General features: G+C 42.6%; 1 protein-coding gene across 1 annotated transcript; it reads left to right on the forward strand.

The window, feature by feature from the left end:
* Positions 1–40,110: 40,110 nt before the first annotated feature.
* Positions 40,111–117,925, forward strand: LOC124775972 (lactosylceramide 4-alpha-galactosyltransferase-like). Its single transcript, XM_047250813.1, has 4 exons — positions 40,111–40,194; positions 66,143–66,462; positions 94,922–95,141; positions 117,665–117,925. Exons 1-4 carry the CDS (start codon positions 40,111–40,113, stop codon positions 117,923–117,925), a joined length of 885 nt encoding a protein of 294 aa, XP_047106769.1.
* The last annotated feature ends 14,748 nt before the right edge of the window (positions 117,926–132,673 follow it).

Below are 132,673 nucleotides of genomic sequence, written 5' to 3' on the forward strand. Positions count from 1 at the left end.
AGTTACACCAAGTTTTGATTTTAGTTTTATTCACGACAACAAATTAAGATGATATGGGGACAGCTTACGAAAGTGCATTTTCTCACGACGTTACCGGATTTTCAGCATATGGGAAACTTCTTTGTTACTGAAGTTAGGTGAATAGATTATGGGAATAAAATCTTTAGAATACACAATCTTTTCATATGTTCGAATGATAATTTGAGTTAACTATGACGCACAAGTCTGCTCGCGAAAGGTCGCTCTAGGTTTGTAATGAAATATTTTTTCTTACCCGCCTACTTAAATCTAACACAACAAAAGATGAGATTAAGCGTGGTTATTACGGAGGAAAAACTTATCTTACACTGATCGATTTATATTGTTTAGTAAGAACAAAAGCGATACAAATAACAGGGCCTCTGTATTACAGCAGTCATATCGTAAACAGTAATACAAATTTTCTGTGATACACACTGAATTCCTGAGATAAACTTCCTTTAGAATTAGTTGTTATTAAAGCCTTATTATTAAAATTTCAAAACATATGAAAACGTAATTTTCTTATGTAGGTACTTACACACGTAAACTTCGAAAGCCAAACATGTAGCTGGATCCGCCTGTGGTCCATTGCTACGAGGATAGCGAAAAAACTCCACTGATATCACTCTCGTCGCTATGACAGACTCTCGAAGAGCCACTGTCTCAGTCGCTGTTGACAGTTAATGAATTTACTACCTCCTCCATCGAATTTTCAAAAAAAATCGTCATTTAGCATCCTCTTTCCATGATGCTCTGCGTTTGTTTAGCGGCTTTCTTCCAATCATCAGCGGTGACTTTCCAGACAACTTCTCTTGTGAACGTTTCGACTGTACAGACGGCAAAATTTATTATTATGCCTAGCAATGTTATCTTTTATTTGGGCCCTTAATAAATCTTTTAGGTTGAAATGGCAGTGATAGGGTGGTAGCCTAACTACAGAATGTTCATGTTTTTTTGCCAGTTCGTCGATTTCATATAGTTAGAACTGTGGTTTATGGAGAGATAGTTTTTCCAAAGCTCCACTTTCAAAGACACTATGAAGCTGAAGCCAATCACTCGTGCCCCCTTTCGGTTTGCCATTGTAGGAATGGTAAGGAGATTTCTCTAGAACAACTGTTGAAGGTTTCCCAAGGTTTGGCATTAGTGAACCTACGAATCACTTTGTAATTGAACCTTGGATCATTCCTTCGTGATAACCTCCAGTTTGCTTTGGTTTAAGAAGCAGGAGACTGTTTGGAAAAAAACCTTGGAAGGTTCCTGCATGAAGAAGAAGAATGAGTCTACCCCCACCTCCTGCACCCCCTTGCCATAAGGCAGTGGCATTGTTGCTGTAGCTGTCTCCTCTGCCGAGGTCCGCTTGAAAACGCGACCAGAATTGTCCTACGTTTCGTCAGGCTACAACATTTCGTCGATATTTATGCTACAGACGTCCCTTAAAAGTTGGGATCGCCATGCAGCTGTATCAGCTGTATCCTCCCTCTCCATCAACAATTCACGCCCATTGTGAAAGCCAAGGTTGTGCAGAACTGTGGACAAGGATCTGCGACTGCCTTGAACAAGTCCTGTTTCTAAGTGTGGCCAGTAACTTCCTGAGCGTTGGATGTTCCTTCTACGATAATAATGATAAACATGACGACCAGTCGCATCCTCTGCAAACAAATCGATATTTGTCATCCGGTTATTGGAGCGACGCTTTTCCGCAGGGGTGAGAAGTTTCGGTGGTTCTTCAGTTTCCTTTTCATTGTCAAACATTCAAACATATCCTTCCCAATCTTCACACAAGTGTTTTTTTTTTCTATTCGAAGCTGCAGCAATTCGTTTGATCACTTTTGTAACGGAGAGCAGCGGGCCACCGTTTTTTCATTCTCAAAGTAGACACGTAACGCGCAAACCAATTCTCTTGACTGCTCTTACATGCCAATGTCTTGGCCAAGAAAACGGCTTCGAGCTTTTTCACTTAGGATTTTCGACGAACTTCACATTGACATTGTTCAGTACCACACGACGAATAAAGGAAACGACGAATAACAGAAACCACTGACAACCGGAACAACGAATAACTGTAACAACGAACAAAAGAATATATCCTACAACTGAAAAAACGAATAATCAGAAAAACACAGCATCCAACAATCACACAGGACAGCAAGCTGGTCGCACTGCAAGCAAGAAGTGTTGTGGTGTGGGGTATAGGTTTGGCAATTTCGCGAATTTGCTGTAGCTTTAGATAGCGTGGTACTGGCGGAAAGTGGCGCTGTTCTGCTGCATTGGCTTCGCCCCCCCGCCCTTCCAACGACTTTCGTCCTTGCTGTCAATCATGTAGTAATTTGGACATGCTATAGTATCCACTTCTAACCACTGTTTGTCTACCCGACTACCCGATATGCTTCACACTCGTTTTGAAAGTAATTAGCACGAGTTGAGGAAACGTCAGACCTGCTATCATTTTATGACAGTCATGAAGTCTTAGGGTACTCACTCTAGTCTAAACTTTCTCATTTCGACCAAGCTTGAACTTCCAGCTGGTCAGTTACCTCTTACCTTATTGGCAGTAAACAGACCTGTGTAACTAAAATATTGAAATATTCTCTCACAATATATCATCTGCTTTATGCCTAAATCAGTATAGTCTACGAAATCGTCTTGAGAGATTCAGCAACGGTTAGATTAGATTAGATTAGATTAGATTAATACTAGTTCCATGGATCATGAATACGATATTTCGTAATGATGTGGAACGAGTCGAATTTTCCAATACATGACATAATTAGGTTAATTTAACAACATAATTAAGTTAATATAACAACTTTATTTTTTGTGTTTTTTGTTTTTCTTTATTTTTTTATTTTATTTTGTTTTTTATTATTTTTTATTTTTTTTCTTAATTTATATCTAAAAATTCCTCTATGGAGTAGAAGGAGTTGTCATTCAGAAATTCTTTTAATTTCTTCTTAAATACTTGTTGGTTATCTGTCAGACTTTTGATACTATTTGGTAAGTGACCAAAGACTTTAGTGCCAGTATAATTCACCCCTTTCTGTGCCAAAGTTAGATTTAATCTTGAATAGTGAAGATCGTCCTTTCTCCTAGTATTGTAGTTATGCACACTGCTATTACTTTTGAATTGGGTTTGGTTGTTAATAACAAATTTCATAAGAGAGTATATATACTGAGAAGCTACTGTGAATATCCCTAGATCCTTAAATAAATGTCTGCAGGATGATCTTGGGTGGACTCCAGCTATTATTCTGATTACACGCTTTTGTGCAATAAATACTTTATTCCTGAGTGATGAATTACCCCAAAATATGATGCCATATGAAAGCAATGAGTGAAAATAGGCGTAGTAAGCTAATTTACTAAGATATTTATCACCAAAATTTGCAATGACCCTTATTGCATAAGTAGCTGAACTCAAACGTTTCAGCAGATCATCAATGTGTTTCTTCCAATTTAATCTCTCATCAATGGACATACCTAAAAATTTGGAATATTCTACCTTAGCTATATGCTTCTGATTAAGGTCTATATTTATTAATGGCGTCATACCATTCACTGTACGGAACTGTATGTACTGTGTCTTATCAAAATTCAGTGAGAGTCCGTTTACAAGGAACCACTTAGTAATTTTCTGAAAGACAGTATTGACAATTTCATCAGTTAATTCTTGTTTCTCAGGTGTGATTACTATACTTGTATCATCAGCGAAGAGAACTAACTTTGCCTCTTCATGAATATAGAATGGCAAGTCATTAATATATAATAAGAACAACAAAGGACCCAAGACTGACCCTTGTGGAACCCCATTCTTGATAGTTCCCCAGTTTGAGGAATGCGCTGATCTTTGCATGTTACGAGAACTACTTATTTCATCTTTCTGCACTCTTCCAGTTAGGTACGAATTAAACAATTTGTGCACTGTCCCACTCATGCCACAATACTTGAGCTTGTCTAGCAGAATTTCATGATTTACACAATCAAAAGCCTTTGAGAGATCACAAAAAATCCCAATGGGCGGTGTTCAGTTATTCAGATCATTCAAAATTTGACTGGTGAAAGCATGTATGGCATTTTCTGTTGAAAAACCTTTCTGGAAACCGAACTGACATTTTGTTAGTACTTCATTTTTACAGATATGTGAAGCTACTCTTGAATACATTACTTTCTCAAAAATTTTGGATAAAGCTGTTAGAAGGGAGATTGGACGGTAATTGTTGACATCAGATCTATCCCCCTTTTTATGCAAAGGTATAACAATAGCATATTTCAGTCTATCAGGGAAAATGCCCTGTTCCAGAGAGCTATTACACAGGTGGCTGAGAATCTTACTTATCTGTTGAGAACAAGCTTTTAGTATTTTGCTGGAAATGCCATCAATTCCATGTGAGTTTTTGCTTTTAAGCAAGTTTATTATTTTCCTAATTTCAGAGGGAGAAGTGGGTGAGATTTCAATTGTATGAAATTGCATAGGTATGGCCTCTTCCATTAACAGCCTAGCATCTTCTAATGAACACCTGGATCCTACTATAAACACAACATTTAGAAAATGATTATTAAAAATATTTTCCACTTATGACTTTTTGTTCGTAAAGTTTTCATTCAATTTGATGGTAATACTGTCTTCCTCTGCTCTTGGTTGACCTGTTTCTCTTTTAATAATATTCCAAATTGTTTTAATTTTATTATCAGAGTTGCTGATTTCAGACATGATACACATACTCCTGGATTTTTTAATAATTTTTCTTAATATAACACAGTAGTTTTTATAATTTTTGATGGTTTCTGGGTCACTACTCTTTCTTGCTGTCAGATACATTTCCCTTTTCCGGTTACAAGATATTTTTATACCCTTAGTAAGCCATGGTTTGTTACAAGGTTTCTTACGAGTATATTTAACTATTTTCTTGGAGAAGCAGTTTTCAAATGCATTTACAAAAATGTCATGAAATAAATTATATTTTAAATTGGCATCAGGTTCACGGTACACCTCATCCCAGTCTAACTGCTGTAGGCTTTCCCTGAAATTTGCAATTGTTAAATCGTTGACTGAACGTACTACTTTGGAGGACTGTTTAGTATTGCTGAATGGAGCTATGTCATGTATTATAACTAGCTGTGCACCATGATCAGAAAGAACATTCTCAACAGGCTGAGCATTTATCTGGTTAAACTTATCTTGGTCTATAAAGAAGTTATCTATCAGTGAGCTGCTATCCTTTATTGAAATGAAAGACAATTCTAATTTATTGCTCCATTTCAGCTGCACAGTTTCAGTTAGATTATATGTTTCGATCGCTCTGAATTATTTGTGATGTAAAGCAAAAACTAAATACGTACCATATAATATTTTCCGATAAGTAGAAAGGAAAAAAATTGAACATAAAAATAGATTTTACCTAAGTTGTTGCGTCAGCAACTCGTCTTGTCTAAGCAGAGCCACATATCATAGGGGCCCTATGTTTCGCAACTCAGGTCAGTGTTTTAAATAGTTATATATTGGAGGTAGGGGCGATGGTTTGGCAGGGGGGGGGGGAGATAGTGGAAGATGGATGATTGAGGGGAAGGGGAACAAAAGCAGGGTAGGGATGACGGGGATGTAATGAGTTTAACAAGAGGAGTCGTGTTAAAGTTATAGAACATATTTAAAAAATTCTCCTTGAAATACTAGCAGTGTAGGGCAATGCGTATGTACAATGTAAACGGCATAAAATAGTGAAATTACAAAATGGAGGGAGGGGATCTGTGAGTGAGCAAGGAAGGCAAAGGAGGGAACGGGAAGGAATGGATGGTGGCAGGAAAGCTATGCGTTTAATAAGAGAGGCCCTTGTACAAAAAATTGCTAAGTCCATTATGTAAAAAACCTTCTGTTTAAAAAACAGAGATACTCCCGTAAAACTGTAGAAGGTGGATAAAATAATAGTTTACAAAAGTCGAATTAAAGTAATGAAAACTGAATTTGTATCTTAAGATAGTCAAAGTGAGATTGAAACTATAAATTCATAAGGTCTTACTCAGAAAATATAAAAAAATATGTATAAAAATTGTTTCGTTAAAATATTAAAATATGTTTTCTAAGTGGCTGCGAATCATGTAACTGAGGTGGGACTGGCGTAACAGCACGGTAGTCACATAATGGGATGTGGAAAGCCACCTAAAAACCACAACCAGGCAGGCGGGCACACCGACCCTCGTTAATCCGCTGGGCGGATTCGCCCTGGTGCCAGTGCACCTTCCCTCACTGGAAACGTTGCTTTAACACGCAGGACTATCCAGGCGGGCGAATTGAACACCTTGGCTGATGGATACAAATGTACAAGGGCTATCCAGAAATTGACAGACGTTTAGAAATAAAAATTTAACAATATGTAAAAACCAAATTTCATTATATGCATGTCAAAGGTACACTCTAAAGCTGTCTTTTTTTTTTTTTTTTTTTTTTTTTTTTTTTTACTTCATCGCCATTCAAACTGAGGCACTTATCATACCATCGCACAAGTATTTCAATTTCAATACCATCACTAGAAATCTGTCGCCTGTGATTGCTACCACTGGTTTGTACCTGCGTGTGGTTCGGAGGCCGAGCGGTTCTAGGCGCTACAGTCTGGAACCGCGTGACCGCTACGGTCGCAGGTTCGAATCCTGCCTCGGGCATGGACGTGTGTGATGTCCTTAGGTTAGTTAGGTTTAAGTAGTTCTAAGTTCCAGGGGACTGATGACCACTGCAGTTACGTCCCATAGTGCTCAGAGCCATTTGAACCATTTTGTGGTTCGGAGTCAGTATCAAAACATTGTGAGCGAGCCATGTCTTCGTTACTGGGAAGAGGCGGTAACCGCTCAGCGCCAAACCCGCGCTGTGTGGTGAATGATCAGACGCCTCCCATCCAAAATTCTGCAGGAGTTCTCGGGTACGATTGGCTGTGTATGAACAATCGTTATCGTGAAAAATGCAACTTTTGTGCTAAGTTATCCCTGACACTTGTTTTCTATCGCCCACCTTAATTTTGTCAGTGTTTGGCAATACATCTCTGAGTTAATTCTTGTGCCACTTTCAAGGATGTTAAGGAGAATGACGGTTGTCCGCATTTCATCGACTGCCTGTTTGTTCCACAACTGACATGCTTCTCCCAAGTCTCAAGTCTCGTCCCCAGTTACGATACGACTGATAATTTTGTTACCGTTCTTCTCTTTTTTTGTGGTCTTCGGTAAGGGTTTTGGGAGCCCATGTAGCACAAAATTTGCGAAAACCAAGCTTCTCCGCCACGATTTCATGCACCAAACGCCGCGAAATTTTGGAAAAATATTGCGAAAGTTACGTAATCGTGAAACGACGATTTTCACGAATTTTATCGTTGATTTTCATCACTAGTTCGTCAGTCACAAGGCTAGACCCACCACGGTGGTCCTCAACGTGACATTTTTAAAATCAGTCCACTGTTGCCTCACTCGGCTTTCACCCATTATTCCTCTTCTTTACACTTCACAAAAGTCGCGATAAATTTCAATTGGTTTGCACTGTTTTGCCAACAAAAACATAGTCTCAAAACACACCCCACAGTTGCTGGCTTACCTGTTGCAACGCAGATATTAACAAGTGACAGGAAGCGAAGTAGCAGAAATAGAGACCACACACTGCCACTGCTGGATGCACACTGACAATGAGTGCAGGAACGTTACGGCACTAAGCTGGCGGCTGTAGCTCCGCCCGCCGTAGCGACAGACCAAAACGTTTGTTGCTTTCTGATCAGCCCTCGTACAGTCTCATTCTTGGCCATTAAAATCATTCTTATTTCGTCGACCTGCGAAATTAATCGTAAAATGCATTGCTCAGGCTGTGACTCGATTGCTAAATCAAATTTATAAAACGGTTAAAAGCCCAGTTTCCTATAGGCACCACTCCCTCTGCCTCTGGCACTGATTTGTATATGTGAAAAATGTCAAGTTTTGCCGTTAAACCGTAGGTCACCCTGAAGCTATCAGTTCGAAATTGGAGAAAGGAAAATGAATATCCCAACGACCTTGCCCAGTAAATCGGTTTGTTATTTAAACTAAATTCCAAATTCTTTAGTTAACACTGCTTCCTTTATGTACATGTAAGTACAACGGCTAGATAATGGTGTTTGTTTGTGCGCACTGACGCAAAAAATTTGTGCGACATAAACGAAAGTTGGCAGGCGTGTTTCTACATCTGAAAGACGAAGTCTATTCAAATCTCACCCCAGTCGCATAAGAGTGGCGCTAGTATCGCCACAATGACGATGCAGATCATGTTTGCTTTAAAAACATCCTGTAACGGTCGTGAGCGTTAGTTGCCGTTGAGATTGGACGTGGTTAGTTGATGTTAGTCAAGAATATCTTTAAAGTGGCAAAGACGCCATCATCAATACCTCACGGAGTTTGAACGAGGTCATGTAATAGGCCTACGAGAAGATGGATCTTCCTTCTGTGAATCTGCACAAAGACTTGGCAGGAATGTAGGCACTGTACATGATTGCTGGCAATGGTGGTCACGAGAATGTACAGCCACAACAAAGCCAGGTTCCGGACAGCCTCATGGCGCTACCGCGTGGGAAGACCTCGGTGTGTGGTGTACAGCTCTGGCGCGTAGTACTGCACCTGCAGCAGCAGTGTGAGCAACAGATGGCACCACAGTTGTCGGACGTCCGCCCTTTGTATCTACATAGCGAGTGTACTAATATGTGCAAACTTATCTAACCACTTAGCGCACAAATGGACAAAACATCTGAACAGTCTTCTCAAGCCCAGGGTGTCAGACATTCTAAATAAAAATGACCCTGGCCCTGTAGGGCAGCTAATATCAGGTGCGGATTGTAACAAACATCATTAGAAATGCTGCTGTCACGTACCTAGAATGTATGAATTAATAAAAATGAAAGTTTGCAGTCTATTCTAGAAAGACATACATATAATTTATCAACTGTTGCTTTCAGGCGTCAAGTGATAAAGATCAAATCATGTTCAATTACTTTTGACACTCAGTAACAAAATATTTAATTCTTGGACATATTGAAATGAAGATTATTAAAATTGTTGTCTCTACACATGAAAAATTTTTACCACAGGAAAGAATGATTATTAAAAATCCTCATTTTCTCATTAAAATCTACGTTGTCGTAGCTGGTCAACAAATTTACTTATTGAACCAATGAAAAAACTCTCATGTACTCATATACTCAAGGGTAGGTTAGTACCCTAGCTATTGATATTCAATGGTCAAAGTGTACACAAGTTGGAGTGAGCAAAATCTAGACTCAACATTTACTGTAGCCAAATGCGTGAGGGTACATAACCAAGTGGCATCTGAAATGGCGTTGTCTCCGTGTTGGATCTGAAACGCTAATTGCCTACTCTGGTCTTGACTGAATTCACTCAGTTGCAACTTTCCTGCATTCTATAGAAGGGTAATCTTTCCCTAGTCGAAATAATGGCTATTGCACACCCGCTATGTGTTGCAGAGACATGCACAGTTTCTGTGGTGTCACCGCCAGACACCACACTTGCTAGGTGGTAGCTTTAAATCGGCCGCGGTCCATTTAGTACATGTCGGACCCGCGTGTCGCCACTGTGTGATCGCAGACCGAGCGCCACCACAAGGCAGGTCTCGAGATACGGAAGAGCACTCGCCCCAGTTGTACGACGACTTTGCTAGCGACTACACTGACGAAGCCTTTCTCTCATTTGCCGAGAGACAGTTAGAATAGCCTTCAGCTAAGTCAATGGCTACGACCTAGCAAGGCGCCATTAACCATTTTAAAATAGAGTCTCACTTGTATCATCAAGGAATGCTGTATTCACATGAAGGATTAAAAGTTAAGTATTAAAGCAGCTGCGTACTTTTCTTGCTACCATTCATTACGTATCCTGTTTCAGACCTCTATCTAGCCTACGTGAGATTACGCGTGCCTTTCGGCTACTTCAGTGTGGCGTAGCTGTCTTGTTAGGCCACAACAGTTGGCGACGAGGATGGGATTTGCAAATACGCATCTGCTAGGTCCAACTTCGAAAAGTATTTACCCGGGCACAGTTTATCAAACAGATCTTCCGGGCGGGGTAAGGGAAAAGTTGCAATCACGAGTTGTGGATTCACTGTTGCCTTGAAGTCCACACAAAGTCTCAGTTTTCCGGAAGGTTTTGGCAAAATTACTAATGGTGAGGCCCAGAGAGAAGCTTGCACACGTTCAATTACAGTCCTCTGTCTTACGGCTTCTTCACCAAGGACATTGGGGTATAGTGCGAACGACACAACTTGCTCGTCAGCACTGTACTTGGCTTGGAATCGATGCTGCGATTACGAATATGTGTTCTTCTTGCATGGCGTGTGCCGAACAACAATCCGCACCGCCGCGGAAAGTCTTTGCATGGCCAAAAGCCACTTCCCCTTGGCAACGCTTGCACATCGATTTTGCTGGTCCATTCTGGAATGCTCGATGGTTGGTTCTGGTAGATGCCTTCAGTAATTTTCCTTTTGTTGTCCGGATGTCTTCCACGACGTCCTCTGCCACCACCCAAGCGTTGTCTGCTATCTTTTGCATTGAAGGTCTTCCGCAGACTATTGTTTCCGACAATGGCCCACAATTCATGTCCGCAGAATTTCAGTCATTCTGCCAGGCCAATGGTATTCAACATCTGACATCCGCGCCGTTTTCGCCTCAGTCAAACGGTGCCGCTGAACGATTGGTCCGGACTTTCAAGTCACAGATGTTGAAGTTGAAAGAGTCGCATTCTCAGGAGGACGCGTTGTTGCTCTTTTTGTCATCGTATCGCTCTCAGCCCCGAGATGGTCGCTCGCCGGCTGAGTTGCTCCATGGTCGTTCTCATCGAACCTTGATGTCTTTGCTGCATCCGCCGCATCAGGTTCCTGTGCAGCGGCAGACTTCTGGTTTTGCTCCAGGCGACGTTGTATTCTATTGCAACTATCGAGGTTCACGGCGTTGGCTCGCAGGGCGCATTCTTCGCTGCCTCGGCCGCGCGATGTATTTGGTTTTGGGGGCCTCTGGTGAGGTGCGTCGGCATCTCAATCAGCTGCGCCTCTGTCGTCGCACGGGTTCTGCCGCTCCCCGTCTGCTTTCAGCGACGGTGCCGTCTGGTCAGCGCCCTGGGGATCCATCTACTGGCTCGCCTCATCCCCAGGTGTTACCGACGATGCCTTCCATTTTGCCCCATGGCGTCGCGCCGCTGCCGCCTCCGCCGCCGCCGCCTGTCCTCCAGCCGGCGCCGCCCGCATTCGACGCTTCGCTGCAGCCGCCAAGCGCCTCCCTGGGTCACGCGCCGCCGATCGCTTCTCGGGACCAGCTGTCCTCCGCCATGGAACGCATGCCCGCTCCGTACCACATGGCGTCTTCGCGCGTCGGGCCCTTCGGCCCCTCCTGTCTCTTTACGGGCGCATACACCGCATGTTGACGTGCACCCTGGACTAGGTTTTCAGGCGTTTTCTAGCTCCCCTCGGACCGAATGGCCGGGTGCGGGTGGCACAGCCTCGTCTGTTGTTAGGCTCCCCACCTCATCGCATACATCAACATGGGGTCCTCCCCACGGCGGGCGGAAGCTTTATAACACGACCGTTCGCCGATTTGAGGGGGAGGAATGTGGTGTCACCGCCAGACACCACACTTGCTAGGTGGTAGCTTTAAATCGGCCGCGATCCATTTAGTACATGTCGGACCCGCGTGTCGCCACTGTGTGATCGCAGACCGAGCGCCACCACAAGGCAGGTCTCGAGATACGGACGAGCACTCGCCCCAGTTGTACGACGACTTTGCTAGCGACTACACTGACGAAGCCTTTCTCTCATTTGCCGAGAGACAGTTAGAATAGCCTTCAGCTAAGTCAATGGCTACGACCTAGCAAGACGCCATTAACCATTTTAAGATAGAGTCTCACTTGTATCATCAAGGAATGCTGTATTCGCATGAAGGATTAAAAGTTAAGTATTAAAGCAGCTGCGTACTTTTCTTGCTACCATTTATTACTTATCCTGTTTCAGACCTCTATCTAGCCTACGTGAGATTACACGTGCCTTTCGGCTACTTCAGTGTGGCGTAGCTGTCTTGTTACGCCACAACAGTTTCTTTGCCCGCAAATATTCCTGCAAGAATATTTAAGTACCACTTTGCTACCTGTCGCTATGATACGTGAAGCGTATCTTCTGCACTTTGAAGAAAGCAAAACTCTCAATGCCCTCACTTATTTCCACACACTTGTGTACTCCATCGCAAGATGAGAGAGAGAGAGAGAGAGATAGAAAATTTAGGTCACAAAATGCTTTTATATAATGAGGATCTCCCCACTGTGTCGACGGTTCAATCACGTGTCCGGCTATCCTGATTTAGGTTTTCTGTGATTTCCCTAAATCGCTCCAGGCAAATGCTGGGGTGGTTTCTTTGAAAGGGCATGGCCGACTTCCTTCCCCATCCTTCCCTAATCTGATGAGACCGATGACCTCGCTGTTTGGTCTCTTCCCACAAACAGACCAACCCAACTCACTGTGTCAAGTCTGCATCGCCAAGTATGGCTTCAGCCAATGACCATCTCACTAGAGGTGAATACATTTTTATTTTTATTGCTTCGTCGCAGCCTAGACCTGTTAATGACGTGCAGCCATTTACCCTTGGTCCTGGCCTTGCCTTACTTACGGTAAAAGCAATAATGTATTGCTCTGGCCATCTCCCTTCAGCGCTGAAGTTCGCCATTCTCTTGGTAAATGGGAGTTTTACGATATCATTAACCACCTGCTAGGTTTGTCTCCCAAATGCATTTCACTTTAACTTGTTTGTTCATGCCAGTCCATATTGGTAGAGATTGTTTCGTTAGTTTTTGGTACATGAGATTAACTGAGCTGCAATTGCCTTTTGTTAATATTATAACGTAATTATTATTTTCTGAGGATCTCATACTGTTTCGTCCTGTTGTTATGGATCAAGCTCATGTAAGATCTGTAAGATCCAGATACCTTGCACGTGCTGTCCCTTCCACATTAATTTTGCTCTGCTGTGATCAATGGTTGAGGCATTGCTCATTGCAGTGCAAAATTATAAATTCAAATAATTTAATTGTTGCCCAGCTTCTTGTCTAACTTATGCTAGATGATATCGCTTTAACATTACATTTTGATTTGAAATGTATTGCTTTACATGGCATTTTCTATTTAGATGATTATTATGTGGCTTTCTAGTCCTTTATAGATAGTTATGTGAGTAATCTTACAACATTTTTCTCTAGTACTTGTGAGTAAATTCTATTAAAATGGTTCATCTACCCTTTAGATTCTCTCTTTACAATAACTTCAGGCATTCCACAACTCTCAAACATTCATGATATTGATGACAGTGAAAGATGAGTGAAGTTAAGGAAGCATTCGTTTCTCTTATATCTACTCTCAACACTTAAATGGTATATCAATACTGAAAATTGTCATGATAAAGAAACATTTATGTACTTGTGTGGACATTATATATTTAAAATAGTTAATATTTTTGCATACTTCCATACACATTAACACAAACTTTATATTCATTGACATTATTTATCATTAAAAAACATATGTTTCCAAAATATCTACAATACACAAATTCTTATTAACATATATTTAGATTGAATGGACAGTTACAAATTACAAATGAAATACAAAATATAAACCGTGGTACATTTATGAATATACTTTAACAGTCTACAAATCGAATTACAGAATACATATGAAACAGAAATTACAAATTCTCAGTGGTACTGGTGCGACTGAATATTTACAAGCATCTCAACTCCTTACAGAAGTGATTATCTTTTGTACTCTTTAAAATATTACTATGAATTTGTCACACTCATCACTTTCTTTCTTAACGCACTTTACACTTTAAAATTTTGGCTGGGTTTGCTTCCCAATGCTGCTGTCGATCAGTGGTGGTTGATGCTGCTAATCAGTTGTAGACTCTCCATGATGTTGGTGATGACTATCGACGTATACAGTTCTGAGTGTCCGAGCACGAATGCCTTTACATGGTCGATTCCATGTTGCACTGTTTTAATGAAAAACTGCTCGTCCAAGGCAATGCGACAATGTGACAACATAGTGGCATAGTCCTTTATTGGTGTAGTTGCCATCGAGGGTGATACGTGTAGCCCTTCAATGGTTGTTGCATTTTGATGCCCCTTTATGTGTACTATCTTTGATGGTTTGACTGTCTTTGGTTGGTTTGATAGTTGGAATGAAATAACTGCTATGGTTTTGTTGAATATTGCTTTCTGTTGCTTTTGACAAATCTCATACTGGTTTAAGATATATGATTTAGAAAGGATTCTTGCTGTCTTCTGACCTCATATTGGGACCCTTTCTTCTCTTCATTACTTGCTGTGTCTTCATGTCTTCTTTCTTGGAACTTGGAACTTCTCGGGCATAGGGGTAGTGTATGTTATTCAGCAAACTTTATTTGGAAGGACTACCAGTTATGTTGTTAAGACATATGGTCAAGTCTGAATAGGTAATAGCGGAAGTGATATATCTGTTTTCAGTTATCAGCTTCTCCTTCTGGAATACTGAGAGAAATATTCTGAGTATATTTTTCCAGGTAGTTGTACTAATGAGCTGTTACAGGCGGTCTGCTATTGTGCATCACTGCTAATGGGTTCGCTTGGCCTTCCTCGCAGGTGTGCAGCCTTTGTGTCCCTCGCTGCTACTGGGTTTTCCCATCCCCTCGCTATTAGGGTGAGGCATGGGACAATATTCTTCAGAATACACCTGGATTGGTCAACTCTCACGTTCAGACCATAGCTACCTGTCGACGTTCTGCTTCTGTCATCAGCTTGGCTTCCTTCCCCAGATGATTGTAGTGGTGTTGTTTGTGTGCCTTCTTTGTTTCATTTGTTTCACAATGACTTTTGCTTAATGTTACTACTTACAAGTTTCTTTATCTAAATTTACTATGAGCTTCACATTTGAACATTTACATGAATAATACAAAATGAACGTTTAAATAGCTTTTTTTCAGTACCTTACATAAGAAGTTAAAATATCTCTGACACATTAAGTTACTTCATTTTATAAAGGTTCCTTTACTTCTTGAATGAGCATGGATTGATGATGTGTAGGTTAGTTAATTAGTACACCATGCAATTTGTTTTCTTTTATTTTTTCTCTAACCTACTTTGATGATTTAAATGATTAATATTACTGTAATTATTTTTAATATTTACATGTTTGTCGCTCATCCAGTCTGCCTCTTGAGATCTGCTGCTACCTGAAACATATCTACATTTCTTTGCTGTATCATCTGTGATCCATTTATATTTTAGTTTTCTTGGCTATTTGCCGTATGACTGCTGTAAAAATTATAATTCATTATAAGCCTTAAGGTGGCTGATGTGATGTAGACCTATATTTTTTCCCATTCTTTGGTTCACCAATTCTACCACATTTGCATGGATCCCTTATAATATGAATAAAATTATTGGCAAACCTGTTTTCCTTTATTAGATAATAAGTGAGTTCTAACAAGAACCACATGTCTCATAGTGAATACCCGTGTGGACACACCTTTGTCTGTTCTAACCTTCCTTTTTGTAGCTGATCGTTCAATGTTCCCAAGTGCTAATTTTATTACCTACTGGTGTGATGGTCTTCTGGATGGGAGGAACTATACAACTTCTCTTAGCTTATCCACTGGTCTTTTGTTTTTGAGCAATGTGACTCGTGGTATTCATGTAATACTGTGCAGTATTTTGTTAATAATAGTCTGTAAATGATGTAAATTGGCATTTTGATGCACTTCAGTAAGTTTTATAGGTTGATCATACTTTTTATTAGTTCCAAAGACACCTTACACTTTTAGAAATTCTGTCATTTTTAAAGGCTATAAACCATAGCGCAAAAGTGCTATCAGGTGTTATGAAAATATATTACGTTTCGCCACTGATCACAGACATAGCATAGTGAGTGGAATATGGATTTCTAGCTTACCACTGCTACTTCAATTATATAAAATTGTTCATTAGATACACTGTATCTTGTCAAGATTCTCAGTCACTGGGCTATGACTGCAGACGACCGACGCGAGGACCTCTGCTAACAGCACGATATCGCCTGCAGCGCCTCTGTAAGGCTTGTGACCATTTCGGTTGGACTCTAGACGACTGGAAAACCGAGCCCTGGCTGGCTAGATGAGTCTTGATTTCAGTTGGTAAGAGCTGATGGTAGGTTCGAGTGTGGCGCAGATCCCAGTAACTCCTTGACCCAAGCTGTAAACAAGTCTCTGTGCAAGCTGGTGGTGGCTTCATAATAGTGTGGACTTGGTCCTGTGGTCCAGCTAAAATGGGAATGGCTGGGAATGCTACTTGGAGACCATTTTTAGGCATTCTGCGACGGTATTTTTACAGATGATAATGCGCAATGTCACTGGGATACAGTTTTTCATGATTGTTTTGAAGATCATTCTGGACAGTTGGAGCCAATGATCTGGCCAGCCACATGGCCCGACATGAATCCCATTGAACTTTTATGGGACATAATCTTGAGGTCAATTCGTGCACACAATCCTGCACCGTCAGCACTTTCAGAATTACACAGAGGTCTATGGGAGCAGAATGGCTCATTATTTCTGCAGGGGTTTCCAACGAGGTGTTGAATCTATGACACGTCGAGCGTCTGGACTACGCCGGAAAAAAAGGAGGTCCAGCACGATATAAGAAGGTATCCCAGGACTTTCGTCACATCAATGTCGTTGGACTTTTCTATCCCTTCGTGGTGCAACACCTGACTCGTGCTTCACTCGTTTGAGGAACGTAATGAAGAAAAATATGTTTAATTCTGTGGCCTCCAATTTCAATAATAGCAATACGTTTTTAACATATTGAACTCAGTAAGTCAGTAATTAAAGTGGGTTATTACGGAAGTGTTTAATATGAATGGTAATGTGAAATTAAGCATCTGGTCTTATTGTTGCTTTCGAGTGGTTGCCAGTGTCTAAAATTCTCTCATACTCCTATAAGCAAAAATTTTTTGAAGTATCAGCATCAACAGATTACACACCAGGAAACGTCACTCATCCAGCAAACGGCTTTTAGGACTTCCTGTACATAATGGTTTTGCCAAATTATGCTTCAGACTGGGTACTTGTGGGACAGAAATTTTTTCTAAGGCTGAGTACACACCCATAGTACCCAACTTTCACAATTACCGCCTTTTTCTTCGTAATAAGACTTTCGTGTCTCTCTTTCCACAGGTACCGCTGCCAACCGTACGTGCTGTTAGTTTTACCTCTGCCAAATGAAGGAACTCCAAATGCCACTGCTCGTGCGGCAGTCCGTTTCAAGAACTCTCAAATATCTATTTATACGTAGAACGTACACTGCTTTGCTGCTGTGTACTGTGATCTTCATTACTTGGTCGGCTGCTCGTTTCCCCAAGCACACAATGTGGCTGGAAGAGCGACGCATCGTACCTAAGCGAGGGGCTGCCAATATATTCTTCATAGAGACAACGTGTGCATTTCAGGTAAGTACCTCCATTTGTAAATGAGGGAAGTTTGTACATCCGTGATCCTCTACAGATTGCCAAATCTGATCGTACATTGCTGTTGATAAACGTAAGCCATCTACGCTTCTGAGAGGAAATTAAGAGGGACAGTCAAATGAAAACCGAACGACCGTCACAATGGGACCGTGGAATGTTTCCAATCAAAAGTAATCACTACACGTGTTCAAACATTTGCCACTGGGAGACGAGAAGATCAGTTGCTGTTTCGAAGACAGAGGGCGGCCACCGGCAGATCCACAACTGCACGCACTCTCGCACTTCTTCGTCCCACTGCAACCGACTCCCAAGTAAGTTTTTCTTCAGGTCGCTGAAGGTGTAAAAATCACACGGTGAACGATGGATGTACTGAGGATGTTGCAGTTTTCTCCAACTAAACTTCTTAAGCGTATCCTTCGTCTGACTGGCATTGTGGGGGCGGGAGTTATGGTGGAATAGGGTGATTCGTTCGACGGCATACAGACAGCCGGAGGGCAAACGGCAAAGCCAACAATGGAAGCAACCCACATTTGCCCACCAAAGAACTCAAAACCTTTTCACGCGTGTTCCTTTACGGCCACGATGGCCTTCTCCTTCGATTTCAGGGGCCCTCTGCTCGTTGAGACCCTCGAGTGTGCACCACAATCAATGCGCAGCACCATGAGGACTTGCAGAAAATGCGACGCGCATTAAAATCAAAACACAGGGGAAGCATTCTGTTGCACGATCACGCGTCCCTCCTCTCTCTCTTCGCCAGTCGGATGAAGGCAACGCTTCAGTGACTTGGTTGGCAAACACTGCAACATCCTCCGTACAGGCTGGATCTTTCACCATGTGATTTTCACAGCTTTGGTGACCTGAAGAAAGATAAACGTTGACGAAGGCTTCAGTCAAATGAGCAACTGCAAGAACTGGTGCGGTTGTGGATTCGTCAGAAGCCAACCTTATTCCACGAAACAGAAATTCATCGTATCGCCTCCCAGTGGGATAAATTCTTAACATGCGTGGGGACTATTTTGAATGGAACTGTTCCACGGTCCCATTGTGGGTATTCGGTTTTCAGTTGACTGCCCTTAATACTTTGTTAACATTCTCACTCAAGCTGTCAGTCCAGTCACATTTGACTGTAACGGAAATTCAGATTTTGGCATTATTGTACACGATATAAGTATAGGAATAAATAATACTAGTTCTCTTAGTGATATGACAGAACATCAAACATTTTAAAATACTAACAGTTTGTTCTCGAGGATTCTAGGTGGCTTCATTTCACTGATTAGTCTGAATGCGGGGAAAAGCCCAAGTTTCATATAAAAACATTCTTCTAGTCTGTACAAGCTGATTGCCATTAAGTTTTGATAACATTCAATAAAGACAAATTGTCGTTTTTACCAGAAGAACAGAAATTTTAACCCTTACCTATTGACACAACAAAATAAAACAGTTAAAGGAGAATACAACGTTAAATATTTGGGACTACGAATAGTTCCTCTCAATTCAGAAAAGCAACATCAAACACTTAACGAAGCCTGGCAGTTCGATTATATTTGTAGTACACGTGATTGCCGGCAGTGTTGACTTAAAAAAGAAGGAGATAATTTATTCAGCATTTCTCCGTGATATACTAAGTTACAGAATCGAATTTTTGTGGAAGCTATACTTGAATACAAAATTTGCAGTGCATACATGCTTGTTGCGTGAATAGCATCTGGTTAGCCACCTAGTCCGTGATCCATGGGAGTTCAGTCCCCGGACTTTGGGAGAGGTGGAGGGAAGAGGACAGAGACGCCGTCGCACGACTTCAAGGGTGAAGCTCTTAGAAAATACAATAGCAACAGGATCTAATACGACGACAGGTGAAAGCTGGAATGAATCCACTTCTTCCGTGCTTCGCTGGAGGACGAGGAAGAGATGATGAACAAGCATATGGTGTTACAGCCGCACAACAGCTTGATATTTTCACATGTTTTCATTGACACAGATATTTCTTTCCATTTCAACAATAATTTAAATGATGACGAGCAAGGCAGAGCAACCAACTGATTCAGGGTTGCACATGTCAGCAATATGTTTGAAGTGTTCTTTCGCGTACAGTAATCTTAAAGCGTGAACTGAACAACGTCAATTTCCGGGCATTCTTAAATCAGAGGTTTCTGACTAAAAAATTAATGTTAACATTTTCATGTGACATTGTTTCACAAATCTTGAAGTTATTCTATTGCAATGCACGTAATTGACTGCACATCGTCCGCAGCTCGTGGTCGTGCGGTAGCGTTCTCGCTTCCCGCGTCCGGGTTCCCGGGTTCGGTTCCCGGCGGGGTCAGGGATTTTCTCTGCCTCGTGATGACTGGGTGTTGTATGATGTCCTTAGGTTAGTTAGGTTTAAGTAGTTCTAAGTTCTAGGGGACTGATGACCATAGCTGTTAAGTCCCATAGTGCTCAGAGCCATTTGAACCATTTTTTGACTGCATATCTTTGGTGTCTTTAAGCAAAACAAGAGTGGAATACATAAAATTTGAGTCGTATGATTCAAGAAATAAAATAAAAAATACGAACCTATAAGGAGAGACGATGGCAGGACATCTGTTAAGACATGGTGGAATAACTTCCATGCTACTAGAGGCAAAAAAAAAACTGTTCTGACAAGTTAAAAGTTTCAAGTATTATTATTCACATGCCTTGTGGAAGTAAGATGAACACGTCAGGAATTTACAGTTAAGAGGAAAGACATCTAATGCGACCGTTGATAATTTCGATGCATTGTGAAGTCCATATGGACTTTCGAAAGGAATGACTACGAAGTGACATGCAGAGATGCAGTTACTCGTATAATTCATCAACACTTGTATAAACTTATTTTCCAGCAACTACACTAGCACAGGCTATAGTAATCATAAATATGTGGCCTGTTGACTCTAGGAAAGCATCGTGTGGGTCAGAGTCTTGTTTAATTAAAGCGAGCTCGGGGAAGTTTTTGCCCCTCTCTATTCTCCATTATTTATAGAATAATTTTTATTCCGCACACATTCACAGGCAGTAGAGCTGCAGAACTTGTGACGAGGGCGATCTCGAAAGTTGTCGTGGTAATGGGAATTTATCTTGCTGGAGTTGGAAGCTCCTGTTGTAACACTTTTTCTTCGCCGCTCGTTTGTGCTAGCCCTGTTCGCTATTGTAGTTGGATCGACGAATTTCCAGCTTCATAGAGAAGGGGGCTTTTGTTTGTCCTGAAGATAATGCACCTGTCTTACCCTAATCCTCCTAAATTTTATGGTGACTGTTTAAGCTTTCTATAAAAAAAATATTGTCTGTGGGTGAGAAAGCTGAATATATTGATTTGAAAAACCTTCTCCTCATGTAACGCGTACTTCAGATATCATGTTTAATTGCTGAGCAAAACTGACTGTTGGCTGACTCCGTGTTGCGCGTGTGAACAGTATCGAGAAACAAAATTTTAAACTCCCTGAAATGCAAAATTTTAAAAAATCAGTCCATCTAAATTCCAAGGGAAACTAATTGCGTGCTCAATGAACATTATATAACTAAAACTCAGTACCTAATTACATTATGAATGTTGCATGATATGAAATGCATTAAACACTGTCGCAGAAGCAAAGAAACAAACGCGCCAAATTGAAACGGTTCAAAATAGTTCAAATGGCTCTGAGCACTATGGGACTTAACATCTGAGGTCATCAGTCCCCTAGAACTTAGAACTACTTAAACCTAACTAACCTAAGAACATCACACACATCCATGCCCGAGGCAGGATTCGAACCTGCGATCGTAGAGGTAGCGCGGTTCCAGACTGAAGTGCCTAGAACCGCTCGGCCATACCGGCCGGCCAAATTTAAACGGACCCAAAATCTCACAGATTGGCGATCTTTTACAGAAGCTCGAAATTTAGCACGGAATTCAATGCGAGATGCTTATAATAGTTTCCCCAACGAAACTTTGTCTCGAAACCTGGCAGAAAGTCCAAATCGATTCTGGTCGTATATGAAGTACGCTAGCGGAAAGATACAATCAATGCCTTCTCTGCGCGATAGCGATGGAAATACTATCAACGACAGTGCTGCCAAAGCAGAGTTACTAAACACAGCCTTCCGAACGTAGAGGTAGATACCCTCGGAATAGTGAAGCAACTTAAATCACTTAACATAAGCAAGTCTTCCGGTCCAGACTGTATACCATTTAGGCATTGCAGTGTATGCTGACACAATAGCTCCGTACTTGATAACTGTATGCAAACGTTCGCTCAACGAAAGACCCGTACCCAACATTGGAAAGCTGCACAGGTCACACCAATTTTCAAGAAAGGTAGTAGGAGTAATCCACTAAATTACAGGCCCACATCGTTAACGTCGATATGCATCAGGGTTTTGAAACATATATTGTGTTCGAACATTATGAATACCTAGAAGAGAACGGTCTATTGACACAAAGTCAACACGGATTTAGAAAATATCTTTCTTGTGAAACACAACTAGCTCTTTACGCACATGAAGTGTTGAGTGCTATTGACAAAGGACTTCAAATTGATTCCGTATTACTAGATTTACGGAAGGTTTTTGACACTGTACCTCACCAGCGGCTTTCTGCTGAAATTGCGTGCTTATGGAATATCGTCTTAGTTATGCAACTGGACTCTTGTCAGAGAGATCACAGTTCTAAGTAATTGACAGAAAGTCATCGAGTAAAACAGAAGTGATTTCTGGCGTTCCCCAAGGTAGTGTTATGGGCCCTTTGCCGTCGCTCTTCTACACTAGCGTTTGTGGAAAACGCAACACCAAGAAGGAAATGCGTGAATTCAATTAATTTAATACCACAGGTTAGGTACATGACAAGTACCAAATGATTACCTTTTCAAATCTGTACACATCCTTTGAGACCTGCTATTCAGCTTGTCGTGTGGCCACACATGCGCTGCTATTAGATCTGCTACACGCCGTGGCATTGAATCAATAAGGTTCTGAATACGTTCCTGAGAGATTTCCCTCCAAGCAGTTTGTATCCGAGCCCACAAATCCGTGACACCAGATACTGGAGGATCGTGACGCTCCATGTGCCGACCAACCATATCCCAGACATGTTCAATGGGCGACATGTCTGGCGAACGTGCATGTCGGGGAAGCAATGGTACCCGTCCCTCTTCGAAGAAGGCCTGTACGTTCCTCGCAATATGTGGCCGCGCATTGTCCTGTTGAAATGTGGCCTGTGGAGATGCCTGAAGCAGGAGGAGTACATCAGGCTCCACAACCTCCGTTAGGTACAAGGTGCTGGTCAAAGTTCCCGCAACACGTACGAGGCGAGATCGGTTTTTGTAAACAGTGGCGCCTCAAACCATCACACCTGGGGTTTGTCCGCTATGCCGCTCCACAATGCAGCCTCTAGGTTGCACTCATCACGGTACCGCTGGACACGTATGCGGCAATCACTGTTAGACACGTTGAAGCAGGACTCATCCGAAAAGATTACACGTTGCTACTCAGCACCCCAGTGACGGTGTTCACGTGCCAATTGCAGTCGGAGGAGCTTGTGGTTTCTGGACAATGGAAGCCGACGTAATGCCATGCATGCAACCAGTCCAACCTACAGCAGACGGCGACGAACCGTCGATGCAGGCAAGCTCACACCTGACGCAGCGGTTCAGCGACGAGCCAATACTGTGGATGACGCTGTACGGCTCGTAATGTCCATGCGAACAAGATGACGGTCATCCCGCGCTGTGGTCATGTTCCGTGGTCCAGTTCCCGCTCATCGCTGTGTACGACCTTCCTCTATCCACTGCTTCCACACACGCATCACTGTCGTAGCAGCATGCCCTGTGCGAGCTGAAATGTCACGGTATGACAACCCCATTTACCAGGGATAGATCATTCTGCCCCGTTCGAACTCGCTCACACGCCGATATGGCTCCCTTCGATGTAGGCGAGGCATACTGGCACTCGTTATACTGTTTCCACCTTGGGTTACAGCTCTGCACTGACTACACTAGGCCCAGCACCGACCCTGTCGGACCGACACGAGAGGTCTCTGCTCGGCCTACGTGTACTCCATCTCGCTCCAAAACGTATCACGTATTGCTTGCACACCCGTCACCACTTCCACCAAGTGTGGTGCTGTTCGGGTAATTCCTTCTTGGTGTTGCACTTTTCAAAAATGGCAGTGTATATAAACGGTTTAGGAGATAATCTGAGTAGTCGTCTTAGGTTGTTTGCAGATGATGCTGTCATTTATCGAATAGTAAAGTCATCGGAAGATTAAAATAAATCGTAAAACGATTTAGAAAATTATCTGTATGGTGCGAAAATTGGCAGTTGACTCTAAATAGCGAAAAGTGTAACGTCATCCACCTATCACCACCTCCATAAACACCACCTCCTCCCCCATACCCAGTGTGCCTTCCGACCCTCCTTCTCCACCAAAGACTAACTCCTTAATCTCGAACACCTTCTCTCCCAACTTAAATCCTGTCGCTCCGCCATTTTTGTTTCTCTCGACCCCCAAAATCCCTACGACAGCGTATGGCGTCTGGCGTCCCAGTCTCCTCTTTAAACTCCAAACATACTCCCTGCCTATCAATTTTGTCTGTCTGGTCGCTTCCTTCCGCTCACGCCGACCTTACTATGTAACCCTCCACTGCACCAACTCCCATATCTTTTATCCCACTGCTGGCGTCCCCAGGGCTCCATGCTCTCACCTCTCCTCTGTCTCTTGTACACAGCCGATATGCCAAGCCACCCCCACCTGCCCACTTCCTCCAACATGCTGATGACACCGCCTTCCTGGCTCTCTATCCTATCATTCAATGGTCCCAAGGCACCCTCCAAAACCACCTTGATCAGTTCACCATTTGGTGTAAGCAGCGGTTCCTTCGTGTCAGCCCCTCCAAAACCCAGGCAATCAGGCTACCCCACCCACTCCTTCTGTCTCCATGATTTATAGCTAACCATTTATGGCCATCCCATCCAGCTCACACCCACCCTGGGATACCCTGGCCCCACCCTCGACTATCACCTCACCTGGGCCCCTCATCTCCTGACCATCCAGTAGAAAGCCCATTTCTGCCTCTGCTTCCTGAAACTCCTGTCTGGCTGGACAAGGGGATTATATCTTTCCACCATCCTCAACACCTACAAATCCTTCATCCGTCCTATCCTCTGTTATACCAGCATTGCCTGTGGATCTCCACCCCCCTCCCCACGCTTTTATAAGGCCTTCCAAATCCTAGAATGCCATACGCTCTGCCTTGCCTTCCATAGCCACTTTGCTTCCCCCACACGACTCCTGTATTACCTCATCCCCTTCCCTCACCTCCTCCTTTTCCTCCAACACCTCTACATCCTTTACACTGTCACAAGCTTGATCCCTCCCAACCCCCCCCCAACCCATTGTTGTGCCTCTGTCGCTGTATCCCTCCCTCTCTCCACCTCCACACCCTCCATCTCCATCATCAGCGCAATTTCCAGCACCCCTTCCCAGATGTTGAACTTCACCATGACGTCTACCCTTGCTACCAACTGTAGCCTGGCCTTGTTCCTCCCCTCCCCAGGGACCCCTTTTGCCTCTCCCCTACTTCTCCCAAAGCAGATTTTCCTCCTTCTGCCCGTGAGTCCCTCCACCCTCTCCTCGACTGTTTTTCTCTCCTGTCCCTTCCTTCCCCAGCCCCCTTTCGCGTGCCTCCTACCTAATCCACCTTTCTTTCCCCCCCTTCTCGCCTCCTTTTCCCTTCTTCCTTGTCCCCCACTCCTGGCAGATCCTCCAAGGTTTTTATTCATTCTCAAGTGTGCTGCGTTAGTGGTGTGTTCAGTGCCGTTATCCAGAGTTATCAAGTGATGTGGTTTTAATTGTCTGCTCGACCTGTATATAGTCCATGTTTGTTCCGTGCTAAGCCATATGTCACGTAGCTGTTTTAATCGTTCTGCGACTTTTTATGCTCCAGCCGTACTTTTCCTGGTGCCTTTTAATCCATACAGTGTTTTTTTCTTGTGTAAAATGCTTTTTTAGATTTTTACCTCAGTTTCACAGTCGAAGCTTTTTGTATGCTTTCTTCTCTTATGTTCCGCCTTTTTTTCTATGTTCCGCCGTATTTTTCGTCTTTACATTGTTTTAAATATCTTCCTTTCTACTTGTGATGTCTCTCAGCTGATGAGCAGCGCCTATGCTGCTGCTACCCCTCCCCTGATGGGGAATTGCAAGTACAGTAAAGGGAAACAAAAATCATCCACATGAGTGCTAAAAGGAATCCGTTAAACTTGGGTTGCACGATAAATCAGTCAAATCTAAAGCGCGTAAACTAAACTAAATATCTAGGAATTACAATTATGATGAACTTGAATTGGAAGGAACACATAGAAAATGTAGTGGGGAAGGCTAACCAAAGACAGTGTTTTATTGGCAGGACACTTAGAAAGTGTAACAGATCTATTAAGAGACTGCATACACTATTCTTGGTTGTCCTCTTTTAGAATACTGCTGCGCAGTGTGGGATCCTTACCAGATAGGATTGACGGAGTACATCGAGAAAGTTCAGAGGACAGCAAGTTTTGTATTATCGCGAAAAAGGGGAGAGAGTCTCACTGAAATGTTACAGGATTTCGAGTGGACATCATGAAAACAAAGGAGTTTTTCGTTGCGGCAGAATCTCCTCCCGGCCGGCCACTGTGACCGAGCAGTTCTAGGCGCATCAGTCCGGAACCACGCTCGTGCTACAGTCGCAAGTTCGAATCCTGCCTCGGGCATGGATGTGTGTGATGTCCTTAGGTTAGTTAGGTTTCAGTAGTTCTAAGTCTAGGGGACTGATGATCTGAGATGATAAGTCCCATAGTGCTTAGAGCCAATTTTGAATCTTCTCACTAAATTTCAGTCACCAACTTTCTCCTCTGAATGCGAAAATATTTTGTTGACGCGGACCTACATACAGGGAAACGATCACCATAATAAAATAAGGGGAATGAGAGCTCGCACCGAAATACAGATGTGTTCGTTTTTATTCGCGCAGTGTAAGAGTTGGAACAATAGGGAATTATTGTGAAGTTGGTTCGATGAACCCTCTGTTTAGCGCTTAAATGTGATTTGCGGAACAATCATGTAGATGTAAATCAATGTTTGACTTGGAATATTCTCAAAAATAAATTACTACTTTACTCGGAAGAAAATAACTATTTGAAATTACCAACACTGTTTACCGAAAATTAATCTGCTTGCTAGCACGATAGCTGACATTCCTGACTACACACCGTTTTCTCAAGAACACAAGATGCGCACTACCCTGAAATAAAAGTGACTTTCCTCTTGCTCAGCATGCTGTTTTTATGTCTGGCTTACTGACGTTCTCTAAAGCAAATACATTTCAGCAGATGCGGCAGCTACAGGAAAATAAACTACGACTGCTCACTGTTGGCACTCTTATTGCTTGTTAGAAACGATCTGTGACTTCGTGTTGCGTAAGGTACAAATCACTTGACAAAAAGTTTACTGAGAAAAAGACTGCACAACATAGGAAGACTAACAATTACAAAATTCTCTCATCACAAAGAAACTACAAACATACCTTTCCAATTCCTCCTTCTCCATCAGTATAAAGAACAAGAAAGTATTATAAATGAGATTTTATCTCCATAATAAATCGTTCCACATAATTTCTCCCAGATTGGTTCAAATGGCTCTGAGCACTATGGGACTCAACTGCTGAGGTCATTAGTCCCCTAGAACTTAGAACTAGTTAAACCTAACTAACCTAAGGACATCACAAACATCCATGCCCGAGGCAGGATTCGAACCTGCGACCGTAGCGGTCTTGCGGTTCCAGACTGCAGCGCCTTTAACCGCACGGCCACTTCGACCGGCTTCTCCCAGATTCACAAATAACAGATCTCTTTCTCTGAAAAACTCAACTGTTCGCTATTGTGCCTCAATAAGAATGTGTCAGCATTGCACAAATGACTGGGAAACGAGTCAAATGCAAATAAAACAGAACGCTGAGACCAGGATCTTATTCACTACTCCCACAGTGCGCTCATTCATCTTTACTCCAGTGCAATAAAGGTGAATTATTAACTGAAAACATATGAGAATCATATATGATTTTTAAGGAACTTTGTGGCAGACGGGGGCGGGTGGAGGGGCGGGAAATGGTCAACGAAAATGCCTACGTCCCGCCTCTGTTTCTGATTGGCTCGTGAAATTGGGTAGTCTATCAGCTGTTCCAATCAATTGTTTGGGTCTCGGAATCCTTCTGATAGTCGTTGGATGGCTAAAGAGTATTAATTACCGACTTTGGGGAGTGATAAGACTAACTTACTCTCGTAGCTCAAAGTAAGGCTGATGACGCCTATTTAAACTAGTTTTTGATACAGAGCAGTGCAGAAAATTATTTCAAGACTGACAACCAACGATTCCAATTGCACCCTCGGAACAACACGACGAGCAATTTGTCTTGTCTCGGACGCCGCTCATCGCCAGGAAATTGTGGATCCACACCGCGGCCGTTACTGTGACCTCGCATTGCAACACGAAAGATCTGAGGCACGGGCGAAAGAAACGCTTCACCGTAGGCGTTTCACTCCTCGTTTGCTAAATATTTTCGCGCTTTTTAAAAAACTGCCTTCTATAAAACAACTTATTCTTTTTCCTGTTCCTTACCGAAACTGTTTTCACCACCAATGTATTATCCTCAGTAGGTATATTTTGATTTCTTATCAAGAATAATTGGAAATACGGAATTCTACAAATTGAGTTGCTATTATGTGTTTTTAATTGTAAATAGGAATTCTACACATTGAGTTGCTTTTATGAGTTGACAGAATTTATGTTCCCCGTCTTATTGGATATCTTAAGTGTGTCTACTTGTAGTTTGTAATTATGTACACTGTTTAATACACTTTTTTTCACTTCACTCTCCCCTGGTATCACATAGTTTCGAAAAAAAATACGAGACCTATAAAAACTTATGTTCCCACCTTTTTCAACAGATACTTTGTTGTTGCCACTCACTTGAAGATGACACGTAGCATTTTCGAGTAAAGAATAAACGAAATGCATCATATTTTGTTTTAAAAATCCACACGAGAATTTTATTGTAGGATGTGAGGTCCACCAGTTATGCAAAACACCGTTTTTCTCAGTACCTAAACATGTTTCGGCACCACTGTACCATCATCAGGGGGTTTTCGTTTTTATTTATTTTGCAATGTGAACTTTTTTGTTAAATGATTATAAAATTATGTGCATTTTTAGTTGCAGATGACAAGCTAGCTCTAGTAATTGACACAAAAGTGATCCAGAGAATTCATGCACACCAAATGTAAAGGTATTTACAAAACGAAACGATCTGTTGTTTGAACTAAAAATGCACATAGTTTTATAATCATTTAACAAAAATGTTCACATTGCAGAATAAATAAAAACGAAAACTCCCTGATTATGGCACAGTGGTGCCGAAACATGTTTAAGTACTGAGAAAAACGGTGTTTTGCATAACTGGTGGACCTCACATCCAACAATTTTAACTGCAAACGCGGCCAATACAAGTAGCTGCAAATCAAAAGACGAGAATTTTATATTTTTCGACATAATCTCCTTCGACCTTCGTACATTTCACGCAGTCGTATTCGACTGACTATTCCATGTCTCACATATTCTCAGTCGGGCACTCACAACTGTTACTCCGATTGTTCATAATGAATAAAATCCACCACAATTGTAATTTCCAAGTTCCTTTATTTGGATAAAGGATTTCAGGACAAACGCCATTTCAGGTGCTACTTTACTGCGAATGACGAAATGTACAAGTCACTTGGAAACATTATCAGATTTATCCAGTAGTTTGAGAGAGCCTGTGTGGGTGAGGCACCGAAAAATGTGGGGTCAGCCAGTGAGACTCGAGACAAACAATCTCTGCCAGCCGCATGTCGAATTCACCCGGCATGACCTGTATACCTGCTACAGTTGTGCTTATCCACGTTTCACTGTTACATGAAATATAAAGCCGAGTAATCGAGCTCAGCTGCATTCAACCCGCCTCACACAAAACAAGTTGAAACGCGCAGCACGAGCGTTTGCCACGTTACAATAGTGCACAATTATCAGACCGCTCAGGTTGGCAGCAGTCGGATGGTAAGGACACGAAATGTCGAGGACAGTGCCGATTTGTAACAAGCACTATTTTGGATGCCTTCGGCTATCTGTTCGTGAAATAAATAATCCACAAAGAGATATTTACTTACTTCAGCCGCCCGGTGTGGCCGTGCGGTTAAAGGCGCTTCAGTCTGGAACCGCGTGACCGCTACGGTCGCAGGTTCGAATCCTGCCTCAGGCATGGATGTGTGTGATGTCCTTAGGTTGGTTAGGTTTAATTAGTTCTAAGTTCTAGGCGACCGATGACCTCAGAAGTTAAGTCGCATAGTACTCAGAGCCATTTGAACCATTTGAACTTACTTCACATCGTCTTGCAGACTCGTAAGCGATACTTAATAATTGAAAAGAATTTTCGACAAGAAACTTTTAACATAGAATACATTGACATCTGAGGTTAGGTTGCGTTCAAAAACGAGTAGTCATTTTGTGTTTCAGTTACTAAGCCGATCGATTCTAAGCAAAATTACGGTCAAATTTTGTGGTCTTTTGACGATTTACTTAAGATCAGTCGTACACAAGATCGGACTCTGTGAAATAAAGTGTTTTCATGTACTTTACTGTTCTCTTAAAGTGTAGAGGACAACTGCCTGCAATAAACTACAATACGTTACTATAAATTACAGATGTAAACCTAAGTACGGGGTACCCTGCGCCATGCACCGTATGGTGGCTTGCGGAGTATGTATGTAGGCGTAGATGTAACGAAGCGAATGTTAAGTCACTCGTGAAATATTGTCGTTTGACAGACACATTCAACTGACTTGCACTTTCGCATAAAAAAACGTCAAGTCCGTGTGTACTCACATTTCCCGAAACCGTCTATCGTGAGTGTTGGTGTCCACACACAACAGACGTACTGCAAAGTAAATTATAATAACAATGCGTACACCTGCTCATGGCGAACCGCAAATATCCTATATTTCAACATCATGTCATTCAGCCTTACTGCGACTGGTCGGAGATGATTTTCTCGTCCACGACGCATAGCCCTTTAGTGCATTCCGAGGCAATCTTGTCCCAATAGTAACAACTATTTAACCGTAACTGCTGCCTTCACCAATATTTCATTCGCACTGTCAAAGGAAGAATGGTATTGATACTGGCAGCGAACAGTGAAATGACTGTATGCTTACAATTTCATAGGGCAGACGCCTCAATTGTCCATTATTAAGAGTAGGGTTGCCAGTTTAAATTGATAAAATCGCCAAACATTGCTTGGCGAAAGGATTTGCAGAGCTGAGGTCTATGAGTGAACACAATAAAACACCTAGGAAAACATTAAAAGTTATATTTATTATTGCTAGTTACAGCTCTCAACAAATTTTTGTGAGCCTTAACTTTTTGGTAATAGCACGTTGCAAACTTCAAATTGCAATGAATGAATAATTCTACTTTTCCCGTATCGACACTCAGGTTCCTCTGCTGTGACCTTCCGGATGGTGGTTTTAAAATTTAGACTTCTTAAAACGCTATTTTAACTCTTTTCTGAGCATTTTGATTTTTAAGGGTAAAACGTAAAACTCTCAAGTGAATAAATATTTTTATGCATGCTTTATTAAGTTAAGCATTATTCCTCAATTTACGATATGTTGCAAAAAAAAATACAATAGGGTAAACACACGTACATTTGAACTACAGCATATTGAACCAGACAAAAGTCTTAAAAGCTTTGGCTTAAACTTCATATTACTGTCCAATGTTTTCAGAGGATTTAATTGTGCATCCCTTCTCTCTCTCTTTTCTTGTAGTTGGTTTCCATAGCGGAGTGCCGCCCATGAAGTAGCTAGGATTCTAAGTGCTTTGGAGAGTCAAAACGAGTCAGTGGTGGGCCCTTACGCTTCAGAAAAAGTAGTGAAGATACAGGTTTTGTTAACAAAGGGGCTCCGCCGTCAATAATGATCAGATTCACATTCACTAGATGACACTAGAACTGTCTTGATGATAGTTGTAAACGGAATCTAATTTCTGATTTTCTGTCGTCTTACGTACTGATACGAAGTACTGGTGCGAACCGTCACAAACCAAGCACTGACTGCAAGTAAGGCTGACAGTTACTGCACCATATAGACACGAGCACAATGAAGTTATTTCGTCTAATCGTATAAGAGAACTGGACAGGAAGAGTGCTACAACTCCACAGAAGATGACGAAGAGTCAATTTTCCACCTGGCAGTATATGATTGGGTCACTCCACAACAAATGCACACTATTTTTTTTTAAATCCATCTTTTATTCTACTTGTCTGAAAGTCTTACAGTGTGTAGATACATCCTTTAGGAACAATATATTCATTTCTCCACATAATTTCCACCCCTCCCAACTGCCTTATGCCATCTTGGAACCAGCGCCTGTATACCCGCACGGTAAAATTTTGGACCAACCTGTTGGCGCCACTGTTTGCAGCGTGCATAAGGGAGTCTTCATCTTCAAACCTTGTTCCACGAAGAGAGTCTTTCAGTTTTCCAAAGTGATGATAGTCCCTTGGAGCCAGGTCAGGACTGTAAGATGGGTGTTTCAGTGTTGTCCATCCGACTTTTGTGATCGCTTCCATGGTTTTTTGACTGACATGTGGCCGTGCATTGTCATGCAACAGCAAAACATCCTGATTTTGAAGATGTGGTCGAACACGACTCTGTCGAGCTTGAAGGTTCTTCAGTGTCGTCACATACGCATCAGAATTTATGGTGGTTCCACTTGGCATGATGTCCACAAGCAAGAGTCCTTCGGAATTGAAAAACACCGTTGCCATAACTTTTCCAGCAGAAGGTGTGGTTTTGAATTATTTTTTTTCTTGGGTGAATTTGCATGATGCCCCTCCATGGATTGCCTCTTCATCTCTGGTGAAAAACGATGGGGCCATGTTTCATAACCCGTCACAATTCTTCCAAGAAATTCATCTCCACCATTCTCATACTGTTCCCAAAAGTTCGCTGCATACCGTTTTTCTTGTTTCTTTGTGAGCCACTGTCAACATCCTGGGAACTCACCTGGCTCAAACCTTTTTTAACGCCAACACTTTCAGTATTCTGCAAACATTTGCTTCCCCTATCCCAATGTAGCGTGACAATTAGTTCACTATGATGCATGTATCAGCAGTCACCAATTCGTTAACTCTATGCACATTGTCTGGAGTGTGTGCAGCACGAGGCCTGCCGCTGCGAGAACAATCCTCAATATTGCCGTGCCCGCTTTCATCACGTGACCTGCTTACCCACCGACTAACGGTACTGCGATCGACGGCAGCATCTCCATACACCTTTTTGAACCTCTTGTGGAGGTTTCGCACTGTCTTGTTTTCACAGCACAGGATTTCTATGACAGCACGTTGCTTCTGACGAACGTGAAGTGTAGCAGCCATTCTGAAGACACGCTGTGACGGTACCACTCATGGGAAAGGTTGAACTAAGTTTGGAAATAAGCGGGAAGGATGTATCTACACACTGTAAGACTTTCACACATGCCGACTGAAACTGTATTTTTACGACCCTCGTAGATCGGTATGCAGATATCTACGTAGATTCTGTCCGTCTCATTTCTTGCTTCAGTATTATTAGTACCTAATATCTGTGTTCTATGTGGTGTTAACACGTTACGTGGAGAATTAACACCTTCGAAATGTAGCTGTATATTGTGTCGCCAATAATTTATAAGGCGTGCTGCAGAAGGGTCAGTATAATGTGCATAACCTTGTGGAATCGTGTGTGGTTGCTTCTTGTGACGTAGTAGGGTGGACAGAGTGGGTACTCGCTCTCCAGTTTTCAGACGCGCAAAGGAGGGACGTGTTTGACAACATTCTGACGATATGCCACCCTCCACCCAATTATATCCCAAAAACACACTTTATCCCTTGATACCGCTCAACTGCACGTCGATGCCGTATCCATATTTAATATTTATTCTTAAGCCACTTCATTTACTAACAATCTTTACAGTGCGGAAGCGCTCTAACGGAAGCTCTAACGGAACCGCTCTAACATGGATGAAAAGGTTCTAGAGCAGAATCACGATTTTTTTGGGGGGGAGGGGGGATTTCATGTGCAAAAAGTACGTTTTTTGAGAGTTGTTTGATGCGTGACAATTCTATGTTTCAAACACGTGCGAATCGCTTCAAATTTTGTAAGAAGTTAGATAAGTACATGTAATTAATGGCCGTCACATTGTTTTGTGAAAGTTTTATCCTTTGCACCGACAGAAGCAACGTGTTTCGAAAGACAATATCAGAAACCTATATCGGATCAGAGTCAACAAAAATATACATCGGTTGCCAAGTATGGCGGAATAATGTCAGAATTACGGTATAGTAAAATTTCGGAACCGACATGAAAATTGCTCGTATCATAGCACAAAAAGCAAATATGTCCTGGGCAGAGTAATGGACGTAAAAGGAACTAGTTTCAAAGACATTTAAATGAAAGCATCTTAACATATTTGCGCTTTTTTTAGGAGGTAACCCTAATCCCCAGTTCAGTGAGCTCTCTTAACTGCAAAGTACTGGCACAACTGCGTCTTGTAATATATAGGCTGAAGTCACTGATTCTGTGCCAAAAATGCGGATGGTTCACCAGCCACAGTAAACAGTATATACGCCGTAACGCCAAGAAACTGGTATAGGCCTGACTATTCGAATACAGAGATATGTAAACAGGCAGAATATGGCGCTCCAGCAAGCGTCTGGCGCAGTTCTTACGTTGCTGTTGCTAGGATGGCAGTTTATCAAGATTTAAGTAAGTTTGAGCGTCGTGTTATAGTCGGTACGCGGCAATGGGACGCAGCATATCCGGGGTAATGATGAAGTGGGGATTGTCCCGTACGACCATTTCAAGAGTGTACCAGGAATATCAGAAATCCGGTAAAACATCAAATCTCCGACATCACTGCGCCCGGAAAAAGATCCCGCTAGAACGGGACCAACGACGCTTGAAGAGAATCGTTCAGCGTGCAAGCTTCAGCAAATTGCTGCAGATTTCAATTCTGGGCCATCAACAAGTGTCAGCGTGCGAGCCATTCAACGAAAATCATCGATATGGGCTTTCGGAGCCGAAGACCCACCCTCGTAGCTTTGATGACTGCACGACACAAAGCTTTACGCCATGCCTGGCTGGACACGTCAACACCGAAACTGGGCTGTTGATGACTGGAAACATGTTGGCTGGTCGGACTAGTCTCGTTTCAAATTGTATCGAGTGGATGGACGTGTACGGGTATGCAGAGAACCTCATAAATCCATGGACTCTGAATGTCAGCAGGGAACTGTTCAAGATGGTGGAGGCTCTGTAATAATGTGGGGCATGTGCAGTTGGAGTTATATGGGACCCTTGATACGCCTAGAAACGACTCTGACAAGTGACACGTGCTCAAGCATCCTGTCTTATCACCTGCATCCATTCACGTCTATTGTGCATTCCGACGGACTCGGGCAATTCCAGTACGACAATGCGACATCGCAAACCGGAATTGCTAGGTTCTAGGAACACTCTTACGAGTTTAAATATTTCCGCTGGCCACCAAACTCCCCAGACATTATTGAGTGTATCCGGTTGCCTTGCAGGGTGCCGTTTAGAAGAGATCTCCGTCCATTCGTACTCATCCTCATTTATGGACAACCCTGAATCATTCATGGCAACAGTTCCTTCCAGCATTACTTCAGAAATTAGTCAAGTCCATGCCACGTCGTGTTGCGACAGTTCTGCGTACTCGCGGGTGCCCTACACAATATTAGGCACCTGCACCAGTTTTTTTGGCTCTTCAGTGCAATATCATCTGAATTAAAAGCATATATATAATAGTTAAAAAAGTTTTCTGAGGGACAAAATTTCTGAGGGTGGATTAAAAGTGCGAATGTGGAAAGATGTTTTGATTTAAAAGTCTTTGAAGCTTCACAATACAACGAAGAGCTAGTTCCCTTCTTTTACCTCCATAAACCTGCCCAGAACATATTTCGTGCTATGAGAGGAGCGTTGTTCATTCTGGTAAACATTAACTTTATGCCATTAAAACTATATTTTTAGTAATAATCTCCGATTTTTCAATTCCCTGGAGCGTGCAAACAGTTGATCATAGAGAAAAATGAAAAAGAACCTTTTTGTATCAGATATAATGTACTTCAGTTTTGCATTGGGACACGTTTTCGCTAGAAGCCGTTGTTTTGATGTTATTAAAGGGAAACGTAGAAAAGTGAACTTAAAATGCATCGCCACCCAAGTGCTCATTCATGTTGGTCAGGAATTTTAGTATGTTATTCGTGGCACTGTCCGCTATCACTAAAGCAAAATTTACGACTGTAGTACTTATTTTTCCTATTCGTCCTTTGCTGACTTCGTTGACTGGGCCAATAGGATAAGCGGCATAGACGAGTCTGCAGAAAAAAGAATTAGTAAGACTAGTCGATAGGGACGGAGGTTACAAGCTCAGTACGGTGCGGAATCCCGTGACAGTGACTGCACAGTGATAACGCGTCCAGCGTATGACGTCACGCGAGTTGGGTCATACATGTCCACTTACGCGTTCTGCTAGCCCCGCCGTGGTACTCCGCCGTCCCTTGTCTGGGAGAGTGGGCGGTCGTCTCTCATAGAAATGAGAGGATTTACGCAGTGTCTGGCCATTTCTCCAGAAGATGACGTGTTCCGGAATTTCATTGCTGCCACACCGCTAGAAGTTCGAAAGCTTTTCTACTTTCCGGCGATTTGCGTTCCATGCAGTAGCTTGGTGCCTCGTACTGTATATTGTCGTAGATCTATTGTTCTCTCATTGATATGTATCTATTCAGAATTCTGTGTATTACATATCCAAGGTTGCAGTGACTCGTTCCACGGCAGAGTCTTTGTGCTTCAGATGCTTCTAGGGAAAGTGAGGGTAAAAATGTCTTGCAATACATAAAGGAAGAAAAAATAAGATGACCAACGATATGTTAGCCAGGTGGCAGCGCCGAAACGAAAAAAAGTCTTCAAATATTTGCCATACCTCAATAGATTTTTTTTCTGTCCAACGAATCCATAATGGATTAGCGTGGCACAAGGAAACAGTGGAGGATGTGTATTTTATGGCTAAAAATCCGTCGACTGTATATCAATGTTTCAAGGTTTTAAGTCAGATATGTATTTTGGAGCAAAAGTTGCGTCATTGGGATTTCTAAGATTCAAATCAGTCTTTCCGCCATGGTCTGATGAAGGAATCCGACACTCTAGTATCGATACTAAAAAATATGTTCGCTCGTAAAAGTAATGTACAGTGCTACAAAACATTTGCATATTGTGAGAAACCGTTCGCTGATGACCCATTGCAAAATCCCTCCAAGTTATCTAAATTCCATTGCGCATAAATTTTCAACAAACATATGTATGAATACAATGACAATAAACGTTCTACGTGACCAAATGTTTTCTTTTAAGGTAAATCTAGTCTATAGACCTGATACATAGAAGAAAGTAGTCTACGGTTAAAGACGAAAAACTGCATAAATCATAGTGAAAGTGGTCGTACATAATTTTTTGTAATCAGTTAATTTTTGAAGGAGCAAAAGAAGATAAGCTAATGTAAGAGTAAATCCTAATTACTCGACAACACTGAGAACTCTGATATCTGTTTTTTGGATAATATGTGCTTTCGCAGCACAGTTTTATGGCTAAAATTTTTAAAGATTCTACAATATCCAGTTTTTGGCTTTCGTTTTGTACATGTAGGATCTATGAGTCGTTTTGAATAATGTCGGCAATGTGCTGAGTTTCAAGCAAGTGGGCAGTTACTACAGATTTGTCTGACTTTTGGAAGTAAAACGCTGCAAGGTATTCTTTAAACCTGATTCTAACACTCCTGCCACTTCGACCTGTGCATAAATGGTCGTAGTTGTGTGTAATTCATCTTACACATTCCAAAATGTGCTAACTTGCCCGATTCTTTTGGTTTGTTTAGTGTCCGAAATGATAGATTTTTATGTAACAAAAATTTATACTGAATTTTTTGAAAATGATTGCTATTTTACATGGCAGGTCATTGTTGTAAACATTGTGCAACTCTTTTACACAATTTTTGATAAAGGGAATGTATTTTGTGTGAAGCGTACCCATTACTTTTTGCATTTGATAACAGTGTTTATTTCACATTTAAAATCTATTGAACATGACTATAATTCGATAACTCTCTATATCATGGATCTGAAAAAAGCAAGTTTATTTGAATTGGGATGGCGTCGTGTGTTATTTGTAACAGCTTGTGTGCTGGTAGGTTTCCTGTATGCATCAACGCACTATCTATTAACTCTGTTCCTAATATTGGGGCAGAAGGAATTAATTGTCTGTTTATATTCATATCCTATAAATTTAATGTTCTCATATTGGGAACTGAACAACTTGCATATATTTTCAATGTCTGTCCCTTGTGACAGCATTACTGTGTCATCCATATATCTACGGTAATACATAATACTTTTAGTCAGAGGATAGATAAAAGAACTTGAGGTTATAGGTCTCTAAGGAAACAACATGCTATGCTAACAAGCTGGATAAGCTACAGACCATGGCTAGACCATTAGTTCCACTTACGTTCAACCATTAAATTTAAAATAATTATGTTTTAGTTCTAATTCTGAGAGATCAAGTAGTTCTGTAATTTCAGCACCAGATTTTTTTTATGTTTGTAGCCATTTTAATTTATAATTTATGTAGTGACAGTAGGAAGTATTTGTAGAATGGTGAAGGCTCTAATGACGATAAAAAAAACTGACACTATCCCATTTCAAAATAAACTCTTACTGCTGGCATACAATCTTGAATGGCGGCACAATGAATTTCACATATATTACGATAATATCGATGATATCGTTTGTTTTTGGTGTAGCAGCAAAGGCACAATATGAAAATGTGACCTGGAACAAGGGAATAATTGTGAAACTGAATTTTTCCATAGGGTATAACTGATGAGTGTGTTATTTAACAAATTTCACCGTATTCAAAGATAGATTACATTTACAGCTTATTTACTATCAGATCTGAAAAACGGATGTTCTACTAACGACGACCTAGTAGTTCATGACTGAATATGAATTTAGATCGTCAACGAGATACACCTCCGCGTTACGTTTGGAAACAAAGTATTAGTGTAACAATTATAACTAAGAAGGCCCTGTCCTGCAGAATGCTGAAGAAGTACGGGCACAGAGATATTCGGACATCAAGGTTCGCTGAGATATGCGGGCACCACCTGTGTCAGGTTATTTGGGCATCTATCTCTCTATAGGAGGGAAGACCTTCCTTGAACTGGCGGTGTGCTCAAATCTCCGCCTTCAAGCCGTCGTGTCCATCTCTTTCCCTACACCGCCAGTACATAAGTCACCTCCACATGATCAGTGTTTATTAACAATAAACGTAATATATTGACACCATCATCACACCATCAGTAGCTATATCAGTTTTTTTTCATTTGGACACTCGACTTAGGTAAAGCAAGACGTCGAAGAACGATTAAGCGTTTGCAGCCATTTTACTAACTGTGACAGTAAAAAAACAAGCAAAGCGAAAAAATGGATACATCAATGGTTGAAAAAAGTGAGACGTGTTTCATGTTCATTAGCTCACTGAAATCCGATGTCTCTCGCGGCTTAAGAAAGATTTTTAGAGATGTCACGGGAAATAGCAAACAAAAATGTTAATTAGAGAGAAAATTTCAATTGACAAAACGTTAGGAGTAACTGAAATTTCTGGTGACAGGACGGTCTTTTGAATGATGTTTAGTGCTATAATATCAGCAAGCAGAAGCAGTATAATTGCATCAAAAGCTGCAGAGCACTTACATCTGTCGTGCAATAATGTCTTTAGTTACTTAATGAAAAGTAAAGAAATTTCTTTTGTGTTTTGTGATTATTATTTCACATGTGCGAAGAATAATGCTACTGTAGAGAAATACGAAAACACAAAAAGTAGGGATAAAGGTTTGAAGCGTATATAGATTTTGATCAGCACATAATTAAGTATAGCTATAGGTGTGTGCCCAGATTCCTTAACCATTTGTGATAATTTTTTGAGACAATCATGCATTTTGTAGACTAGTAGTTATTATATAAATATAGAGGTACCAGTTTTTCGTAGCTGCAGTGTCAAATAATGCTCTGATTTAAATCGACAAGATAAATTCGTGTTTTAATATTTAAAATGACAGGAATATCTCAGAGAATAATTTGTAAACCACAGTTCGAAGTGAAACGTAATTAATATTGTATAAACTTAAGCTATCTAAGAATCTTGTATTTAAATAAATTCAATCCATTTAGTCTAAGGAATTAGGTTTGTATCTTATATTAAATGTCTAGTACAAAGACATGCATGGATGCATTTACTGCTATTTCAGGTGTATTTTAATCCCAAACAATACTTTCTCCTTGTCTGCAGACCAGAAAACGTGGAGTATTATTTGAATAATTTACTTTATTCATATTAAATACCACAATGTCCTGCCCCTTCCTCGGAAAGAAAGTAAGCACAGAGATCCGTGTTTCCACCAGCATGACGCTCACACAACTTTTGAAGCAGGTGAGAGGGGAGAAGCGACATTGTACCTTCTTCTACAGACTTGGTAAATCCTTCCGCGAACTGGTTGTGTCCGCCAAACTTTGGTGTAATGCCTCATCTTCAGTTATCCTACCGAATTTCCTTAATCTTAAGCAAAATAGACCGGTTGTCGTATCACTTGTCCTCGCCTTCTAGAGTTGGAAAATTTTAGTCGGTCCTGTCACCTAAGTGCCTTTTTCAGACGAACAAGGACATACGAGAACTTTATGTCAATCTTCGTTAAATATTAACGCGAATAATACTGCATTCTATCTGCTTTTTGTGTCATTGTTTACCAATCTGATACTGCAGTTTTTCCTTCAACATTTTACATTGCGCTGTACCTGTGTGCAGAGGGTGTACCCATAATGAGGAGACGCTATACACAGCATTAGCGAACAAGCGGTAAATAACGTGAAGAAATCTGATCCAATCTGTTTTCATGGTAAACATGTTATGTTAATCAGAAATGCAAAGAAAAGGAATGAGTTTTGGGTACTTGGTTCGTTATAAGCAACTGTATGATGAACTAACTATAAATAAATCAAAGAAAACTGATGGAACTCCATTTAAGATCAGTGATTTGAGCCTCTTACGTTTTGAGGAGTAAATAACCGTTGAACTGGAAAACTGGCCATTTTAAACCCAAAAATGTCGTTCTGCGGTTAATAACTGGGAAGTTAAAATTTTACTAACCAAAACAAATTATTTGAAGAGCCTGATTTCTAATAATATGGTTCCTGGACTCTATAGTAGTTTTATTTCAATAAACTTCGTTAGTTGGGTTTGCAGATTAACGACTTTAACGTCTTTTTCTTTTGTAGATCTATTTAGATTTATAGTTCATATTTTAATTCCTCGCAGCAAGTTTTTAAAACGATATTTTTCCATTTTGCAGTAAATTCTAACAAACAAAGAATTAACATTACTCTTCGCTCAATTTTAATCCTTCTTCTTATCATTTAATATGTACCGCCTGACAGAAATTAAATGCTAATTGACATTTAACTTGGATAGTAACAGTTACTGAAATCAGTATGATAATTAGAAACTCATTTCCCTTTAATTTTAATGCGTCAAATAGAACTACACGTTTCAGCGCTATTTAGCACGCGGGACGTGTGGCTGGCGCTACAACCTATAGTTCTGTTTGACTCCCAAGGATTGTGTGTCTTTTAATTCTTTGTTTCTCTCGCTGATTTTGACGATGATTATATACGTGGATTACCATGCGCTGTACGGGCTCGTCGTCTGACTGCATTTTGGAGATGCGTTAGTGATGATGCATGGTTCGAATCGGATACCCATCTGTTGCTTAATCAAAAGTTCTATCGACAGATGACATGTTTTTAACCGCACTTATACCTTGGAATTTGTGGCACACGAACTATTAGTGTTATGTTTCTTGAAGATATACCTCCAGGGAATGAAACCGGTCATCGTACGTGAAAACACAATAAAGATCTATTGCCGATTTGAACTTTCACTCAGTTTTAATATTGACTGCTTTACCATGTCTTGTTTTAAATTCTTTGATTGTCCTTCAAGTTATGTATAAGTTTTTTAGCTGTGGCTGCCCGACCTGTAAGGTTATTTGTACTTCAAGAACTCTTACTGCTTGTAATAGAACAACTTACTTCGAGTGCTCCACGGGAGACACTGTCAGAATGATATCAGATTGAATCTCCCAAATAAGATGATGCTAAGCCTACCATTTTTTCCCATTAAAATACGAGACAACTGAAAAGGCTGTGATCAACTGATCAATAATTTCTGAAATACTGTGGTAACAGAACTGTAGAGCCAGGACATCAGAAGACCACTTCCTGTCACCAGGTTTGTAGGAGCTACTTTGAGTCAGAGGGTACGTGGTTGAGGGCCACAACACCACCAGTTCACATTTTTCTTGAAAGCCGCAATTGGAGGCTCGTCCGGGATTTGTGTCCTGCAAAGTGATAATTCCTTTGCTTTCTGTTATTCAGCGTACTATGCGAAGTGTAAAAGCCTTTGCAAAACTAGTAGAGATACCTGTAGAGTGAACCTGTCACAAAACACAGCGTGAGATCGGTTTTTTTCGCTAGTAGGTTTCTGGAAATAGTGAAATTACGCAGTAATTTTCACAATTAACACATGCCGTCGATAGAGGTCCTAATCTATCGCGTTGAAGGCAATTTGCGTGGGGGCTCAGAGTCTAAGTAAGTTGAGTGCAGGGAACAGTAGCGGTTGGCCCGTTTAATGGACAGCGGTATCGGATGAAACATGCAGTAACGGGCGACAGCTACGGTTACATCAGGCGACTTCTCCAGTGGCGGACGCAGATCAACAAGAGTACGACGGCAGATTCTTCGAGTTCTCCAGGGCAGCCTCCAATGTTGACTTACACTACAACTGATGGCATCACCATGGCAGAGGGAACCATCTCAGATCAGATAAGTGCCTGCGCAGATAGTGAGATAGTGTTTGACTCTGAAGTTCAAGCTCCACTTACAGATCTCGCGAATATAAAACAGTCACCTGAAAACGGAAGTGAGCCGGTTAGTCCGAAATCAGAGCGCGAAAGTGTGACTAGTAGGTACTCAGGCAAGGGAAATGAATGTGGGGGAAATATGATGTATCAGCTAATGCAAATGATCCATGGAATGGCAAATAATATCAGTACAATTCGAACAGCTTTGGGTACAATGCGAACTGAAATAGGTTCTGCTGTGAAAGATGAAGTTGAAAAAATTATGGGTAACCTTGAAAAAGCAACTGATGATAAATTAAAATGTGTCCAAGTGACAGACGAAGTTGTAATAGTAAAATTTAAAATCGGATCAGTGGAAAAAGATCTTGGGAAAAAAATGGATGAGATACAGACAGAACTTGGGGGCAAGGTAAGCGACTGTGTAAAAGCGCAAGATGCTCATAATATCAATATAAATTTAGCAATTAGTGACATTGCCAATCGTGTGAAGGAGAGAAAGAAGTGGGCAAAATTAAAGATAGCATAGAGCCCAGTATCACTAGTGAAAATGAATTTAAAAGACAAATGCAACAGATAAAAAGTGGTATAAATTCGTTAGCCTCCCAACAGGCCACGGCGTTTATCAATATCCCTTGGGCAAATACCGGATCTGTGAAATGTTACACAAATGACGGAAGATATCACCCACTAAATATCTTGGCTGCATGTAGGACGCTTCTGTTCAAAGCACGTTGGATGAAGCAAAAATAAAATATGTTAAACGGCATTTGGAGGGAGGCCCACAGTCTTGGGCGAATGTTAAATGTAGTTCGTGCAAATCGTATGAAGAATTAGAAAAGAGTTTTTTGAATAAATTTTGGATCGAGGATCCAAAATGAATTCTTGAACAGACCGAGTTACAGGTACGGTAATGGGACGATGAGAGGTTTTTGCAAGCGCGAACTCGGCAGGTTTATGCATGTGAAAAATCCGTTGGGGGTTTTAGCGGAAATCACCAGGTTAAAAAGGCGATTACCCGAAGATTTGCAGTGTGATCTTGCCCATAGTCCATGTGGTTCCGTGGACGAATTTCTTGAATTTGTAGAAAAATTAGAGAGGGCTTTGAAGTTTAAACCTCAGAGCAAACCGGGTGGTAGTAATCCAAATGGGAATCCAAATAATCACCACCAAAATTACAGTCATGAGAGAAATGAAAGGGATTCTCCGGGAGATAGTAGCTAGAATGAGTAGAATGGTCGGAGAACGAGCAGGAGTGATAACTTCCGTGGACGGGATCCGAGTAAAGAATGCAGATTTGAGGGGAGTAATTCGGGTGAAGTGCAGTTGCATAACAACCGGTCGGGAAACATGTTTGCAACATCTCAGGTCTGAGGATGGCGATCTAAACAGGCGATGAAAAGGACCGGAGATAATGGTAATGGTAGAAATGTTGATAGGTTTGGAGAAAGGCAAAAAACTTGTAATATGGAGTATGCGAAAGAGGAAGGCTATATATACGTCGCTGTTTCAATAAAGGCGAGCGCGAACGGCGGAAGCATACATATGTGAGAGATTTAAGTAAAGGTAATGGGAATAAATTTGCGGGGAATGATGTAAGTTATGAATGTGTAATGAATGAGTGAGTGATTGGTGACGAATGGAAAGATTCAGTGGTTCAAAAAGAAGTTGAAGAGGAGAGGAATTTTGTGAAAGTAAATTGTGTGGAGAGTTCTGAAGAGGTATTAGCAAATAGTAGAAATTGCAGTAAGGAAGGTGTTGTAGTAACAAGTATTTGTTGAGTCGGTGAAAAGCGTAGATGTTAGTGAAGGCGGCGTAGCTTTGGTCTCACCAGCTGCAAGTGAGGGTGATACTAGTAGACTGGCCTTGCTGTGCAGAAGCTATAGGGCTGGTGTGACTCCAACATAAACCACGTGACTGTTGGCAAAACGTGGTGGGATTTCAAATGAGCGATCTGCCATCCTGTGTTTGTATCGTATTTTACCCACATTTCTCAATTGACTGCCAAACGATTCCAACAAAAAGTACTTTTTTATTTGCGAAAAATTATGTCAGAACTACATTTGACCTGGATTTGTTCACAGTACCATTTATAAAATCTAAAAAATATATCGAACGCCCCTCTGGTGGGCAGCGGGGCTAAATTACTATAAACTATCAGTTAAAGTAAAATGTCGTTAAAATTCTTTTAAACGGTAAGTGGGCTCGTGTCAAAACTTTAAATATTGGATTCGCCGCGTTTTGAGCTCTAGTCACTTATAAAAGAAAATGGGATGTGGGAATTATGTCAACTATGGGTGCCAAAATTGTCGACTTTAGGAGCAGGTTCATTTTAGAGTATCAATTTTCGGTGCACTTCAAAGGTTCAGTTCCTACTATTTTTACAAAAGTTTAAACTATCAGTTTTAAAAAAATGATATTTTAGATGAAAGGTGAGACTCTGAAGTTTCAGAAAATAATTTTGGAACCTACATTTATTTAATAGTATTACAAGGCAGAAAAAAATGCTCTTCATGTGTCGACTATAGGTGCTCTTACCTTATTATAATCTCACTTGTACACTCCTGGAAATGGAAAAAAGAACACATTGACACCGGTGTGTCAGACCCACCATACTTGCTCCGGACACTGCGAGAGGGCTGTACAAGCAATGATCACACGCACGGCACAGCGGACACACCAGGAACCGCGGTGTTGGCCGTCGAATGGCGCTAGCTGCGCAGCATTTGTGCACCGCCGCCGTCAGTGTCAGCCAGTTTGCCGTGGCATACGGAGCTCCATCGCAGTCTTTAACACTGGTAGCATGCCGCGACAGCGTGGACGTGAACCGTATGTGCAGTTGACGGACTTTGAGCGAGGGCGTATAGTGGGCATGCGGGAGGCCGGGTGGACGTACCGCCGAATTGCTCAACACGTGGGGCGTGAGGTTTCCACAGTACGTCGATGTTGTCGCCAGTGGTCGGCGGAAGGTGCACGTGCCCGTCGACCTGGGACCGGACCGCAGCGACGCACGGATGCACGCCAAGACCGTAGGATCCTACGCAGTGCCGTAGGGGACCGCACCGCCACTTCCCAGCAAATTAGGGACACTGTTGCTCCTGGGGTATCGGCGAGGACCATTCGCAACCGTCTCCATGAAGCTGGGCTACGGTACCGCACACCGTTAGGCCGTCTTCCGCTCACGCCCCAACATCGTGCAGCCAGCCTCCAGTGGTGTCGCGACAGGCGTGAATGGAGGGACGAATGGAGACGTGTCGTCTTCAGCGATGAGAGTCGCTTCTGCCTTGGTGCCAATGATGGTCGTATGCGTGTTTGGCGCCGTGCAGGTGAGCGCCACAATCAGGACTGCATACGACCGAGGCACACAGGACCAACACCCGGCATCATGGTGTGGGGAGTGATCTCCTACACTGGCCGTACACCACTGGTGATCGTCGAGGGGACACTGAATAGTGCACGGTACATCCAAACCGTCATCGAACCCATCGTTCTACCATTCCTAGACCGGCAAGGGAACTTGCTGTTCCAACAGGACAATGCACGTCTGCATGTATCCCGTGCCACCCAACGTGCTCTAGAAGGTGTAAGTCAACTACCCTGGCCAGCAAGATCTCAGGATCTGTCCCCCATTGAGCATGTTTGGGACTGGATGAAGCGTCGTCTCACGCAGTCTGCACGTCCAGCACGAACGCTGGTCCAACTGAGGCGCCAGGTGGAAATGGCATGGCAAGCCGTTCCACAGGACTACATCCAGCATCTCTACGATCGTCTCCATGGGAGTATAGCAGCCTGCATTGCTGCGAAAGGTGGATATACACTGTACTAGTGCCGACATTGTGCATGCTCTGTTGCCTGTGTCTATGTGCCTGTGGTTCTGTCAGTGTGATCATGTGATGTATCTGACCCCAGGAATGTGTCAATAAAGTTTCCCCTTCCTGGGACAATGAATTCCCGGTGTTCTTATTTCAATTTCCAGGAGTGTATATACAAAAAGGCGCGTATGTGCAGATGGCTTAAAGTTTTTCCATTTCAGGGCCTGTATCCAAAGCCGTCTTCGGTTTTCATCCTTAGGGAACCTATGAGTAGGAACGAGAAACACTTATACTTACTTCTGTAACCGAATTATCACAGATACTTTCCAAAATGTAATATGAGTCTGACTTTACAGGCATCACTTTCAACACTTTAATTTACGTGATACTATATTTCAAGTGTAAAATACATATAAAAGTCACTTCAGCAGATTTGAATAAACGCATCTGCATTATCATAGAAACACACGTGAAATGTAATGCCATTTCCCCCGACCAAACGCTGAGTACAGCCATAAGCGCAACACGAAACAACCATGTTTTGCCAACATTCACGTGACTTTAGCCCAGAGATGTTGGAGCCACGAAAATGACGTCAGGGCCAGTCTATTATATTTATGGTCGAAGGTTTCGGCGGAAAGCGTCCATGTTACTAATGGAGGCTTAGCATTGGTCTCGCCAGCAGTGGAAGTTAAGAATGTATCTCCGGAGGTACATGATTTCTGTTTCAAGGAACACAGTAACGGTAATTCATGTAATGACGTAAAATCTACTGGTATTGATACTTCGAAGAAAGGAATTTACGCGTTTCTAGTCACAAATGAAGGTGAAACGAAACATATTCATGAATGTGTTGATCTAAAACGTTTGTCAGAGTGTGAATGTGAGAATGTATGGAAAGTAGAATCGGTGTTAATCTGGATGAAAAGTGTGTAGAAATGGCAGTGTGCGCTGATTTTCGTCCGATCACAGCGGAACGTAGGAAGTTTGGAAGTCCCAAAATTGTACGACAATGTAGCAGCAATTTGTGTAATGTAGCGGTGGAGGAGAAAGTTGTGCACGACTCACGTAAAGTTAATTTGTCAACGGAGGAAAGTAATGTTTCTGATGTGAATTTATGTAGTGATTTGAATGGTGTATCAGCAGATAAGGTTGCTGAGATGAATATTTATGGTGATGATGGCTTAGGCATCGAGGTATTATTTCAGGAAGATAAATTGTTTAACAGTGAATTGATGTTAATTTTGATGAAGCTGCAATTGTCGATATTTTGGAAGGGAAAAACAGTAAAGTTTTGCATGCCGTGGGTAGTGAATCGGCGAAATGTGTGGAAGAATTAACAGAAAATTTTGAGAGGCCTGAAGTAAATGGTGTGGATGGAGACGATTTGTGTAATGCAGTTCGTACAAATTGGTATATGAAGGAGGAGCGTGATTCTAGTGAGACTGATTGGCGTTGGTACGGTAGAACGCTAAGGTCGTTGCTGTCGATATGTGGAAACGAGAGGAGTATAAAATCGCTAAGGGTATATAGAGAAAGGGCGTAAGTGGAAAGCTGTTCTAATCTGTAATTAGTGGTAGTAATTTTGGAGGGATAATTTATATGTTTTACTTGGGGATTCATGAGTAATTTGTTAGTTTTTTGCGGCACTGTACATGTGCAAAAGGGGGAAGGTTAGGCACTGAGGGTACGTGGAGGTCAGTGACCTCGTGGATTTAAGTAAAGTTTGTATTTATTTATCCTGTGTATAAGAGTGTGGCAAAGAATTTAGTGGTCAATTTGAAAGGTATTAAAACGGTAATTGTAAGTGCACGCAATTTTAGGTGCGTGTAGGTAGGAAGGATTGATTAAAGGCAATTAAATAGAACTTATGGGGATTTGAGCATAATGAGATTCAGTCGACTGTCTTGTGACTTTGTTCCTAAAGTATCGTTTTCCGCTGGAGGGAATCTTTTGCGAGAATCCTCGTTGGTTTTTGGAAATGGTTTGTCTAGGGGTTTCTACTTTTGGTTTTCGTTCTAGATAGATTTGTCACGATAAACGGTGGAACTCGGAATTCGGAGGCAGACACGATTTTTGCGAGGCATTTGGTCAAAAGACTGATGTGAGTTGATCAATACTTCGTGCTAAAATCCGTGTGAGCGTGCGTAGTGCGACGGAAAACTTAGTGCAAGAAGGCGCCTTAGCGCTGAGTGAGTGGCACAAGAAGTGCTTAGAAAATCGCACGAAAGTAAAAGTGCATTTAAAAATTTTTAATTCTTGCCCAAAAAATTATTTATGCATAACTGAAATGTGGGCATTTATTTTATATGCTGTATCGTTCATAAGTTGTGCTAGTTGAAGTTCATTGGGAAATTCATGCTAGATTATCCATAACTAAAATGAAGGCATTTATTTAATATGCCGTTTCGTTCATAATTTGTGTTCGTTTAAGTTATTTCGAAATTCATGCTGCTCCCACACCACCACAAAAATCTTGAAAATACTATTGGCCTGGCGTTTTAATCACTTAATTCTGTTCTTTGAAATTTGTTTTATATGTCCACTACTGGCCATTAAAATTGCTACACCACGAAGATGACGTGCTACAGACGCGAAATTTAACCGACAGGAAGATGATGCTGTGATATGCAAATGATTAGCTTTTCAGAGCATTCACACAAGGTTGGCGCCGGTGGCGACACCCACAACGTGCTGACATGAGGAAAGTTTCCAACCTATTTCTCATACACAAATAGCAGTTGACCGGCGTTGCCTGGTGAAACGTTGTTGTGATACCTCGTGTAAGGAAGAGAAATGCGTACCATCACGTTTCCGACTTTGATAAAGGTCGGATTGTAGCCTATCGCGATGGCGGTTTATCGTATCGCGACATTGCTGCTCGCGTTGGTCGAGATCCAATGACTGTTAGCAGAATATGGAATCGGTGGGTTCAGTAGGGTAATACGGAACGCCGTGCTGGATCCCAACGACCTCGTATCACTAGCAGTCGAGATGACAGGCAGCATGGCAGTAACGGATCGTGCAGCCACGTCTCGATCCCTCAGTCAACAGATGGGGACGTTTGGAAGACAATAACCATTTGCACGAACAGTTCGACGACGTTTGCAGCAGCATCGACTATCAGCTCAGAGACCATGGCTGCGGTTACCCTTGACGCTGCATCACAGACAGGAGCGCCTGCGATGGTGTACTCAACGGCGAACCTGGGTGCACGAATGGCAAAACGTCATTTTTTTCGATGAATCCAGTTTCTGTTTACAGCATTATGATGGTCGCATCCGTGTTTCGCGACATCGCGGTGAACTCACATTGGAATCGTGTATTCGTCTTCGCCATACAGGCGTATCACCCGGCGTGATGGTATGGGGTGCCATTGGTTACACGTCTCGGTCACCTCTTGTTCGCATTGACGGCACTTTGAACAGTTGACGTTACGTTTCAGATGTGTTACGACCCGTGGCTCTACCCTTCATTCGATCCCTGCGAAACCCTACATTTCAGCACGATAATGCTAGACCACATGTTGCAGGTCCTGTACGGGCATTTCTGGATGCAGAAAATCTTCGACTGCTGCCCTGGCCAGCACATTCTCCAGATCTCTCACCAATTGAAAACATCTGGTCAATGGTGGCCGAGCAATTGGCTCGTCACAATACGCCAGTCACTACTCTTGATGATCTGTGGTATCGTGTTGAAGCTACATGGGCCACTGTACCTGTACACGCCATCCAAGCTCTGTTTGACTCAATGCCCAGGCGTATCAAGGCCGTTATTACGGCCAGAGGAGTAATATGCAGAATCTATGCACCCAAGTGCGTGAAAATGTAATCACATGTCAGTTCTAGTATTATATATTTGTCCAATGAATACCCGTTTATCATCTGCATTTCTTCTTGTTGTAGCAATTTTAATGGCGAGTAGTGTACTTGTATGAACTGAAGGGTGCTGGAAAGCCAGAATGTTCAGAAGTGGAGGTGTGTGAGATAATGGGCGAGTTGCAGCGCCCTGGAAATACTCTTTTAAGTTCAGAGTTGGCGTGGCCGCGCGAAGCCCTCTTGGGGGGGCCCGCGGCTCGGCGGCAGCCACGTGGTGCCGAGCGTTAGCCGGGGTCCAGGGAGCGCATGGCTGGGAATTCCATGCTGACGCTGTGACAAGGACTGTACTTTGTGTCGATGAAGGAGATTTGTATGCCGGTAGTGCCAAAGACTGCGGACTTTGTGAAACATTACAGGCAGACATTTCACAGTTCATATAGAAATTAATAGCAGCCAGATGAATCATGATATCTCAAAAGAAACATAGGTACATTACCATTATTTGCACGACGCTTCTGTTGGGTAGTCAGATTTTCAATACCTTTATTAGTTTAAGGTTTAGTATCTGACAATAAATTATACAAGTAACACCCAGCAAGGAATTTCTAAAATCTAAATGGCTCATCCGATTTTGTCAGTCGACGTGTCTTTCTAAAGCTGTTAGTGTAGACCTAAATTGGTACAAATTGCGGGCATGTAACTTGAGTAGTACATGAATTATTGGAGGTCAAAGTGGCTTATTACTATCGATCGCGTCAGGCCACAAGCACTCCACAGTTACACGAAAAAACTATAGCAGCAAGCTTATAAATATATTTATTCATCTATGTCTTTGTTTATATCCGATATATACTATGCATGAAGAAATTGGTTAAATATTTACTGTGTTTTAGAAAACACAGAGACATTAGGCTACTGGCCTACCTTTTGCTTGCTATTTCTTTGATATATGCTTATTTGATTTGTTTATTTATTTAATAATGTGTGCTAGAGCGTCTTTATGGTCCAGCCATGGGGATATTTATTTAATTTCAAGTTATTTAAATGTAAATTCAGTACTTCGTATGTGTTTCAAAACGTTTGTGAGTGTACATTGGCTTAGAGGCATGGAGGGAGTGCTGTAGCCAACCACAGCGCTCGTTACTATGGGAGGCGATTACCGAAGTGAATGGAGGGGCAGCTTGGACCGGTGAAGAGCGAGTGACGGTCGCGCATGAGATAAGGAGGTGCTGGACGCGATGGCGCGACGGACGCACGGTTGCAGGAAGACTTGGACAGTGGGGCAGTTTGCGCGTGGTCACGTGAGATAGAAATACTTCGGAGAGCCGACTTGTGATATTTCTGTGGTTTCTACAGTGAAGACCTAGTATGCGTTTAGAAGTGAAATCTCGCGAGTTATATTGTTGTTCATAACTAATTACGTAGACTAGGAATCTATTGTTTCCCTGTTATTCGGCTTATATTTTATTTAATTACTAAACCATCGACACCAATAAGTGTTTTGCAGAAATATACCGCATTCTTAAAAGTACTTCTACTATCGTATTCATCATTTATAGTCGTTCAGATAGCACCTGCGGATTTTATTTAATTGCAATATTTCATTTATGAATTACTATGTTGCAATAAACATTCGCAATTGCCGAGTGATAGGAACGTTTGACCATTCGATTCGTGTGTATATTCATATGGTACGCTGTAGACTCAGTAGTATTTGGCTTGTAATGCGGCAACTACGTATCCCAGCTCCTAGACAAAGAAACCAGCCAATACTTTTAATATTTCAACTTTGAGTCAGAGGGTACATAGTTGAGGGCCACACCACCACCTCACCTTTATTTGAAATCCCGCATGTACCATCGCACTTTGCCTCAGAACAACGTTTATTAATACCCTCATTGAAGTTCACAACACTTACAAATCCTTGATGTTACTAGAATTTTGTTTGTATTTTTTCATGTGAGTGAATTTGCTCACATAACTGCTCACGGCGTAGCAATCTATGTACAACACTGTACATGAAATTCTTAAATTACATTTGAAAATCATTGCAAAGGCAATTATGCTCTATCAGAAGTTTGGTATAGCCCATGATCAGTAATGATTCACTTTTGAAATCAAAGGCTTGGTTCTTGCTTTCTTGATTATGAGATAGAGTATGTATGCAAAAGCTCCCTCAGCTACAGCAATGTATCCTCTTCATTTCCTGGAGTTTCACAGACTATACTTTTACAATTTTCCCATCTTCGTAAAAATTGCAACTGATGACTGTAACACCATATAGAGCACATAGCAAGTTCTACCTTTTTAACCAGGACTCTTAGAGTAAAGAATTTTTCCTTCAACACTTTAAATGTTCCATCTCATCTATTAGGATCTTCTTTCTTGGAATTATTCATGTAATTTAATTTTTCAGCTGCACTCGTTTAAAATATTCATCAGACATTGTTGCACTATAGATTTCTACAGTGTTTGCTCTCTGAATCAACGGTACACTTGAGTTTATATCACTCCATTGCAGATCCGTTTTCAAACTGGTCCAAAGAAATAAACTGTAAACTTAATTCTGCAGCTGACGGTGACTGACATTTGCAAAAACCTGGAGCTGTTCGAGCATTTCCACCCTCACAGTAGAAATATTAAAGTACTTGTAGATTTTACAAATGGTATTCTCTGTGTCAATGGCAGCTTCTAGGTGGTCTGCCGTTTGGCAAAGTCGCTTATCATAGTGAATTTCTGCATCTGCAGCGCGTATCTTCGCTAGGGTAATCTCCCATCCGTCTCCGCTATGCTTGCATATTTTTCTTGCTGCGTCAAGTGCCCTTAATGCCACCAGGAGGCATCCAACTTTGCAGTGGTCAGTGCTCATAATGACAGAACGATGGCTTTCACAACCGCATGAGATTGCTGCTGGTAAACCTTTCAGGGTGTTGCGACGTCGTCCACGAAACTCTTCCGCTACTAAAGTGTCTTCCAGAACTGGGCTGGACATCTTCAGAGGCGCTGTTCCTACATTGAGTCGGCAATGGGGCAACAACGTCTCTGAAGGTGTCCAGCACAGTACTGGACGAGACTTCAGGAAACGAAGAGTTTCGTGGACCACGACCTTATACCCCGAAAACTTACCAGCAGCAGTGGTCATAACATTTTGGCTGATCAGTGTATGTGCATAGGGACATCCTAACCACTGCTGAAAGGGCAGGTTAGTGTCATCGACGAAATCGTATACCGCTGCCACGGCAACACATGCGAGGCCACTACAATCGAACTGCCAGTAGGATCTTGCCTGACCAAGAAACAAAGTTTGCTAGTAATACCATTCTGCCTTAATTTTCGGATGTTGCAAAGATCCACCAATTAGCGAACGCTCATATAATCGCCAGTTGAACGGCAGATTATCCAGGAGGAAGTGGAGAAGATGCTGCAAGATGACATCATTGAACCTCCAGAGTCCTTGGTTCTCTCCAATGATACTTGTGAATGAGAAAGACGGCACATGGAGTCGCTGCAGCGACTGCCAACGACTGCACTAAATCACCAAGAAAAAGTCTGTCTGCTTCGATATTTTAAACGGATGACGTGTCTTCGTTACCTGGAGACGTTATCGTTTATCGAAGACATATAAGGCGACTGACAACCATGATGAAGTGTGCTCAGATTTCAGGTGCCCACCTAATCCGGATAGCCCAAGGAATAAAAATATTTAGACACATAGTGAATGTTGAAGGAATCATTCCTGATCCAGATAAAATGAGTAGTCAGAGATTTTCCGACTCTTAGTCACTATCATGATGCGAGGTGTTTACCAGTAGTGTGCTCGCAATATAGGCGATACATAAAGGACTATTTCAGGGAGAGATAAAGTTTTCCTGCATCGAGGCGCAAGACAAATACTTCCTTGTCAGTAAAGAAGCCATGACATCATCATTTCCGGTTATAGTACTGTGTCACGAGACAGAACTTCATTCGGGCGATAGCTGTTTTGAGGTAGGTATAGTTCTAATACAAATTGAGCAAGATGCTGCAAACTGAAAACGTACGCTTCCAGAGTACAAGTCCGAGAACAACTTGTAACGACCCTATCACACGCTTCACCATTCGTAAAATATACCGTTTTTCGATCGTCTTATGAGTTTTCAGTCGTGTCATCTATGACACTGCCTCCACCTTGGCTATCTTAAGTTACTTATAATGTTGGACTTGAAACTAAAACAATATAAACCTCTTGAACATCATTTTTTCGTAAGCTGCGCACTTTTACCATACTTAACTGCATAAGTAGCTCTTTGAAAATTAATAGGCAATCTTGCTTCGCCCAAAGCATTTAGTGGACTAATTATGGGGTCGCTGTGCATCCAAGTTACACACTTCTTACCTTCATTATCGTCCTGATCGGTGAAATTTTCCACTACAGCGGAATGACAGCATACAGTAATAGCGCAGGAACATCCTCCTGAAAACTAATGTATTGTCTGCTATAAACGGTCGCCACATCCTAAAGTGACGAATCTTGGAAAAGTCGGCTTGTTCGTTCAACTTAGGACAGTTACTCAAACTTTTTTTTCATGAATGTGATTAATATTTATTATATCAAAAGGAAACCAGCAGACTTTATATTACTTCGAAATCAGATATTACTTTAAGAAACTTATAAACAAAACTGAAGAGAGCAGTGGTCTTTGGGTATCAGCTACTTTAATTTGCGAACTTCGAGTGGGAGAATTTAATCATATGAAAGTCAAGCAAAGACTGCTACAATGTGAGCCATCAGAGTTCTGATACTCCTTTTCTTACATTGTAACACAACGCCATTGCTTTTAACGGTGCAACTTTGCAGCGGAAATTATTAAAATTACGATTTGATTCAAGCAAATTGAGGTGCTTGAAACGATATGCTAATGCTTGTTGTAGATCACTGTCAACATATTATCTCAAAACTACTTTTCACAAAGTTTGATAAGACGTGAGTCTCGTTCTCTACATTGATTACATTGTCAGATGCAGCACAGATGAAGATGTGATGCTGAGGAAAACGCGCATATTCTTCACGTCTCGACGGTAACCATACAGTAGTGGCGACTTTCTTGTGCAGAAGTGCTAGTTATTAGGCTACTTGTTGCAATCCCCCAGGCTGTGGCTAAGCCATGCCTCCACAAAATCCTTTCTGCCAAGAGTGCTAGTCTTGTAAGTTTCACAGGAGAATTTCAGTGAAATTCGGAGGTATTGGTAGAGGTAGAGCTTTGAGTCCGGGTTTTGGCTCCTGCTTAGAGCACTTGTCCACCGAAGGCAAAGGTCCAGAGTTCGAACCTTGGTCCGGCAACCACAGTTTTAATCTGCCAGGAAGTCTCAATCGTACTTGGGTTAGCAAAAATACTCAAGTCTTGCAGAACGCTCCACAATGTGACCACCCACTTTTACTGCAAGCGTGTTACTCATAGTCCAGTCTGTCTGCAGCACACCTCTTACTAGAGAAAAGGCGCTTCCAAAACGGAAAATGACACTGTCCAGTGGGTCAACCTACTGCTCATTTCCCATTGTAGAGAAGGAGTTTACGAAACGAAATGACAAAGGGGGGGGGGGGGCACGAACGACCTCAGGCCTAATGGCTGACACACTTCTTTTGCAGAATACTGTTGTTGTGGTCTTCAGTCCTGAGACTGGTTTGATGCAGCTCTCCATGCTACTCTATCCTGTGCAAGCTTTTTCATCTCCCAGTACCTACTGCAACCTACATCCTTCTGAATCTGCTTAGTGTATTCATCTCTTGGTCTCCCCCTACGATTTTTACCCTCCACGCTGCCCTCCAATACCAAACTGGTGATCCCTTGATGCCTCAGAACATGTCCTACCAACCGATCCCTTCTTCTAGTCAAGTTGTGCCACAAACTTCTCTTCTCCCCAATCCTACTCAATACCTCCTCATTAGTTACGTGATCTACCCACCTAACTTTAAACATTTTTCTGTAGCACCACATTTCGAAAGCTTCTATTCTCTTCTTGTCCAAACTATTTATTGTCCATGTTTCACTTCCATACATGGCTACACTCCATACAAATACTTTCAGAGACGACTTCCTGATGCTTAAATCTATACTCGATGTTAACGAATTTCTCTTCTTCAGAAACGCTTTCCTTGCCATTGCCAGCCTACATTTTATATCCTCTCTACTTCGACCATCATCAGTTATTTTGCTCCCCAAATAGCAAAACTCCTTTACTACTTTAAGTGCCTCATTTCCTAATCTAATTCCCTCAGCATCACCCGACTTAATTAGACTACATTCCATTATCCTTGTTTTGCTTTTGTTGATGTTCATCTTATATCCTCCTTTCAAGACACTGTCCATTCCATTCAACTGCTCTTCCAAGTAATTTGCTGTCTTTGACATAATTACAATGTCATCAGCGAACCTCAAAGTTTTTATTTCTTCTCCATGAATTTTAATACCTACTCCGAATTTTTCTTTTGTTTCCTTTACTGCTTGCTCAATATACAGATTGAACAACATCGGGGACAGGCTACAACCCTGTCTTACTCCCTTCCCAACCACTGCTTCCCTTTCATGTCCCTCGACTCTTATAACTGCCATCTGGTTTCTGTACAAATTGTAAATAGCCTCTCGCTCCCTGTATTTTACCCCAGCCACCTTTAGAATTTGAAAGAGAGTATTCCAGTCAACATTATCAAAAGCTTTCTCTAAGTCTACAAATGCTAGAAACGTAGGTTTGCCTTTCCTTAATCTTTCTTCTAAGATAAGTCGTAAGGTCAGTATTGCCTCACGTGTTCCAGTGTTTCTACGGAATCCAAACTGATCTTCCCCGAGGTTGGCTTCTACTAGTTTTTCCATTCGTCTGTAAAGAATTCGTGTTAGTATTTTGCAGCTGTGACTTATTAAGCTGATAGTTCGGTAATTTTCACATCTGTCAACACCTGCTTTCTTTGGGATTGGAATTATTATATTCTTCTTGAAGTCTGAGGGCATTTCACCTGTTTCATACATCTTGCTCACCAGATGGTAGAGTTTTGTCAGGACTGGCTCTCCCAAGGCCGTCAGTAGTTCCAATGGAATATTGTCTACTCCGGGGGCCTTGTTTCGACTCAGGTCTTTCAGTGCTCTGTCAAACTCTTCACGCAGTATCGATCTCCCATTTCATCTTCATCTACATCCTCTTCCATTTCCATAATATTGTCCTCAAGTACATCGCCCTTGTATAGACCCTCTATATACTCCTTCCACCTTTCTGCTTTCCCTTCTTTGCTTAGAACTGGGTTTCCATCTGAGCTCTTGATATTCATACAAGTCGTTCTCTTATCTCCAAAGGTCTCTTTAATTTTCCTGTAGGCGGTATCTATCTTACCCCTAGTGATATAGGCCTCTACATCCTTACATTTGTCCTCTAGCCATCCCTGCTTAGCCATTTTGCACTTCCTGTCGATCTCATTTTTGAGACGTTTGTATTCCTTTTTGCCTGTTTCACTTACTGCATTTTTATATTTTCTCCTTTCATCAATTAAATTCAATATTTCTTCTGTTACCCAAGGATTTCTACTAGCCCTCGCCTTTTTACCTACTTGATCCTCTGCTGCCTTCACTACTTCATCCCTCAAAGCTACCCATTCTTCTTCTACTGTATTTATTTCCCCCATTCCTGTCAATTGCTCCCTTATGCTCTCCCTGAATCTCTGTACAACCTCTGGTTCTTTTAGTTCATCCAGGTCCCATCTCCTTAAATTCCCACCTTTTTGCAGTTTCTTCAGTTTTAATCTACAGGTCATAACCAATAGATTGTGGTTAGAGTCCACATCTGCCCCTGGAAATGTCTTACAATTTAAAATACTATGCACTGCATAATAAAAATTTATAATAACCTTAAGATTAACTCAGACGGTTCACTTTTCATGTTCGTTTCTATACATACGGCTAGAACAATAGATGAACACACAATATCAAATCATCTTATACATGCTGATTACAACTCACTCTGTATAAATGTCATTAAATAGTCATGCATCCAGGCCAGAGGAGATGCAATCTCATATTTATAAGGGGGTCATACAGTCAAGTATTTTGTACGTTTGACTCGACTTTGAAATCATTGAAATAACATCACTCACACTCTCAACCCACGAAGTCTAATTTTGTTTCCCCTACACGTTTTGGACGCCCTTACTTTCTTTTCATGAACTGGGATATGGTCGCGGATTAAAACAGTGATATAGGAACTGTAGAATAAATTTCTTTTATTTACATCGATAATCAAAAAACTTTTGGTTCTTAGACTACCGGTTTCGACCAGCAATGACCGTCATAAAAAAATGCATCATACAGTTTTCGATGCTGCAAAATCACTAGCAGTATGCACTGTAACATAATGGTGCGGATTTTTCATCGTAGGTAACCGAAACATCTTCCCTTTAATAATTTATTTACATCACTTAAAATCATCGTGTGGCACTATTACAGTTAAAAAGACATTGTCTCATATCTTGTTTTGGTTTTAGGGCACTCACTCCCCCCCCTCCCCCTTGGGAAAACAGAAAGCGAAAGCTAAAGTAAACCTTATCTTAACGTGAACTAGCCGCCTGAAGATGACCTTGTCGGTTCGAAACCGGTAACGGCGCTATTTAAATAAATAGCATTGTAAAATTGGCTGGTTGCTGTTGTCTTCTGTGTAAGAGTCAACATATATTTTGTACACAGCCACGGGTTCAGAATGTCAGTTGGCGACAAAATAGTATTAAGCTTACCTCGCCAGGTACCGAGAAACGTTCACGCTTTTACCATTACCTGCTTTCTGCGTAATTGTTGTGGTGTTCAGTTAATTTTGTCATTTCATATAGCTCAGTGCAGATTGCTACGTGTGGTCTGAAATACGTGCGCAGGCGTCAGTCACGACCTACCGTGATGATAATGTAATGTAGCAGCTTAGATTCAGAATATTGTTTTTGGAACGCCACGTATATTTTGAGCGATAGTAAATGCGTCTTAAATATACGTAGCGTGACTGAATTTCAATACGCAGGCAAAAAGTTATTTATTATTAATGGAAATATTGCGCTCTCATTCAATGAATGAGAGAGTAATCTGCAACTAACCCAGCGATAATATAGAGCATGAAATGATTTCTTTTCCCGGAAATTTAATCTGATGTTACACAGAAAGAAAGAATGGTACAAGCACCTGCGTATTTTTTTAATAATTGCAAAGATTTCTATAACTTGATCTCTTTAAGAATTGAGTTAACTTTTAATCCTTTGAATAAACTGAAAATATTTCAAACCAGAGATGAAGCCTCACCTAAGCCTTACGGTGTTAAATTTCTAAATAAGTTCCGTAGTCAAAAATATTAACTAACTTTAAGGTTGAAAACTGACTGTAAAATTTCATAAAGGCACTTGGAAGTATTTTCCTTTGCGATTGAAGCTCACAAACACTGAAACATTCTTTAGCACATGTAATGGCGTACTCAGCGCCACCGGTGCAGTCGAAACCGGATGGGCAATCGACAGCAATATTATTATTATCTTTAAATAAATTTCACGTGGAGGGAGGCGTATTTTTGAAAGGATAGGATACTCTCAATAAACAGTAAATACTAACATTAAAGTTCATACAGACAGCTAGCTATACCCACATCGATCAACGAGAGAGGGAGAACAAGCAGGAGAAACACAGAGAACAAACAGGGGCGAGCAACATGGCTCCTGTGTGTATATATATTTCACTTAAAGTTGAAAGTATTGAAATATAGTATTCTTCATCTTTTAGATTAATGGAAAATATTTACAATATTTATCACATAATATTATCGGACTTGAGAAAATGATATAATATTACATGCATTGTTTTCTCTGTTTACATTTCATTCACATCAGTTGAATAAATTACTTCACACATTAGATAGACTTCCTGGTGACGCCACAACTTCTACAAGATGCAAAAGAAACCTAACGAAGGCCAACCTCAACATTGAATATAACAAGAAATGTCTGTCAGCAAGGATAACACGAAACTACATAAAAGTGAAGATTAATTCTAAAGCCATTACCGCCAAAGTAGTTGAAGATAAATGTGAAATCGTGTGGTCCAGACAGAGATAAAAATGCAGTATAAAAATAAAGTACTTCTCAACAAACAACTGTACATTCTACACTTGCAACTTGGAAACTGCCTCCCCAGCCTACAGTTCTCCTACATCTTACAATACATTGAAGACATCACTGAAAAAGAACATCAGAAAATATTGTTTAGGCATAAAGAAAAACTTGATGCTCTGAAAATGAAAAAAGGTAACCTGCCCCCAAAAACTCACATGACAGCCAATAAAACTTTCATGAAAGGACTACTAACTCAACTAACATCATTTTTACAAATAATGAGCTTGCTCTCATAAACAAAGGTCTAAAACATAACACATAGCCCAGACTTATTGCCTTATTTTGCATCTACTAAGCTTACATATGATGCTGCAAAATTAAATTCCAGGGAAACCAATTCTTTAGTACTCAAAGCCAATAAAATAATAACAAGACACCTCAGAAACAACAGTTCACACAGAAACAGTGACCTATACATTCTAAATTGTATCAATTCTAAACATTCTGAGAATAAAGCTTTTATAGTCAAAGCTGATAAAAGTAATTGTACTGTGATAATGTATGAAAATGTTGAGAATACAATGCAATAACTGAATTATATTTTTATCCTACTTGTATATCTCAGGCCAAAATTAAGAAAACACTCAAAATTGTAACCAATTGGGAACTACGTGACTGCATTTCCATGAACCCCACTGCACTTCAGCTCCAGTCACCACCTAAGATCCATAAGGGGAACTATCCTATCAGGTCAACCGTGAGCTTTAGGAGCAGCCCATCTTATATAGGCTACATAACAAACTGCTTGCTCTGCTGAATACCAAATGTATTTTTGAAAACAAATTGTCTATTAAGAACACTTATGAACTCATTGACAAAATTAAAGATGTTTACATTCCACCGAAAGCCAGATTTCCATCACTTGACATGGTAAGCCTTTATACTAACAGCCCTAAAGAGGACACCACAAATATAATCAGAAACAATCTACTCAAACATAAGAAACTAAGCATGGCAGAAATCTGTAAGTTCATTCAGTTACTGACCTTGGTACTGTCATACAGTTACTTCATTGTTACTAACAAAATATACAACATGGAAGATGGGTTGGCAATGGGTAGCAGCCTTGCTGGAATGTTAGCGGATATTTATATAAATCACTTAGAGCAGACGTTTTATGAAGCTAACAGCAAAATCATCTACTACAAAACATATGTTGATGATACAATTATACTTTATGATGGCACCATAGAGAAATTAGACATATTAGCAACAAATCTGAACAGCATACACAAAAACATTAAATTCACAGTTTTACATTAGACCAACAACAGCATCAATTTCTTAGACTTAAAATTAGCAACAAAAACCAAAGCATCATTTTGAGATCTACAGAAAACCAGAATCCGCTGATATATGTATCAACAACTCACCTTGTCATCCAAACCAGCATAAGATGGCATATTTTGGATGCACATTGGATTTCCTACATAATATTCCACTTGAACCAGTTCAAAAAGAAAAAGAAATCAATATAACTAAAGCCATTGCTTCGAACAATGGATACAGCCCTCTCATAATAAACAAATTATCACAAAAAATTCAAAAACCTTTAGCCAACAAAGCTGCACTCCAGACAACCCCGCAGCTAACATAAGAAACAGTAGAAAACAGCGGAAAATATGTTGCACTACCTTTCTTAAGGTGTATATGCTATAAAATAAGCAATCTATTTAAAAACACAAACATTAAGATAAGCTTCCACACAAACAACAAACTACGGCAGATAGCAGTTCACAACTTAAAGAATAGTAACCCCTATACAAAAAAATCTGGCATATACAAACACAGTTGCAAAGCTGCCCCTCTTACTATATAGGACAAATTGGGAGAAGCATTGAGACTCAGTTCACAGAGCATATAGATGCCATTTATCTGAACAACATTTCAAAACCCCATTTTCCATGCACACAGCTGCTAAAAATCATGGAATAAGGATTATTGAAGGTCATGTACAAGTATTGCAACATTTTGAGAAAGGTAGCTTTATGAATTTGCTTGAAGAGACTGACACATGTACACATAAAAGCAAATCACCACCAAATCTTGTCAATGAACAGACCGAGTTAGCCATTGCAGCCATTCTTCAAAATTTCAGTCACTTGTTTCCCAATTTAAAGTAAACACTGCTACCCTCACAATAATAACATGCAGTCACTAACCCAGCATAAAATAGTGAATAATAAATAACAGCTTGCAGTATCATGCAATACCTCCAACTAGCTATAACTAAAAATCAATGAAATGTCCACTGTTGCAATTTTATTTATGTCTATCCATCCCAAAAATTTACAGTGCTTCCAGTCTATGCCATACTATTTACATAATATGTCCATAGTTGCAGTAATATTTATTTATGTACATCTGGCCCTTATCATTTACTTTGGTTACAATGCATACCATAATATTTACGTAATCTCACTGCAGTAAAACTTTTACAAATTGACTGCTTTATTGTTTTATCTTAATTTTAATCTGTTCTCTTTTATATAAATGGTAAGTGATGTAACATTAGTAATTTGTAAATTCCTACTGCCACATATATGTACATAATGAAATATCTCTGAGACTGGAAGTCTGTGGCATTGTTAGGGTTGTAATATCTCCAGCCTAAGGACCAAAAGTTTTGTGGTCGTTGATGGAAATAGAAGTAATTTACTACGCGAATATTTCGGAATGGGAAAGATATGGTGAGATATCGGGATTATTTTTCGAGTTTGGTTCAAGAGACTTGCAGTTGACGATTTGAAATCCAAGTTTTTCCCTTATCTCCTCCATTTAGACTTCGTATAATACTACGAATTGGTGAGTGCAGTAGAGAAAATGATGCAACTGAAATCAAACAAAGTACTTTAAACTCGCGAAAGAGCTGCAGACATTGAAACGCCCCCTTAAAAAATTTTGTAGTTGACAGTGCTGGATAACCTCTTACATTATTTGATTTTCAAACAGCTGGGCAAAAACTGAACGTACTCAAACAGTTTTCTCTTTACTTATTCTGATCATTACTAAACTGACAACAACGTATTTACCTTAATAGTGTTCAAAAGTCATCATATATATATATATATATATATATATATATATATATATATATCAACTCATGACGTCCATCTTTACAAATTTCCTATTTCCTTTTTCTGGCAGTCACAGGTCCAGGTCGTCCGCTTATAGCAACCTCTCAAAACTCATCTCTCTCTCCACATCCACCACTGCTGGCGGCTCACGTCCAACTGCCCAACGCTACGCACTGTTCACACCCAACTGACCATAGCGAATATTCCAACAATGCCAACTATCCACAGACTGCACACAACAGCCAGTGATTTTCATACAGAGCGCTACGTGGCGTTACCAACATAAAAACCTAATCAGCCTACTTACAACATGTGTGAAGAAAAAGTACTCTGCAAAGAAAAGGTAAACGTACGTTTTTCATATGCTGCCTATCATTGACTCCACTATTGTACCTTAATATGCAAAAACGACAATCAGGGCAATACGACTGATTCAGAGATGATCTACGCTTCTTTGACGACGAGAATCAATTGAGCGCGTTACTGTGAACAATCAAAACCTCTAGTGGGCGTAGAAATAGCCTCACAAGGAGCCTTCTGACGCTCAGTATTTATTGCAGAACACTGAGTATTTCGCAATAATATTAACGGTCTGAGAGCGGTACTGACGGTCTGCGCAGGATACTGAAAGAGACTGCAGAGCTTTAAAAATGTTGACGCTCGCTTAATGTGTTACATAACATATTATTCCGTGTAAGGGCTGGTATTGCGCGGCTTCCTGATTTTTGGTCGTTTAACCAAGTGATACAGCGACGCCATGTCAATATGAGTACATAAGGAAAGACACATGGCAGGAATCATTAGCTCAAATGCAGTGAGTAGAATAGTTTGATTATAAATTTTACGCCTAACAGTAAACAGCTGTAGAAATATACGACGAAATTGTTTAAATGTAGGGACATAACACTGTCGAGGCTTATTTGTTAGTTTCAGAACCATGAATTACGTATTGCAGAAGTATATAACGGCATACTTACCGATCCTCTACAATAATGGATTTTACATTTTTCATGTTTATAATTCCCTTCCAGGATTGTCGAAAATGGAATCCAAAGAGTATATGAACAATATCTTTCCTAGGGGGTAACGTTGTTCACGGATTCGCTAAAGATTCGTAGTTCATCCTTAAGTTACTCCGATAGCCATCTGACTCTCCTGCATGTTATCTTAGCATGTTAATATGGCCGTGTGCAGAACGCCTTCCAAGCCACTTTTTCGCACATCGTCGCTTCCTCTTGCTTTTCTTCTTGCAGCGTGCAACAACTGCAGTCGCATTACTGTACATGCTATTTCTACATCCTCGTGCGCCGATATCTTCGCTACGAAGGCAAGGTTCTGCTTTGCCAATCGTTACCTCTCCCTCTGGGAGGTAACAGTTCTTTGGGACTCTTAATTACATTCGACGCCACGGTTACGATTAGCAAAAATTTTTATCGAATGTCTGATGAGGTCTAGAAAAGCCGAAACGCGTCACATGTGAAGATTACATATATCTATCTTGTGCAACCAAGACTGTTTTTTCTGTTCTAAAGATCTGTTACGGTTGCTGTATGAGTGCCACTGTGGAAGCCATCGACTGGAGTGATCTTGATTTGTCAGGGGTCTCCAACCTTTTTAGTCCGCGGGCCACATTGACTCCTCCACGAAGTCGTAAGGGCCAAGATCTACCTAGTGGGATTAAAGCACCCTAGCACTCCATGATCACCTAGTTTAAGGCTAAAGGAAAGATGAAATCGCAAAAATCTACGGTTGTGGGAATAGCTAGCACTGAAACGAACTACGATTTTTATTTAATTACATAACTTTGATTGGTGGACGTACCTGACCGAAATTCTGGCGTATTTTATTCTGGCGAATTTCACCGACATAAAAGTATGTCACTGCACATTCTTCACGAAAGCGTCCAGCAAAGTTAACGAAATCTCAAAATCATTGTTAGCAACACTATTAGTGCAAGATGTAACAGTAGTAGAATATGTCAACGCATTGTTATTTCAAGCAACGCAACAATAAGTTCAGTTACGTAGTCTTGTAGCGAGTAGCAGAGCCAATGTCGCGGTGTATTGGTCGCGATAGGCTTCGAAACTCAATTGTTGGCAGTATATTTGGCAAATATTTGGCGGGTCGGATACTTTAGATGTCAGGCCAGCTAACGCGGGCCGGTTTTGCCGGCTCTCGCGGGCCGGTTTCGGCCCGCGGGCCGTAGTTTGGAGACCCCTGATTTATTAAAATGGCCGATAAAGTGACACAGGCCAAATCTGTGAGTCTAGCGTTTACTTACCGGCATCTGAACCACACACGACTGAACCACAACCCTAAACTGGAATACAAATCCGTGCTCGTGCCTGGACTAATGCTGCACTGCAACACATAAGCGTAAAAAAGGATTCTCTCGTAAACGGAAGCTGAACGTGCTGCACACAGCAGACTTTTAACAAGGCAGTGGAAGGAGTAGACGCATTCGCAAGCAACTAAATGTTAATTACGTGGAAACCGGAAATACCTACGGCGGCGAAATCAGCAGCAAGGACGGAACCGTAGAGGTGAAGAGCCTCTGTTCGTTATTATTTGTACAGAGCTGCTCGCACTGTACGTTTCAGGACGTTCCGTGGTCGGGACTGCGCCCACGGCAGGCGTGCGCCGTGGAGTCTGCGGTGCGCCACAACCCTGGACGACCCATCTACGTGCTGCACACGTGTGCAGCGCCCGCTTCAGGCATGTGGCTGCCGGCGGGAGCCACAGCTGTGCATGTGACGACGGAGGAGTTCCTACGCGACACGCCGCTCTACACTCCACTCATAGAGAACGGCGCCCTCGCCGCCAGCAGGTGGCCCGTCCACCACGCCTCTGACGTCATGCGGCTCGTCGCGCTCTGGAAGTACGGTGGCCTCTACCTGGACCTGGACTTCGTCGTACTGAGGTGAGAAGGCGATTATGTAGCCTCAGCATATCGGCAGAATATTACATCCTCTCATATCTTTCAAATCACTGGACAAGGATGGCGGAGACTATGAAACGTCCCCTTTGAAAAATTATACATGACTGTGTTTAAACTGACACACAACGTCCCCTTTGAACAATTTTACATGACTGTCCTTAAACTGACACACAATATTTTTAGCGCAACGCAATCTGACTTTCCAAAATCCCTACAAAAGAATGGCCCTGACTAACATTAACTTATACCTTTCACAAATCACTTACCTCACAAAACTCTTCGTTACTTTAACTACTGCAATACAGCGAGCGCCACTACTGCCAGCTAAATAAAAGATTCAAACTACTGAAGGCACTAACTACTGATAGGCATAGTTAGCAAATGAAAGATTTTGATAGAGAACAAACAATGTATTTACCTTAACAGTGTTGAAAAATCATAATATCTATATCAGTCCATGATATCCAATATTACAAATTTACTGTCTGTCCAGATCATCCGCTCTCAAAACTCCACCATCTCACACCCCACATCCACCACCGCTGGCGGCTCACCTCCAACTGCGCAACGCTACGCGCTGTTCACATCCAGCTGCCCAACACTACAATGGCAGACAACAATGCAAACTAGCCACAGACTGCACACAGCACAGCCAGTGATTTTCATACAGAGCGCTACGTAACGTTGCCAACAAGAAAACATAAACAGCCTCAGCTCACCTCCAACTGCGCAACGCTATGCGCTGTTCACATCCAGCTGCCCAACACTACAATGGCAGACAACAATGCAAACTAGCGACAGACTGCACACAGCACAGCCAGTGATTTTCATACAGAGCGCTACGTAACGTTGCCAATAAGAAAACATAAACAGCCTACTTACAACTATGAACATCATAGATTTAGGGACCCCCCAATTCCCTCCTAAAGCCAGCAGTGACTAGATCACGTGACTGCTAGCCACGAAATTCGGACGCCTGGAATCGTATGTAGCTTATCTAACGGCCAATATACCGTGGTTGAAGGAGGGGTTTCGTAAAAGTACTTGAAAGTTCTACCAGTGTCCAAGTTCTCACGAAACTCCTACAGTTTTTCTGCAACTGCGCTATGCGCTACTGGAGCACCTCCCAGTGGCTGGCATGTGTAAACAAAGTACGATGGTTCAAATGGCTCTGAGCACTATGGGACTTAACTTCTGAGGTCATCAGTCCCCTAGAACTTAGAACTACTTAAATCTAAGTAACCTAAGAACATCACACACATCCATGCCCGAGGCAGAATTCGAACCTGCAACCGAAGCGGCCGCGCGGTTCCAGACTGTAGCGCCTGGAACCGCCCGGCCACACCGGCCGGCAAACACAGTACGAAACAATTGTCTATATGGAGCGGAGAAGCACCTTGCCAATATAAATGATGTATTTCGAAGTTTATTGTGGCACTATACACTGAAGCAGCTTCATTTGGATTTGGATGAGTGGAGTGTAGAGCGGCGTGTCGCGTAGGAACTCTGCCAGCACCACGTGGACAGTTATTGTTTACGAAGGACGTAAAACTAGCACAATACGATTAACTGATAATAGAACAGTGGTAGACGAAAAAGAACAAGAATTGCGATTTGTGCTAAATGTAAGTTACTAGCTGTGGATTAAGATATGCACCAGAACAGAAGACGTGTTGGAGGACTAAGTGTTAAAGCTGCGAAAAATAATCTTGAAGATACACATGGTGTTGGTTTTAACCTGAGACTGCTAAATATCTCAAAAAACGGTGCGCCGTACGAAAACAATGTTCTACACGAAAGGTTAATACACTCCTGGAAATTGAAATAAGAACACCGTGAATTCATTGTCCCAGGAAGGGGAAACTTTATTGACACATTCCTGGGGTCAGATACATCACATGATCACACTGACAGAACCACAGGCACATAGACACAGGCAACAGAGCATGCACAATGTCGGCACTAGTACAGTGTATATCCACCTTTCGCAGCAATGCAGGCTGCTATTCTCCCATGGAGACGATAGTAGAGATGCTGGATGTAGTCCTGTGGAACGGCTTGCCATGCCATTTCCACCTGGCGCCTCAGTTGGACCAGCGTTCGTGCTGAACGTGCAGACCGCGTGAGACGACGCTTCATCCAGTCCCAAACATGCTCAATGGGGGACAGATCCGGAGATCTTGCTGGCCAGGGTAGTTGACTTACACCTTCTAGAGCACGTTGGGTGGCACGGGATACATGCGGACGTGCATTGTCCTGTTGGAACAGCAAGTTCCCTTGCCGGTCTAGGAATGGTAGAACGATGGGTTCGATGACGGTTTGGATGTACCGTGCACTATTCAGTGTCCCCTCGACGATCACCAGTGGTGTACGGCCAGTGTAGGAGATCGCTCCCCACACCATGATGCCGGGTGTTGGCCCTGTGTGCCTCGGTCGTATGCAGTCCTGATTGTGGCGCTGACCTGCACGGCGCCAAACACGCATACGACCATCATTGGCACCAAGGCAGAAGCGACTCTCATTGCTGAAGACGACACGTCTCCATTCGTCCCTCCATTCACGCCTGTCGCGACACCACTGGAGGCGGGCTGCGCGATGTTGGGGCGTGAGCAGAAGACGGCCTAACGGTGTGCGGGACCGTAGCCCAGCTTCATGGAGACGGTTGCGAATGGTCCTCGCCGATACCCCAGGCGCAACAGTGTCCCTAATTTGCTGGGAAGTGGCGGTGCGGTCCCCTACGGCACTGCGTAGGATCCTACGGTCTTGGCGTGCATCCGTGCGTCGTTGCGGTCCGGTCCCAGGTCGACGGGCACGTGCACCTTCCGCCGACCACTGGCGACAACATCGATGTAGTGTGGAGACCTCACGCCCCACGTGTTGAGCAATTCGGCGGTACGTCCACCCGGCCTCCCGCATGCCCACTATACGCCCTCGCTCAAAGTCCGTCAACTGCACATACGGTTCACGTCCACGCTGTCGCGGCATGCTACCAGTGTTAAAGACTGCGATGGAGCTCCGTATGCCACGGCAAACTGGCTGACACTGACGGCGGCGGTGCACAAATGCTGCGCAGCTAGCGCCATTCGACGGCCAACACCGCGGTTCCTGGCGTGTCCGCTGTGCCGTGCGTGTGATCATTGCTTGTACAGCCCTCTCGCAGTGTCCGGAGCAAGTATGGTGGGTCTGACACACCGGTGTCAATGTGTTCTTTTTTCCATTTCCAGGAGTGTAGTAGTGAAGGGGACTTCTGTCTGTGCTACAACTGACCATATCCTGACCACACCTCCTGCTTGTGCGGGGTTAACTTAGTGTTTTCAAATGGAAACATCCCTCCACTCCGCCCCCAAATTTTTACTCTATATTCGGATTCTTCGCAGAAAACGACGTTCGGCTTACTCAAACCATTGTTTTCCATTGGTGATAGATGGTACTGTAATAGACAAATATCAAGTGTGGCTGTTTTTGCAATTAAGAACCAACGCACTTCATTCTACGTTTCATCTGCTATGTAAATGTAAGCTAATGGTTGATATTTATGTTCAAAATTTACTTTAGTGTTGCAAATTTGGTTGTACCGTACAAAGCCTTGACTTAGACAGTCCTCCTTCTGATGGTCGAAGGACAGGCAGCGGAGGTACTGGGCTGGCAGATGTGGGGGTTCCCCCCCGGTGGTGGTGCAGGAAGAGTTTTACCCTGTAGTGGAATAGACAGACGTTCGACTGTGTCAGCTGCTGAGGCCGCGAAATTGCAAGGTAGGCTTCCCCGTTTCGCGTAACCAGACCCGCCAGGTATTGAATCCATTGTATTCTGATGTACGTAACCCTTGCATGACATCTTCTGATCAATACTGAACCGGCACTTTTTTTAATTATGACACTCATTGTAGGTGGTCAGGGAGAAGCATATGTTTGGGGAAGACGTGTGGTTCTGTCTTAGTAGTAGGTGGTGTGCTAATTGCTGTGAGGTTAGCGTTACGCAGTAGCCTCTGGCTATCAATGGCCTGATGGGCTTTGCTTGTGGTAATGAAAGCCGTCTCTTGTCAAGATGACAGTGGCGGTTTTGACCTGACTGTTTGACCTGACTGGTTAGGATGGTTGCCAAGGATTTCCTGGTAGTATTGGCTAGGAGGTTAGAAATCTTCAATTCATTTTTTGTGCGCTGTTTCGAGTTACTGGAATGATCATGGGGAGGAAAAAATGGGAAATTTGTGGTAAGGTCTTATGGGACCAAACTGCGGAGATCATCGGTCTCTAAGCTTACACACTGCTTAATCTAACTTAAACTGACTTATGCTAAGGACAACACACACACCCCTGCCCGAGGGAGCACTCGAACCTCCGACGGGGGGATCCGCGAGAACCGTGATAAGGCGCCTTAGACTGCATGGCTACCCCGAGCGGCCGAACGTGGAGAGGAGAACGAGGGTACCTCTGTGAGTGGATGTGAAGTGTGGCGGTTTAGAGGCTCCAAATGTCGTCTTGCCCTGGCAGTCTGCGGATCGTGAGGCTCTGTTCTGCTGCTTTTCGCCATTTTAGAGTACTGGATGATGTCCGTAAAGTCTATTATCTTTCGCTGTGGTATCGATTTGGTATCGTACTTGTTGGGTGTGCCGGCTTAGGTGGCTCTATAGTACATGCCCGCGGGTATCCAGCCAACCACTGACGCCTAGAGGAAATATTTCTTTACTGTGCGCGGGAGGGGCCGAGAGGGTGCTCTGCAGCAGTTTAAACATTTGAGCTGAACACGGGGAGTCGTTATCGCTTGTCGCTGCGTCTGCAGATAAGCGGTGGTCCGTGCGAGTCACGAGGCAGACGCTGGGCGGCGCTATCTGCAGTTAGAGGGTAGAGAGCCTGTATACAGTGAGAGGGGCCACAGGTGAAGTTGCCCGTGATTGGTTGATTAGCTTTGGCAGAAAAATGGCGCCAAACGTATCTCACGCTTCCTATGTTCGCCGTGCTTTTGAGTTGAATTGAAGTTCAGAGGACTTTTGGAAACGATTAAAAGGTATTTGAATTATTGAGAGACTTATTATGCGTTGTGCATGCATGTTAGATTTAGTTGTAAATCGTTTTTAGTACGTAATTAGCGTTTGCGATTTTAAATACGAGTTGAAATAATGAAGCGTTTTGTGATGAAGTAGATAGGCCTACGTGTTTGAAGTAAACACGTTAGTAACTGTACAATATTGTTTTTGACATCTGTAATTCGTTCTGCAGACGTTCGTAAACGATGCTAGGTTGTACTGCATTTGGTTGTTCCAATAGAGGCGAAGGTGGATTTCGCATGTTAGCATTTCCACGCAATGAAGAAACACGAAAGCAGTGGGCAGTCGCAGTCAACAGGGCTGACATAAACAGGAGCCTCGTGGAAACCAAACAAGTACTCTTATCTATGCGAAGTAAGTCGTTTTTGCTTAAACAAACTTGCTAAAACAACTTGCAATATACATAGTTAAATTTGAAAGCAGACCTGTAAATTGGTTGTGTGAAAATTATTATAACACATTATTCTTATAAACAAAGGCATTTAACGAATGATTTCGCCATACTGTCTTCTGCTTTTGATTCGGTGAGTGTGTACTCCACTACAGGCCATTCAAGAGTCCCGCCCGCAGTTCGGCAGAAAAATGGCCGCCGTATCATCCGGTTGGCCACTCTCTTTCTATACAGGCTCTCTATTAGAGATGTGAAAATTACCGAACTATCAGTTTACTAAGCCACAGCTGCAAAATACTAACTCGAATTCTTTACAGACGAATGGAAAAACTGGTAGAAGCCGACCTCGGGGAAGATCAGTTTGGATTCCTTATAAATGGTGGAACACGTGAGGCAATACTGATCTTACGACTTATCTTAGAAGAAAGATTAAGGAAGGGCAAACCTACGTTTCTAGCATTTGTAGACTTAAAGAAAGCTTTTGACAATGTTGACTGGAATACTCTCTTTCAAATTCTAAAGGTGGCAGGGGTAAAATACAAGGAGCGAAAGGCTATTTACACTTTGTACAGAAACCAGATGGCAGTTATAAGAGTCGAGGGACATGAAAGGGAAACAGTGGTTGGGAAGGGAGTGAGACAGGGTTATAGCCTATCCCCGATGTTATTCAATCTGTATATTGAGCAAGCGGTAAAGGAAACAAAAGAAAAATTCAGAGTAGGTATTAAAATCCAGGGAGAAGAAATAAAAACAGAGGTTCGCCGGTGGCATTGTAATCCTACCAGAGACAGCAAAGGACCTGGTAGAGCAGTTGAACGGAATGGACAGTGACTTGAAAGGAGGATATAAGATGAACATCAACAAAAGCAAAACGAGGATAATGGAATGTAGTCGAATTAAGTCGGGTGATGCTGAGGGAATTAGATTAGGAAATGAGACACTTAAAGTAGTAAAGGAGTTTTGCTATTTAGGGAGTAAAATGACAAATCTCGAAGTAGAGAGGAAATAAAATGTAAACTGGCAATGGCAAGGAAATCGTTTCTGATGAAGAGAAATTTGTTAACATCGAGTATAGATTTAAGTGCCAGGAAGTCGTTTCTGAAAGTATTTGTATGGAGCGTAGCCATGTATGGAAGTGAAACATGGACAATAAATAGTTTGGACAAGAAGAGAATAGAAGCTTTCGAAATGTTGTGCTACAGAAGAATGTTGAAGATTAGGTAGGTAGATCACGTAACTAATGAGGAGGTACTGAATAGGTTTGGGCAGAAGAGAAGTTTGTGGCACAACTTGACTAGAAGAAGGGATCGGTTGGTAGGACATGTCCTGATGCATCAAGGGATCACAAATATAGAAAAATTAACAAGGTTTTTTCTTTTTTTTTGGAATTTTGTTGTTGTGGTCCAGAGACTGTTTTGATGCAGCCCTCCATGCTACTCCATCCTGCGCAAGCTTCTTCTCCTCCAATAACTACTGCAACCTACATCATTCTGAATCTGTGACTGTATTCATCTCTTGGTCTCCGTCTGCGATTTATACCCTCCACTACCCCCTCCAGCATTAAATTGGTGATCCTTCGATGCCTCAGAACATGTCCTACCTACGGATCCCTTCTTCTACTCAAGTTGAGCCACAAATTCCTCTTCACCCCAATTCCATTCAGTACCTCCTCACTACCCTTCTAATCTTCAGCATTCTTCAGTTGCACCAAATTTCGAAAGCTTCTATTCTCTTTTTGTCTAAACTATTTATCGTCCATGTTTCACTTCCATACATGAATACACTCCACACAAATACTTTGAGATTTCTCTTCTCCAGATACGCTTTCCTTGTCATTCCCAGTCTACATTTTATATCCTCTCTACTTCGACCATCATCAGTTATTTTGTCCCCAAATAACAAAACTGATCTACTGCTTTAAGTATCTCATTTCCTAATCTAATTCCCACAGCATCACCTGATTTGATTCGTTTTGCTTTTGTTGATGTTCATCTTATATCATCATTTCAAGACACTGTCCATCCCGTTCAACTGCTCTTGCAGGTCCTTTGCTGTCTCTGCTGCGGTTCTAGGCGCTTCAGTCTGGAACCTCGTGACCGCTACGGTCGCAGGTTCGAATCCTGTCTCGGGCATAGATGTGTGTGATGTCCTTAGTTTAGTTAGGTTTAAGTAGTTCTAAGTTCTAGGGGACTGATGACCACAGATGTTCAGCCCCATAGTGCTCAGAGCCATTTTTGTCAAATTTTTTATTTCTTCTCCATGGATTTTAATTCCTATTCCTAATTTATCTTTTGTTTCCTTTACTACTTGTTCAATAAACAGACGAAATAACATCTGGGATAGGGTACAACCCTGTCTCGCTCCCGTCCCAACCACTGCTTCCCTTTCATGCCCCTCGTCTCTTGTAACTGCCATCTGGATTATGCACTAATTGTAAATAGCCTTTCGCTCCCTTTATTTGCCCCTGCCACCTTCAGAATTTGGAAGAGAGCATTCCATTTAACACTATCAAAAGCTTTCTCTAAGTCTACAAATGCTAGAAACGTAGGTTTGCCTTTCCTTAATGTATCTTCAAAGATAAGTATTGTCTCACGTGTCCCAACATTTCACCAGAATCCAAACTGATCCTTCCCGACGTCGGCTTCTACCAGTTTTTCCATTCGTCTGTAAGGAATTCGTGTTAGTATTTTGCAGCCGTGACTTACTAAACTGTGTTCTGTAGTTTTCACACCTGTCAATACCTGCTTCCATTGGGATTGGCATTATTACATTCTTCTTGAAGTTCGAGGATATTTCGCCTGTCTCATACATCTTGCTCACCAGATGGTAGAGTTTTGAGAGGGCTGGCTCTCCCAAGGCTATCAGTAGTTCTAATGGGCCTTGTTTCGACTTAGGTCTTTCAGTGCTCTGTCAAATTCTTCAACATTATCATATCTCCCATTTCATCTTCATCTACGTCCTCTTCCATTTATATAGTATCGTTCTCAAGTACATTGCCCTTGTATAGATCCTCTGTATACTCATTCCACCTTTCTGTTTTCGGTTGTTTGCTTAGAACTAGTTTTCCATCTGAGATCTTAATAATCATACAGGTGGTTATCTTTTCTCCAAAGGTCTCTTTAATTTTCCTGTAGGCAGTATATCTTACCCCTAGTGATATGTGCCTCTACATCCTCACATTTGTCCTCTAGCCATCCCTGCTTATCCATTTTGCACTTACTGTCGATCTCATTTTTGAGACGTGAGACAAGCGCACCTCCCTCCAATATTACAACAAAGGCTTAATCATTCGTATATCAAACAATTAAATATTATATGCGGCGATAGGAAATCACGGGAACAACTGAAATAGCGCTTCACTTCACTGCAATTTGCATTTATTGTAACACTTGATAACAGACGAAGAAAATGTCACGCGTTACACTTGACAAATAATAGCACTAGAACAATAATAAACACCTGATTCAGTTTTCTGCACTTTAGTTAAAGTTCAACAGGCGAATACAATTTAAGTTCTCCAGTAAATATAAATTTGCGCGTAAGCGCGTTAAACAACTGATTATGAAACAGTCACTTATAACATCGAGGCAGGCACACTCCATTGAAAGGGAAAATAATTAGCAAGTTCACACATTGAATAGAACATTAAGGTGCATAACACGAAAGTGCACTGTCCACAACACCTTACGGCTACAGTTAACCTCCAGTAAGTTCCTTTCTTTACAATGTGACATTAAGCACAGCTCAATAGTAATAAAAAAATTAGAATGCACCGAATATATATGCGCATAAGCACGATTAAAACTGGTGTTGTTGTTGTTGTGGTCTTCAGTCCTGAGACTGATTTGATGCAGCTCTCCATGCTAATCTATCCTATGTAAGCTCCTTCATCTCCCAGTACCTACTGCAACCTACATCCTCCTGAATCTGCTTAATGTATTCATCTCTTGGTCTCGCTATACGATTTTTACCCTCCACGCTGCCCTCCAATGCTAAATTTGTGATCCCTTGATGCCTCAGGACATGTCCTACCAACCGATCCCTTCTTCTAGTCAAGTTGTGCCACAAACTTCGCCCCAATTCTGTTCAATACCTCCTCATTAGTTACGTGATCTACCCATCTAATCTTCATCATTCTTCTGTAGCACCACATATCGAAAGCTTCTATTCTCTTCTTGTCCAAACTAGTTATCGTCCATGTTTCACTTCCATACATGGCTACGCTCCATACAAATACTTTCAGAAACGACTTCTTGACACTCAAATCTATACTCGATGTTAATAAATATCTCTTCTTCAGAAACGCTTTCCTTGCCATTGCCAGTCTACATTTTATATCCTCTCTACTTCGACCATCATCAGTTATTTTGCTCCCCAAATAGCAAAACTCCTTTACTACTTTAAGTGTCTCATTTCCTAATCTAATTCCCTCAGCATCACCCTACTTAATTTGACTACATTCCATTATCCTCGTTTTGCTTTTGTTGATGTTCATCTTATATCCTCCTTTCAAGACACTGTCCACTCCGTTCAACTGCTCTTCCAAGTCCTTTGCTGTCTCTGACAGAATTACAATGTCTTCGGCGAACCCCAAAGTTTTTATTTCTTCTCCCTGGATTTTAATACCTACTCCAAATTTTTCTTTTGTTTCCTTTACTGCTTGCTCAATATACAGATTGAATAACATCGGGGAGAGGCTACAACCCTGTCTCACTCCCTTCCCAACCACTGCTTCCCTTTCATGTCCCTCGACTCTTATAACTGCCATCTGGTTTCTGTACAAATTGTAAATAACCTTTCGCTTCCTGTATTTTACCCTTGCCACCTTTAGAATTTGAAAACTCTAAATTGGAAATTGACAAATCTATACTCAAAGGAGTTGAACTCCATCGAAACACCCCAAAAATGTCAACTTAATGGCTACCTAGAGTAATACGTGTAGCATGCTTATAGATTGACTTGAAAAAGGAATAAATAACACATACACGGCTTCTGACGGCCGACAAACTGTGTTGGCCTATTGAGCAGTGATTAATTTAAGCTAGCCACATTACGTTAGCAGCATATTTAAAGACAAGCGTCGAGCAAGAACCCTGGTCCGAAGGTAATGGAACCAGTACTAATTTACAACTAACGACAGCATTGAAACAACTGATGCCAGGTTGACCATTACCGATGTGGTGTACTATGGACAGTCAATAGACTGAACATTCAGCTGAAACCCAAGTATAATGCTGAGGGGCAAAATGCCCCACCCAAAGCATGTTTAGGGGAAACACCTAGTTTGCGAACGAAACAACGATGAAACAACAGGATTATGTTTCAGCTTGCAGTACAAATGCCAGAGCCCCAGTATAGCCTTAACTCAAGGAAAGTCTAAAGCACACTAGTTTCTGGCTCAATTAAAGTTTCCAAAACAATCAAAACTAGCAGGATTCCCTTACCCGGCAGACGTACCAACACTTCCGTTCATACCCTAGAGTCAACTAGCGCAACATAAATCATTAACACATTTCAGATAATATTTTAAAACAACACACTTAAATACCTTTGTTTACCACAAACCTTAATTAGATAACAGTTAGGGTCTGTTACTGATGCCACGCAAATGAGGTAGCAAGTTAAGGTCTACAATTCTACTTTGCCATTTAACACGCGTCGTGACGAGGAAAGAAAGAATCCGGCTAATTAACTGAAAGTCACTACTTGGATTCAGTATTTTTTGTTTTGTTTTGGTTTTAGGGCGCAAAACTGCTATGGTCATTAGCGCCCGATCCGTGACTTAGGAAACAGTAAAAAACCGAAAATGGAAACCAGCAGCAATGGGAACGAAAGTCATAAAATTGGAGAAACTAAAAACAGAAGGAAGGCTTAAAAATCCACTACAGAAAGGGGTTGGTTGTCCCCAAAAAAGGCTTCAAATGACTGAAGTCATTTCACTGGCACTAATAAACTCGAGAACGCGATCGGCTGAGCGCGTGTCATCTGCTAAAATCGACGATATATCAGGCGATAGCTGTAGACTGGAGCGTAACGGATTAAAATAGGGGCACTCAATTAAAAGGTGTCTTACCGTCCACAGCTGAGAGCAGTGGGGACAGAGTGGGGGAGGATCGCCGTTTAAAAGATGTCGATGGCTAAAAAGACAGTGCCCTATCCGGAGTCTAGTTAAAATTACCTCCTCCCGACGACACGTTCGGGAGAAAGAGGTCCAAGCACAAGGAAGAGCTTTCACGACCCGCAATTTATTATGGGGAAGTATCGACCAATGTGCGTGCCATAAATGAACAACACGACGACATAAAACGCTCCGTAGATCGGCGAAGGGAATCGATTAAATAGCTGGCCGAAGAAGAGAGACTGCAGCCTTGGCTGCAATATCGGCCGCCTCATTTCCACAGATACCAACGTGTCCCGGGAGCCAGAGGAACGCCACCGAGATGCCCCCCAGGAGGAGCAAGCGCAGACAGTCCTGAATCCGGTGGACCAGAGGGTGGACAGGGTAAAGAGCTTGGAGACTGAGGAGAGAGCTGAGAGAATCTGAGCAGATAACGTACTGTATCCGCTGATGGCGACAGATGTAGTGGACAGCCTGGAGAACAGCGTAAAGCTCGGCAGTATAAACCGAACACTGGTCGGGAAGCCGAAAGTGATTTGGGTTGCCGCCAACAATATAGGCACTCCCTCCACCTAACGATGTTTTCGAGCCGTCGGTGTAAATAAATGTGGCGTCCGTCATATGTGCACATAGAGCAGCAAATGCCCGTTGATAAACAAGTGAAGGGGTACCATCCTTGGGAAATCGACAAAGGTCACGGAGCAGGCAGATCCGGGGACGGAGCCAAGGCGGTGCTGTACCCCAAGTTGTCAAGAAGGTTTTAGGAAAGCGGAAGGAAAGAGAATGGAGCAGTTGACTCCCAGTGGTAGTAGGGAGGAGGGGCGGCCTGCATACCTTACATCAAAGGAGGCGTCGAAAAAAATGTCATGGGCTGGATTAGCAGGCATGGAAGACAGATGGCTAGCATAACGACTCAGAAGGACTGCTCGCCGATTGGACAGCGGAGGTTCAGCAGTCTCAGCATAAAGGCTTTCCACAGGGGTGGTGTAAAAAGCTCCAGACACTAAACGTAATCCACGGTGGTGGATAGAGTGGAGACGCCGAAGAATAGACGGCCGAGCAGAGGAGTAGACTATGCTTCCATAGTCCAATTTCGAGCGCACTAAGGCGCGATAGAGGAGGAGAAGGACCACTCGGTCCGCTCCCCAGGAGGTACCACTCAGGACACGGAGGGTGTTGAGGGATCGCAGACAGCGAGCCGAAAGATAGGAAACGTGGGAGGACCAGCACAGTTTTCTGTCAAACATAAGACCCAAGAATTTAGCGACGTCTGAAAACGGAAGGTTGACAAGACCTAGATGTAAGGAGGGCGGAAGAAACTCCGCACGTCGCCAAAAATTAACACAAACGGTCTTACTGGGAGAAAAACGGAAGCCGGTTTCGATGCTCCAAGAGTGGAGGCGATCGAGACATCCTTGAAGACGTCGTTCAAGAAGGCTGGTCCGTTGAGAACTGTAGTACATCGCAAAATCGTCCACAAAGAGGGAGCCCGAGACATCAGGAAGGAGACAATCCATAATTGGTTTTATGGCAATGACAAACAGTACAACACTCAGCACGGAGCCCTGGGGTACCCCGTTTTCTTGGGAGAAAGTACGGGAGAGAGTAGTGTTCACCCGCGCCCTAAATGTGCGCTCTGCCATAAATTCGCGAAGAAAAGGGGGCAGCCGACCTCGAAAGCCCCAAGAGAACAGTGTGCGGAGGATGCCTGTCCTCCAACAGGTATCGTATGCTCTCTCCAGATCAAAAAATAGTGCTACTGTTTGGCGTTTCCGGAGAAAATTGTTCATGATATAAGTGGAGAGAGCAACAAGATGGTCAACTGCAGAACGATGCTTTCGGAATCCGCATTGGGCAGGTGTTAAAAGACTGGGGGATTCCAGCCACCAAGCTAAACGGTAGTTCACCATACGCTCCAAAACCTTACAGACACTACTCGTGAGAGAAATGGGGCGATAGCTAGAGGGGAGATGTTTGTCCTTTCCAGGTTTCGGAACAGGAACGACGATAGCTTGCCGCCATCGTCTGGGAAAAGTACTGTCGGTCCAAATTCGATTATAAAGGCGAAGGAGGTAACGCAGACTATGGGTTGATAAATGCAGCAACATTTGGACGTGGAAACCATCCGGTCCTGGGGCGGAGGAGCGAGAAGAAGAGAGTGCTTGTTAGAGTTCCCGCATGGAGAAAACAGTATTGTAGCTTTCGCGATTTTGAGAGGAGAAAGCAAGAGGTCGCACTTCCGCTGCACGTTTCTTCGGGAGAAACGCTGGCGGGTAATTTGAAGAGCTCGAAATCTCAGCAAAGTGCTGACCCAATGAGTTAGAAATTGCGACGGGGTCCACTAATGTATCATGCGCAACAGTGAGCCCAGAGACCGGGGAGAAACTAGGTGCGCCTGAGAACCGTCGAAGCCGACTCCAAACTTCCGCGGAGGGAGTGAAGGTGTTAAATGAGCTAATAAAGAATTTCCAGCTTGCCTTCTTGCTATCGCGGATGACACGACGGCATCGCACACGGAACTGCTTATAGCGGATACAGTTGGCCAAAGTAGGATGGTGGCGGAAAACGCGGAGAGCACGTCGCCGCTCACGTATTGCGTCACGGCATGCCTCGTTCCACCAAGGAACTGGGGGGGGGGGGGGCGGGGCAATTCAGAGGTGCTTGGTATTGAACGTTCCGCAGTTGTAAGAATAACGTCGGTAATATGTGTGACCTCATCGTCGACGCTGGGAAAGTGACGGTCATCGAATGTCGCTAGAGACGAAAAAAGTGTCCAATCGGCTTGGGCCAACTTCCAGCGTCGCGGGCGCATATATGGCAGTTGAGGCTGAAGTCTAAGGACACATGGAAAGTGGTCACTCGAGCGTGTATCATCAAGGGCGAACCATTCGAAGCGCCGAGCTAACGGAACAGTACCGACCGCAAGGTCCAAATGAGATAAATTTGTCGTGGAGGCAGACAAAAATGTAGGGACCCAAGTGTTGAAGCAAACTAGATCTGCTTGGTGGAAGACATCTAGCAATAGTGAGCCACGTGGACAAGGATGTGGAGATCCCCAAAGCGGGTGGTGGGCATTGAAGTCCCCAACCAGCAAATAGGGGGGTGGAAGCTGACCAAGAAGATGAAGGAGATCGGCTCGTGCCATTGGTGTGGACGATGGAATGTATACAGTACAAAGACAGAACGTGTATCCAGAAAGGGAAAGACGGACGGCGACAGCTTGGAAGGAAGTGTTTAAGTGGATTGGGTGATAATGGAGAGTATCATGGAGAAGAATCATGAGGCCTCCATGGGCTGGAGTGCCTTCAACAGAGGGGAGATCATATTGGACGGACTGAAAATGAGGGAGAACAAAGTGGTCATGGGGACACAGCTTTGTTTCCTGAAGACAGAAGATGACCGGCGAGTAGGATCGTAAGAGGATCGACAATTCATCCCGATTGGCTCGAATGCCGCGGATATTCCAGTGGATAATGGACATAGGGTGAACAGAAAATGGAGGAATGTGACCAAGGTTGCTGTCATCTCAACGACTGCTCAGAGTTTGCGACCGACAGCATGGAATTGCATTCAGCCGAAGGCAGAAGATCCTGATCCATAGGTTGTTCAGGAGCAGCTCCTGCCACCAGCGACCGGCCAGTTGATCGGCCGCCAGCAGTGCGCCTCGGCGACACAGAAGACGGCCGAGGGTGATTTCCGCCAGGTGGTGCTGTAGATGGGACATGCCTTGGCGGAGAAGGAGATGAACTGGGTTTCTTTGTAGCCTTCTTGGAAGTATGATGTTTTGATGAAGGAGGAACCGATGGTTGTGAAGTTGGGGTACGTAAAAAATCTTCACGAGTATGCTCTTTTTTCGAAGTCTTGGTGTCTGACTTGTGGGCTCGAGATTTAGCAGAACCCGACGAAGGGTGAGCCAGAGAGTGGGCAGGCGAAAGTGGTGAGGTTGAATGGGCGATCTTTGCGCTGGCCGATCTGACGACTGTGGCACTAAAGGTGAGGTCGCAAGTCTGCATGGCCACCTCCTTTGTTGGCCGAGGAGAAGCAAGGACAGTGCTGTATTTTCCTGTCTGAGGCATGGTGGGCTGTCGACTGGCGAATAATTTTCGAGCAGCAAAGGTCGACACCTTTTCCTTCACTCTGATTTCCTGGATGAGCTTTTCGCCCCTAAAAACGGGGCAATCTCGAGAGGAAGCAGCGTGGTCACCCATACAGTTGATGCAGCGAGGGGATGGAGGTGGACAAGCACCCTCATGGGCATCCTTGCCACATGTAACACATTTGGCCGGATTGGAACAGGACTGGCTGGTGTGATTGAACCGCTGACACCGATAGCAACGCGTAGGGTTTGGGACGTAAGGGCGAACGGAAATTATCTCATAGCCTGCTTTGATTTTCGATGGGAGTTGAACTTTGTCAAATGTCAAGAAGACAGTGCGGGTTGGAATGATGTTCATGTCAACCCTTTTCATAACTCTATGAACAGCCATTACGCCCTGGTCAGACAGGTAGTGCTGAATTTCTTCGTCAGATAATCCATCGAGGGAGCGCGTATAAACGACTCCACGCGAGGAATTTAAAGTGCGGTGCGCTTCAACCCGGACAGGGAAGGTGTGGGGCAGTGAAATGCGCAGCAATTTTTGTGCCTGGAGGGCACTGACTGTTTCTAACAACAGAGTGCCATTCCATAATCTGGAACAAGACTTTACAGGACCTGCAATTGCGTCGACACCTTTCTGAATAATGAAAGGGTTGTCGTGGAGAAGTCGTGACCTTCGTCAGACCGAGAAACAACAAGGAACTGTGGCAACGATGGAAGAACTGTCTGTGGCTGAGACTCAGTGAACTTACGTTTGTGAGCAGACATAGTGGAAGGTGAGGAAACCATTGCGGAAGAATCCCCCATGATTACCGGCGTCTCCGATGGTGCGCTCCCTCTCTGAGGGCACTCCTGCCTTAGGTGATTGTTCACACCTCAGGTCACACCTCCCGACAAATGGATGGAGGGACCAATCGGCACTTTCGGAAGGTATCAGCTCGGGTAATCACCCCTCCCTGGGCCTGGCCGTTACCAGGGGTACGTACGTGTCCTACCTGTGTACCCGGGGCGGGGAATTACGCGTTACCCCGTCACCGGCTATGCACAAAAATGCGTGGGTCGGCCTTCAGACACGCACAGGGAGGAAGAAAGCGAAAGGGAAAGGGAAAAACAAAGAATTGGAAAGGAAAGAGGAGAGGTCTCAAACGCCGCAGCGGAGAAAAGGGTAAAGAGAAGAGGTAAGGAAAAGAGATGGACAAAGGAAGGATGAAGACATACAAGCAGAGAAGGCGAACAATGCGGTACATTTACTAGCGTCCGTCTCCGGACGTAGGCACAAACCATACTCCCAGAGGGGGAGAAAGGGAAGGAAAGAGCCAGAGGTGAGGGGAGGAGGGGCGAAGATGGGGGAGAGGGAAGGATGCGGAAGAGGAAGGTATGCAGCCCTGAAAGGAAGGAGGGCCACATTAGCTCGGGGTCCCGTACTCGCTACGCACGTATCCACAAAAGAGTTGTGGACCCCCTGGGGGGGGGGGGGGGGGCGGGATTCAGTATTTGACGATGCGCTTAAAATCAACAGACAGAGGTGAGACTCGAGTTGACACTCGCAAGCAGCACACGCAGAACACGAGCATAAGGCGAAGATTAAATAACTGCTCCTTGTTCAATCATTTACACACCGACGAAACAATCTTCGCCGAATTACTGCAGACGTCAGAATCCCCAGTTGCTTGCCAATACGTAAATAATGGTCAAAACGTCTTACTTTAAGTCCGATGACATCCTTAGGACTGGAGTTTCAATGGACAACCAGGCCTCATCCCCTTAGATCCACCTGTGCCCAAGACAGTAACATTGCTGCTATCACGGCTTTAAAGATGCATCACACCTGACACGAGTCATACCAAACCATCAACAAAACGGCGTGGCCTCCTGCACGCTCCCAGACGTCCGCAATCAGAGTCCCTCCTTCCGACCGACGCTCTCCCGCAAACACGGCAGGCAGCCGGCCGCAACAACGCCACAGCGCCCTCTGGCCAGGGCAGCAGAGCGCGAAGCGGGAATTTCAAAAGGAACGCGATACAGACAAGGAGAAAACGCTGAGAACCAACCGTGACATTTGGTCAAGGATCAAGACGTTTGTATTCCTTTTTGCCTGCTTCATTTATTGCATTTTTATATTTTCTCCTTTCATCAGTTAAGTTCACTATCTCTTCTGTTACCCAAGGATTTCTACTAGCCTTCATCATTTACCTACTTGATCCTCTGCAGCTTTCACTATTCCATCTCTCGAAGCTACCCATTCTTCTTCTACTGTATTTCTTTCCCCCGGTCTTCTCAGTCGTTCCCTAATGCTCTCTCTGAAACACTCTACAACCTCTGGTTCTTTCAGTTTATCCAGGTCCCGTCTCCTTAAATTCCTCCCCCTTTACAGTTTCTTCAGTCTTCAGAAATGGTTCAAATGGCTCTGAGCACTATGGGACTCAACTTCTGAGGTCATTAGTCCCCTAGAACGTTGAACTACTTAAACCTAACCAACCTAAGGACGTCACACACATCCATGCCCGAGGCATGATTCAAACCTGCGACCGTAGCGGTCTCGCGGTTCCAGACAGTAACGCCTAGAACCGCACGGACACTCCGGCCGGCTCTTCAATTTTAATCTACAGTTCATAACCAATAGATTGTGCTCAGAGTCCACATTTGGCCCTGGAAATGTCTTACAATTTAAAACTTGGTTTCTAAATCTCTGTCTTACCATTATGTAACCTATCCAAAACCTTCGAGTGTGCTGGCCGGGGTGGCCTAGCGGTTCTAGGCGCAACCGTCTGGAACCAAGCGACCGAAGGTTCGAATCCTGCCTTGGGCATGGATGTGTGTGATGTCTCTAGGTTGGTTAGGTTTAAGTAGTTCTAAGTTCTAGGGGATTGATGACCTCAGATGTTAAGTCCCAAAGTGCTCAGAGCCATCTGAACCTTCGAGTGTCTCCATGCCTCTTCCACGTATACAACCTTCTTTCTTGATTTTTAAACCAAGTGTTAGCTGTGATTAAGTTATGCTTTGTGGAAAATTCTTCCTTTCATTTCTTAGCTCCAATCTTTCTCACCTACTACGTTTCCTTCTCTCCCTTTTCCTACTACCGAATTCCAGTCACCCATGACTATTAAATTTTCGTCTCCCTTCACTACCTGAATAATTTCTTTTATCTCATCAAACATTTCTTCAGTCTGTCCATCGTCTGTGGAGCTAGGTGGCATATAAACTTGTACTACTGTGGTAGGCGTGGGCTTCCTCTCTATCTTGGCGTTCACTATGCTGTTCGTAGCAGCTTACCCGCGCTTTTTTATTCATTACTAACCCTACTCCTGCATTACACCTATTTGTCTTTGTATGTATAACCCTGCATTCATCTGGCCAGAAGTCTTGTTCCTCCTGCCACCGAACTTCACTAATTCCCACTACATCTAACTTCAACCTACCCATTTGCCTTTTTAAATTTTCTTACTTACCTGCTCGATTAAGGGATCTAACATTCCACGCTCCGATCCGTAGAACGCCAGTTTTCTTTCTCCTGATAATTAGAAATTTAATGTAGTTAAATTTTTAGTAGGATACGTTTTCGGTGGTGGCCAAGCTTTTACAGTTATCCAAGAAAAACACACGAAAGTGACCTTCAAACGCATCTCCACACCACGCTCATCCCTCACCAGTCAGGACTTCTAGTTCAGTATGCTGTTCGTGGTATTCTTTCTTAACATTGTACTAAAATTTCCGATTACACGAACTGTTCCCAAAATTTGACCTTTTTTAGTCTCTGTTGACTGGGCTATTACACGACAATTATAGTCGGACACTTCTTTAACATTATTAATTTAAACGTACTCATGAGGATAATGAAGTAAAATAGACCTTTGTGATCGTTATGCTAAAATTAATTACGTTGCCAATTCGATCCAAACTTGACCCTTACAAGCAAAGTAATTCCGTGATCAGGACATCTAATGAATACAGCGATGTTACTGTTTATTTAAAACTTTTAAAATTCACAAAATTAACAGGTAAAATTTACACAAACGTCAGTTTCACGCTTCGAACTGTCCAGGCGTCTCGGAGTGAACCAAAGCGATGTTGTTCGGACATGGAGGAAATTCAGACAGACAGGAACTGTCGATAACATGCCTCGCTCAGGCCGCCCAAGGGCTACTACTGCAGTGGATAACCGCTACCTACGGATTATGGCATGGAGGAACCCTGATAGCAACGCCACCATGATAAATAATGCTTTTCGTGCAGCCACAGGACGTCGCGTTACGTCTCAAACTGTGCACAATAGTCTGCATGATGCGCAACTTCACTCCCAATGTCCATGGCGAGGTCCATCTTTGCAACCATGACACCATCCAGCGCGGTATAGATGGGCCCAGCAACATGCCGAATCGACCGCTCAGGATTGGCATCACGTTCTCTTCACCGATGAGTGTCGCATGTGCCTTCAACCAATCGTCGGAGACATGTTTGGAGGCAACCCTGTCGGGCTGAACACCTTACACACACTGTCCAGCGAGTGCAGCAAGGTGGAGGTTCCCTGCTGTTTTCGGGTGGCATTATGTGGGGCCGACGTACGCCGCTGGTGGTCATCGAATTCGCAGTAACGGCTGTACGATACGTGAATGCCATCCTCCGACCGACAGTGCAACAACATCGCCAGCATATTGGCGAAACATTCGTTCTTCATGGACGACAATTCGCGCCCCCATCGTGCACATCTTCGAATGGCTTCCTTCAGGATAACGACATCGCTCGAATAGATTGGCCACCATGTTTCTAGACATATACCCTATCGAACATGCCTGGGATATATTGAAAAGGGCTGCTTATGGACAACGTGACCCACCAACCACCCTGAGGGATCTACACCGAATCGCCGTTGAGGAGTGGGACAATCTGGACCAACAGTGCCTTGATGAACTTGTGGATAGTATGCCACGACGAATACAGGCATGCATCAGTGCAAGAGGACGTGCTACTGGGTATTACAGGTACCGGTGTGTGCAGCAATCTGGACCACCACCTCTGAAGGTCTCGCTGTATGGTGGTACAACATGCAACGCGTGGTTTTCATGAGCAATAAAAAGGGCGGAAATGATGTTTATGTTGATCTGTATTTCAATTTTCGGTACGTTCCGGATCTCGGTGACAGAAAACTTTTTTTGATGTGTGTATGTTTACATGGAATGTAAATGTACGTAAAACAGTGACAAAAACGCTTATCAGTGTAAAAATAATGTAACTGCTGGAATTTCAAACAAATTACGCATTGACAAAACAGAGTATCTGGTCAACATCACACATTATACACGCACTAATGTTAGCTATAAGATCGCTGAAATCTAGATCTACAATAAAACGTGATTTCTACGTGACTGGTTGCTGTAAGTACATATCTTGTTTTCCATATGATTTTCCTGATGTTGGGTACTAGCCATTGTGGTAAAATTCATAGACTGCCCACTTGGTTTAGTTAAAGAGCTCTGTTGTTTAATATTTTTCCTGGCAGAATCGAACTTTGGGGGTTTTTCCACATGACACACGTAGTAGATAGTTCTTAAACCAATGACACAAGCTGCAGCACAAATAGCCTGTACGTTAGCAAGTTTTTTTCTTACAGTGGATGATTTTTTCTGTAAGATATCGCTGTATTTCTTGATATCATAGCTGTCGATTATATGCAGCTTCAGCGAATCTTTCCTAACGGGTTTCTATGTAAATGCTAACACTTCACCGTCATTATCTACAAGATGTTTTAAATATTTATGGACGTTGTGAGTTTTGGATTAGCTTTGCCACCGAAATTTGTAGCCTTTTTCAGTCGCACTCTTGCTGCTGTCAGAGTGTATCGTGTTGGGGCTGTTTATAAACTCGACCCATGTGGCACGGTGCTAATCTCTCTTTCTTGCAGCTTTTCCATTTTCATATTACACAAACTTCTCCACTCAGAAAATAAATTGCACTAGTCATACCACAAAACACACTTTTTTACGTCAGTTCAAACTGCCAAAACTAATAACTGAAGAACTGGAATAGAAAACAAGAAACGCTCGAAAATCTATACATCGTCACGCTATTGACATTCTACTGGCGCTCTAACTTTGCAACTACGGACGCTGTGTTGCCATTTTCGAATGTTAGAGAGAGGGAGTTACGCGAGGGTAGGCACAAGTGCGGCATCATAGAGCTTGCCAGTATCCGCCAGTATGCCTGCCCAGTTGACGAAATTCGAACATCGAAGTAGCCAAGGCGATTTACGCTTTGTCAGCCCTCCTGTGGCGTGATAACGAGATGGGTGGGGGGGTGGGGGAAGGGGGTGGAGGGGGCGGAGAGGGCAACATTGACATACATGCTTGAGTAAAATGGCAAAGGATTCTTCTAAAATTTCCCAGTTCGACATGAGAACACCTTCGGTAGAAATTACGCACCTTTCTTGACCAAATTAAAAGTGTACCTGTACAGAGACTTCGACACCCATTAAGCTAAGGTGCTAGAGCAGCAGCGGAGCGCCATTTAGCTGAAAAGGCATCGAAGGTTCTGCACAGGTACGCTTTTAATGTGATCAACAAAGTTATGCCACAGGCACCAATGGTCTTTTAGAGGGACTTTTTGCCATTTTATTCACGCACTTGTCAATGTTGTACACCCTCGTGATCACGCCGCAGAATGGCGTCAAACTTGAGTGCTAAAAAGGAATAAACACCCTTCGCTGCTTCAGGTTACGTACGCATTTCTTCGAATGGTTTTGAACGGTCTCTGGAAATTCCACACTTTTTACCTAAGCTAAATTAGCGATCGTGCTACACTCCAAAGCGATCACATCACGTCCTATAGGGCTGCAGGCCCTCGATGGTCTTAGAGAAGGGCTGAATCGTCTGAGAACTGCCAGCACTGTCGAACGTTGTTTGTCAAGAATGTCGTCTTGCTTCTTATCACACTACGAACTGTCGTTTTCGTCCGCGAAATATATGGGAATCAGCGCCCCGAGGGAAGGGGTGGTTTCTTTGATGCAATTTATGTCACCTCCTGAAGCCTTTTCGTGTCAGTTAGAGAAAGAAGAAAACAACACACTACGAAGGCGTTACGCAGATTGCTCACAAGCTAATAGTCATACAGGTAAAATTGCAAAATTTTAAACTTTGGCGGCCAATGAATGAATGTCTGATGCTGCATCATAATTTTACCTCGCAGCTGGCAAGAATAGGTACCAGGGGATGTGTCGTTACCAGAGCATAAAGGCTGTGCGAATTTCGTTCCATGTATCGGACGGTTAGGCGCGTGAACAATGTATGCATATGTCAGAATTTGAGAAAGGACATCTAGTTGGACTCGAGGGAGCGGGTTGGAGTATCCGTCGAAACGCTCGACATTTGAATAGAAGTGATGCCACTGTTCGACAATGTTAACAGGAATGGGTGAACCATGGCTGAACACAGTGTCAAGAAGAAAGCATGGACCCAGAGAAATGACAGACCACGAGGCCCGGGAAATCGTTAGATGGGCACTCAGAATCCTGATTCATGATTGTCATCTATCCGAAGTGCAACTGATGCTTCAGTGACCACAAGGACCATTAGGCAGTTCAAAGAAAGGGAGGTGAGCTCACTTCTGCCCTTGTATCGACTACCATTGACCTCCGTATACCAACGAGCCAGTTTTCAGTGATGTCGTATACAATCGGACTGTAATCTCACTGACTGAAATAGAAGTGTCTTCAGTGATGAGTCCTGCTTCGAAATGATCCCCTATGACCAGCGGAGACGCCTGTGTAGAAGTCCTGGACAGCAGTGAGACACCAGCGTGGCTGTCACCCGTCACGGAAGTGATGGTCTAGGGTGCCATTTCATTTCGTAACAGAACCCCTTTGGCTGTCATCCTGTTGTGTACATAGTTCCACATAGTCAGCGCGTACACAACTTTCCCACTAGAGCGCACCCCGCTAAGCACAACAGCGCAGGCGCAGCGCTCGTCCATTTCCGCACTACGAGATGGCGCCGTCTTAGAGACGGACCAAATTCTGCTTCCGCCGATCCGTGTATTCATATGTAACGCAGCCAATGAGATTGCTGCTAATGTAGAACCTTTTCTCCTCGCGGATCACACTCGCGCAGTGATACCTGAACGTGTGAGGTATTATAACGAGTGTACGGACCTCCGATTAGTCAGTCTGCATTAGTCTGTACCAGTCTATAGCCAAGTTTCAGTCTGCGCCTAATACGATTATCATATTCCTGTACACAGCCATGAAGATAAACGAACAGACACTTTGTCAAGTATCAGAGGTATGTGAGCATAAGATTAACGTGCCAAGACCAAAGGAACTTCAGATTGTCAATTGTAAACAGCATCCAGAATCAAGTTACGCAATGTCTATGTTTTTTATTATTTTAATAAATGTGTGTGAAAATTAATCAAGTTCTGTTTAAAGTTGGTCACCCTCAATCTGCTACTCTAAGCGTGCAAGTGGCATTTCTATCGTCTGACCTAACGGCAGAAGATAAACACGCCACAATAAGACCACGAGACATATTCCTGACACTCGCCTACTTCTTTAGAGCGACAAGTCAAATAATCTGATGGTGTGTGTAACGAAGGTCTTACAGTACGCACACCACACATCCGCAGCACCCTTGCAGCACAGCAGCGGTACCTCGACGATGCTCCACACCCCGTGTTGTTGCTCTTCACGGCAAGCCAATCAGAACTTACATTTCATCGAGACAATGCCCACCCGCAAACAGCGAGACTTTCTACTCCTTGTCTTCCTGCTTGTCAAACCCTACCTTGGCCAGAAATTTCACCGGATCTCTCCTCACTTGCGCAGTTGAGAAAGTTTGGAGTATTACGGGTAGGGCTCTCCATCCAACGTGGATTTTGACGATCTAACGTGCCAGTTGGACAGAGTTTGGCACGATATTCCTCAGGAAGCCATCTGACAATTATGTCAATCAACACCACGCTGAATAACTGCTTCTATAAGGCCCTTGGGTAAACCAACTAGTTTTTGACGTGCTCAATTTACAAATCTCTTTCTCTTGAAGAGATCATCCAAATTCTCTGAAATTTTAATAGTTTGTTTGCGTGTACACGTACATCACATCTACCGATGTCCATTCCATTCCCACAATTCCTTCGTTTCCCTTTTTCCTCTTAAAATATATGTACATACAGACTTATATCTCACGAAAAACTACAAAGAACGGAACTTGTCTAGCTTGAAGGGGGAAACCAGACGACGGTATGGTTGGCCCACTAGATGGCGCTGCCATAGGTCAAACGGATATTAACTGCGTTTTTTTAGGTAGTAACCCCCATTTTTATTACATATTCGCGTCGTATGTAAAGAAATATGAATGTTTTAGTTGGACCACTTTTTTCGCTTTGCGATAGATGGCGCTGTAATAGTCACAAACATATGGTTGACAATTTCAGACGAATAGTTGGTAACAGGTAGGTTTTTAAATTAAACTACACAACGTAGGTACGTTTGAACATTTTATTTCGGATGTTACAATGTGATACATTTACCTTTGTGAACTTATCATTCCTGCGGACGCATGCTGTTACAGCGTAATTACCTGTAAATACCACTGAACCGTGATTTTACTTTCAAAACTTATTCTTAAGAATTTACTGTATTTAGTAGCGATTCGTCAAGAACATTAACACATTTAATCACACTATATGAGCGTGGAAGTAGTTGCCAGGGAGTAACTGATGAAATCAAAATGATATTGCTTTTAACAAATGGGGATTTTATTCCTAAAAGCTTTTATTTTTAAGAAACAGATTTAAAATTATAAGCAGAAAGCACCCTCTAAATATCAAGTTACAGTTCATTCAGAGGCAGAAAGAAACAAAATTTAGAGTGTATGAGCTTTCGGGCTGAGAACCTTGCCGCTCCCTTTTGACACGGCCGTACTCACGACCGCTCACAACCTCTGGAAGACTACACAGGTGCAAATCTGCAACACACCAGATTACCTTAAGGTAAAAATTTTAACAATTGACACAAGCACACAAACTATGCACCCCGTAGGAGGGATGGAAATGGTACAAAACACTAAAATTAAAAGATTAACTTGCCACCGAAGGTGCAACTTGATTTTAACTTCAAGAAAAGTCTTACGGTGGAAGGGTGGCAACTTTATATACTAAAATGACCATTTAAATAAAAGCCTATGAAATGCAATCTTACATAAATTATACAAGGTTGGCCAAACATGCTCTACAGTACACATATACCGCCTCTCAAGATGATAGGAAAGATAAAAACATATTTCAGGAATTAGGCCGTTACACTTCAAGCAATAAATTCGTTAACACACCGAATCCGACAAACATGACAGAGGCAGCTATTAACGTACGGCAGATTGATAGGGCGATTACCGAACAACCCGAACCACAGGTTGCTCTAACCCGCCCCTACTCCACAGGGGAAAAATGGACCACCCAATTCATAAATAACCACCTTCCCGCTGGCGGGCAAACGGAGAAGAATGGTGGGACGACCCCAAAACAAAGCGGCTGGTGACCTCACCAAGAAAACAAGTAGAATTTAACAAGTAAATGAAACAACATATCACCAATCACTTAACTTTTAACAAACTGCGATTTCTGGCGAAGACAATGGCGCAGCACCCCCAAAACGCTGTCCCGAACCGTTCGCTGCCAGCTGCTTCAATGGACGCAGGAAGGCGCGCCGATCTCCCGTCTCACGGCGTCGCAGCTCGCACCGACCCGACCGATGTCGTGGGTTGACTTCTGTTGCTCTCGTGTCGGCCGCGAAGCCACTACCCCTCGCTTTACGACGCGGCCCCCTGGACTGACGTGGCGACCTGAAATGCGCCGACGCTCAAGGCGGACAAGTCATCTTGTGTTTCAGTGCGCGACCGACCAACCGATCGATCCAACCGCCAATGACCGTTGCCTGAGCAACTCGAGCGGACTGGTGGCCTAACGCGCAGACGCAGGAACTATGTCCCCGACCTGGCGACCACTCCTTGAGTTCTCTCACTGCGCCACAAATTCGGACGAGAGACAGACTAGCAAGCTGGGAGACTGACCCCAGACTGACTCCAGACTCACCCAGACTCACCAACTGGCGAGCTCATAGCGCCCCTTAAACGCACGTGAACAGGCAGCCTTTCCCTTTTCCCACCAGAGGAAGACACCAAAGCTGCGACTGCCACAGCGGCGCCACCGCCAGAAACGGAGGACGACTGCTTCACACTACGCACTGCGGCGCACTCTTCAAAAGAGTAATTTTTACCACGGCTCAACCACATTAATGCAATAAAAGCTCTAAATGATACCCGTCAACCTCAATGCATTTGGCAACACGTGTAAAGACATTCCTCTCAACAGCGAGTAGTTCGCCTACCCTAATGTTCGCACATGCATTGACAATGCGCTGACGCATGTTGTCAGGCGTTGTCGGTGGATCACGATAGCAAATATCCTTTCCCCACAGAAAGAAATCCTGGGACGTCAGATCCGGTGAACGTGCGGGCCATGGTATGGTGCTTCGACGACCAATCCACCTGTCATGAAATATGCAATTCAATACCGCTTCAACCGCACGCGAACTTTGTGCCGGACATCCATCATGTTGGAAGCACATCGCCATTCTGTCATGCAGTGATACATCTTGTACTAACATCGGTAGAACATTACGTAGGAATTCAGCATACACTCCACCATTTAGATTGCCATCAATAAAATGGGGACCAATTATCCTTTCTCCCATAATGCCGCACCATATATTAACCCGCCAAGGTCGCTGATGTTCCACTTGTCGCAGCCATCGTGGATTTTCCGTTTCCCAGTAGTGCATATTATGCCTGTTTTCGTTACCGCTGTTCGTGAATGACGATTCGTCGCTAAATAGAACGCGTGCAAAAAATCTTTCATCGTCCCGTAATTTCTCTTGTGCCCAGTGGCAGAACTGTACACGACGTTCAAAGTCGTCGCCATGCAATTCCTGGTGCATATAAATATGGTACGGGTGCAATCGATGTTGATGTAGTATTCTCAAAACCGACGTTTTTGAGATTTCCGATTCTCGCGCAATTTGTCTGCTACTGACGTGCGGATCAGCCGCGATAGCAGCTCAAACACCTACTTGGGCATCATCATTTGTTGCAGGTTGTGGTTGACGTTTCACATGTGGCTGAACACTTCCTGTTTCCTTAAATAACGTAACTATCCGGCAAACGGTCCGGACACTTGGATGATGTCGTCCAGGATACCGAGCAGCATACATAGCACACGCCCTTTGGGCATTTTGATCACAATAGCCATACATCAACACAATATAGACCTTTTCCGAAGTTGGTAAACGGTCCATTTTAACACGGATGATGTATCACGAAGCAAATGCCGTCCACACTGGCGGAATGTTACGTGATACCACGTACTTAGACGTTTATGACTATTACAGCGCCATCTATCACAAAGCGAAAAAAGTCGTCCAACTAAAACATACATATTTCTTTATGTACTACACGAATATGTAATAGAAAATGGGGGTTCCTACTTTTAAAAGCACAGTTGATATCCGTTTGACCTATGGCAGCGCCATCTAGCGGGCCAACCATAGCGCCATCTGGTTTCCCCTTCAAGCTAGACGAGTTTCGTTCTTTGTAGTTTTTTCTTTTGATGCTTATTTCGTGAGATATTTGGCCCGGTCTCTATACACATATATATATGCACAGTCTGTATAAAAGAAATACAAAAACACAATAACATTTTAAACCAGCCATGGTTCGTTGCCAAGCTGATTTTGGAATTTATTATTCACAGAGACCTTTCACAGATGGGTGAAAACTGGATTGCAGCAGAGAGCGCTTCTTCGATCGCCAATGGTGCAATGCATATGTCTTTACGGCCGGGCTCAGCAGGTGAGGAGTTGGCTAATGCCTACATGGAAAGTCTTCGGACGGACTTCAATGGGCAGGAATGGACGTCCAACGGCGGCGCAATACTCAAGAAGTTGCTGATTCGACGTTGCAACGTCAACAAGGTAAGTCAAGAGCACAGAACCACATTACACCAGTTCAAGCGTTATGACCGTCACTCTCTCTCTACATATCCGTCTACAGTTTGCAAGCCAGGTTACAGTCTTTGACAGAGGGCGATTTGTTTACCCGTGCGAATGGTTCACCAGAAGAAAGAGTGCTGGTCCGCTCTGAGTCGTCAGTCTGGTTTTATGAGGAGCTCCACGAATTCCTCTCCCATGCTAAAATCTTCATCTCAGAGTATCACTTGCAACCTACGTCCTCAATTATTTGTTGTATATATTCCAGTCTCTGCCTTCCCTTACAGCTCTTATCCTCTTCAGCTTCCTCTAGTACTGTGCAGGTTATTCTCTGAAGTCGAAACACAGTCCTCCTGTCAGTGAACTGCATTATGCAGTAGACCTCCCCAGTTCTCAACAGTCCACCTAATGTTCAACAATGAGCACTACATCATAAATGCTTCGAATCTCTTTTTTTCTGGTTTTCGCACAGTTCATGATTTACTACCAGACAACGATGGGCTCCAAATGTACATTCCTAGAAATTTGTTCCTCAAATTAAGGCCTATGTTTGATGCTAGTACACTTCTTCTGGCCAAGAATGCCCTCTTTGCCTGTGCTAGTCTGCTTTTTATGACTTCCTTGCATCGTCCATCTTGGGTTATTTTGCTTCTGAAGAAGCAGAATTCCTGAACTTCGTCTACTTCGTTATCACCAGTTTTGATATTTAGCTTCTCGCTATTGTCATTTATGCAGCTTCTCATTATTTTCGTCTTTGTTCACTATACTCTCAGTCCATATGCTATGCTCGTTGGATTGTTCATTCCACTGGACGCCTCCTGTAACTCTTTTTCACCTTCACTGAGCGTGGCAATGTCACCTGCGATATCCTTTCGATTCCATGCTGGGTTGGGGATTTTCTCTGCCCAGGGACCGCGTGTTTGTGTTCTCCTCATCATTTCATACTAATCATCATCATCATTCGTGACAGTGGCCAGATTGGATTGTGAAAAAAAAATTGGACAGTGTAAAAATCGAGACTTCGTCCGGGCGCTGATGACCGCGCAGTTGAGCGCCCCACGAAACATCAACATCGATATCCTTTCAGCCTCAATTTTGATGGCGCTCCTCAACGTTTATTTTATTCCTGTCATTGCTTTTTCGATATATAAATTGAATAGTAGAAGCGAAGGACTGCATCATTGTCGTACCCCGTTTTTAATCGGAGCACTTCTTCGTCTTCCAGTCTTATAGTTACCCCCTGGATCTTGGAAATATTGTATGTTACCCGTCATTCCCTACTGCTTAGTCCTACTTTTTCTCAAAATTTCGAACATCTTGCACAATTTTTCTCTATCGAAAACTTTTTCCAGGTCGATAAATCCTAAGAACGTGTCATGATATTTCTTCAGTCTTGCTTCCATTTTGAAGAGTACCGTCAGGTCTACCTCTCTGGTGCCTTTACCTTTCTGAAAGCCTCCGTAAGCTTGAATCTCTCTAATTACATGTTCATGGTCTTCCCTGAGATATACATAGGAAGAAGTAATATATTGATTGACCCATCTAGGAATGTACGCTCTCAGAACTTTAACAGTAAACCACACCGTCATACGGAATGCATCTGTTGAAGTGTCTGTAACTGGACTTGGCTGTGCATCTCTTTGACACTTTTGCAATTACTAAATAGACCTGTAACGAAATGCGCTGGCGATTTTTGTACCTTCTCTCTATCCTTCCCTCTATTTCAGATCCTAGACTGCTTAGAAAGAGTTAAGTACTGGTTGAACGGCGGTTTGTAAGCTACCTCATTTGTTGACGGATTACAATTCCTGATGATTCTTCCAGTAAATCTCAGTCTGGTATCTGTCTTAAATGCTATTAGTTTTATGTGGTCGTTCCACTTTAAATCGTTCCGTTAACACACGTTCTTAGATGTATTATGAATGTGACTGCTCCCAGTGATCATTCTTACAACTTACGAACGCATGGACTCACAGCGATACTAAGTAATATAATTTTCTTGAAAACCGAGCCGTGTCAAGTGGATAAACGTTCACAAGTTTTTGCACGAGTGTTCCTGGGTATTGTTAAGTGCTGACATCTGCCACTACTTGGAATCACATTGTGTCACGTGTCTCACAGGAACACTCTTTCTCTCTCTTATCCTCTCTTCGCCTAAATTACTAATAAACAGTAGGCCAGTGGTGCCGCCCATAACATGTTTTCCTTTTACGACTTGCTTTCCAACTGGCTGCTGAAAACCAAGTATAAGTTCTTCTGCATATACTGCCGTGTTACCTGATAAGCAACTAGCTGCTACTTGCAGCGGAGTTCCCATATCAGCAGTTTTGTTATGATAAGGATGGCAAGTAAGCTACTATAATTATGTGTAATAACATCAGCTACCCTAACATGCCGGCCCTTTTCGGTAACTATAGCTCATGATGTCCACTCCCTCTCTACCCATTCCACTGTTCCAATGCACGATGCCGTGGTATGTGCTGCATCACTTGCCGTGCATTGTCTGCAGAGGGGTGTGGGCAAGAACGCTCATCTATGCATCGTGCTGTTGATGTAGTTACACATTAAGTACTTATACCTTCAAATGGTTAAAATGGCTCTGAGGTCATAAGTCCCCCAGAAGTTAGAACTACTTAAACCTAATTAACCTAAGGACAGCACACACATCCATGCCCGAGGCAGGATTCGAACCTGCGAAAGTATTAGGAAATGACGAGATACGATTGAAGTTCATTAAGGCTACAGACACAGCAATAAGAAATAGCTCAGTAGGCAGTACAATTGAAGAGGAGTGGACATTTCTAAAACGGTCAATCACAGAAGTTGGGAAGAAAAACATAGGTACAAAGAAGGTAACTGCGAAGAAACCATGGGTAAGAGAAGAAATACTTCACCTGAATTGATGAAAGAAGGAAGAACGATAATTCAGATATACAGAACAAGTCGCTGAGGAATGTAATAAATAGGAAATGCAGGGAAGCTAAAAGGAATGGCTGCATGAAAAATGTGAAGATATCGAAAAAAAATGATTTTCAGAATGACTAATTCAGCATACAGGAAAGTCAAAATAACCCTTGTCGAAATTAAAAGCAAGGGTAGTAACGTTAAGAGTGCAACGGGAATTCCACTGTTAAATGCAGAGGAGGGCGCGGATAGGTGGAAAGAGTACATGAAGCCCTCTATGAGGGTAAAGATTTGTCTGGTGTGATAGAAGAAGAAACAGGAGTCGATTTAGAAGAAGTAGGTGATGCGGTGTTGTAGTGAAAATTTAAGAGAGCTTTGGAGGACTTAAGATCAAATAAGGCAGAAGGGATAGATAACATTCCATCAGCATTTCTGAAATCATTGCGGGAAGTGGTAACAAAACGACTATTCACGTTGAGAATGTTGAAACGTCCCCTTAGGAAAATTATTGAATTACTGTGCTGATAAACCCCTTACGTTATTTGATTTTCAAGCAGCTGAGCAGAACTGAACGTAATCAGACATTTCGATCTTTACTTATTCTAATCAACACTAAACTCACACACAATATTTTCAGCGCAACACAATCTGACTTTCAAAAATCCCTACAAAAGAATGGCCCTGACTGACAATGTATTTACCTTAATAGTGTTCAAAAGTCATTATATATATATACAGGGTGAGTCACCTAACATTTCCGCTGGATATATTTCGTAAACCACATCAAATACTGACGAACCGATTCCACAGACCGAACGTGAGGAGAGGGGCTAGTGTAATTGTTTAATACAAACCATACAAAAATGCACGGAAGTATGTTTTTTAACACAAACTTACGTTTTTTTAAATGGAACCACGTTAGTTTTGTTAGCACATCTGAACATATGAACAAATACATAATCAGTGCCGTTTGTTGCATTGTAAAATGTTAATTGCATCCGAAGATATTGTAACCTAAAGTTGACGCTTGAGTACCACTCCTATGCGTTTCATAGGACGTGGAGGACGCATAAATTGGCCAGCCCGTTCTCCTGATCTTACACCTCTGGACTTCTTTCTGTGGGGTACGTTAAGGGAGAATGTGTACCGTGATGTGCCTACAACCCCAGAGGATATGAAGCAACGTATTGTGGCAGCCTGCGGCGACATTACACCAGATGTACTGCGGCGTGTACGACATTCATTACGCCAGAGATTGCAATTGTGTGCAGCAAATGCTGGCCACCACATTGAACATCTAATGGCCTGACATCTCGGGACACACTCTATTCCACTCCGTAATTGAAAACGGAAACCACGTGTGTACGTGTATCTCACCTCTCATGGTAATGTACATGTGCGTCAGTGAAAAAGACGAATAAAAAGGTGTTAGCATGTGGACGTAATGTGCTGTTCCAGTCTCTTCTGTACCTAAGGTCCATCACCGTTCCCTTTGGATCCCTACGTAATTCGGTGCTCTCCGATACACACGATCGAACAGCGGAGGAGTGGTACTCAAGCGTCAACTTTAGGTTACAATATCTCCGGATGTAATTAACATTTTACAATGCAACAAATGGCACTGATAACGTATTTGTTTATATGTTCAGATGTGCTAACAAAACTAACGGGGTAACATTTAAAAAAACGTAGGTTTGTGTTAAAAAACATACTTCCGTTAATTTTTTTATGGTTTACATTAACCAATTACAGTAGCCCCTCTTCTCACGTTCTGTCTGTGGAATCGATTCGTCAGTATTTGATGTGGTTTACGAAGTATATCCAGCGGTAATGTTAGGTGACTCACCCTGTATATGTCAGTTCATGACATCCAGTCTTACAAATTTACTGTCTCTGATGGACACACGTCCAGATAATCCGCTCTCAAAAGTGCACCATCTTTCTCCCCACATCCACCACTGCTGGCGGCTCACCTCCAAATGCGCAACGATACGCGCTGTTAACAGCCGACTGCCCAACACTACAACAGCAAATTCCAACAATGCAAACCAGCCACAGACTGCACATAGCACAGTCAGTGATATTCATATAGGGCGCTACAGGGCGTTACCAACATAAAAACCTAAACAGCCTACTTACAATGTACGAGTCTTGCGACATACCAGCTGACTTTCGGAAAAACATCTTCTACACAATTCCAAAGACTGCAAGAGCTGACAAGTGCGAGAATTATAGCACAATCAGCGTAACAGCTCAAGCATCCAAGTATAATATACGAAAGAATGGGAAATAAAACTGAGGTTGTGTTAGATGACGATCAGTTTGGGTTTAGGAAAGGTAAAGGCAACAGGGACGCAATTCTGACGTTACGGTTGGTAACGGAAGCAAGAATGAGGAAAAATCAGTACGTGTTCGTAGAATTTGTCGACCTACAGTAAGCGTTATACAACGCAAAATAATGCAATATGTTCAAAATTCTGTGCAAAAATGGGATTAAGCTGTATGGAAAGAAGGATAATATACAATATCTACGAGGGCGTGCTAAAAATTAATGCCTTCGAAATTCTTATGTGAAAACTTCTTCAGCTTTTTAAATAAAATGGACACTTAACATTCTACGTCTCAGCACTTCGTGTCTACATATTTGCAGCCCTCTGCCGCTAGAGGACACCAAATTGTAGCATTCAAGATGAGGTGTATAGCGTAATTACACTCCTGGAAATGGAAAAAAGAACACATTGACACCGGTGTGTCAGACCCACCATACTTGCTCCGGACACTACGAGAGGGCTGTACAAGCAATGATCACACGCACGGCACAGCGGACACACCAGGAACCGCGGTGTTGGCCGTCGAATGGCGCTAGCTGCCCAGCATTTGTGCACCGCCGCCGTCAGTGTCAGCCAGTTTGCCGTGGCATACGGAGCTCCATCGCAGTCTTTAACACTGGTAGCATGCCGCGACAGCGTGGACGTGAACCGTATGTGCAGTTGACGGACTTTGAGCGAGGGCGTATAGTGGGCATGCGGGAGGCCGGGTGGACGTACCGCCGAATTGCTCAACACGTGGGGAGTGAGGTCTCCACAGTACATCGATGTTGTCGCCAGTGGTCGGCGGAAGGTGCACGTGCCCGTCGACCTGGGACCGGACCGCAGCGACGCACGAATGCACGCCAAGACCGTAGGATCCTACGCAGTGCCGTAGGGGACCGTACCGCCACTTCCCAGCAAATTAGGGACACTGTTGCTCCTGGGGTATCGGCGAGGACCATTCGCAACCGTCTCCATGAAGCTGGGCTACGGTCCCGCACACCGTTAGGCCGTCTTCCGCTCACGCCCCAACGTCGTGCAGCTCGCCTCCAGTGGTGTCGCGACAGGCGTGAATGGAGGGACGAATGGAGACGTGTCGTCTTCAGCGATGAGAGTCGCTTCTGCCTTGGTGCCAATGATGGTCGTATGCGTGTTTGGCGCCGTGCAGGTGAGCGCCACAATCAGGACTGCATACGACCGAGGCACACACGGCCAACACCCGGCATCATGGTGTGGGGAGCGATCTCCTACACTGGCCGTACACCACTGGTGATCGTCGAGGGGACACTGAATAGTGCACGGTACATCCAAACCGTCATCGAACCCATAGTTCTACCATTCCTAGACTGGCAAGGGAACTTGCTGTTCCAACAGGACAATGCACGTCCGCATGTATCCCGTGCCACCCAACGTGCTCTAGAAGGTGTAAGTCAACTACCCTGGCCAGCAAGATCTCCGGATCTGTCCCCCATTGAGCATGTTTGGGACTGGATGAAGCGTCGTCTCACGCGGTCTGCACGTCCAGCACGAACGCTGGTCCAACTGAGGCGCCAGGTGGAAATGGCATGGCTAGCCGTTCCACAGGACTACATCCAGCATCTCCAGGATCGTCTCCATGGGAGAATAGCAGCCTGCATTGCTGCGAAAGGTGGATATACACTGTACTATTGCCGACATTGTGCATGCTCTGTTGCCTGTGTCTATGTGCCTGTGGTTCTGTCAGTGTGATCATGTGATGTATCTGACCCCAGGAATGTGTCAATAAAGTTTCCGCTTCCTGGGACAATGAATTCACGGTGTTCTTATTTCAATTTCCAGGAGTGTATGTCGTTGGTGTAGAACAGCGTGCTGTAATCGAGTTTCGAATTCGAAGAGCTCGTCCACATTTGGAGCCATTGTCCTTCAGCAAGAAAATGGGATCCCACACACGCGCACTTCCACACTTGCAACAATCCGATGCTTTGGGTTCACTGTCGTCAACCATCTACAATACAGCCACGACTTTTCCCCATCTGATTTTCAACTTGTTTCCAAAACTTAAACAATATCTTCGGGGTCTTCACTTTGGTAGTGATGAATCCGTGCAAGGAGAGATGAAGTTGTGGTTCCGTCAACAAAGTCAAACATTTCATCTGATCCATCGACATGAAGAATGTTTGTCTATTGGAATAAAATGTTCCATCGAAATACAATGGCAGTCGCGAGGTCGCTTAGGGCCAAGAGCCGGCCGCTGTGGCCGAGCGGTCTTAGGCGCTTCAGTCCAGAACGGCGCTGCTGCTACGGTCGCAGGTTCGAGTCCTGCCTCGGGCATGGATGTGTGTGATGTCCTTAGGTTAGTTGGGTTTAAGTAGTTCTAAGTCTAGGGGACTGATGACCTCAGATGTTAGCTGAGCCATTTGAACCATTAGGGCCAAGAACTGCATCAAACCGCCTCCACCGTCACACTAGACGGCTAACAGGCCAAGGCGGGAACGGGTTGGACACGAAAACAGATTCGCGCCATCTAGCAAGAAGTGATCGAACTACAGACAAGAGTAAATGAAACATTGCATGAACAATTTAACACTACAGGCAACAACAGCAACTAGTGCATGAAATTTACGACTTACTGTAACGGTCTTATTTCACAAAAGAAATGTAGTTCAAAAACTGTATGTAGAATATATAAAAATGGAAAGGAATACGATATTTAAGAGTCTACATTAAGGAGAGTAAAGCCTTTCAGACCATTTTTTGTTAGCGGCTCTATACCTTGAAAAAAGTTTTTGTTGTGTAATTGCAACTGTCCGTTAAGGACGAGACTGTCCTTGCTAGTGAATCTGCTTCAAAAATTCGAATTTTTTTCCGTCTTAAATCATTATTTTGAGTTTTTTGAACAAAATTCTAGTTGAATGAATCGATTCGGACATTGGGAACATCTTTAAAAATTTAAATATATGTCGGTACGCGGCAACGGCCGTGTTTCCGCTGCGGTTGGATGTCAAATGGCGTCATTATTATTTTGTCACTTCGAAGAGATACACTGCGTAATCGTTTTTTGAGTTGGCAACCCTGTTAGCACACATGCTTTCCGATGCTTTTTTATTTCTTTTTGTATATCTGTGGTTTTCGAGAGTTGTTTGTGTTTAAACTTCTGTACGTTGTTGAGTTGTTGGTACAGTGTCATCCTCGGAAGTCGTTATGCCTGAAAAAAAGTGTTTTGGAACGGGAATATGTAAGTTTTATGGTAATCAGTTTACTTCGTTGGAAAGTAGAGGCTGTTAATTACATCCACAAACCAACTGGATGTTATGTCGACTCCGCCAAGTGCCTCAAGACAGAAGCTAAAATATTTGAATACCCAGTGATGTTCCTACAAAATATGTTCAAAACACTGTAACGGAATGTGCTTCCATAATTGCTGAATTGAGTGTTTTATGTTCGCTTCTAAAGAACGCTGCTGTGTGCGCGCTTTGTGGAAAAGGTGGTATTAAAATCGTCGAAGATTCTGAAGGCAGGAAAGGTGTGACTAGTAAGTTAAAAGTGTTTTGTGATCTCTGTGGGGTAACTAAAACTGGGTATTCTTCTGGATTGTGCAAAGGAAGAGTTTATAACACAAATATCAGACTTGCATATGGAATGAGGTGTGTTGGGAAGGGTAGAAAGGCAGTTCTAACATTTTGTGCTATTATGAATTTGTCCCCACCTACAAGATTTGATAAGTACACACAGCTACTTCTTGACAGTCTTGGTCAAGTGAGTGCTGTGTCTGTGAAGAAAGCAGTAGAAGAAAGTGTGTCATGCAATGAAGGTGACACTGATATAGCTGAAGCGTGGTCACCTATCATTGAATGGTGTTTTCACCACAACATCCCTACAAAATGGAAAGGTGGTTGACATAGAATGTATGACAAAGTACTGCCATGGTTGCAAAGGAAATAACTAGGCTCATGTTTGTGTTCAGAATTTTTCCGGGTACAGTGGTGGAATGGAATTAGAGGAAGTTTTCAGAATATTTCAAAGATCAGAAGAGAATTATGGTGTACGGTATGTGAAATACCTTGGAGATGGAGGCCCCAAAGGGTTTGCAAATTTGTTGGAAAATATACCTTATGGAAGAACTGTAAAAATTGAAAAGTTAGAGTATGTTGCTCATTTCCAAAAGGGGATGGGCACACCTTTACATAAGCTAATAAAAGACATGAAGGGGAAAAGCTCAGTGATGGCAAACCAATTGGTGGTCAGCGTCATTTTACTAAAGAAGAGGTGGACAAACTGCATCACTATTGTGGTTTAGCCATAAGAAGGAATCGAACAATATTGAGGCCACGAAGAAAGCAGTATGGGCTACCTTCTTTCATAAAACTTCTACAGATGACCATCCACAGCATGCTCTCTGCTCTCAGGTGAAGACGCATGGTGTGGATACAGAAAAGCAATAGCAAATGGCGAGACTTATGCACACCATCACTCCCTGCCATTTGAGGTATTGGAAGCAATTAAGCCTATATACAGAACCTAAGTGACACTAAACTATTGTCACGGTGCTTACATGGAAAGACACAAAATGTTAATAAATGTTTCAACCATCTGATATGGGAACGCCTGCCTAAAACTGTGTTTTTTGGTTTCAATACCATGAGATTAGGTGCATTAGATGCAGTTATTTGCTTTAGTGATGAGGCAGTTAGCATATGTCATGTTTTAGAGTTGTTGGGACTAACTTCTGGTTTCAATATGAGACAAGCACTAATGGCAATCGAATCCTTGAGAGTGACCGAAGGCGAAAAATGGGTTCTTGAGGCAACTAAATACGTCGTTGTTGTTGTTGTTGTCTTCAGTCCTGAGACTGGTTTGATGCAGCTCTCCATGCTACTCTATCCTGTGCAAGCTTTTTCATCTCCCAGTACCTACTGCAACCTACATCCTTCTGAATCTGCTTAGTGTATTCATCTCTTGGTCTCCCTCTGCGATTTTTACCCTCCACGCTGCCCTCCAATACTAACTTGGTGATCCCTTGATGCCTCAGAACATGTCCTACCAACCGATCCCTTCTTCTGGTCAAGTTGTGCCACAAACTTCTCTTCTCCCCAATCCTATTCAATACTTCCTCATTAGTTATGTGATCTACCCATCTAATCTTCAGCATTCTTCTGTAGCACCACATTTCGAAAGCTTCTATTCTCTTCTTGTCCAAACTATTTATCGTCCATGTTTCACTTCCATACATGGCTACACTCCATACGAATACTTTCAGAAATGACTTCCTGACACTTAAATCAATACTGGATGTTAACAAATTTCTCTTCTTCAGAAACGCTTTCCTTGCCATTGCCAGCCTACATTTTATATCCTCTCTACTTCGACCATCATCAGTTACTTTGCTCCCCAAATAGCAAAACTCCTTTACTACTTTAAGTGCCTCATTTCCTAATCTAATTCCCTCAGCATCACCCGACTTAATTAGACTACATTCCATTATCCTTGTTTTGCTTTTGTTGATGTTCATCTTATATCCTCCTTTCAAGACACTGTCCATTCCATTCAACTGCTCTTCCAAGTCCTTTGCTGTCTCTGACAGAATTACAATGTCATCGGCGAACCTCAAAGTTTTTATTTCTTCTCCATGAATTTTAATACCTACTCCGAATTTTTCTTTTGTTTCCTTTATTGCTTGCTCAATATACAGATTGAACAACATCGGGGAGAGGCTACAACCTTGTCTTACTCCCTTCCCGACCACTGCTTCCCTTTCATGTCCCTCGACTCTTATAACTGCCATCTGGTTTCTGTACAAATTGTAAATAGCCTTTCGCTCCCTGTATTTTATCCCTGCCACCTTTAGAATTTGAAAGAGAGTATTCCAATCAACATTGTCAAAAGCTTTCTCTAAGTCTACAAATGCTAGAAACGTAGGTTTGCCTTTCCTTAATCTTTCTTCTAAGATAAGTCGTAAGGTCAGTATTGCCTCACGTGTTCCAGTGTTTCTACGGAATCCAAACTGATCTTCCCCGAGGTTGGCTTCTACTACTTTTTCCATTCGTCTGTAAAGAATTCGTGTTAGTATTTTGCAGCTGTGACTTATTAAGCTGATAGTTCGGTAATTTTCACATCTGTCAACACCTGCTTTCTTTGGGATTGGAATTATTATATTCTTCTTAAAGTCTGAGGGTATTTCGCCTGTTTCATACATCTTGCTCACCAGATGGTAGAGTTTTGTCAGGACTGGCTCTCCCACGGCCGTCAGTAGTTCCAATGGAATATTGTCTACTCCGGGGGCCTTGTTTCGACTCAGATCTTTCAGTGCTCTGTCAAACTCTTCACGCAGTATCATATCTCCCATTTCATCTTCATCTACATCCTCTTCCATTTCCATAATATTGTCCTCAAGTACATCGCCCCTGTATAGACCCTCTATATACTCCTTCCACCTTTCTGCTTTCCCTTCTTTGCTTAGAACTGGGTTTCCATCTGAGCTCTTGATATTCATACAAGTCGTTCTCTTATCTCCAAAGGTCTCTTTAATTTTCCTGTAGGCGGTATCTATCTTACCCCTAGTGAGATAGGCCTCTACATCCTTACATTTGTCCTCTAGCCATCCCTGCTTAGCCATTTTGCACTTCCTGTCGATCTCATTTTTGAGACGTTTGTATTCCTTTTTGCCTGTTTCAGTTACTGCATTTTTATATTTTCTCCTTTCATCAATTAAATTCAGTATTTCTTCTGTTACCCAAGGATTTCTACTAGCCCTCGTCTTTTTACCTACTTGATCCTCTGCTGCCTTCACTACTTCATCCCTCAAAGCTACCCATTCTTCTTCTACTGTATTTATTTCCCCCATTCCTGTCAATTGCTCCCTTATGCTCTCCCTGAATCTCTGTACAACCTCTGGTTCTCTTAGTTTATCCAGGTCCCATCTCCTTAAATTCCCACCTTTTTGCAGTTTCTTCAGTTTTAATCTACAGGTCATAACCAATAGATTGTGGTCAGAGTCCACATCTGCCCCTGGAAATGTCTTACAATTTAAAACCTGGTTCCTAAATCTCTGTCTTACCATTATATAATCTATCTGATACCTTTTAGTATCTCCAGGGTTCTTCCATGTATACAACCTTCTTTCATGATTCTTAAACCAAGTGTTAGTTATGATTATGTTGTGCTCTGTGCAAAATTCTACAAGGCGGCTTCCTCTTTCATTTCTGTCCCCCAGTCCATATTCACCTACTATGTTTCCTTCTCTCCCTTTTCCTACACTCGAATTCCAGTCACCCATGACTATTAAATTTTCGTCTCCCTTCACAATCTGAATAATTTCTTTTATTTCATCATACATTTCTTCAATTTCTTCGTCATCTGCAGAGCTAGTTGGCATATAAACTTGTACTACTGTAGTAGGTGTGGGCTTCGTATCTATCTTGGCCACAATAATGCGTTCACTATGCTGTTTGTAGTAGCTTACCCGCATTCCTATTTTCCTATTCATTATTAAACCTACTCCTGCATTACCCCTATTTGATTTTGTGTTTATAACCCTGTAGTCACCTGACCAGAAGTCTTGTTCCTCCTGCCACCGAACTTCACTAATTCCCACTATATCTAACTTCAACCTATCCATTTCCCTTTTTAAATTTTCTAACCTACCTGCCCGATTAAGGGATCTGACATTCCACGCTCCGATCCGTAGAACGCCAGTTTTCTTTCTCCTGATAACGACATCCTCTTGAGTAGTCCCCGCCCGGAGATCCGAATGGGGGACTATTGTACCTCCGGAATATTTTACCCAAGAGGACGCCATCATCATGTAATCATACAGTAAAGCTGCATGCCCTCGGGAAAAATTACGGCTGTAGTTTCCCCTTGCTTTCAGCCGTTCGCAGTACCAGCACAGCAAGGCCGTTTTGGTTATTGTTACAAGGCCAGATCAGTCAATCATCCAGACTGTTGCCCTTGCAACTACTGAAAAGGCTGCTGCCCCTCTTCAGGAACCACACGTTTGTCTGGCCTCTCAACAGATACCCCTCCGTTGTGGTTGCACCTACGGTACGGCTATCTGTATCGCTGAGGCACGCAAGCCTCCCCACCAACGGCAAGGTCCATGGTTCATGGGGGGGACTAAATACGTCAGAATAGCACAAATGAGCAAAAAGGGAAGAGAGAAGATGAGGAACACACAAACCAAGAATATTATGCAACCGGAGGGTTTTAAGAACAACAGAGGTGAGTAACAGATGAGATGTACCATTAAACTGAATTTCCCAGGAATCAAATTTTCTGAGATGTTTATTTTATGCAAAAAAAAAAAAGTTTTTCAGCTTCAGGTCTGAAATTGTTTTGTGATATTTCAGGCTACCATTTGGAGAAAAGTAGACTACAGATACCAGCTTATTATCACCAGGACGAAAAAAATATACCCTTATTAATTATAAAAATTACCTTAATTTTAATTGTCTAATTTATGTATTTATAGTGTAAAAACTATTCAGTGAAATCATTTGATTGTAGTCCACTTGTTAGATAATAATGTCATAAATGTGTGCATGAAGTTTTAAGCATCTAAGAAAAGTAGATAATAATTCAATAGACTTCAAACATGGACCAGCCAGAAAAATTTTAAATTACTGACCGACGTAAGTTTTTGTATAATAAAGGTTATGTCAAAACTATTCTGATTATTCTTATACCAAAATCGTCATCCTTAAAACACTTTCACTGTCCTAAAATTTCTTTGTATTCAGAGTTCGCATTGTGTAGGTAGACCCTCATGAACTTTATGAAAATTCTTACTGTTTTTCCAGCTGTTCACTGGCAAGTTACCTTAAAAATCTCTAGCTCTTCTCCTGCATTCTCCGAGTGCAAGATTTGGACGTCTCTTACATCTTTCGGATTATGTCCTTTGATTAACAAATTGTCAGCGAAAGTTGAATTGTGAACATTGGTGTCTTTTTTTGCCGAGAATGTGTTCCTTAAATCTTGTCGAAATAGCTGGGCCTGTTTGGTCTATGTAATAGGCAGGACAACTGCCGCAAATAATTTTAAAAACACCAGAATTCTGCAGAGGGGAAAGCGCAGGTTTCAAGTTATATATGATGTTACTTTTTAAAGAATTATTAGTGGAGAAGGCTACTCTACAGTTTTATTTATGTTGAAGCAAACGCTGGATCCTGTAAGAAATTGAACCCATAAATGGTACAGCGATAATTTTTTCTTTTCATTAGGTTCGTTATTAGAACGGTCTAGGGTGGTAACTCTCTTATTGGGTTTCCTATTAAAATACTATCTACTATAGAAGGATCATAGCCATTATTGACAGCAACAGTTTTAATCAGATTGCTTTCAGAACTGAAATTTTCAGGAGAAAGTGGGGTGAATTTTCTAGATCTCACTCTTACAATAGTAGACGACAAAATTAGCTTCAGTATCTTCCGTAAAGAAACCAGTTCTAATCAAATTATTCCATTCATATTAGTACATCTTCATACTTATAATCTGGCCTTTTTTTCATTCAGCTATTCATAGAGCCATCTCCACCCCCTATCTCTTCTCTATCGATTCCTGTTCCATATTTTGTCACATATTCTCCCTCATAGAGGCCTTCGATGTGCTCTTTCCACCTACCTGCTCTCTCCTCTGCATTTAGTAGTGGAATTTACGTTACGCTCTTAATGTTACCACTCTTGCTTTTAATTTCACTGAAGGTTTTTTTTTTTACTTTCCTATATGCTGAGTCAGACCTTCCAACGATCATTTGTTTTTAGATTTCTTCACAATTTTCATGGAGCCATTTCGTCTTAGCTTCACTGCACTTACTATTATTTCATTCCTCAGCGGCTACTATTTTGTATTCCTGAATTTCCCCGAACATTTTTGAACTTCCTTCTTTCATCGATCAACTGAAGTATTTCTTCTGTTACCAATAGTTCCTTCGCAGTTACCTTCTTTGTACCTATATTTATCTATACAAATTCTGCGAGTGTCCTCTTTAGAGATGTCCATGTCCCTTCACTCTAACTGCCTACTGAGCTATTCCTTATTGCTATATCTAGACCCTTAGAGAAATTTAATCGTATTTCGTCATTCTTTAGTACTTCCATAGCACACTTCTTTGCGTATCGATTCTCCCTAAATAATCTTATAAACTTCAGCCTACTCTTCCTCACCACGATGTTGCGATCTGAGTCTATATCTGCTCCTGAATATGGCTTACAATCCACTACTTGATTTCGGAATCTTTGTCTGACCATGACGTAATCTGACGGAAATCTTCCAGTATCACCCGGCCAAGTATATCTCCTCCTCTCGTGATTCTTGAACAGAGTACTCGCTATTACTAGCTGAAATTTATTGCATAATTCAATGAATCCTTCTCCTATCTCACTCCTCGTACTAAGCACATATCCTCCCGTAACTCTTTCTTCTATCCCTCCCCTATAACCGCATTCCAGTCATCCGTCATTATCAGATTTTCATACCCCCTTACATACTGGTTAACGCGTTCAGTATTCTCGTATACTTTCTCTGTCTCTTCATCTTCATCCTGATATGTCAACACACATAATACATGGTTTCCTGTCGACTATGATGAGAAAAACCATATCACTGAGCTGTTCATAGGTACACCCTATCTGCCCTACGTTTCTGTTCATAACGAATCCTACTCTCTTTATAGCGTTTTCCACTGCTATTGATGTGACCTTCTACTCAATTCACCAGTAATCTTGCTCTTCTTTCCATTTCCCTTTACTGGCCCCCACGATATCTAGATTGAGTTCTTTTAGTTCCATTTTAAGATTTTCTAGCTTGCTACCATGTTTAAACCTCTGCACTCCATGCCCCTACTCGTAGGACGTTATCGTTTCGTTGGTTATTCAGTCATTCTCTCATGGTCACGTCCCCATTGGCAGTTCCCTCCCGGACATCTGAATGGGGGAGTATTCCGGAATCTTTTGCAATGGAGAGATCGCCATGATATTATTTTTCATGTACAGGACATATGCCATGTGGATAACACATTGCCGGCCGCGGTGGCCAAGCGGTTCTAGGCGCTTCAGTCCGGAACTGCGCGACTGCTACGGACGCAGGTTCGAATCCTGCCTTGGGCGTGGATGTGAGTGATGTCCTTAGGTTAGTTAGGTTTACGTTGTTCTAAGTTCTAGGGGACTGATGACCTCAGATGTTAAGTCCCATAGTGCTCAGAGCCGTTTGAACCATTTTTTGATAACACATTATGTGTCTTTAGAACAGTGGCCTCTACAGCTTTCTTCATCCTCATACCCTTGATCACTGCTGATCCCTTCACATTTAGGGGCAGTTCCCCACCCCAATGGCAAGAGAGTGCCCTGAACCTATGTCCGCTCTTCCTCTCCCTTTGACAAGGTCATTGTCAGAATGAGGGTGACTTCTTAAGCCGGAAGTCACTGGCCGTAACACTAATGATTTTTATTCAGAACTTAAGTGGTGGCGGGGTTCGAACCCAGGATCGGGGACGTTTTGATTACTAATCAAAGGCGCTACACCTAGACTATTGTATATAAAGGCAGTGGACTGGCAGGACTGTAATTTATTTAATTATTTATTTACTTATTATTTATTTATTTACACGTCAAGATCTGTAGAACCAAATTGAGGAGCAAATCTCCAAGGTCATGGAACATGTCAATACATTTACCACATAAAAGTAATAACAGATAAAAATAAAATGATTATGAACCCAAAAAAGTGAATCCATAAGTTTAAGTAAACGCAATCAACAATACAACAAAAATCACCTTCATTTTTCAAGGAACTCCTCAACAGAATAGAGGAAACTCTTCAGTTTAGATTTGAAAGCGCGTGCTAAGGTTCTTGAATTCGAGCCATAGCTTACTGAAAATGAAAGCAGCAGTATACCGCACACCTTTCTGCACAAGAGTTAAGGAAGTCCGATCCAAAAGCTCGTTTGATTTCTGCCGAGTATTAACAGAGTGAAAGCTGCTTATTCTTGGGAATAAGCTAATATCGTTAACAAGAAATGACAATAAGGAATATATATATATATATATATATATATATATATATATATATATATATATATATATACAGGGTGAGTCACCTAATATTACCGCTGGATATATTTCGTAAACCACACCAAATACTGACGAATTGATTCCACAGACCGAACGTGAGGAGAGGGGCTACTGTAATTGGTTAATACAAACCATAAAAAAATGCACGGAAGTATGTTTTTTAACACAAACCTACGTTTTTTTTAAATGGAACCCCTTTAGTTTTGTTAGCACATCTGAACATATAAACAAATACGTAATCAGTGCCGTTTGTTGCATTGTAAAATGTTAATTACATTCGGAGATATTGTAACCTAAAGTTGACGGAGTGGAATAGAGTGTGTCCCGACATGTCAGGCCAATAGATGTTCAATGTGGTGGCCATCAATTGCTGCACACAATTGCAATCTCTGGCGTAATGATTGTCGTACACGCCGCAGTACATGTGGTGTAATGTCGCCGCAGGCTGCCACAATACGTTGTTTCATATCCTCTGGGGTTGTAGGCACATCACGGTACACATTCTCCTTTAACGTACCCTACAGAAAGAAGTCCAGAGGTGTAAGATCAGGAGAACGGGCTGGCCAATTTATGCGTCCTCCATGTCCTATGAAACGCCCGTCGAACATCTTGTCAAGGGTCAGCCTAGTGTTAATTGCGGAATGTGCAAGTGCACCATCATGCTGATACCACATACGTCGACGCGTTTCCAGTGGGACATTTTCGAGCAACGTTGGCAGATCATTCTGTAGGAACGCGATGTATGTTGCAGCTGTTTGGGCTCCTGCAATGAAGTGAGGACCAATGAGGTGGTCGCCAATGATTCCGCACCATACATTTACAGTCCACGGTCGCTGTCGCTCTACCTGTCTGAGTCAGCGAGGATTGTCTACGGACCAGTAATGCATGTTCCGTAGATTCACTGCCCCGTGGTTAGAAACCCGCTTCATCGGTAAACAGGTACAACTGCAACGTATTCTCTGTTAATGCCCACTGACAGAATTGCACTCGATGATTAAAGTCATCACCATGTAATTGCTGATGTAGCGACACATGAAACGGGTGAAAGCGGTGACGATGCAGTATGCGCATGACACTACTTTGACTCAGTCCACCGGCTCTCGCAATGTCCCATGTACTCATGTGTGGGTTCATGGCAACAGCAGCTAACACACCAACTGCACCCGCTTCTCCTGTGACGGGCCTGTTACGGACCCGTTTGCGTGCTACGACCATACCTGTTCCATACAGTTGGCGGTAGATGTTTTGCAATGTGCGGCACGTTGGATGCTCTCTGTCCGGGTACCGTTCTGCATACACCCTGCAGGCTTCAGCTGCATTTCGTCGACACTCGCCATAGATGAGTATCATCTCCGCCTTTTCAGACTTCGAATACACCATGATCACAGTTCCTACAACTCTACACTATCACAGACGTCTGGTAACACGGTGTACTACTGTTGGTCTGCGTGCGGAGACGAATGCAGAATAACAATAGCAGCAAGCGCTACATGCGGACACTGCGACAGCTAGACCAAACCACAACAGTGCACTACAGCCACACTCGTAAACACGGTCGTCATCGTAAACATGTCCCTGCAGATGTTGCTCGCCGACCGTGGCCCGTGTTTGTTACAACACGCAACTGAACGTCGGAGGTTTCAAGCGTCAACTTTAGGTTACAATATCTCCGGATGTAACTAACATTTTACAATGCAACAAACGGCACTGATTACGCATTGGTTTATATGTTCAGATGTGCTAACAAAACTAACGTGGTTCCATTTAAAAAAAACGTAGGTTTGTGTTAAAAAACATACTTCCGTGCATTTTTGTATGGTTTGTATTAAACAATTACACTAGCCCCTCTCCTCACGTTCGGTCTGTGGAATCCGTTCGTCAGTGTTTGATGTGGTTTACGAAATACATCCAGCGGTAACGTTAGGTGACTCACCCTGTATATATATATATATATATATATATATATATATATATATATATATATATATATATATTTTCTCTGTTAATGCCCACTGACAGAATTGCACTCGATGATTAAAGTCATCACCATGTAATTGCTGATGTAGCGAAACGGGTGAAAGCGGTGACGATGCAGTATGCGCATGACACTACTTTGACTCAGTCCACCGGCTCTCGCAATGTCCCGTGTACTCTTGTGTGGGTTCATGGCAACAGCAGCTAACACACCAACTGCACCCGCTTCTCCTGTGACGGGCCTGTTACGGACCCGTTTGCGTATATATATATATATATATATATATATATATATATATATATATATATATACTGAGAAACCAATGTCAAATACCAAGACTCGTGGACAAAGGTCGACAAGACGATCATGAACTTACCCCACTTATTGTCCAAACCACCTGTTTCTGAGCCAGAAATATCCTTTTAGAATAGGAAGAGTTACCCCAAAATGTAATACCATTTGACATAAGCGAATGAAAATAAGCAAAGTAGACTAATTTTCGTGTCGAACAATCACTCACTTCAGATACCGTCCAATTAATAAAAATGGCAGTATTAAGTCTTTGAAAAAGCATTAGTTTATTTTCTACAAGCAATGAACTTACGTCATGCACTGCACTATTTGAAACCAGGCCAATGTTGCACACAACATCCTTTACTACCAAGCTAGTGTCATCAGGAAATAGAAATATTTTAGAGTTATCTGTAATACTAGACGGCATATCATTTATATAAATAAGGAACAAGAGTGGTCCCAACACTGATCCCTGGGGCAGTCTCTCCCCCCCCCCCCCCCCCCCCCCACTTGACTGTACCCCACTCAGACCCGAAACCACAGCCATTCTCTACATTGTGAATAATAACCTTTTGCTGTCTGTTGCTAAAGTAAGAGGTGAACCAGTTGTGAGCTACTCCCTATATTCCGTAATGGTCCAACTTCTGGAGCAATGTTTTGTGATCAACACAATCAAACGCCTTAGTTAAATCAAAAAATATGCCTAGCGCTCGAAACCTTTTGTTTAACCCATCCGGTACCTCTCAAAGAAAAGAGAATATAGTATTTTCAGTTCTTAAACGACTTCTAAAGCCGAACTGTACATATGACAGCATTTAGTATAACATAAAATGATCAATTATCCTTCACCCAAAATGATCAATTATCTTGTGTATACAGCCTTTTCAATAACTTTAGCAAACACTGATGGCATAGATATACGTCCAAAATTGTCTACATTTTCCTTTTCTCCCTTTTTATAAAGTTACTTTACTACTGAGTACTTTAATCGTTCAGGAAACGGATCATACCTAAAGGAAAAATTACAAATATGGCTAAATACAGGGCTAACATGTGCAGCACGATACTTAAATATATTGCTAGGCACTCCATCATATCCATGAGAGTCCTTGGTCTTCAGTGATTTAATTACTGACTAGAACTCCCCCTTGTGTGTATGACAGAGGATTATTTCAGACGTCAATCTCGGTAAGGCATTTGCCAAGATAGTTATATGATTCCCTGTAGAAACTAAATTTTTATTTAATTCAGCAGTAACGCTCAGAAAATGATTATTAAACACTGTACATAGATCTGATTTACCAGTAACAGAAATATTTTTACTACAGACTTACTTTATATCATCGACCTTGTGTTGCTGATCAGGCACTTCCTTCACAACTGACCATATGGTTTTAATTTTATCCTGTGAATTAAGTGTTCTGTTTACATACCACAAACTCAGGTGATTCAGGTAGAAAGGTTTCCGACGTGATCATGGCTGCACGACGGGAAGCAAGAGATTTTGAAAGCGGTTTGGTTTGGAAACTTAGAAATTTGTGGTAAGATCCATTGGTCGTTAAGCTTACACTCTATTTAATCTAACTTAAACTAACTTACGCTAAGGAAAACACACACACACACCCATGCCCGAGGAAGGACTGGAACCTCCGACGTGGGGGACCGCGTGTACCATGACAAGGACCGGATTGGTACTTGGAGCTAAAGGCATTGGACATTTCATTTAGGAAATCGTCAGGGAATTCAATATTTCGAGATCTGCAGTGTCAAGAGTGTGCCAAGAATACCTCTCACCACGGACAACTCAGTGGTCGACGGGCGTCACTTAACCACTGAGAGCAGCGGCGTTTGCGTAGAGTTGTCACTGCTTAAAGACAAGCAACACTGCGTGAAATACCGCCGAAATCAATGTCGGACATACGAAGAATCTACGGTTAGGACAGTACTACGAAACTGGGCGTTAATTTGCTATGGGGAGCAGTCGACCGTCTCGAGTGCCATTGCTAACAGCACGTCATCGCCTGCTGCATCTCTTCTGGGCTCGTGACCGTATCGGTAGGAGCCTAGACAATTGGGAAACTGTGGCCTGGTCAGATGAGTCCCGGTTTTAGTTAGTAAGAGCTGATGGTAGGTTCAAGTGTGACGCAAACCCCACGATGCCCTTCACCCAAGTTGTCCAAAAGGCACTGTGCAAGCTGGTGGTGGCTCCATAATGGTGTTGACTATGCTTACATGGAACGGATTGGCACCGCTGATCCAACTGAACCGATCATTAACCGGAATGGTTATGTTCAGCTACATGGAGACCATTTGCAGACAATCATGGACTTCATGTTCCCAAGCAGTTATGTCATGTCACTGAGCCACAGTTGTTGCGATTGGTTTGAAGAACATTCTGGACAATTTGAGCAGTTGATTTAGTCACCCAGATAGCCCGACATGAATCCTATCGAACTTCGTGCACAATATCTTGCACCGGCAACACTTCCGCATTTATGGACGGCTATAGAGGCAGTTTGGCTCAATATTTATGCAGGGAACTTGCAACGATTTGTTGAATCCATGTCATGTCCAGCAATAGGAAGTCCGACACAATATTAAGACGTACACAATGACTTTTGTCACCTCAATGTAAATTACTTGTATCATTTTACAGATGATACAAATCCTATTTAAAGTTGCTTACACCGGTCCTGTTTTTAGCCCGTCGTCCATGTTATTTTTGTAAGATCTGCCCCACATTTAATTGCCTTTCACGGGGCGAATAGACCGTAAGTTATTTCATGCTATCAGGGGTGGAGTTTATATGCATTAGGGCATAACTGTGCCACTCTGCTTCCGAATCGCTATGTCCTGCCTTTCCCCATAAGTTCACTGGTTAAGACGCTTTCCGTGTATCTGCCCTGTAGATACTATACGGAAAAGCAGCAAAAGAGTAAGGTTTCAGGCATCGATGCGTCATTTTATATGTGTGCATGTTTGCAGGTAATACTTATGAGGAACTGTCGTGGTTTCCGAGTTCTGAGGCCGCTGCTGCTGTACCCAGTGCCCTTCGAGAGGTGGAGGAGGTATTTTTCTGAGGAGGACACCAAGAGCACGCTAGCTGTCATGCACCGAGCTTACGCAGCCCACGTGTGGAACAAGGTCAGCGCGGAAGCTGACGTCGTGCCACAAAACTCAGTCTACGCTATACTCGCCCGCAAAAATTGTCCGAACTCCTTCAGGGCCGCCGCGGGACACTTCTAATAGTGCTTTTCGTTTTGTACAGACTAATCGTTCCAGAAATTCGTAAACCCGATGCTGCCCCAAATTATTCAGATGTACTCTGATGGGCTTCAACTTGTGGCGATACGACATAGACATCTGACCTTCTTGACTGGCCTAATATTCCGACCCTCCATTTGAGAAGTAATGGGCTACTGTTGTGTCGAAATAGCTGATATGTAGTAATTGAAAAAAAATTTATCTCAGGACCCAAATCCAGTACTTCTCAGGTGAAATCTGTTATAGAGGAGTGGTGCGGAAATGGACAAGTGATCAATTTTGATAGTCCCACCATGTCAACGGACACGATCTAGTAAGTACGCCAAGAAGACGCTGCTTATTCTAATTGTGACATCACTATTAAAACAAAGTAGCCCTCTTCAGCGTTGCCAGGTAAAAACTCTGATTTTATTTTGTTTATTTTCGTTTTAATAATTCTAAGACCGACGAACCCATCTGTCACTTTTTAGAGACGCTCTAACAGTTTTCAGACTCTCACACAGGTAGCATGTTTGTGGCCAGATGCTATGATTTCTTGAAAGTATGACATTTAGCATGGATTTCTGTGACATTTTACTGATATACCTTCAGTCACTTACTTACTGTGGCTATGTTATCAACTCAGCAAATTGACCAAACTGAAATAAAAGTTTTGATGAAGCACCCCACTGAAAAAGATTTAAGCTCAACTAAAATTGAAAAAGATTTAGATTTATCATCAGGATTCATTTCCTATTCTTTTAGATGTTAAGAAGTACCCTACGCATCTACAAAATATGATAATCACTCATGCAGCCAAATTTCTGTGTGGTTAAAGCGTTTGTGATAAAAACTCACAGTTCCAAGCTCAGTGATCACAACTGTAGGTATGTGAGCACTCTGATACATCAAAGATCTCGATAGGCCTTGGCCATACATTTTACATGGAGTTTTGAGTGTGACAAACTTTTTAACTCGTTGGTGTCTGTTACAACTAGGATTGCAATCTGTTTTTGAGCAAGTAGAATCTGTTGGTTTCTTAAAGATGGGACATAATACTTTGCATAAAAATAAAGTATTATTTATTTTGCTTAATTATGTAGTTTAAAAATATATTTTTGTTACGTTTAGCGATGTTTAATAAATAATTGCCACTGCTAAACGGCTTCGCAGCGTCTTTGCAGTCTATATTTAAGGTAAGTATGTAAATCAATTTTTATAAAATTCAGAGCTACTTGTTGCGTTCATCGCACCACATACTATAGTTCAATTCTTTTATCTTGGCGGCTCGCGCATGCCCGCCCAGACGCTGGAGATTGCTGCGTTGCCAGTTGCACACGACGCACGCGCCAATAGATGCAGCGCCATAGTATAGCATAGTTCGCAAGCTTACGTGTAGGGGGGAGCGCGCAGTTCATGAAGTAAAGCCACCACGGCCGCGTTAACCCTTTCGCTGCTATAAAGATGTGCTCCCTACATTCCGCGCTGTGGGCGATTTTGTCACTGCACTGCTCGCTCGCCTGTGCAGACACATTGTGTTCCGACTGCTTTGACACTCTTTATCATTCGATTCCACAACAACTACACTCCTGGAAATTGAAATAAGAACACCGTGAATTCATTGTCCCAGGAAGGGGAAACTTTATTGACACATTCCTGGGGTCAGATACATCACATGATCACACTGACAGAACCACAGGCACATAGACACAGGCAACAGAGCATGCACAATGTCGGCACTAGTACAGTGTATATGCACCTTTCGCAGCAATGCAGGCTGCTATTCTCCCATGGAGACGATAGTAGAGATGCTGGATGTAGTCCTGTGGAACGGCTTGCCATGCCATTCCCACCTGGCGCCTCAGTTGGACCAGCGTTCGTGCTGGACGTGCAGACCGCGTGAGACGACGCTTCATCCAGTCCCAAACATGCTCAATGGGGGACAGATCCGGAGATCTTGCTGGCCAGGGTAGTTGACTTACACCTTCTAGAGCACGTTGGGTGGCACGGGATACATGCGGACGTGCATTGTCCTGTTGGAACAGCAAGTTCCCTTGCCGGTCTAGGAATGGTAGAACGATGGGTTCGATGACGGTTTGGATGTACCGTGCACTATTCAGTGTCCCCTCGACGATCACCAGTGGTGTATGGCCAGTGTAGGAGATCGCTCCCCACACCATGATGCCGGGTGTTGGCCCTGTGTGCCTCGGTCGTATGCAGTCCTGATTGTGGCGCTCACCTGCACGGCGCCAAACACGCATACGACCATCATTGGCACCAAGGCAGAAGCGACTCTCATCGCTGAAGACGATACGTCTCCATTCGTCCCTCCATTCACGCCTGTCGCGACACCACTGGAGGCGGGCTGCACATTGTTGGGGCGTGAGCGGAAGACGGCCTAACGGTGTGCGGGACCGTAGCCCAGCTTCATGGAGACGGTTGCGAATGGTCCTCGCCGATACCCCAGGAGCAACAGTGTCCCTAATTTGCTGGGAAGTGGCGGTGTGGTCCCCTACGGCACTGCGTAGGATCCTACGGTCTTGGCGTGCATCCGTGCGTCGCTGCGGTCCGGTCCCAGGTCGACGGGCACGTGCACCTTCCGCCGACCACTGGCGACAACATCGATGTACTGTGGAGACCTCACTCCCCACGTGTTGAGCAATTCGGCGGTACGTCCACCCGGCCTCCCGCATGCCCACTATACGCCCTCGCTCAAAGTCCGTCAACTGCACATACGGTTCACGTCCACGCTGTCGCGGCATGCTACCAGTGTTAAAGACTGCGATGGAGCTCCGTATGCCACGGCAAACTGGCTGACACTGACGGCGGCGGTGCACAAATGCTGCACAGCTAGCGCCATTCGACGGCCAACACCGCGGTTCCTGGTGTGTCCGCTGTGCCGTGCGTGTGATCATTGCTTGTACAGCCCTCTCGCAGTGTCCGGAGCAAGTATGGTGGGTCTGACACACCGGTGTCAATGTGTTCTTTTTTCCATTTCCAGGAGTGTATTTGGCTCAAAAATTAGATTTTTACCTATCTTCTTGACTGATACATTCCCCCCATAAATGACTTAATTTTGTTTCGATGTTCAACGCAGTTATTATGCAGCATTAAATATAGTAAACCTTAGCACGAAATTTTGAAGAGTTTGCAGAGGTAAAAGTCCATAGAGTATACTTTCCATATGGTCGATTTTAGTTGCCACAATGTTGAGAAAGAAATGTGGACAAGATACCTATATATTTCATTTAATTTAAGTACCACATAAGTGTCGTATGTGATATTGAGAAATATTCCACCTTTCGCGACTGTAACAAAAGTTTTACTTACACTGGGCACGTTTGGCTTTGTTTTAAAGCACTTCAATCAATCAAAAGGAAGTAGACAAAATACATTAAACAAAACTGTGGACTTACAAAAACATTAGGACTTGAACATACCGTCTGTCAGTGAAGTGCTCAGAGCTATGTCAAATATAATTTTGTGTGTGGCACACACAAACAGCATTTATTTGCTAAAACACTGATGAGCCAACACAAACGTTGAATATTGTGCTACCGCAGCACAAAACTACGAAAGGTGACTTGGCAATGGAAGACACAAAATGCAGTCCTCTTATGATGCTTCAAAAGAGAGAAACGCGTCTGGTCTAAATAAGTCGCTTATTACAGTTGCAGAAGAGGGATATATTTCAATACCATTGGTAAAACTGCGACTGTGGAACAAAAACAAGAAATAGAACATGAATACCATTGTGTATGTGCCATACCTTTCACCGATGGAAGTGCTTTAAAATAAAGACAAACGCGCCGTGTGTATATAAAACTTTTATTACAGTCGCGAAAGACGGAATATTTCTCAATATTACATACGACACCTATGTGGTACTTAAATTAAATGAGATATTGTTATACAGTAAATATTATATGAAATTTAGGTATCTTGTCCACATTTCATTCTCAACATTGTGGCAACTAAAATCGACCATACGGAAAGTATACGCTATGGACTTTTACCTCTGCAAACTCTTAAAAATTTCGTGCAGTGGTTTACTACATTTAATGCTGCACATCAAAACAAAATTAAGTCATTTATGGGGGGAAGGTATCAGTCAAGAAGACGTGTAAAAATCAAATTTTTTGGCCAAATAGTTTTTGTGAAATCGAATGATAAGTGTGTCAAAGCAGTGGGAACACCATGTGTCTGCACAGGCGAGAAGTGCAATGATGACAAAATCGCGCACAGCGCGGAATGCGGGGAGGACGTGTCTACAGCAGCGAAAAAGTTAATGAAGAGGCAAAGCACTAGAAATTTCATTCAAACGAATAAAATTCGTGAAGTAAGGCACTCCAATATTGTTTTTAAATAAAGAAAATATTAAGCACTGCACAAGGTTTGAACTCATAACCTTTCACTTGGCAGCCCAACACCTTAACTATTGCGCTACCTCTGCTCGTCGAACAATCCAACTCCATAAGGACTCTAACATCTCACGCATCTACTTATAAACACTGTTGGTATGACTATGAATTACTCACGCTTCGTCGAAGTACAATAGGAAATAAACAATTACCGCTGTTCTTTATTGTGAAAAAGCAGTTCGTGAGATTGAAACAAACACCTTTCCTTGCTATCGCCTGAATTAGGAGTCTTATTGCTTGTTTGGTTTAATTAATTAATAGAATATGACGCAATTGGTATAAAGAATGCTTTTTCCAAACTTTCTGTAAACGAAAGTCTGCTATCAAGACATTGCTTTCGTTCTATTACTTTATTTATGACTGAACGTTTCTAAAACTGAAGACACTCGTCCGTGCTCTGCACTGCTGTCGAGATCTGGCAACGTCGTTCTCTGTTCATTGGCTGACTGTGTTTTGTGACGTCAGATGCGCAGAACGAACCTAAACTCGGCCGCCAAGATATATGACGCGCACTTTAGTCAACACAGAAGAAACTTTCTCTGTGGACCTCCAAGTGGTGGGAATTGACAGCAGAAATGAAATTAGTTTGTACAAATTTGTAAAACCATCATTTGTCTTATTAAATATCTCTTGCTTTTTTGTGCAGTAAAGTATACATTTTATCATATGAGTCATTTAATAATACATTTTCCCTATAAAGATCACCCCCATTTAAAATGTTCTTGCAGGTTTAAATTTTCAACTGTGTTAACAAAATGGTCGCATTCAATATTACTTTTTAAATTTATATTGTTTAATGTAAATAACCAGTGTGTGACACTATTTATTTAGGTAGGCCTACTCTTAACTGAATAACAAAAGATTTCTGCGAATTGTGGTACTCAGTTCACATGAAAACAGCTTTACTTTTGCTTGTTTTATATCCAAGGAAAAGTACTTTTTATTGTTATTCAGTATTTAAGATTATTCATGACAACAAGCCCATCAAAAATTCTTATGCAATTGACTTACAGAAATGTTCAGTTCTTTTATAGAACTGAAAATTTCTGTAAGGCAATTGCGTAAGAATTATGATTAGAAAAAGACAAGTAAATGTCAGTCAAGTCATTATCAAGGATATATATAATTAATTTTTGCATAATCACTGGAAGTTTTTTCCTAAGCTTACAAAATAACTTCTGATGGCTTTCCAGTTTAATAATAATGCACATACACAGGATGCAAGAGAGGGCAAACAAGCTTCCACTTGCCATTTCACTTCATGAAAATCTTCATCCAATACTTCTATACACTGTTCAGTTCTCCTCCTTTTACAGTAGACTATGAAAAACGAACTTAACTTCTCAAAATTACACTCTCTATCTCTTACAATAAAAATCTTATGGCAAATCTCATGCAGTTATGCAATGTGTGCACATCACAATTTTCTTCAGTCAAATCTGGGACCAAATCTCTCATAGCTGTGAATAAAGAATGGTTAATCCCAAAATTAGCATTTTTGCTGTCAAGCACGTAGTCCACATACTTAATGAAAAGATAATTTCTATTGTTTCATTTGCTTTGGAATTTTTTGAAAAATCTCATTAGCAGACTCATCAGTATTTTCATATAATTTTTTAACTTATTTTGAATGGCATCTTTGGCTTTAAATATTGCACCACAAATGAAATAAGTTTTCTGTAATTTTTTTTGAAGCATCAGTTTGTAAGCAGTAAAATAAGTAGTCTGTGTTTAGATCACCTATCACATGTTGAATAGAGTGTGCCACCAGCATCTCTGTAACTAGGTTTTGGTTCTAGCCACATGAAGACTTGATGCTATACTTGAAGTAAAGTACAGAATTTTGTACAGAATTTTGTTCAGTTTCACATATTATTGTAGGAGAAACTATATTTAACAGTGTTATATGTTAAGGGGAGTAGTAGGGCAAACTATGTATGGCCCCACTCCGCATTTATTCAAGATGGCGGATCCAGGATGGCAGCAATAGATATGGCAATGTTGCAATGACATCATAGTGGGAAGTTAAAATTTTGGCAGGAAAATAGGTCAACTGGGCTACCTCCACTAGCCTAACCCCCTCCCCTCCACCCTCCCATCGCCCAGAATATGGCAGGAAGTACAAATTTTGGCGGAGAAAAGATCACTTGGGCTACCTCCACTAACCTTAGAAAATGGCATGAAAATTTTGGCAGGTAAATAAGTCACATGGGCTACCCTCACTAACCTAAGTCATCTGACTGCCACCTCTTCCTTGGAATTGGCGGATTCAGCCTGTGCTGGGCTGCTGGATAGGATGGACGTGAGTCTTTATTTTGCAAGCAGTCTTTATTTGAACAACTTGAGGCAGTAGCTCCATCCATTGTGATCATCATGAGGTCTGGAGTCCAATTGACCTAGTACACAGTACTGCCACCAGAGGGCCTGTCATTCAATATGGGTCTGGAGGGGGGGGGGGATGGCAGGAAAAGATTCAGTCTGTCTCCAGCTGCTCGAGAGAGGAAGGAGTGCACTTTATTTATTTCAGAAAATTTATTTAGAAATGGAAATCATGCACTTTATTTATTACAATGATACAAAACACTCGCTCTGACATGCTTGGGGTCACAATACACAGCCTACAGACCTGGAAACTACGAGTAGATCACCGAAATAATGTAGTACACTGATGTACAGACACGCAAACAATTCGTAAATTACTGAACTATTGCATTGCACACCCTACAGACCTGCAAAATACTCGAAGGTCGCCAAAATAATGCATGTAAAACACTCTGCAGACTCGCTCACTAACTGTAAACTGACGAAATAATGCATTGCACAGCCTGCAGACCCATTCACAAAATAATGCAACACACACAGCCATTACATGTGAAATTGTCAAAAAATAATGTATGTGTAATGCTCTGCCAAGACACACAACGCTTAAACAACCAAAAATAATGCTGTGAAGAAACACTCATTGCACATAAAAACCACTTTTGAACTACTGTCAACTGCTGCAATCAACAAACTGTTTCCTACAGACGTCCAAGGCGCTCACGCCAACACTGCCAACTCCGCGCACATGAGCCTGACACTGCTACGACCTGCAGCCAGCAGCTGAAAGTCGCGTCTATTTTACAGGATACAGTTAGAATTCTTGAGGTGTTATATTGACGTAACGTGTCTATGCAAATAACAGCCAAGTCTTCCTCTGAACTCCCTACAGAAATGGGTTGCAATGCTTCCCAGAACAGCACAGGGTGCATTCTTTCTAGCGATCCTAATGGGACACGTGAGATGCCTCCAGCCACTTTCATGATTACCCAGCCACCATGTGTACCTGCTGGTCCAGCACAGACCTAATTGCCAAGCACGAGATGTCTGCGTAGCGACTCACCCATGCAGGTGCAGCTAAAAGGTTCTCAGTGTTACACTGATGTCACATGTCTATGTAAATAAGAGCCAAGTCTACCTCTCGAAAATAGTAAACAGTTAACAGTCGCTTTTGTAGGAGCTCTCTTGATGTTTCAGCTTGTCTGCATGGAAATTCTTGTCCTAACAGGACCTGTTTGCGAAAATAGCCCAGAATAATACCGACTGCATTTTTCCTGATGGTCCTAACGAGGTATCACGTGTTATCCTTCCTGGAAATCGTAATGACCTGCTTTCAACATTCATCTCAGAAACAGTAAAACCCTTCATCACGTATGTGCATGATTGCAAAAACACCGTAAATCAGAAAAGCGTTCTTCTTATCTGGGAAGAGAGGCGATGGTCGCATCAAGCCCTTCCAGAAATAGTGACATTCCATAAAAGCTTCTCATTGGCTGTACATTCAAATGAAGCTCTCTCATTGGTCACCTCAGTCCATATAGAAACCCACAACCAACCTCCATTGCCTCAGAATGCTGCTGTTCGCCTTGTGCATCCTGTTATCTCTGTGTGTACGTGTTGTTTTCTCCCCAAGATGAAGAGAGGTAGCAGCAGCAACGATTGAGAGTGTAGTGGCAAGAGGTGTAGAGTTCTGGAGACAGAATTACCAAGTGAGTAAATAATTTGTATTTTGAGTGTCAACTTTCGTGTGTATGTTAAATTCGCCTAATTAATTCCGTCTCCTTGTTATAGTACAACTCCAGGATTTTATCTTCGAATGTGAGGAGAGAGAGGAGTGGGCTGGACCATGTCAGGCTCTGAGTCCAGCCTCCTGTGGCGGGTTCACAGCTGGGGCTGCCATGTGAGTATGATTTTCATTGTAATTTGTTCTTTTATAGTAGCGATTTAAAATTTATAAGTAGGCTGTTTAGGTTCTTATATTGGTAACGCCACCGCCACGTAGCGCTCTGTATGAAAATCACTGGTTGTGCTGTGTGCCGTCTGTCGCTGGGTGGCATTGTTGGAATTTGCTATTGTAGTGTTGGGGAGTTGGCTGTTAACAGCGCGTAGCGTTGGCAAGTTGGAGGTGAGCCGCCAGCAGTGGTGGATGTGGGGAGAGAGATGGTGGAATTTTGAGAGCGGACGATCTGGACGTGTGTCCATGAGAAAGAGTAAATTTGTAATATTGGATATCATGGACTGATATATATATTATGACTTTTGAACACTATTAAGGTAAATACATTGTTTGTTCTCTATAAAAATCTTTAATTTGCTAACTATGCCTATCAGTAGTTAGTGCATTCAGTAGTTAGAATCTTTTATTCAGCTGGCAGTATTGGCGCACGTTGTATTGCAGTAGTTTGAGTAACAAAGATTTTTGTGAGGTAAGTGAGTCATGAAAGGTATAGGTTATTGTTAGCCAGGGCCATTCTTTTGTAGGGATTATTGAAAGTCAGATTGCATTGCGCTAAAAATATTGTGTGTCAGTTTAAGCACAGTCATTTATAATTTTTCTAAGGGGACGTTTCATATGTCGACCCTCAGCCAAGGATACCTCACTGGTATCTTCTGATTTTTTCTTGTAGTTTGTGTAATTAGTGTAGCTATTGTTTATTGCTAGTGCGTAATTGCACAGAGAATCTTCTTTGTAGTTGTAGTTTTTCATTGTTTTACAGTAAAAAAGTTATGGCATGCATGCAGATTTGCACCAAGTATTTCGCAGCTGCGCTTGCAATTAACTAGATACCATTTTCAGTGCTATGCTAATGTTTTTTCTTATTTTGCTCTTCAAATTGTGCTTTTCTGTGTTATCATGTGAAATACGAGTATTGTGACAATTATGGCGTGTGAAACACGTAATACTAGGCTCCAAAGTAAACTAAGAAATGACAGTGAAGACGAAAGCAGTGTGTTAGCGCCACTGTGTAATGAATTAAGTAATTTTCAAAGTAGTAATTTCGTAATTGCGCATAGGAAAATGGAGCGGGCTGCAAATAATGGTGTAGACAGTGAAACAATTAGTGAACAGGGAAGCATTATCGATCGATCGGTCGGCAACAGCTCGCCTCAGGAATCCGAAATGACAGGGCACAATCTTGCAAATACTGTAGATTCAGGTTTTGCGTCCTCACCGTTTTCTCAAATAAGTAAAGACACATTTTCTGCTTTTCAAAATGTGAATATTGCCGGTTCAAATGCACTGCCTAATAGCACTGAGGAACATGTTTCAGGCACCAGTGCATTGTTATTACAATTAATACAACAAATGGGACAAATGCATTTGCTGATGTGAACACTTTCTGTCAACAGATCTAGTAAATAATAATTTTATGATCCACATTCTTCGAAAAAGGAGCACTTGGAAAGGAAAGAACAATATGAAGGGACTAATAACAGTAACTGCATATGTAATTTTCTTTTCAAGTACTTGGTAATTTTTTTTGTAGAAATAAGTTGTGGTGCACCATTTTAATTACATAGACATTAAGATGTGAATATACATTTCCCTTATATGCATTGTTGTCTTTAGTGTAATATTTTTTCTGCTTGTGGGTTTGTCATGTTTAGATATAAGTTATTGCATTTGCTGCTGTTGTTTGCCAGACATAGTGCTACTGAATTTCACTTTGTATTACTCTGTTAAGCCACTTTTACTACTGATTTATTTTTCTTATTTGCTGCACATTGCCTTAAATTAGTTGTAATGTTGCATTTCCTTTGCTAATTTAGATATACTGTTGTTTGCTTTGCCAATTTCCATTTTTTTGTCATTGCTGTTGTGTTAATTGTTTTGTACTGCTGCATTGCCTCGTCCCTTAGTTTAGCATCTGAGCTCAGTATATTTAAGTTAGCTTAAGATGGGGTAGGCTATATGAGAGAACGAGTTGTGATGAATTGGAAGAAATGCATTGAGAAGCTATAAGAAAATGGTTTGGCCAAAACAGTATTTTGAAAGAGATTTGAACAAATAAGTAGGGTATAGGGACAATAGGTTTAGCTAGGATTTTCTTGGAAATAAATGATGAGGTAAGATAATGGAAAATAAATAATGAGGTAAGAAATATGTGAACATATAAATACAGAAAACATGCTTGGATAGGATTTTTTTGGTGGAAACAAATGATGAAATAAGACGAAAGATCTATGGAATGAAGTTTTGGGTTGGACTGCAGTACCAAATGTTACACTGAAAACGAACCCTGTCCTTTCCTTTTGTATTATTCCGCTATGTGTTTATATACCCTTGTGTATTTGTGCTCTTCGTGTCTTTATGTGTTTATCTGATGAGAATTATGTTGTAAAATTTTTCTAATAATATGTTATTTACTTTGTAAAGTTGTTTAGACATAATTAATTCTGTTCTGTTTCGATGCTCATGTGTGAAATTAATGTTTCGAAAACTATTCTCATTATATATTTACTTATGTCATAATTCCTGTAACACTGATGTATATGTTTATTTCTATTGTTTGGTATAGCCTGTATTAATACAAATGTTATCTGTATTATTATGTTTTAATGATGTTTTCTGTATCTTTGTAATTGTATTCCCATTTTATAAAATTGTAATGGACACCAGCTCAGCAAATTAAGTAACTTGTAAGCATTCATTTCACTGCACACGTTTCTGTTGGTCATACTATATGCACAATATGAAAAACATGGACTGTTAGTGTTTGCACATATGTTAATAATTCAGCAAGGGACTGGTTAACAGCATTGCTGGTTCTAAGGTCAACTCCAAAAACTTTGTGAGTGCACAAGTGGTGGTTTATGGACTTGCTGTATTGTCCGCAAGAGTCTTTGAGGGTGATTGTGCACCAGTACAGTCGCAACAGATGGGTGCTGGCCGTCTCTACAAGGACTGCAGTGGGTCTGCATCTTTGATGACTCACCAATACCATTATTTCTACAAGGACTACAGTGGGTCTGTACCTCTGGTGGCCCACCAATACCGTAATCTCTACCAGGACTACAGTGGGTCTGCTCTGTGATGACCTACCTACCAATATTCTTCAAAACTTCGACTCACTCTGCGGTGGTTTTGCTCTGTTGTGGCCCATTACCTGTTAGCAGGTCAAGAGTCAGCACCGTCTTTCCGTTGGAAGGACAACACTACTTCTTCAAGACTGCATGGAAATCCGCTACTTCTGTGAGCAATTTCTTTTACTAATCAGACTTTGTGAAAAAAACTGTAATTACTATTGAGATAAATGATCAGGACTGTCTTTATGGACTGTGAGAAAAATTTAGCTTTTGACCAACATTGTATCAATAAGTGTGTGCATTTGATATCTTTGTTATTGTAATTATGAAAAATTTTTTCAAATCTGTATTGGCTATGACCCAAAACTATTTGTAAATTGTTTTGTTGGGAGCGTGGGGGCTATGTAAGTAGGCTGTTAAGTTCTTATATTGGTAACGCCACCGCCACGTAGCGCTCTGTATGAAAATCACTGACTGTGCTGTGTGCAGTCTGTGGCTGGGTGGCATTGTTGGAATTTGCTATTGTAGTGTTTGGCTGTTGGCTGTTAACAGCGCATAGCGTTGCGCAGTTGGAGGTGAGCCGCCAGCAGTGGTGGATGTGGGGAGAGAGATGGTGGAATTTTGAGAGTGGACGATCTGGACGTGTGTCCATCAGAAAGAGTAAATTTGTAATATTGGATATCATGGACTGATATATATATTATAACTTTTGAACACTATTAAGATAAGTACATTGTTTGTTCTCTATAAAAATCTTTCATTTGCTAACTATGCCTATCAGTAGTTAGTGCCTTCAGCAGTTAGAATATTTTATTCAGCTGGAAGTATTGGCGCACGTTGTATTGTAGTAGTCTGAGTAATGAAGATTTTTGTCAGGTAAGTGAGTCATGAAAGGTATAGGTTATTGTTAGTCAGGGCCATTCTTTTGTAGGGATTATTGAAAGTCAGAATGCGTTGCGCTAAAAACATTGTGTGTCAGTTTAAGCACGGTCATTTATAATTTTTCTAAGGGGACGTTTAAAATTTCCTTATTTCATACTTGTTTTTTCGGTTTATATAATTTGTTTGCTGTTGGTGTTGTAGGCGAGACGGACTGGCCACTGAACCAGAGAAGGAAAAGTGCTGTGATCTGGCTCTACTAGATGATGATGATGACCTCTTTGAGGGTGTGGGGGAGTTGCCAGATGAAGTGTTAATGCCTTGGAGCCAGAGCGAAGAAGGTAATTACTTACTCTGCTGCTTATAACCTTGTGATCGTCAGAATTCTTTTTTTCCCTATGCCAGCAGTGGTATGCAATGTACTTAACTATTACTTCTTTTATCTCTTCTTCGACAGAGGCTACGTTTCCGTAGCCGCAACACAGTGTGGTGCACATACCTGTTGTGGCTAAACGTTCTTCCTCCCCAAAGCAGCGCCCTGTAAGCAGCGCATCGCCTATAAGGGCGCCGTTAGTCGGCGCGCAGGAAGCCACCGCCGCCGCCGCCCCGGCAAAGCCTCTCTGGCGTCCGTGGACCGAGCCCTCAAGCTACCGGATCAGGTGTGTAGCAGCAGCAAAAACAGCATCGGGAACCATCGTCACAGCCTGGCTGTTCCCATCGTTCTGACCCGGTACCACCACAGTATCGTCCTTCGTCATCATCATCACCATCATCATCGTTATGAGCCTCGTCAGAATCGGCGTAAACATAAGGTATGTGTGCCTTGACGCATAGCGACTTGCCCCTCCCAAACACCATCACAACCGGGTGAACTCAGAATAGCGTGGAGTAGATCCTGTGGCTGGTGGCAGTTCTCTCTCCTGTCCTTTTAGTGAAGAACATCAGATCAGTGATACAATACCACAATTAGAATTCTCGGTGATTGCAGACGCCTTTGAGGAGCGAATCTTGTTCTCGAGGATCGAGAACCCGGCAGAAGGGTACCGCGACCCTGTTGATTTTGTAAGGGAGTGCTTTCCTGTCGTGGAAACGGAGCTTCTCAAAGTAGTCAATAATCCACCGTATCCCGCCAGTAAATGCAGTGCGGTGCTCTGCATCGAATTATTGCAGCCTCCCGAAGTTGATCCTGGTGTTGAAGAGACAACTCTTCATTATTTTGGGCGGGGGTGGGGGGGGGGGGGGGGGGAAAGGCGTGATAACGTGGAACATGTCAAGCGCCGAGTGGTTTCGTAAATCCAGCTTGAGTGCTATATTGGCCCGGTTTTCGAAGATGGAAGTGAGAGGGTCAGCTAAAGCCCTCAGCCGAATACTACAGCTGGACATCCATATACACCTCTACGGGCAAGTAAATGGAGGGTCAAACTATATCAAGCTCCCTAAAGATATAGCTAACAAGAGGTCAAGCATTAATGTCGAAAATAAAACCGAGCAGGCCTGTTTTGCGTGGTCAATCCTGGCTTGCGAGAGAAATTACAATTGAAGGGATCATCCTGAACGTCCCAGTACATACCATTTAGGTGATAATATTCGTGGATGTGACAACTTTGATGGTATCGAGTTCCACATCAAGATACAGGATGTACATAAATTTTTAGGCTCGGAATACCGGAATATTGGTTCATGCTTAAGGCCTGGAGAAAAAAAGCAAGTCAGCAAGACAAGCATACTGTCACCAGGCCCCTCCAATTCTCAAAATTTGCTGCTGAGCCTGAGTTCCATGTGAACATGCAGCTCTTCTCTGAAGGCAAAAATTATCATTATGTTGGAATCAAAGACATGTCCCGACTCCTTTCCGCCCAGTTGTCAAGAGATTGTCGAGTAAAGCGTATTTGCTTAAAGTGCCTGAATTATTTCTCATCAGAAAAGTTATTAGCGGCATATCTAGTAGACTGTGCTTCTAAGACCTCGGTATGTGTTATTATACTTACTGAGGAAAACAAATTCACAACCAGGGGCGATACCCGTTTGTAGTGTACGCCAACACTGAATGCCTTCTCGCTCCTGTGACCCGCTGTGAAGGTGACCCTACAGCCTCACATGCCAC

This window comes from Schistocerca piceifrons, chromosome 2 (assembly GCF_021461385.2).
Source record: "Schistocerca piceifrons isolate TAMUIC-IGC-003096 chromosome 2, iqSchPice1.1, whole genome shotgun sequence".
NCBI classification, from domain to species: domain Eukaryota; kingdom Metazoa; phylum Arthropoda; class Insecta; order Orthoptera; family Acrididae; genus Schistocerca; species Schistocerca piceifrons.

What these genes read in the sequence shown, in the direction of transcription:
- LOC124775972 (XM_047250813.1), top strand. Translation starts at nt 40,111, where the DNA reads ATGTCCTGCCCCTTCCTCGGAAAGAAAGTAAGCACAGAGATCCGTGTT. An exon ending in CTGGACTTCGTCGTACTGAG is followed by an intron (nt 66,463 to 94,921) that starts GTGAGAAGGCGA and finishes TATTATTCACAG; the next exon opens with AGACCTTTCACAGATGGGTG. An exon ending in GACGTTGCAACGTCAACAAG is followed by an intron (nt 95,142 to 117,664) that starts GTAAGTCAAGAG and finishes GCATGTTTGCAG; the next exon opens with GTAATACTTATGAGGAACTG.